General features: G+C 38.3%; 5 protein-coding genes, 1 long non-coding RNA gene and 1 pseudogene across 18 annotated transcripts; 2 read left to right on the forward strand and 5 right to left on the reverse strand.

Annotated features, from left to right (window-relative positions):
• Positions 1–3,737: 3,737 nt before the first annotated feature.
• On the reverse strand, positions 3,738–14,007 carry LOC143847193 (MACPF domain-containing protein At1g14780-like). Of its 2 annotated transcripts, none has more exons than XM_077355932.1 (7): positions 13,402–14,007; positions 9,358–9,596; positions 8,536–8,737; positions 8,385–8,462; positions 8,111–8,294; positions 7,314–7,459; positions 3,738–4,484 (listed from the first exon to the last, which is right to left on the reverse strand). In XM_077355932.1, the coding sequence occupies exons 1-7, from the start codon at positions 13,657–13,659 to the stop codon at positions 3,774–3,776; spliced, it is 1,818 nt and encodes a 605-aa protein (XP_077212047.1). In that variant the 5' UTR covers positions 13,660–14,007; the 3' UTR covers positions 3,738–3,773. The 2 variants fall into 2 exon arrangements, with proteins under 2 accessions (XP_077212047.1, XP_077212045.1); XM_077355930.1 differs by having other exon boundaries at positions 7,314–7,477; positions 13,402–14,006.
• Positions 14,008–28,326: 14,319 nt separating this feature from the next.
• On the reverse strand, positions 28,327–50,176 carry LOC143847194 (fimbrin-2-like). Of its 2 annotated transcripts, XM_077355934.1 has the most exons (15): positions 49,970–50,176; positions 49,480–49,650; positions 48,679–48,920; positions 48,410–48,581; positions 47,545–47,583; positions 47,264–47,332; positions 47,026–47,142; positions 42,506–42,717; positions 39,501–39,656; positions 39,084–39,283; positions 38,725–38,882; positions 35,006–35,102; positions 29,493–29,584; positions 29,220–29,409; positions 28,327–28,956 (listed from the first exon to the last, which is right to left on the reverse strand). In XM_077355934.1, exons 1-14 carry the CDS (start codon positions 50,060–50,062, stop codon positions 29,224–29,226), a joined length of 2,004 nt encoding a protein of 667 aa, XP_077212049.1. In that variant the 5' UTR covers positions 50,063–50,176; the 3' UTR covers positions 28,327–28,956; positions 29,220–29,223. The 2 variants fall into 2 exon arrangements, with proteins under 2 accessions (XP_077212049.1, XP_077212048.1); XM_077355933.1 differs by lacking the exon at positions 28,327–28,956 and having other exon boundaries at positions 28,969–29,409.
• Positions 50,177–52,473: 2,297 nt separating this feature from the next.
• Positions 52,474–54,768, forward strand: LOC143891987 (glutamate--tRNA ligase, cytoplasmic-like; annotated as a pseudogene).
• Positions 54,769–56,383: 1,615 nt separating this feature from the next.
• On the reverse strand, positions 56,384–59,562 carry LOC143845500 (rho GDP-dissociation inhibitor 1-like). The gene is made up of 5 exons (XM_077353878.1): positions 59,078–59,562; positions 58,125–58,191; positions 57,693–57,911; positions 57,440–57,564; positions 56,384–56,780 (listed from the first exon to the last, which is right to left on the reverse strand). The coding sequence occupies exons 1-5, from the start codon at positions 59,366–59,368 to the stop codon at positions 56,700–56,702; spliced, it is 783 nt and encodes a 260-aa protein (XP_077209993.1). The 5' UTR covers positions 59,369–59,562; the 3' UTR covers positions 56,384–56,699.
• Positions 59,563–65,297: 5,735 nt separating this feature from the next.
• On the reverse strand, positions 65,298–70,567 carry LOC143845657 (cytochrome b5-like). Of its 2 annotated transcripts, XM_077354049.1 has the most exons (4): positions 70,324–70,567; positions 70,020–70,170; positions 66,064–66,130; positions 65,298–65,728 (listed from the first exon to the last, which is right to left on the reverse strand). In XM_077354049.1, the coding sequence occupies exons 1-4, from the start codon at positions 70,398–70,400 to the stop codon at positions 65,478–65,480; spliced, it is 546 nt and encodes a 181-aa protein (XP_077210164.1). In that variant the 5' UTR covers positions 70,401–70,567; the 3' UTR covers positions 65,298–65,477. The 2 variants fall into 2 exon arrangements, with proteins under 2 accessions (XP_077210164.1, XP_077210165.1); XM_077354050.1 differs by having other exon boundaries at positions 70,020–70,567.
• A 3,797-nt stretch (positions 70,568–74,364) lies between these two features.
• Positions 74,365–82,071, forward strand: LOC143847195 (uncharacterized). 7 transcript variants are annotated; one of them, XR_013234963.1, is made up of 8 exons: positions 74,365–74,496; positions 76,605–76,668; positions 77,264–78,373; positions 78,476–78,576; positions 78,661–78,836; positions 80,354–80,451; positions 81,015–81,683; positions 81,784–82,071. It is a non-coding gene; the product is annotated as an uncharacterized LOC143847195 (long non-coding RNA). The 7 variants fall into 7 exon arrangements; XR_013234964.1 differs by having other exon boundaries at positions 81,015–81,362; XR_013234962.1 differs by having other exon boundaries at positions 81,015–82,071.
• Positions 82,072–88,907: 6,836 nt separating this feature from the next.
• LOC143847196 (protein PHR1-LIKE 3-like) lies at positions 88,908–102,227 on the reverse strand. Of its 4 annotated transcripts, none has more exons than XM_077355937.1 (7): positions 102,038–102,227; positions 101,729–101,922; positions 93,392–93,468; positions 92,473–92,527; positions 90,272–90,347; positions 90,129–90,198; positions 88,908–89,579 (listed from the first exon to the last, which is right to left on the reverse strand). In XM_077355937.1, the coding sequence occupies exons 2-7, from the start codon at positions 101,916–101,918 to the stop codon at positions 89,160–89,162; spliced, it is 888 nt and encodes a 295-aa protein (XP_077212052.1). In that variant the 5' UTR covers positions 101,919–101,922; positions 102,038–102,227; the 3' UTR covers positions 88,908–89,159. The 4 variants fall into 4 exon arrangements, with proteins under 4 accessions (XP_077212052.1, XP_077212051.1, XP_077212053.1 ...); XM_077355936.1 differs by having other exon boundaries at positions 101,729–101,934; XM_077355938.1 differs by having other exon boundaries at positions 102,034–102,227.
• Between the last annotated feature and the right edge of the window lie 4,956 nt (positions 102,228–107,183).

The raw sequence follows: 107,183 nt of genomic DNA on the forward strand, positions 1-107,183 counted from the left end.
TCACAGAGATTGACAAAAAAGGAGGAGCTTGTCTTGATTTGGACTTTGATGAAGATGAATTACTTGATGAGTAAATCTTCTAAAGTCATAAAGACTTATGCTTACATTTCTGTATGCACAAAGTTCACTTTTTTGTGGAACTTTATTTTGGATCTCGATGAGAATCATACCTCATGAATGAATTCATCTAAGATTAGTGGGGTTCACTTATAAATGAAACTACCTTTTGGTTGAGTTTAGCTTGTTGTATATCTAAAACTCTTGGTTTGTCCTAAAATGATTCATGTTTTCAGTTGGATTACAGATCTTTTATGATATAGACCATATGGTGATGTGGATGATTCAATATTTTGTTTTGAACATCACACTATCTATCTATTGGATTGTGCTATATGTAGAACATAGGAGGAGATTGTTGGGTATATAATATAACCCATGTATGTTCTAATATAAGCCCAATAAGATAATGGACCGGTGTAGTGGGCCTATTTGGGCTAGAGCCCACTAACCTATTAAAACCCCAGTGTATCTAATATATATAGGAGCTGGAGGCAACAAACTTGGTATTCCAAACTAGATACCTTGGGTGTAATGCTTCAAGCAAACTCTTGCTTGACCTAATTACTCTAACAGGATATACTTTACCATTGAAAAAAAATATATACTCTACCATTGAAGAAGGGGTGAGTCAAATATGGGCACCAGGGGGTAAATTCTTATGCCATGGTCAAAATCATTGGTCCCAAGTGTCTAAAAACATTCATAGATGAAGAAGGTGATGCTGTAAATCTAATCAGATATTTGATTCATGTAAAGAAAATAAGAGGTCTAAAAATGGCAACTTTCCTATTTTATGTACACAGTAGAGTAATCAATAATACACAGAAGAAAACTTCAAAAGAGAAACCAAAGAATGGTTTCTTTGAGCAGGGTGCATTTGTTGAGCAGCGGCAAATCCTGGATGGCATATTAAATGCTAACGAGGTGTTAGATACTATTAAAAGGAGGGGTTCTGCGGGTATCATTATGCGGGTGGATCTAGAAAAAGCCTATGACCATGTGGATTGGCGATTTCTGGATTACTTGATGCGAAGGATGGGTTTTGGTGAAAGGTGGAGAAAATGGATAAATGCATGTATCAGCTCGGCATCTTTTTCGGTGCTCATTAATGGGACCTCGGAGGCAGTGGCGGAGGCAGGATTTATACATAAAGGGGGCAGGTTATACATAAGGGGGGCAAGTTATACATAAGGCTGGGCCCAATTGAGTTGGGCCTATTAAGGAGTTTGGCCCAACTCAACAGGGGCAGCTGCCCCCCTTATGCTACATGTAGCTCCGCCCCTGCTCGGAGGGATACTTTCAAAGCACGCGCGGACTTCGGGAAGGTGATCCCCCATCCCCTTACCTCTTCATTATGGTGATTGAAGCTTTAAGTTTATTTCTAACTCGGGCCGAACAAAGGGGTTACATTAAAGGTTTGAGGCCTGGTCAGGACGGTACAACTGTCTCCCATTTACAATTCGCTGATGATACCATACTTTTGCTTGAAGATGGGGTGGAAAGTAAGCAAAATATACGGCGTATCTTCTGGTGGTTTGAAATAGTATCTGGATTGAAGATTAATTTTATGAAATCTGCGGTGCCGGGCATCAATTTAGATGACAAGCGAGTGTCGGAATTGGCTTCCTTCATGGGGTGTCTGAACATCAAATTGCCAATCAAATACCTTGGATTACCTTTGGGATTCGGCATCCCGAGGGCCGCTCAATGGGATCCGGTGATTGAACACATTGAAGAAAAGCTTAGTACCTGGAAGAAGCAATATCTCTCATTCGGAGACCGTATTATGCTACTTAAGGCTGCATTGTCAAACATGCCTGCCTATTTTATGTCTCCTTTTAAAATCCCGGTGAAAGTGGCCAAGAGAATTGAACAACTGCAGAGGGATTTCTTATGGGATGGAAAGGATGAAACAAAAAAATTGAAACATCTGCTACGGTGGGAATTGGTATGTAAAGATAAACGAAAAGGGGGAGTCGGAATTGAAAAATTACGACTACGCAATAAAGCACTTCTTGGCAAAGGGGCATGGAGATTCGGGGTGGAGAAACAAGCCTTATGACATCAGGTGAGAAGGGATAAGTATTGGAGTGGATGGGGAGAATGGGAATGTTATGGTCCATCATCAGGCAAAGGATCCGGGGCATGGAAATCGATTTACACGGCTCGAGAACAATTTCTTCTGTACATCCGATTCAAGGTGGGCAAGGGAGATCATGTTCGCTTCTAGTTGGACCTATGGATTGGCAAGTGCCCCCTCAAATATGGCTATCCTGATTTGTATCGAATTGCGGCAAATCCAAATTCAAAAATTTGTGATTATCTGATGCGCGGCAGCAGCACGCTTGGAAATAGATTCTGGGATATTGGGATGAGGCGCAATCTTAAGGATTCTGAGATTCATAATTTTACGAGACTCTTAAATACACTATCTTTCCCCAAACAATCTGGATGGTTGGATCTGGACGCCTAATTCGGATGGTGAATTCTCCGTGCGATCATTCTTCAAACAACTCAATGAAGGAAGTGGTCCCCTATCACAGCGAGCTCACGTTTGGAAACCTAGCATTCCATCACGGGTCGCTGCTTTTTCATGGACGGCGGCCTACCGATGCATCAATACTTGTGACCGCTTGCAGAGTAGTGGCATGCATCTTGCAAGTCGATGTGTACAATGTTACAACAGTGAAGAAGGTATCGACCATCTCATGATTCACTGCCCCTAAGTTTATCGCATATGGATGTCCCTCATGCGAGTATGTGGCATGTCTGGGGTCTTTCAGCGCCGCATATCTTCACTTATCACTCATTGGGGAGGGCCTTTTACGGGTCGAATTGGACAGCCGATGTGGGATATAATCCCGCATGCTCTTATATGGAGTATCTGGCGGGAGCGTAACAACCGCATCTTTCATAATAAGGAAAGGGAATGGCAACATATTGCTTTGGAAATTAAAATCTCTGTTATATCATGGGCAAAAGCGAAGATGGGAACACCCTATTCGGTGGGATAGATACTACGAAATTAGAATAGAGTCATGATGGAAGGAGAACCATACTGATTACACCAAGATGGACACCACCACCGGAAGGATGGCTCAAGCTGAATTTTGATGGGAGTTCCTTTGGCAACCCTAGCAGGGCTTGTTTTGGGGGGTATTATATGAGATTTAGAAGGCAACACAATTATGACATATTCGGGATCTGCGGGTCTTTGTGATGCCAACAAAGCTGAAGCAAAAGCCTTGCTATTTGGATTACAATGGTATTCTGAACACAACATGGGACCCTTGGTTATCGAAGGAGACTCTACAAATGTGATTGCATGGGCATTGAATAGATGTGCTGGACCATGGCAGCTATACCAGGCGGTGGATGAAATTAGAGATTTAGTTAGGCTTGTCAAGCCACGGATTATCCACAAGAGGCGCACGGCTAATTCAGAAGTGGATACCTTGGCAAAGGAGGGTGTGGATAAAGTGAAAAATGTTATTATTTTCAATCACTCAGATCTAACTATGTAGTCTCCTCTTCTTTTTTTATATTATTGAGGACGTGTGATTTTGGATCATTTACTGTTGGGGACATCTTGTCCCTATGTAATGATTTATCATTGGTAAAATTCTGTTACTTATAAAAAAAAAAAAAAAAAAAAAAAAAAAAAACAGAAGAAGAGAGAAACCAAAGAATGAACACTTTGTGAGTACAAGTTCTCATCTCAACGCAGGATAATTCAGGAGAGCAAACTTTACATGCAACCCAATCTTACCACCATCAATAACCAGCTTAGCAGCAGTGACCAACCAATGCCCTGGAGTATTCTGCGGGCCCCGAACCACCTCGGCCATCTCAACATATTTTAGGAGTTTCTGGGATTGAACGGGCACGGGTGGACCATCTGGGTAGACCCCCGAATTGAGGACAGGGGGCAACTTCTTTGCAGCCACCGATGACTCACGTTGAGTGAACGTGGTGCTCAGATTTGTGAGGAAGCTTGATTTGTGAGAAGCTGTTGGTGGATGGGCCCACTCCGTCTTTTGGATGGTGCAGTTAGGGAGGTATGTGAAGAGTAGACGAAGATGGAGTACTGTTTTTGCCAATTTCCCTCCTCTGGTGAGGAGTTGAACGCCAGTCACCACAAACACACCATTGTTATAGCCTCCCTGTAACCATTTGGGGTCGTGCCTTACAGCTGAAGTGCATACGTGGGAGTATCTCTTCCATTGGACTGGCTCTAAGTAACGGCTACCTGATTCATCGGACCCTCGCCAACGACATGACCATGTGATAGAGGACGGTGCCAAGGAAGATTCGACCACACTCGGGAGGCTTGAAAGATGTTGTAAGTGTATGGCCAACCGGTTGCACTTCCTGCCTTCTAAGTACAGCCGCAGCCCAATCACTGGCATCTTATTGCTTGAGACCTGAAGTAAAAAGAGAATCAGCAATTTTACAAGGGATGGTAAGACGTGTTTTCAAAGTCGAGCTGCCCATGTGAATGTTCTAATCAATTGATGGGGCCCTATGTGCATGACAGAGCACACATACATAGGGAAATGCTAGGCAATTTCGAGGAAAGTGGGACTGATAAACTTTTATTAAAAATAAGTTGCTCTAATCGTAACCGGATGAAAGACCAGATCAGAGCGAAATTCTGATTGGAATGTTTTTGCCACCCTGTTTTGTACCGGAATTGATATCGGTCTGAGACATTTTGTCCATTCCAGATGAAATGAAACAGATTTTATAACTAAGACGGGTTGGCCTACAGAATCAGGCTTCTCATGTGTTTCTTATATTAATTTTTCCACATCAAAATTCAGCTTGATCACAAACTGGATGCAACATCTGTAACAATGTATCCTACATGATGTGATGGTGTCAAATACAGATGGGAGGTGTCCAATATGAACTTCCTAAAGTGACATTAAGAAATATACATCCATAAGAATTTAAAGAATTGAAGGAAAAAATAACATTACACATTTACAATATCCAGCATATTTGACATTTGACTATAAATGATGACATGTTATAAATGTTCAAAGTAAACATTATAATACAACACATAACATAACTTATCTATTACAGTATACCATTTTATTATATAGTATAATAATGTCCTGAAGAGTGCATAATATATTTGCCCTATGTTTTAAGTTTTTAAAAATGCGCATCAAATTCCACACATATGTCTAGTGGCATTGGTTTGGAATGTAAATAATGCGCATCAAATTCCACACATATAGACAAAGTACCCCTGATAGTAGCTGAAAATCTGGTAAATGATTAACAATCAGTATTAAAGATATCGGTTTAACAGAAATAAGGATAAGCCCACTGATCCCAGAAAACCATGAGAATTCGATTTTTGAAAGCAATAAAAAATTGTTGTCCATGATATGATGTACAACTAGATCAAAAATCAACCACTACAAGATTATAGTGAGATAGGCTTTACAGAAGCCCTCTGCAAATCAAAAAGATTTCAATCCACTAAGGGCCCGTTTGGATACCCCTTGGATTTGGATTTGGAGGTGAATTTGGATATCCAAAATCCATGGATTTGAAATCAAGAATTTTAAAATTCACAAATTTATAAATAATGTTGTTTGGATAACCACGTATAGATTTGGATTTCAAATCTAAATTAATTTTTTTTTGTTTGGATGCTCTTTGGATTTGAATTTGGAATCTAACAAAACCAAAAGGCCCTAAAATACTTGATATAGGGGCATTTTAGCCATTTTCCATGATCCAAGGGTACTCTAGTCATTTTACCCTATATGGGGGTATTCTGATCATTTTTTATGTCATAAGGGTGTTTTCGTCACTTTCCATGACTCAAGGTATTTGGTTATTTTCACCCGGTATAGGTGTATTCCGGTCATTTTGCATGACCTGAGGGTGTTCTAGTCATTTTACCTAATATGGCGTATTTTTATCATTTTTATCTCATGAGGGTATTTTTAGTCATTTTAGTCATTTTTCATGAGGTCATTTTTACTTGATATAGGGGTATTTCGATAATTTTTCATGATCTTGGGGTATTTTAGTCATTTTACCCTATATGAGGTTATTTTGATCATTTTTATGTCATAAGGGTATTTTAGTCATTTTGCACGACTCGGGGGTATTTTGTCATTTTTACCTGGTATAGGGGTATTTCTAGTCATTGTACCTAATATGACATATTTTTATCATTTTTATCTCATGATGGTATTTTTAGTCATTTTTATGAGTCATGGGTCATTTTTACTTGATCTAGGGGTATTTTAGTAATTTTCCATGATATTGGGGTATTCTAGTCATTTTACCCTATATGAAGTTATTTTGATCATTTTTATGTCATAAGGGTATTTTAGTCATTTTGCACGATTCGCGGTATTTTGTCATTTTTACCTGGGATAGGGGTATTTCGGCCATTTTGCCTGACTCGGGGGTTTTCCACTCATTTTACCTAATACAATGTATTTTGAGCAGTTTTTAATGTCATGTGGGTACTTAAGTTATTTAACACTTTTTTGGTATATTTTGGTTATTTTAGCTCTGTTTGGTTGCCGGGTTTTTTTTGTTCCTGGGAGTTATGTGGGAGAAAAAAAATACACTGGGAGATAGGTGGGAAAAAAAGTCCTAGAAGTATCCTGGTAAAATAAAAATCCCATGTTTGGTTGACCGGATTATGGTGGGAAAAAAAAAAACTTTATTTGGTTGCTTGAACTGTTGGGTAGAAAAAAATTCTTCTCAAGCTTATTTTTGGTTCCTGAGTTTATTTTTGTTCCTGGGGTTATTTTGGGATGGGATGAAAAGGCAATCATTACAAAAGTGAGATTAAAAAATTCACCACACAAGCAATCATTACAAGAGTGGGATTAAAAAAAACCTAGTGCTAAAAGGCAACCAAACATGGGAAGGGACCAAAATTTAACTAACTCTTCCTGGGACAAAATTTTAACTGGCAACCAAACGGAGCCGTGGTCAGATTTAGATTTATAAATAACCTCTCGCAGAAAGGGTTTATAAATCCAAAAAATTACACTTACATGAGGAATTTGTAAATCTTGTGGATTTCACTCAAATCCAAATCCAAATGTCATAAAGGCTTGCCAAACGCCGAATTTGGATTTAAAAATCCAAATTCACCTCCAAATCCAAATCCAAGGGGTATCCAAACGGGCCCTAAAGGAGTATTTAACTATTTACTTCTTAAGATAAAAACATAATGGAGATCCAAAAAAAGAAAGTGATTGTACCTGGGTGGCACTGACATGAAGCTTGGGACCCATAAAACTGAACTGCATTGCAGATGAGGTCTTCCTTCTTTGTGGCCCAAGGGGCAGCTCATTAAACATAGGTGCCCATTGCCGAGGAACTTGGAATTCCAAGAAGTACTGTAAATCTGCAGAGGGAGGTTTATCTGATGATAAAATGGTTTATTAGAGGAATGTATGGCATATGTGATCAACTTTATCCGTACTGAAGTCATCTATTACGTTTTAGGTAAGAAACAAAAAACGACTCGGGAAAATTAATAATCTTAGGGGCCGTTTGGATACGCGGATTTTAGAATCCAGGTTTTTAGTTTGCAAACAGTGTAAAAGAGGGTTCATGATCAAGCTGCTGTATGCTGTCCTGACAGCGTTTCTTGGATTTTAAGTGAGAAATTCATGTTTTAAAAATCTCTCCTGCATCCTTAGATTTCTAAAACCTGGAAATATGGGAGGATCTGCTACTCTCTTGCTGACGGAAAGAAGGGCGAGAAGTAAAAAACGACGGCTGGTCTGCTTCTTCTCTTGTCTCTTAGCTACAATTTTGAAGAAATCCTGGATTCTAAAATCTGCGTATCCAAACGGCCCCTTAAAGAGAACACATTACTTTTGAGGAAAACGTGAAAAATGGGAATGTGGACATAAGAGGCATTCTGATTTCAGAATGAAACACAACTAGAAAAAACAAAGGGAACAGAAATTCTAATGGAATCCCTCCAGCCAATCAAAGTGAACTCAACTATGTTGAAATCGTAAGTAAAACTGAGCATTGAGGCACTTACAACGAAGATATAGGTTAATTGCATGGCTAAGGTAGCCGCTGCCTGGAATACCGGTAAGAAGTGAAGTAATGGGGACAAACTTGAAGAGTATAGCATCAGGGTTTGTTGGTACTGTCTGGAGCCATGTGTGGTGACTAGGCAAAGACACATCCCCTCCCCTTCTTGAGCAAATGATTGTAAGTCCCTGTTGGAAAATAGTTCATATAAGCTCACAGTTAATGCTATCCTCAAAGGCACACATCAAAGGGTAAATAATTGGTAAATTCAGGCTTACATCCTTGCTTGATGTTTCTGCAAAGGTAGCCAAATGCATGTTGTTTGTGTTCAATATCTTCTGGAAGACCGCAGGAGCCTACACAAAGAAGACTATCAACACACATCCACGGATAAAAAGAAAACCACCAAGCAAACTGAAGTTCAACTACCTTGTGTTTGCCTTCTCTAGTTTTCCGATGTCGAGGAGAAATGTCCCTTCCATCTGAAAATAAATAATCTCCAAGATCCTCTAGATGGCCCTTGAGTTCAGCAGGAGGAATGGATGATGAAGGCTTCTGTCTAACACAAACTACATCCTGACCACCAACTGCCATTCCCACAATTATGTGTGTCCCGTATGTCCTGATAAATCTGTTATTTGAATCTAGTCAAAATCAGTACTGCATTACACTTCCATACACCAGAGAAATAAAACTGCATCAAAAATAAACTCATCCAAGTCGATATGGATCGGAAACTGACACAAATCTAGTTAAACAAGAATATGAGGAGTAGAAACAACTATACAGAAAAAGCCAGAAAAATGCAAGTTGTCTTGTTCGTGATGATTAGTCCAACCCAAGTTTCCGTTCACAGAGTACAAGGAAAGTGAGAAAAGGGAAACCATGCAGACTACTTGCAGAACAACTGAAATTTGTAGAACAACATAAATCTAACACCTCATTAATCCGGATATGATCTTTAAAATTTAAATATTAAAACATAAAGGATATTGAGTTTGCCAATGTTCGTGTTCATTAAAATCCGTCCCAACTTGGTACCCTGAGGCTCTAATTGAGTTTGCCACAAAGGTCAACAAATTGAATTCAGTTGGCATGAACAGGATAATTTAGACTATGGCACAGACTGGGTTTAAAAATTTAAAACATATTGCTATATTGATGGTGGACCATAACAAAAAATGACCCACTTTAACAGCAGGAAAAAATTATTCAATGTACTCATATAAGAAATGAGAGGAACATAAATACCTAGATAGTGATGGAGGATCCCAGTTAGATGGAACAGCCTTCTTCACTTCCTCTCGAAGGACTAACGGAGATGCAGTCAAATGCAAATTGTACAGGGAGATGAAGTAACCATCAAATGCGAGATATTTAGTGTCCACGGCATCCTCAAGCCAGGCTCCACTTAAATCAAATAAAGCACTAAAGTATCCTGAAGGAACTTTTCCATGTACTGAAGAATTCTGATTAAGTAACTCTGACATCTGAGAATGGAAAGAATAGCACTATTCAGGAATGGAAGTAAAGACAATAAGAACAGGAAGATGATAAAGTGCCCCTTCATATACTAGGCCACCCCATTTAATGGTTTTGTGGCCAAAGAAAAAAGGGTTCAATGGTCATAAAGCCACTGTAAGGGCGGCGTTCATGGTAAAAAGGACGGTGCATTTATCATCGCCCCAAAAATCACATGAGAATATTTCTGGACAGATTAATAGGACAAGGAAATATTAAACTCTTAGAAAATCCTCAGTCAAGGGATCAATTCATGTTCTTTGTGCAAAGTGAATTCTTGTTGGAGAGCATGCACTTCTGCATCTAGCAACCACCTTACTTTTACATGAAGGATTCTAGGTATAAATCTTTTAGCATATATTAGCAGGTCACAGAACAAACAGCAGTTGAACTCTATCAACCAATGGCCATGCATTCCACACAATTACATGAAGTTTAATCAACCCTAAATAGTGACAAATCCTGTTTTTCACTGGGGTCTTGAGGGTTAGTAGAACCAGCTTACATACATACGAGGAGACTGTGATGCAAGTATGGAGGTAAAAACAAGAAAGCGGCTTGGTAAAAAATATTTAGCTTCCATGCCCTGGGATCAAAACTCACTCTAGAATTGACCATAAACCACTTAAACCAAAATTGCAAAAGTTTCATGAAAGTGCAAGTCTAGAGCACTGTTACCTGCTTCATATTTGAGTTCAGGCTTCATCCTTAACAGTTCATTGTTAAGTAAAAAATAGTTAGCTCCAAGTACCCTGGGATCAAAACTCAGTCTATAATTGACCAATTTCTTGCTTCATTTCTATTTTTCCATGTGAATAAAGTTTGTTGTAATGGTCGATGAGAACAAGTCTAGAGGGCCCAGTAGACAATTTGTAATGTTCTTTTTTGACATTTGGGCCATGTTTGGCCATCATGATTTTTTTTCATGGAATTTTAGTTTATCAAGAGCTTAGAGAGTGCTAGAGAAGGTGCGAGCATGGTTTTAAATTTCCACCAAAATAGACACAAAATGAGCAAAATGTTTCCTTTTCCATCCCCACCAAAATGCATGCTGAAACCAAAACTGTAAGGGTATTAGTAGTATACTATATTAATATGTGATACATACTCATATTTATATGAATTGCATATGAAGTGTTGTGTATGTAGTATATATAAATGTTTATATGAATTACATGTGAAATGTGGTATGTACAAAATGAGCAGACATGCGCCATCACATGTCACTATGTCTTTGATGTTGGTAAACCATTAGGGCCTGTTTGGTTTGCCGAAAAGGTCTTTCCAGCCTGGAAAGGCTTTCTGAGGAACGCCTTTTCCTTTCCTTTCCTTTCCAATGAACATCTTTCCGTCGTTTGGTAAAACAAAGCTGAAATAGAAAGCTTTTCCCTGGAAATGTATTAAACTCGTTTGGATGCATGGTATTTGGAAAAGAAATATGAATTCATTTATTAAGTGGCAAACGATAGCCAGTGGGCCCCTCATGTATACTAATGATTGTCATTTTTACCAATAAATACAACCAGATACTTGTGTAGGCATATCATTTTCTACAAAATCAAAGAATTTAACATGACAACAATTTATAGCACTGTTCTGACTCACAGAAAAGCAGCCGTGCCTACTACAAGACTCGGAAATTGAGGTTCTTCATCAGTTACCATAAAGATAAAGAAATGGAAAACAAAGAGTTAGTAGAACGAGATATATTTCTATTTTAGAGGGACTTAGAAAATGAGCTTCCTTCACTCAATTTCATTCCAGGAAAAACAATAGTCTTTATCCTAAATAGAGAATCATTTGTAGATCAAATTCTGGTTCAGGGAATGCAGCAGAATCCAAAACCTTCATCGTATGAAAGAAATGATTCAGGTAGAAGAAACCTATAGCTAAGATGTAACTTTCTTGGGTCCCAATTATGTAGGAAATAACCTGCCCTAACACCAATTATAGAGCATATAAGTTGAGATTTACATCCTCATATTCCCTGTGTCCCAAATTTGAGGAATCTTGCTTTGCAGTTCCCAAAGAAAAAGTAATTATGTACAAAAATAAACTGACCTCAATTTTCTTTTCACATCAAACCCATAGCCAACCTCACTTAAAATATATAGCCCATTGTCACCACTCACCACCCATGGTGTTTTCAGAACCGAAGATCCCCAATCTTCATATATCCAAATAGGAATAACATTAGTTCCTAAAATCTATGCCAATTACTAAATCCCAATGCCCAAGAACTGAATTTATAAACAGGAAAGGAAACTTTTACATTTCATGGCTGTCAGTTTAATATGTGATTACAAAGATCTATTTATAATCTATCAAAAGAACAGCAACAAGACATAATACAGACACATTACTTGATCTAATTAGTTTCTGAAAATAAGGGCAAAGATTTAGTATTTGCACATTCCTAGTTGCAGCCACCATTTCATGACTGTCAGTTTATATTGTGGATTTGTGGAATAGGGTTGTGGCTTGCTTTATTCTCCACCCTTCTCTTCCTCTCTCTATCTCGGCAACTCGATCCTTGTGTTTCGATGGAATCTTTTCTGATAGCAGATTCTTATTTGTAGTGGATGGAAGAAGACGTGAGCAACATACCCTCTTTTTTTGGCTAACCTAGAAGAAGAAGACGTGACGAGTAGTGAGAGGTGTTCCCGATATTTGTTAAACTCGTGGAAAGGAAACGCGCATCCCATGTCTCACCGCGGAAAGAATTTCGTGGATTCGTGAAGTATTTATCTTTTAGATGGAAAGACCAATCCAAGGGGGATTTGCTTTCCTTCTCCTACCAAACAACGAAAAGAGGGATAAAGTTGGAAAGGTCTTTCCTTTCCACCCGATTCCACCCCTTTCCAGTGAACCAAACAGGCCCTTATGGATGGTTGTCTCGCTTATGTGATGGTTCATGACTGTGTATTTGTGCTTATTCTAGCATTTCCTGAAGTTTCATCTTAAAATTCTATCATTAGCATATGCTTCCATACGTTTCCGTAATATTAAAAGTTTATCTTAAAATTAATCATAGTGCATTTTGAGATTGAAACCATTCTTCCTGTTTTTCACTTGATCTACATCATGCATAATTTCACCAAGTTCACAGCAAGAGATTGTCACATTTTTGGACAACAATCTTGCCGTTCTTACTTCTTAGTCTTTAAGCTCCATTGTGAAGAACAGTGTTCACAATCACTCCTCATCAGAGGACATATAAATAATATCTCTCTTCACTCTCATCTCTCCCAACAATATATGCAACACGCATGTTCGGTCATTTCCTCATCCATCCTTTTTTTCCCAAGTCCCTGTTTTTTTGGATTTAGAAAACCAATTGTGAGTCCAAAACTGATCATTGGACTCCAAGTTTAAACGTAAATTTGACTCCAATAATCAGTTCTAGACTCACAATCAGTTCTCAAAATCCAAAACAAACAGGGCCAAAATCTTATGTGACTATATCATGATCATTAAAAAGCCAATGTCATGCTTCAAATTAACATAACTTTAGTGGAAAAAAATTACGAATTGTCGAAAAGTTAGCTGAATTTAGGTGAGGACATCTGAAAGCCTAAATCTCATGTGATTACATTATAAACACTAAAAAAGCCAAATGTTATGCTTCAAATTACCATATAATTATAGCAAAAAAACTACAAATTGTCAAAAAAGTGAATTTAGATAAGCACATTTGAACTAAACAAGATTACTAACTCTAAAAGTAACTGAAAGCTAAATCAATAGAAACAAAAAAGCAACAAAGAAATCAACCTGATTAAACTCGAGCACATCGGACTGATACCGGATCCGATCCCCTTTATCGCAACCGATATCTCTCGAAACCCTAGGGATCACAGTCGTCCCTCCAGGAATCACAACATCTCTACAATTCTCCTCATCTAATTCCACCAACCGCCCAAACGGAAGCCCTAATTTGGAGAATCTCAACCTAAAATCAGACGTAAGATCAAACCCTAGACCGAGCGATCTCACGGGTCGGGCCTCAATCGACTCGAATTCATCCAACATTCCTTCAATCAAAACCTAGTCCGATTCAATCCAGATCTATCGATTCTCCTCTTTCAAAGTAGCAGAAATCACCTAAAATGAAGATCCTTTTTACATTGAAAGGAGATTTTAGGGTTCCAAACAGGTTTTTTTACTCTTTCAAAAGAGGGTTTTGGTTTTCTCAGGGTTAGACTAGGTCGCTTTAAAATAGCTGACATTCTGTATGAGGAAATGGAGTTAGGGTTTGAAATGGAGAAGAATGCAAAAGAGAACGAAGAATTTCCGGTCAGAGAGATTGCGTGTTCGTCTTCTCTCCTGTTCCCCATTCTTTCTTTTGGTATTCTATCAATTTTAGGTTGCACTGCTTTAGTCGTCCTTATTACGGCATTTTTTCCTTTTTCCTTTTTCCTTCTTCTAGGTTTTTGGGCAATTATAAATCCGCACCCCTTTTAGGATAATTCGCACACATTTCTGGCAGACTTCACTTTGACGTCAATTCACGTTAACAGTGGAGTGAATTATCCTGTCGGGGGTGCGAATTTATCATATTCATTTATTTTTTCTTTCTCCTGAGGTCTAAGTCAAAGTCAAAGTCATATGTTCGTTGGATAGTTGGATAGTGCTTTCCTCGAAGCTTCCTTCTGTGTGGATTGATGAGGTCAGTTTGATAAGTAGAGAATTAAATGCTGCCGTGTTTGGATATAGGGATTTTTTTTCTTGGAAGAAACTTTTCGTGAAAAGTGTTTTTGTTTAGTGTAAGCCTTGTATAGTCCAGCATTGTTAGAATGATCAGAACCGCCCATTTGATGGGCCACAACGTAAATAGGTTGTGTCCCAAAAATCATTTCCATAGGATGATCTTAACCGTCCGATCCACAAGGTTTCTATAATATATGCAGTTCCTCGATGGATCAGAGGGCTAAGATCATCCTCTAGCTCAAGTTGTACAGTACTTTTTGAAAAATAGTGAACTCTACCGGTTTACACCATATAAAATTTCGAGTGAAAACACTTGTGTGTGGTAAACTAATTTAACGAGGATCTTATTAGAAGGGAAATGTTATCAGCACTACTATATTTTGATGATCACACTCCTCACTTTATTAAAAGTATGGTATGGCCTGCATTTATAGGATGATATCCAAACCGTCCATTAGATGGGCCACAGCTTAAAAAGGTTGGTCCCCAACAAATCATTTCCATTGGTTGATCCTAGGCTGTGCTGTGGCCCATCTAATGGACGGTTTGGAACATCTATGGTGCCTGCCCTACCATACTTTTAATGAAGTGAGGAGTGCGATCATCAAAATACAGTAGTGCTGTTAACATTTCCCTCATAATTCTGTATTTAATTAATCCAAGCTAGGAGAGTCAATGATGAATGAATCGAATAAATAGCTTGAACTCACCCCGGGAAAAGAAACCCAAAAATCCAAATCAAAGTCTACTAGGAGAGTCGGGAACGAACGGGTAAGATTGTCCTATGGAGATGATTTACGGGGCATAGTCTATTTACGTTGTGACCCAACAACAAATGAGCAATTGGATCTTAATATGTAGTGTGCCCGTGAAGTCTAGTGTTCATCAAAAATTACAGTGAGGCCCACTAATAGGATGATCCAAACTGTCCATCTATTGGGACACATAGTAAATAAGTTGTACCCCAAAAATCTGTTGGGACACATCGTAAATAGGTTGTACCCCAAAAACCATCTCCCCCTCCAATCCGTAGAGGGGCAGCACATTATAGAAACCTATACATATCGGAGGGTTAGGTTCATCCTATGGAGATGATTTATGGGGTGCACTCTAGTCTATTTGCGTTGTGGCCAAACAAATGGACGGTTTGGATCATCCTATAAAGTGGGGCTCATGTGCTTTTTTTTTAAATACTGGACGTCACAGGCAACATTAATTCCCCTAGAATGATAAAAGTCTAAAAGAAACTTATTGGACCCCACTTCTGCCTCATTCATGTGATCAGATCCATTGATCCGAATGGCCAAATGCCAATGAGAACACCTTTATGAGATGATCTAGGCCCTTGATCCATCAAGCCATGTTTAGGATTCTGTCAAGAAAAGCTAAACCGTTGATTTTTTTTTCACGGTGGGACTAAGCCAATGTAGACCACCTCATGATGTTCTACTTACAAGATCAACGGTCTTGATTTGTCTTAATTTCACATGCATGCCGCTTACTTATAGCACCAAAAAAGCTTGTCTTTTACCATTGATAGTAAAAGTAACTTTTCTCTATAAAATAAAGTCACGTCTATTAACGTTACCTACGACTCTACCAGAGTAGTGGGTGGTTGTTGGAGACTTGAGTCTTCGATGTAAGTTTGAGGTAAAACAAAATTTTACACCCATTTTTAAGTGTAAAAAATGGGCGTAAAACAAAATTTACACGTTTTCTTTAAGTTTAAAATTGGCGTAGAATTTATTTTTACGCCTATTTCACGTCGAGATAAACGGAGTTCAACTGAATCCTCTAGAAAATACTATATTCTAAATTTTTTTTTTGCTTCCTTTCCAATTTTCCCTATGGATAAAGTTTGTTGTATTTTTCGAAGAGAACACTTCAAGTGGGTCCAATGCACATTCTCTATAATTCTCTTTTGACGTTTGGTGTAGCCATTTTCCCATTGCATTATTGTTTGATCTTCGAAATTTCAATTCAAATAAAAAAAACTCCACGAAAAATGAGTGAGCCAGATATTAGAGAACACATTTGTTGTAAAATTCTTATGAGTTTTTATATGGTGGCCGACCGTCAAAATCTGAAGGGCTAGGTGGCAAACCACCTGCCCCTTGGATTTTGATCTGGTCGCTAGGTGGCAAACCACCTGCCCCTTGGATTTTGACGGTCGGATATCATATAATTTCTCAAATCTTATATAACGTGCTTCATGTTCCTTAAAATCTTTCTAAATCCCTCAAGTCCTCTTTGGATATTACCAAAATCAGTCCTTTGTTTGTATGATTATTTTTAGTTAAATTTATTTGCAAACAGGACACTAAGACAAACTATGAAGGCCTATAAGATATATACAAAGCTATTGTATTAATGGAATAAAAGGTCGTCGTGGACAATTATCCTAGTTACATGTAAATTTACAGTTACAAGATATTTAATAGATAGATGGAAAAATGGTTATATACATTGGTTTGTTAACGTAAACCAATGTATGTGACCAACAACATTCCTTACCCCTAACCTAGAGATTTTTCAAGAATCTTGTGGTTGTGTTTGTATGAGAGGGAGAGAGAGATGACTCTATGCTAAAGTATAAAAGATTAAATTAACGTCTTCTCCAACAGCTTAAGCTCTTGGAGTAATTGGTTGTCTCACATGGTATCAGAGCAAAGTTCCTTGGTTCAAACCTCCTCGATATTAAAAAATCCACATGGAATAGCCAGCCCAAAATAGGGAGCACATGGGCCACTTATAGGCAAACCCTAAAAGAGGGGCCACATGTGAGGGGGAGTAAAGTATTGAAGATTAAATTAACCCCTTGTCCAACAGCTTAAGCTCTTGGAGTAATTGGTAGTTTCACACTAGCTACTAGGAGAATCTAGGAGGTTCCATGCCAGTTATCTCTTCTGAGATTTTCTTGAATATTATTGAGAGATAGAAGAGACAGAGATGGATCATGTGGGGATATGGTAGACAAATCCGTACAGTAGCATATGCTAATGCTTTCCACTACCCATTCAATACTTTCATTTCCAATTATATATACATGTTAGCAAAAATTCGATCATGCATTTGTAGTTGGGGAATGGTTTCCAAATGCATGGATAATGTTACTATACATTGAAAACTAATATGCTGTATTCAACTGTCTCTTTCTCAAAGCTGGAAAGCACAAGCACTTCCATGGCTGTCCACACAAATCACATCACACGAGAGTGCATGCGGACCCTGCAACGCTTCAAGATGCACTGCAACTTCCTCAGCTGATATATTAACCGTCGTTTGCTAAGGCCATGTTTGATTTGGATCTTTGGAACCTACTGCAACTTGCAAATCCAAAACTGATCATTGGACTCAAATTTAAGTTTAATTTTGATTAGACGTCAGATTCAATTGTGCAGTAAGAGGAGTTGTCTCTCTCATCCTCTCTCCTTTAGTTAGTCATAGTCTAGTCAGTAACCACCTATGTTCCCTTGCTAGTATGAAACTCTCCGTCTGGATGCACCAAAAAGTTGGAAAATCAATGTAAAAGGATACAATTTCCATTTCATAGCATTGTTGTTTTGGTTGCCATATGCTCTTAACCATATACATACATTTCCCCTCTCTCTCTCTCTCTCTCTCTCTCTCTCTCTCTCTCTCTCTCTCTCTCTCTCTCTCTCTCTCTAGCAAATATTGTACTTAGGAATGGATCGTGCACCGAGGCCTGCATATTTCGATGGTCTAAACCATTCATTTAGTGGTCCATGCTGTGGATTAATTGTGACCCAAAATCTTCTCGAAAAAATGATCCTAACCCTCTGATCTAATTGGTGCAAAATAGATGGCTCAGAAAAGTACATTCACCCCCACAACAGGTGGTCACTGGAACATTAGAAATCAAATATCCCTCGTAGCTTACCATTGACATTGGAACAATGGAAATTAGTTCAAGAGAAAACCAGTGCAGGGAAAGTAAATTCCACCAAAATGATTTACCTTGAAATTATTTACCCTAGTTCAAGTGTGAACTAAAGCTGGGAAAGTAGATTTCTCTGAAATGATTCACCCTGAAATGGTTCTTCCTCTCATATTTACCCTCACTGGAACAAACTTAGGCCTTGTTTGAATTGCAGGAATTTTTGGAAAAGAAAAACAATTTCTAAAATGTCTCACTATTTTTACACATGAAAAATATAACTTCAACCAGCCCTATTCAATTTTTACTTAGAGGGGCCTTTAATTTATGACGATATAGAAGAAAAAAAAACTGTGGATATATAGAAAATATGTTATTGAGAAAAAATTTTACTTAAGAGGGGCCTTCAATTTTTCAGCCTTATTAATAATCATAACATTTTCTGTAAATTGTGGGTAGAAAATAAGTTACCGAGAAAAAAATTTCCATCTATTTTTTTTTTCTTGCAATCCAAACAAGGCTTAGTAGAAACCATTATTTTTAACTAAGAAAATGATGGGGAGTGATAAATCGACCCCCATATATCTTAAAGGGGTTTTTGCTGATTAGTCCCTACATGGCAAAATAATTGCTTCTCAGTCCATAAGGAAAGCGTATTAGTTGAAGAGTCCTACTTTTAGAAAATATTTGCTAAAAGGTCCCTAACCGAACTTCAATTTTCTCCGTTTAAAATTTTAAAATGGCAAAGTTACCCCCAACCCATTTTAGCGTTTTTTGATTTCCCTTCCAATATTTTTGGAAAAAAAAAACTAGAAAATAAGCAACAATATTATCTCTTCCAATATTATCGTCAAAAAACCTTCAACAAAAAATCATTTTAGGAATTAAATAAATTGAAAATCCCACTAAAATAAATTAAATAGGGTTGGTTTGAGTTAGCTTTTCTTAAATAAAGCAATAAATTTTAGGAATATTTTTCGTTTCTAACTTTTCTAAGAAATTCCTATCTTGGTTGGATTGCAAGAAAATATCTCTGATGGAAAATTATTTCTATGGAAAAAAAATTTCATTGAGGAATTATGTCTGATTAATTTAGAGGGATAACATCATTAACCGAAAGTCCCTAACTGAAAAATTGAATAGGGTTGGTTTACCTTATCTTTTCTTATGTGTAAGAAATAAGAAATTTTAGAATTTTTTTCCTTTCCAAACTTTTGTTTTGGGATAAGAACTAGGGTTTGGCTTCTAATCTTAGGAGAAGAAGAACGGAGAATGTCAAAGGGAAAGTAAATATTGGAAGAGATAATATTGTTGCTTATTTCCTAGTTTTTTTCCAAAAATATTGGAAGGGGAATCAAAAAACGCTAAAACGGATTAAATGGGTTGGGGGTAAATTTGCCATTTTAAAATTTTAAACGGAGAAAATTGAAGTTCGTGAGTTGTAGGGACCTTTTAGCAAATATTTTCTAAAAGTAGGACTCTTTAGATAATATGCTTTTCTTAGGGACTAATAAGCAATTATTTTGCAATGTTGGGACTATTCAGCAAAAATCCCTATCTTAAATTGACCCCATATAGGACAGTGCAGAGAGAGAGAGAGAGAGAGAGAGAGAGAGAGAGAGAGAGAGAGAGAGAGAGAGAGAGAGAGAGAGAGAGAGAGAGAGGTGTCAATTTATCACTGCCCAAAATGATATGTTAACTGAGAGTATGGACAGACCAACAATGTGAATGTGCCATGTGTGCAAAAAATTTACCTTTTGTGATTTTTCTAAACCAAAGGACTGGCAACATCCCATTTGTTCAGTTTCCTGCTCGGTTGTAAGATGTGGTGGCAACTTGGTCTGACCAGCCCACTTTTTAAAAGGCCCGTTGGACTGGACTTGTACGTTCCCGGCATCATATTAAATCTCCCTTGCCTTATCCCTAGTTCTTGATATTTTCTAGTCCCTGCTCTTGATATTTTCTAGATTCTTGAGAGAGAGAGAGAGAGAATGTCTAGGAAGTTACATGTTCGTCATCCCTAGTTGTAGAGATTTTTTAGATTCATGTGTATCCGTATAAGAGAGAGTGGATGATGCATGTGTGGATAGGGCTAAGAAATAGTTTCCAAACATATGGGATAATGTAACTGGACGTTGAAAAGTAAGTTGGTGTACTCAAAAACTCTCTTTCTAAAGGCTGTGAAAGAAAAGGTATGGGAAGGACACAAGCACGTTCATGGCTGGCCTGCATGGGACCCTGCAACTCTTCAACTTGCACTGCACTGAATTATTAACCACCCCTTTCGAGCTGCTTATTTAAGGATGGCACCCATTGCTTCTCTCTTCCACCACCAAAGCTCAAAGCTCTTTGGCTCCTCAGGACCCATTGGAGAAGAGAGAGAGTACAGCCTCAATCTCGCATTGAGAAAGGGAAGGAAGCTGTACCCTCTCTCTTCTTCTGTTAGTCTTTGATGAGATACTCCCTTCAATTGTTCACAACATGTTTCTTCATCTACGCTTGTCGGTAACCAACTCACTTCGATCCATTCCTCGCATGAAACTCTATAAGTGTTCGTATCTTATTTTGTAATTAAGTTGCTTACAACTTTCATCGTACGGTGCTCTTCATGTTGCAACTCTCCTCAAAATCTCAAACAAAAGGTGCAACCCCCTTTTGTGAGGAGGCACCCCTTCTCCCGAAGTTACTGAGCTATTTTTGCTGAGTTCTTTGGAGAGATTTATCTTACAATCCTAGATTTATCTTATGATCCTAGGTATCCTAGGTACTCTTTTTGTTGAAAGTCGCTCGAGCAAGGCTGAGATTTCCGACAATTTTGAGCGAGATGTGTAGCTTTTCGTCTATTCATTCATTTTGTTTGGAAAGTGCCTTGTTTCCCACGCTTTAATTAGCAGGAAACCAAAATAGAAACATCCTCCATTTAGGTGTTTTAGAAAACCTGGATATAAACTCTCTTCAATGAGAAATAGAGGGCGGGTGTGAGATTAAGACAGGGAGGGAGGGAGGGAGGGAGCGAGAAACATAGAAAAGGGAGGGTTTTCTTAGATTTTCTCTCGGTCTCCTGGTTTTTTCTCGGGTTACTCTTGATTTTTCTCTTGGGTTGTTCTTGGGTTCCTCTTGTTTATGGTCTTTAGTGGGAAAACAAGGAAAGGTTTGTGCAGGTTTGCAGTTTGGAAGTTAATTCCGTTGTAATCCTTGTATTTTGTTTTTCTAATAGTGAAAGATTGTATTCTCGTCCGTGGAAGTAGGCATCTTGGCCGAACCACATAAAATCTAGGTATTCATCTTGTGGCTTGTTTTCTTGTTTTACTTCTCCATTTATTTGCACACGATTGGATCGGATTTCCCTAGCAAATTTTCTCAACACTTTTGTTATGGAGAATAGATGGATTAAGGACTTCATTAGCTAGTTCCAAGGATTTAAAAGTAGGTAGAACAAGCCATAAGCCTTGTGAATAAATCAATTGATGTTCTAATATTTTTCTCTCTTTCAGTGTACAGGAAAATTTTCTCCTAGGATATAATGGGTTTTCCATGGAAAGAGGTAAAAGATGGTTAAACACGTACTCCACTTAATTTATATACAAAAAATATAAATCTATTCTTCAAATTAGGTAAGATATTTTTCGTCTAGGTGTTATTCATCGTTGGAGGTTTTTTCTTCTAGCAAACTATGTAAGCACCACAAAAAGTGTGTTCTTAGGGGCGTACATTTACCAGTGACCATACGGAATGGCCAGTATATTACATTTTAACCGGATGTTTTACTACTGCCGGTGAGCATATATAATAATAGACCGGCAACATAATAAAAAAACTGTCATTAAATATATAATAATAGACTGACAGTAATAAAAAAAACTCCTAGTAGAAATGCAACATACTGATAAGGTCCATATGACTGCCGATAAATGTACACCAGTAAAAACTCTATCTATATAAGAAGAAGAGAAACAAGATGGTGAGGCAGATTTTTTTCATTTATGTTTTTAAATATTTTTTTATTTCTAAAATATTTATTTATTTTTAATTTATTTTTAATTTTTTACATGTTTATTTTTTCTTTAGCTAGCATTGAGTGGAACTGTCTGATCGACGATGGGAAGTAGAAGAACAAAATAGATGAAGATGAAGGAGAAAAAAGTAAGAAGGAAGGTATCGTTTTCCTATTTAAATCCCCACCTCCCCACCACTTCCTCCTCATATTCCATTATATTTCGCCATCTCTCCTTTTTCAATCTCTCTAAGAAATAGAGACCTTAATGTCTAGGTTAGATTATCAAAGAGTCAATATGGATTTCTTATGAGGTTGCTTAGAAATCCTAAAGGAATCATGGGAACTACAACTAAGTGTTTAATGTATTTGCTACTTTAGGAGTGTCTTGGTTCTACAAGTATGAGGTGATTTGTGTAGAGATTGAAAGCTTAGAGAGAATCTTCAAGGGTGATGGTTTAAGGGAGAAGAGGTGTAGAGATTTCTTGTAAGTTGCTTTTGATATATAAGTCTTTTATTTCAGTGTTAACATTTGTATTTTGGCGGAGCTCTACACGGACCCTTTGGCCATGAATCTCATAATCTCCCTTGCCTTGCTCTTATGATCACAACATGGCATTATCGATCCATTCAAATTGGGGCCAACAAGTGGCACCAGAGCTTAGGTTGTGCTGTGTTGAAAATACAGTCCAAGTTTTTTGTACTTTTTTTTGTTTTTTTGAAAATATTTTTCAGTCAAAACATGGCTTATCATATATGGAGAAAAAGATGTTCCTGTCTAGTTTCCAACAAAAAAACGGATCGTCGATCAGATTATTTTTACAAAAAGTTATTGTCAAAAGAGTGAAGGTTTGTCAGAGTAGACTGTATTTCCAAAATCTGAATTTCCAGGTAAAAAATTTCTTGCAAGTGTTTGGTTAGAAGGATGATCTATTTTAAAAGGTTTTTTTAGGATGATTATAGTCTAATTTTTTTTTAAAAATTAATGGAGATTATTTGTTTTGATTTTTTGTTAGAATAGAGAATGATACTTTTCTCTATATCTACTAGTGGGTTTCCATTTGATGAGTGGTGCAAATTTTTAGTGGTGTGAGAAAGAGAATGATACTCTTCTCTTATTTCTCAAGAGTTTTTTGACGAATAAGTGTCCTCTTTTGTGTGCCGGTAAGGAGAACGAATTTCTCTTATTATCCCAATGAGTGCTAGAAAAAGAACAAATTTATTTTTTATCTTGATGGTGTTGCAAGAAGGTAACAATTATGATTTTTGTTTATGCAGAAGCACCATGGAAACTAGTGTTGTCAAAGCTTTGTTCAAAGCATTTCTAAAGGTAGCTATTGAAGAAATGAATCTAAAGCCTCATGTTTACGGCATTTGAAAAGAAGGATCAGACCATAAACCAATTTTCAAAGATTCGGTTGAAGCTGGAAATCATGGAATTTTTAATAAGTTTTTCAGGAATGCGGCAAGTAAGAAGAAAGAAGCTGAAGAAAGCACAACACTTGTCGCCGTTCATTTCTTGTTGGAATCCTACCATATCATCTTCGTCGATGCCAATCATCACAATTTAATGGAAGAAAGAGAAAGTGTGAAAGATTTGAAGAATCACATCAAGTTTCTTGAAGACGAAATTACAAAGTTGAAGATGAAGATTACATCAAGTGCAATCGATGATCAAAGTTATGAAGATTAGAAGTAGCTAATTATTTCTGGGATTTTAATTTAAGAAACAGTGTTGGAAATTGTAAATCAAAATCAATGCTTATTGGTAACATTTGAAGAATCACACAAGTTTCTTGAAGACGAAATTGCAAAGTTGAAGATGAAGATTACATCATGTGCAATTGATGATCAAAGTGATGAAGATTAGAAGTTGCTAATTATTTCTAGGCTTTTAATTTAAGGAAGGGTGTTGGGAATTGTAAATCAAAATCAATGCTTATTGGTTTTGTGAACGTCTTTGCAGTCTTCTACGGTAAGTTATTATGTGTGGAAAATTGAACTCATTGTATATTTTCTAGAGACCTTAATGTCTAGGTTAGATTATCAAAGAGTCAATATGGATTTTCTATGAGGTTGCTTAAAGGACTCTTGGGGACTATAACTAAGTGTTGAATGTATTTGCTATTTTAGGAGTGTCTTGGGTTATAAGTATGAAGTGATTTGTGTAGAGATTGTAAGCTTAGAGAGAAGATTCAAAGGTGAAGGTTCAAGGGAGAAAAAGTGTAGAGATTTCTTGTAAGTTGTTTTTGATATGTACAAGTCTTTTATTTTGGTTGAGCTCTACACGGACCCTTCGACCATGTATCTCCCAACCTCCCTTACCTGCTCTTATGATCACAACACGGCGTTATTGATCCATTCAAATTGGGGCCAACATAATTAGCTTATATATTTTAATCATCTTTCAATTTTTTTTTTCTATTTTATGTATTAAAGTTTCATATTTGAAAGGATTAAATACGTTTATTTTGTTATTCTATAAGATTTATGATTCTTTACCCTTAGAGTTTTTACAAGATTAGGTTCTTTATAGTTTTCACAAGATTTGGATTTCTTGTATTAATCAGTGCACGGGAATATGTGAATGATACACATTTGTTAGTTCAACATTGTATTAAATATCAATATATGTGGGCGTGCTATATTTTTTCTTCCACATTTTTTGTATGGAATGTTGCACCATTGTAGTTCAAATGTTGTGTTGTCCTTATGTGGTCAATAACATGGGTGAGCTTCTTAGGCCCTTTTTAGAGGAAAAAGGATATTGCTAGTTCGAGGTGTATTTCTTGCATTACTTGTAAGGATTTTTCACACTTAATTGCTTTTGTATAATGAATTTCAATGATGTGGTTTCTTTCTGTTGAATCAAATTAATTAGTGAATATTTTCTAGTATAAATTTTCTAAGGAACCCTTGAACACATGGTTATTGATTATGGGGCTAACATATAAATCGTCTTCTAAAATAAGGTTGAATGAGATTGATTAATTTGTCTGAGCTTTTTGAAATACTGGATAAGAAGAAATGTATTGTTTTATTGATTGGACTAATGATCTAAAATATGTTTTAGTGCCATAGCAATGGATTTGTGGTGTTCCAATTCCTTAACAATTTTCTCTATGTAATGTGAATGGGTTATAATTAGGTCATTATCCTTTCCTATAATTCTAACACCCAAAATAACATATGCAGCATTCATATCTTTCATATCAAAGTTTGATTAGAAAAATATTTTATTATTTTTAATACTATCAATATCAACACTAATGATTAACATGTCATCTACATATAAATATATGATTACACATTTATGACCATTAAATTTACTATATACATGTTTACCAGATTCATGTATCCTAAACACATTTAATAATATAACTTTATCAATCTTTCATGCAATTATTAAAAGGCGTGTTTAAGACCATATAAGAACTTAATTTAAATACTTTATGCTCTTGACCAAGTATATAGACATCATGAAGTTCACTATTTAAAAATACAGTTTTAAGACCCATTTGATAAATATGAAAAATGTAAACAAAAGCTAGTGTTCTTAGTATCCTAACAATTGGTGCATAGATGCCAACATAATCGATTCCGGATTTCTAAATAAAATCTTTAACTACTAACCTTGCTTTTAAATTCTATATAGCTCCATCTAGTTTAAGTTTCTTCTTATAGATCTATTTACTACCCATAATATAATTCATTTCCACATTAATAGCTTCTTTCCAAAAAGTTGCATCTTGAGAATTTACCATCTCACCAAAGTTTGAGGATTGGATTCTATACTGAACTACATCATGGTTGATGTATGAAGTGAATCTCTAGTTCCTTCTAGCATATAAAGTATAAAATCAAGACCATAGTTTTTATTTATTTTTCTTTCTCTTTTAATTCTATTTTATTAAGTTTCTTATCACTCACATGTTGGCTAGAATAATGATTCTCTAGCTAGAGGTATAAAAATCTATTATCTTGGGAATTGAATTGATCCTATTTTCATATAAGATAGCATCTCTAAATTCAATAACAGTTTGACTTTAAAGAGATCATTGGATTGTATGACTAGAAGCAAGTATCTTACATTTTGGTTAGTATATCCTAAGAATACATAATTCAATGTCATTTTCGCCAAATTTCCTCTTTTCATGTTTACGTACTCGAACTATTGCTCTAAGACTCCATACTTTGTAATAACCTAAATTAAGTTTTCTTTTCTTCCAAAGTTCATAAGGAATTTGTCTTCTTATTAGGAATTTGATTTAACATGTGACAAGTTGTTCATAAAATTTCACCTAAAAAACTCTTATTTAACTCTAAATTAACTAACCATGCATTAACCAATTCCACCAATTCCGTTATGGGAGTTTTTATATGGTGTAAGCATGCATAGTCCAGTATTTTTTAAAGAGTACTGTACGGTGTATGATCCAAACTGTCCATTTGATGGGCCAGAACACAAATACATTGTGCCCCCAAAATCATTTCCATAGGATGATCCTAACCCTCCGATCTATAGAGGCTTCCATAATTTGCAGTTCCTCTTTAGAGAGTAGGGCTAGGATCATCCTCTATAGAAAATTCATGATTTCTGCCTGCAATTCATTAAAATTAGAAAAGTAGTATTCACCGGTCATTTTATCTTGGCTTCACATTAAGGAAAACCTCTGAAATGATTTCAATATTGGACCTTGGACATATAATAGTTCCGAATCGAATCTCTTTAAAAAGAAGATCTTTTGTCGATCTCATGGTAGCCTTTTGTAAGTTTTAAACTTTTCCAAGACATCAAAGGCACAATTTTGTGCGATTACAAGTCAACAATGGATAGCCCACCCAAGATTTTGTGACCCGAATCCCAGCTATGCCCGTTTCTCTTTTCCTACGATTTTGATGAAAGTAAAGTCAACTGTAATGTAAAATGGATCCATACACCTAAGTAGAGAGCGGTTTTCCAATTGGGCGGGATCGGTGCCTAACACCTTCCGGTCTCATAACCAGGCCATGTACCCTTTGATAATGAAAGTTGATGCCAATAGAGTCAGCAAATTGTCCTAGGCCCTCTCTTAGTGGCTAGTCGATTTCGAGAAACTGAGGTATTCACCTCCATTTCAAGGAATGATAATATGCACAACATGCAAACAAGTCTAAGGGTGATAACAAGATCCCCATAATACCCTTTACTTCCCTCAACATCAGCTACTAAATGTCATATTCCAGTGCCTTATTAGTTTATTTTTACTTTTATGTCATTTAACATTTCATGCACTCAAACTTCTGACACTCATACTTTCATTGGAGAGTGAATCCTACCTTAGTTGTAGGAAAACACTTCCAAAACAGAAATCAGTTCTGAAAATAAAGAGGAGTGAAAATAACTGACGATTTGGTCACATTTTCTGCACTTAAAATCCAAATCCTGCCCATCCTCTAATTTCATCTCGATTTTGAAAATCATAGGGTTATGTTTTCTTTTCTTTCTTTTTTAGTATTTCTTCTATTTTGCCCAGGGCCAACCCAACCCAACTTGGAAAAGATGGGTGAGACAGATTTTGTTGGGTTGAGAGATTAATACACGGTTGGGTTGAGAGATTAATACACGATTTGGTCAGGTTGCGTTACGTTAGGGTTGAGGGAACTCTACCTCGGGTTGGGCTAGGGTTAGCCTCAGCCTGACCCAACCAGCACAAGTTGCACCTCTCTACTCCCAGTTACATCCTAACAGAGTATTTTTGGGCCCATTTGTGCCACATGATTACATGAATGTGATTAAATCCATTGATCCTAAACACAATGATGTCCTGATAAACGCCATTATTGGCACCTTGAAGGGATGATCCTAGGCCCTTAACCCATCAAGCCTAATTTAGAGTTTTCCTAGAAAAGCTAAACAGTTGAATTTTTTTTTAACCTTCTAGGGATTCAAGGAAAAGAAATTTATGGAAAACAACATTTTCCACAGAAAAAAAATCTCATGGTCTAATTGGTTTGCAGTTTTCCTTGAATAAAATGGAATTTTTTCGATTTTGGGAAAAATCCATGGAAAATGAGTTTAACAAACACTGAAATTTTAATTGTTCAGGGAAAAAAATCTTAAAATTTATTTCACTACATATAAACACCCTTTATCTTACATGGGATCTCTATTCAGCGTGAGACAAAGACAATGTTGGTCACCTCATGAAATTTACAATATCAATGGTCTGAATTGCATCCCTTTGTGGGGCCCAAAAAAGTGACCATCTTTTGGTCACATGTTCAGGAGTACAAAAACATGACAACAATGGGACTATCCTCCATGACCTCTCCTCACAAAAGAAAAGCTCTCTACAAAACAAACATAATACTGACTTTGATCCCAAAACCATGGTAAATAATGGATTTTCAGTCTGTTATAATATATAAACAGAACCCCACCTCAAGCAGCTGCAGACACCTCAGACTTTGATCCCAAAATCATGCTAACTAATAAATTTTCAGTCTCTGTTCCAATATATAGACAAAAACCAACTTCAAGCAGTTACAGATACTTCGTTTGATCCCAAAATCATGCCAAACTGAAGAATTTTCAGTCTCTGTTGTAAAATATAAACAGAACCCCACCTCAAGCAGTTGCAGACACCTCACACTTAAATCCCAAAATCATGCTAAAGTAATGAACTTTCAGTCTCTGTTCCAATATAGAAAGAGACAGAACCCAACCTCAAGCAGTTCATGGAAACTGTTGTATATATCAAGAGAAACAAATTCAAGTTATTATTTACAAGAACATATATTGGGACTGTAATCATTCAAAAACAGGAAAGAAAAACAGAAACCATAACTGCAATACTACCCAGACTGTCAGCTTGGGTCCATGTCTTGCGATTTTGAAAATTAAAACAATTAGATGTATGATTTCCAATAGGTAATTCAAAATATTAAAGAGAAAGATCTAGAAGAAAGAAATGAATAAAATCGGGCGGATCATATTGTGCCAATCACCTGATTATCTGTTTCCATTCTCTTCTGAGGAAGCTTCGGAAACTGAGTCATCTGTGGTCGAGTTCGAAATAGTTTCCAACGAGCTTCCATTCTCGCTATCTGAAGCTACACTTGAGTTCTCTTCAAGAGGCTGTTTCAAGAACCAATACATGATGCTTGCCGTAAGTGTAAGCATCATCTTCGGATTCACCTGATGAAAAAGATGGTGGTAAGATCCAAATATGTTGTTAATTAGACCAATAAGAGAAGAAAAAAACATGAAAACCAAATGACCTCTGTTATGTCTTCTGGAAGCAAAAATACGGAGCACCCAAGCTTCCTTGCAACACTTATAATGTAAGTCGCATTCATCCTTTTCTCTTCATCTGTATTGCCCGAAAATTTACAGTCATTACTTTAGTGACAAGATATCAACAAATCAAACAAGTTTTGCTCGGAGCAGTTCGGAGGGCACCTCTTCATCATTAGTTTTATGTATCTTCTTAAAAGGAAAAAACTACTTTGCAGATGACTTTGTGGCAATTAATCAAAAAGAAAAAACAATGTCAATAATTGTACGTCACTGAAAAATGACAAGATATCAAAGGATCAGTCAAATTTCACTTGCAATTATGAGCAGGGCATTTGCTCATATTAATTCTATGTATCTGCTTTAAAATGATCAGCTACTTTGAAGATGATTTGTATTAATATAAGGAAAATGCTGAAAGAGGTATGCATTACGGTGGTGACTATGCAAACAATGAATAACCTTGTAAAACAAAACAAAAATGCAACCTCACCATTTCCAATCCCGGATTGCTCGGGCCGCTTTCAAAGGTAGGCAACTCCGATGCGAATAAAATTGTACACTAGTGATGGGTGATGTTCATTGAGTCCATAACAAATTCACTGTTTTGACGTACTTGAATCACATTGGGATGAGTAATCATTTCATCTAATGGCAAGTTATATAAAGGTATTATGAGCAATCTTTCAGCTTGTCACGGGATCAGAATTACTGCCCACGATTTCAGTATGAGTAAAGATGTACATAATGGACAGAGGTTCCAGATAAGTTTCATGTTGTAGAGAATGTTATAACATTCTAAAGAAGCAGAAATAAGGCTCATAGAGATTAGTAGAAGACTCTACAAGAATATAAAGAAGAGATGTCAGACTGGTGAGGAGGATGGTGGAGAGGATGCCTCTGTAATAGGATGCACAATCCGTCGTGGCCAACGAGTATAAACCTGCTGCTGAGAAGTAGTGGTATCTGAAGGAGCTGACAGTAGCGGAAGAGACAGGACGGGCTCACCAACAATAGCAGGGGCTGAATCTGAGAAATATGGAGTAGACTCAAAGAAGGTAACATGCATGGAAACAAAAGTTTTCCGCAAGAGAGGATTGTAACACTTACAAACCTTTTTGGATACGAGAGTAACCATGAAAGATACACTTTTCCACATAGGGATCCAACTTGTCAAGGCCAAGAGCAAACTTTTGAACAAAGTAGGTACAACCAAGGACGCGAGGGACCAAAAGAAAAGGATTACCCAACGGATATAACACAGAAAATGGCATATGATCTGATAATACAAAGGAAGGGAGACAATTCCCTATGAAACATGATGTGAGAACCGCATCTCCCCAGTAGACTTTGGGCACTCTCATCTGAAACAAAAGAGCCCGATGAAGAAATCTGAGATTTCACTAATAAAAGGGGCGGCCCAAGCCAATCCTCATCCTAGTCTTCAGATCTTGAAAAACACAATAAGAAGGGAAAAAGGAAACAGAGCAATTTAGAGATTTGGTTAACTGGCTAAAAGAAAAAGATGGGACAGAAAGAACAGAAGATAATTGAAGACCCGTCGATGTGGAGACTACACCCACCCCAAAGACAGGAGATGTAGTTCCATCAACGAAAGTAATTGTACGAGGGCCCATAGAAGGAAATAACTGGAAAGAAGAAAGAAGGTTAGGATTACCGGTCATATAGTGAGATGATCTTGAATCAATAAGCCATGATCCAAAAGAAGTACTAGAGAGAAAACATGAGGGGCTACCTTGTTGGGCAAACGTGACAACTGGCTGCTTCCCTTTGTCCCATAGCCCGTAAGCGCAGAAGTTCAACGTATTCCGCACGAGGGACAACCAAGGTGTCAGGACTCACAAATGGAGATGGAGCAGAGGAAGAACTGTCAGAAGCGGCAACTGAAGCACTCACAGGTCTGTAGGGACGAAGCTCTGGATGTAAATCATAGCAATAGTCAACACTGTGGCCGTCCATACGACAGTGAGTGCTATAGAGGGACTCATGTCCACGGCCTCCCTCTGCTTCACGGCCACCGCCACAGCCATGTCCACAGCCTCAACGACCACATTGCGGCCACGCCCAAAATGACTACCCCCACAACCACGATCACCCCCAACATATGTCACATGGGCAGACCCATCCACCATAGGGTCACTGTGCTGAATCACTCTCATACGCTGAACAAGAGAAGACATATGCAAGTGTAGGAATAGATCTAGAACTGACAATCTGTTGTCGGAGCTGGAGATAGTCAGGTCCCAAAGAGTCTAGAAAACGAACTCATAACTGGCTAACAGATAATAGGCTAATAGGAAAAGATGGGACAGAAAGAACAGAAGATAATTGAAGGCCCGTCGATGTGGAGACTACACCCACTCTGGAGACAGGGGATGTAGTTCCATCGGCCAAAGTAACAGTACGATGGCCCATAGAAGGAAATAACTAGAAAGAAGAAAGAATGTTAGGATCACCGGTCATATGGTGAGATGCTACTGAATCAATGAGCCATGATCTAGAAGAAGTACCAGAGAGAAAACATGAGGGGCTACCTTATTGGGAAAACATGGCAGCTAGCTGCTTCCCTTTGTCCCATAGGCGCAGAAATTCATCGTATTCTGCACGAGGAACAACCAAGGTGCCATGAGTAAAACATGGAGATGGAGCAGAGGAAGAATTGTCAGAAGCGGCAGCTAAAGCATTCGCAGGTCTGTAGGGGCGAAATTCTTGATGTAAATCATAGCAATAGTCAACATTGTGGCCGTCCATACGACAATGAGTGCAATAATGGGACCCAAGTCCACGGCCTCCCCCTGACTCACGGCCACCGCCATGGCCATGTCCACAGCCACGACTACCACCATCGCGGCCACGCCCAAAACGACCACGATCACCCCCACCATATGTCACATGGGCAGACCCATCCACCAGAGGGACACTGTGCTGAACCACTCTCATACACTGAACTCGAGAGAAGACATCTGCAAGCATAGGAATAGATCCATAACTTACAATCTGCTGTCGGAGCTGGAGATAGTCAAGTCCCAAAGAGTCTAGAAAAAGAACAACTCGTAACTCCTACTAACGCTTTTTAAGATCATCTGGATCAACAGTGAAGGGCATCAATAAATCAAGTTCTTGAAAAAGTGCAAGAGAATCACTGTAGTGAGTTCCCACCGGCTTGTCTCCTCTCTGGAGACTAAACCACTCAGAACAACGATCACAGATACGTGTGAGATTATCCACCCCAGAGTACATCGTAACCATCTGCTTCTAGATTTCTTTAGAGGACTAAAGATACATCAAGGAGGTGGCAATAGAGGATTCCATACAACCCCAGAGAAAAGATCGGATCATAGCATCGTCTTGACGCCACTTATCATAAGACATATCAATGCTAGCTGGAGGTGAGCGCTCAAGAAAACTTATTTTCCCACGTCCGAGGAGGTAGGTGTATACAACCATCTTCCACTGGGGATAATTTCTCCCATCCAGCTATATGGAAGTCATCTGAAGTGAAGGTTCCACATGTGAATAATTAGAAGGAGCAATGTACGACGAAGAGAGGACGTCATCAATCTTGAGGGCAGCAGGTTGCTGAGATGATCGCTCCACAGAATCCAAAACAAATGCACCACAAACACCAATCAAACAACCAACAAGACTACTAACAACAACGGAACCAATAAGAACCTCCAACAAGCCACCCAACAAACAAGTCAATAACCACAATAGCACCAACAATAATCAACCAACCACCAATAATCAACCTACCACCAATAATCAACCAACAATATGCATAAACAGCCTTCAACACATAAACCAACCACCAAGACAGTCACCAACAACCAAGCACTACCACAGGTCCAACAACAATCAGCAACAAGAGGCTACAACACATGTAGCAAACCATCCATCAACAAAGCCGATGACATATGTGTGCGAAGACATCAATAGTTGGCTCCGAGACAAGCCAGAAATCGAATAAACACTAAGAATATGATGAAAATTAAAAAAGGATCACTAATCAATGTCCCAGAACCAACACCGAGATGAACGAGAATTAAAAAACTAGTTTAGATCATAAATAAAGGAATATGAGGGACTGATTTCAATTAGAACTTGAGTAAAGGATATGATTTCAACACAAAGAAGATATAGAAAGGATGTGGAGGGGTAGTCTAAGGTTAGAGTTAGGGTATTGGGTCCAAAAGATGGGTGGAAATGAAGAGGAGTGTTGGAGGGTAGTGATAATGGGTGTAGGTTGGAGACTAGGTGTGGTATGGAGTAGGGATGAGAAAACCCAAGATTTGGTGCCGCCAGCCAGGGTTAGGGAAAAATTGAAGGGGGCGGTTAGGTTAGGGCTAAGATTAGGTTAGGGTTGAGGTAATAGGATTAGGGTTAAGTTTGATAAAGAAAATCAAAGAAAAAAGAGGAAGAAGGGTTCGGTCAGTTAGGGTTGAGGATGAAGATGTAGAAAAGGAAGAGAATGGAAAACTACGAAAAAAGGTACCTGTTAAACTCTAAAAGATTAAATAATGCCTTCATCAACAACTTAAGCTTTTGGAGTAACTGGTTGTTTCACATGGTATCAGAGCAAAAGGTCCTGAGTTCAAAATCTCCTTCATGGCAAAAATCCGCATGCAATGGCCAAACCCAAAAGAGTGTAGGGGTGCAACCCGAACCTGTCGGGTTCAACCCAAAAAAAAAAGTCAGGTCAGGTTGAGCTGAGTTTGGGTTCGGGTTGGGTTTTCCCAACCCGGGTCGGGTTCAACTTGAGGGTTTGGGCAACCCGACCCGAGTTCAACCCGACATTTTTTGTGAAATTTTTTTCTAGGCTTGGGTCGGGTTGAACTTGGGTTGGGTCAGGTTAAACCTCGTTGGGTTGGAAATCGGGTTGGGTCAGGTTCGGGGTGGAAAAAGGGTTCCTCGGGTCGGGTCAGGTTGGCCTCAACCCAACCCAACCCAAGTTGCACCCCTAAAAGAGGTGCAACATGTGCCACCTGTTGGCCAACACATAAGGGAGAGTGTTAAAGTTTAGACAATTAAATAATGCCTTCTCCAATAGCTTAAGCTTTTGGAGTAACTGGTTGTTTCTCAACCTATTACAAGAGTTTAGCAGTTCTATTAGAAATGGCTACATGTTTGTCTTGCCTAATAAAAACCATTATCCTTTTTAAAAAAGTTACTATAAATGATAGTTTTGGGTACCATTAAAAAACGATAATCTTGGAAGAGCTTAGCCTGTTCTTCATAATTTTGGCATGTCTAACTCAGTTATTTGTGACTAAGTATCAGGTCAAGGCTTTGTTCTAAGAATATATTCCTTGGAGACCCGGCATGCAATTATATTATGCCATGGATAAACTAATATATCATTTTCACAATTCTGGATAAAAAATCTTTGAGCATCATAATATACAAACTACAAAAACTAGAGTTGATTAAAGAAAAATATTGCTTTCCCATTTAGATACATCGTTATAGAAATTACCACTTTCTCCTTTTGTGACAAGGCTCCAGTTCACAACTCTAGGCTCCACTGCACTGAGCAGCTCAAGGAAGAAAACACCATCAGAAACACTCCTATCCTGTAATTTGAAAATGATCAGAACACATAAGCTGAAACCTCCATAAAACATAGGCACATGTTAAAAACCAGGATCCTAAATGATCATCAATTTTTACTTTAGTAATAATAACAGAAGAGTAGAACTTCAAGAATGTAAGCTTCCAAGACGAACTACGAAGGAATTCAAGAAAGAGGACAAGCACAAAGACAATTTGGCTTATGAAGTGTGTGAACCACAACTTTCAAGGGAAGACTAGTGAAAAACTAAGAAAGATGACATAAATAAATACAAGAAAATACGGAACATGCAAAACGGTCAATTTAGGGCCTATTCTGGCCATCTCAATAATCACAAAATAGATAATAGATCTATCATCTTGTTTTGTTAATCTGTGTGGCCCACATGTTTGTTGTACATAAAAACTGAGAGAAATAGCTAGTTCGTTCCCATTTTGAAGGAAAAAAACAGAAGGTGTATAAACAGAACGAGAACTTCTCCATGTCACAATACTAACCAAACCACAGTATTGAGAAATCAGGAAGATTTGTGTCCTAAAGTATAACTGGTTCCTCTTTCAGTCATGGAATCGAAGTAGGTTAGATTTACCCAATGATATAAAGAAATAAAAACAAAACCCAATCCTTATTCACTCAACCCAGAAAAAAATTTAAGGCTAGAAGCACCTATCCTTTGGTTGTTTACCTTGTCGAATTGGCATTAGGGTGACAAGGCAGTCATAAGATTTCTTGTCAAATGCAGCCAGGGTAGGTTCTTTGCCCTTGGGAATTACTGCCTTCAAGACCTAAGATAAGGTAACTACTAAGCAAGGAAGCAGGATTCGTACCCAGAGTTGGGGATTCGCGAATCGCGAATCCGAATCGTGATTCGATTCGAATCCCCGATTCTGGGGAACCCCGATTCCCAATTTTGGGAACCCCGATTCCCAATTTTGGGAATCCCGATTCCCAATTTTGGGAAACCCCGATTCCCACTTTATAGGAACCCCGATTCCCAGGCGATTCCCTACGAATCCCCAGCGAATCCCAACTCCCCACGACTCTCAGCGATTCCCCGACGAATCCCCCGCGAATCCCCGTCGACTCTCTGGCAAACCCACGATTCCCGCTTCCCACCATCCCAGGAGCCTTCGATTCCCGCTTTCGAATCCCGAATCGAATCCCGCTTTCGATTCCCGCCTTGGCAACCTTGCTACTAAGTGCCACCTGAAATGATCACTTTCACCTTAAATAAGGGAGATAGTGGCTCAAACTACTCTCAATAACAGCATGATGTTAGTTTTCGTTTTGTGCCTTCTGAAGGGCTGGGGAGCTATCAGTTGCCACAGCCAGGAAAAAAGGAAAGAAAGAGAGACATGTTTTCTGGTTCTCAGAGCTTCTAGTTCTCTGTTTTGAGGGGATTCCATGGTACAATTCTGCCCAGTGCCTACCAAAAGTGCGCTACGGAGTCCCTTGGCCATGGATTCCACCATGTCAACCACTGTGTCCACTGCCACACCCCTACTCGTCAACGTTTTCGCCGACCGCAACCTCATCGGCACCACCCAAATCTCCTATAGCAACATCTCTCTATTGTCACCTCCTCTTTGGTGGCAACATAGTTTTAAAACTCCCCTGTGTCATCGGGGACTCCCCCGAGTCGACTCCCTTTTCCCTTGGCCACATTCCGCATTTTTCTCTACAAAGTAAACAAAAACTCCTTGGACTCTCTTGAGTTTTGACCACGTCAACAGAGTACACAACCGCGTCAACCACGTTCTTGGCCGCATCCGCATTGAGTCAACAAGGATTTTGCTTGGCCACATTTTGACCCGCATCCGTGTTTTTAAGAACAGTGAGGCGATTGCTTATGGTACTTGCATCGCTAACACACCCACATCAGCTATGGATAGGAATTCTCATATGGTACAATTTGATTGGACCATAGTGGGAGGGGTAGGACTGTAGGAGACGAGGGGCTTTAAGATTTGCTGAGGCCGATATGAAGACATATGTGAAGTGAGGTGGGTAAGAGAAGAGGGGTTTTACGGGTGGGGTTTTTTTTTAATCTTTCCATATTCCCTATTCCTATAAAACATCTTTCTTCAATTGTGCTTTTTCTGGTTTACATATAAGATATAACCATAGGCCTTCATGGAGGTGTTTTTACAAGTTTCATGTATTCTCGATGTCTGACATGGTTTTCTCTAGTCTCTTAAATTTCTTGCAAATTTCTAATCATTTAAATCTTGTGACTGGATTTCTGTTGTTTTACTGTAAGCTTCCATGGAGATGGTTTTATGGGCTCTCAATGTAGCTGTTTGTTCACTGTTATATATTCGGTTCTATATTTTCAAGGATTTAAATGTTGGTTTCGGTGGAAATTTTGGTCAAAATCATGTAAAACGTTGAATAAAATTTTGTTTTTTTTTAATTTCCACCGAAATGTACAAAATTTTGGAGGAAATTTCGGCGATTTCAGTGGAAATTTCAGTAATTCCGTTGGTAATTTTTTAAATTTCAGTGGAAATCTTTAACATTTTGGTGGGAATTTTTAAAATAAGGGTGAAAAACGATTTCAACTAAAAATTCGGTGAAATCCTGTATTTTCTGATTCAATTTACTTTTGGTTTCAGTCCAAACCAATACCGAAATCTTTTGGCCGAAATTTAGGATTTCGGCCGAAATTTAAAACTATGATATTATATATATATATATAGACACACACACACACACACACACACACACACAAAATGAAGACGCAAAACAGAAAACTTAAGATAAATAAAACTGAGTTCACTGAGGCTAATATTTGCTATAACATTGTGATCTCTATTCCATATCTAGGTTTTCTCACACGTGAGATTTGAAGCAGAAGACCATCTCCCAACAATCTGTTTTCATGGCAATAACTTTGAATATGATGATATCTACAGAAGCCTATGGGTGCTGTTGCAGCGGGACTGAGAAAGGAGTCGATGGGTTGCCTCTTAAGCGCTGCAGAGGGTCTTGATGGTTATCTTGGGTCGTTGACTAAAGGGTTGGGATACACATGGCGGATGAAGAAGGACAAGGACTTTGAAAAAAGATACTATTCGGTCATCCATCCTTTTCTAAAGTATTTTAAATTATCGATAACCGGATGGGCATCTATTACCACCCCAGACTGCTTGAGATATCACCCAGCTACAAACTAGAGTGTGGCATTATTGCTTTTCTGGCATGTTGATATATATATATATATATATATATATATATATATAGAGAGAGAGAGAGAGAGATAGATAGATAGATAGATAGATATATAGATATATGTGAAAATATATAGGCATATATGTATGTATATATATACAGACACTATATGCGTATATATACATGCATATTGAAGCAATTATTTGGACGCAGGAGGTCATCATTGAGGCATTAGGAAATCAATCACCTACTGCGTCAACAATTAGACAAGCTTGGGCTTAAGCCTCATGTATAATGAGACATTAAGTGTGCCTCAACTATGCCTTAGATGTCTCTCAAAATGATCTGGTGTTAAAGGTGCACCTTGAAATGTTAGGATCAAGCCTCAGTTATAAGGTGAGCTGCACAATGTTCCTTCTGACACTTTACAAGCTAAGTGTTATGAACTATACCTTGAAACTGCCAATATGAGAATGTCTTCCCACACTTTTCACTTTCGCATTAGCCCAATTCAAAATATCCGCATCTACGATCTCCTTTCCATGGGAATGAAATCTTAAGTTCTTCAAAAGTTGGAGGATGTTGTACCGCATCAATTGCCACAAATAAGCTGGAACATAATGACCAATTTTTTCGTCGAATGAGAAGAATGAAGCTTTTCATTAAGCATCACAAACAAAATGTTTCCATCTACATAACTTCTAATGCCATCTTTAACAACAAACACAAAATGTTAATCTTAGAATTCCAAATAAGACCATGAAGATTTAAGTCGACATAAAAGTTATGGTCAATATGGTAAGAGACATACCCAGTATGAGTTTCTTATTTCCTTGCACAATATCATTGCCAGCAACATTAACTAGGGAAAACTTCAATTGCTTCCCAATCTTTACAACTTGGTTGCAGTTTTCCACCTTTCTGAATGGCATTTTAATTGGAGGCTTGGTGGCAATCTTCCAATTGACTATCCCTGGTGAAACCTTGTCCAGGGCCTCTAAAAGAACCCATCTGCACGGTATAGACATTTCAATTGGGAATAATCAGAAACAGTAACATAAAGGCCCTGTTTGTTTGAGATTGTGACAACCGATTGTAAGCCCTAAACCGATTATTGGACTCAAAATCACGTTTAATTTTGGGTCCAATAATAGGTTTGGGGCTATCGGTTGGCACAATCTCAAACGAATAGGGCCAAATCAATAACATGATAAGATTACTAGCTCACCCGTTTCTAAGATCTTCAAAGACATTATCAATATATGTTGAATTTCCAAGACTATTGATCCATAGTCTAAATGCTCGCTCTTCCCTAGAGACTTTTGCATCATCTGACACCCCTTCAAGAAAAGAAATTTGTTTGGTCTGTGATGATAGCCCATTCCTGTAGGGGGCAAATTATATTAATTAGCATAAAAATACAACAATTCACTCTAAAAAAAAGAGTAAGAAAATACAACAGTCCACATTCAACCAAAAAAAAAGTAAGTAATAAATGTGGTAAAAACGAATAACTAAACAAGATAAACCAATCGACGAGCTCAACAAACAATTGTGGGTTCATGCTTTGGGGACAACAAAGAACCAGTGAATCATTTAATGTTGATCCTGAGCAACTTCTAGTTCACCCATTCTAGGGACGTATATTTTTTGTGTATTTAACGATTGTACATTGTTTCTGCAAAAAAGGTCACAGAACACTACAATCACAAAAAAAATATGCATTTATCACTTTATTTGTTTATTAACATTTCAGTGTGTGCATGTATGTGATTCAAGGTCATTCAACGTCTGAATAACAATAACAAAATGGTCTACAAACAACTTATGCAAATAGAAGGCAGATGATATGAAGAAGAATCATAACAACTTAAAAAGAACAAGATAATTTACAGGTATCCCATGCTCCAAATCTAGTTTTTTAAAGTCATTAGCAATCTAAGATAGTTTTACAGATTAATTGAATTTAACTAGAATATTAGGAACCCAAAAATCAAGAGAAAAAACTTTCATGCAAAGAAAAGTCATTTACTGTTGATTTAAACAACGAGTAAGTCTAAATGTAAACTTAAAACCAATAAAAAGAAAACATCTTTATTGGAAATGTCTGCCTGATAGTCATAACTAATATAGGTTGCATTATTCAAGTTGACGAATAAATGCAAAATGAAACACACTTGTGGTATATCCAGATAGGGTTTTGCATGGAATATAATTGTCAAATTCCTAATTACTATATCCTCTTAGTCTGTTGATTCAGACAGTCAAAATAATGTGTGCAGATTGAAACACAAATAACAGTTACCTCGCAAGAAGGATTACTCCTAAGTCCTAACACAAGTAGGAAATTTATGGTGTCCTTGCAAACTTATTTACTAATCATATCCCATAGAACCAACACTCTCGAAAGATAAATGTCAACACGAGCATTTGCAAGCCAGTGGCAAGGTCCAGAGTGCAGCTCCAATAATGGTTATGGACCATGGGACTCGTTATTTCCATAGATCAACATGGACTTATTCATTGGCCCAGAAAAATGAGATTAGACCCCATTCAACTATAGGACCTCATGAATGGTTAACAACCAACAAGCAATGTCACCCCAATAACTAGTATTAGAATGCTCACTTGATTATCTGAATTGTAATTATCCCCTTTGAGGCCTTGGTAAATATTACATCAATAAATAAACAAGTATTCACATCAAATATGAAAATTAATTTTCTGATTTAATTTAGGATGAACTGCAAATTAAAGAACAAAATGTGTAATATGCCCAAACCTTTTGCTTGAAGCCTTGTAGAGATTTGGCCAGACAGAGGATTTGAATGTTGGTAAATATGGGATTCCAACTAGAATATGGGAGTGGAACTTAAAGAGATGAACACGTTATTGTGTCCCGACATAACTTATTTAAGAGAGAGGCACCCTAATAGGTAGAACTAGAGTTTTCTTTTTTCTTTTTTTCTACATTGATGGCAGAAAACTAGAATTAGAATTTTCACTTTATTAAATGTGTTAAAGTATAAAAGAATTAAATAATGTCTTCTCTAACAACTTAAGCTTTTGGAGTAACTAGTAGTTTCACATGGTATCAGAGCAAATGCCTGGGCTCAAACCTCTTTGATAGCAAAAATCCACATGCAATGACCAGACCCAAAAAGAGGGGTCACATGTGCCACGTGTAAGCCATACCTAAAAAGAGGGGCCACACGTGATGGGGAGTGTTAAAACTTAAAAGTATAAAAGAATTAAATAACGCCTTCTCCAACAGCTTAAGCTTTTGGACTTTGGAGTAACTGGTAGTTTCACAAATGGCATAGATGCACCTGCATTACCCAAGCCAGGAAATAAATGCAATATCCACATCCGCTAGTTGAGATGCACAACCCAAGATAACTTTCTGTAAATAAGCCAAATTAGCCCGTCAACCTCTTCATGTGAGAAGGTGTCCTCATTGTGACAGACCTTCATTAAATGTATTGCCAAAATGCACAAATAAAGTCACCACCCAGAATGTTCCACTAACTTAATAAGACGCGTTGTGTAAGATCCCACATCGGAAAGGGAGAGAAAGTTCATGGGCTATATATGTGAATTATCCCTCTCCCTATGTAGACATGTTTTCAGCATCTCCAAGGGGCGGGCCCCACGGAGTGGGTCGGGCACGGTTAGTGCTGCTGGAAGAAAAACTGGGAAGGGTAGGACCCAGAACCGGACAATATCTACACAATGAGGTAGGGGTGTGACGGAATGGTATCAGAGCCATACCTCCCGCAGTACGGTGTGCCAGTAAGGACGTTGGGCCCTAAGTAGGGTGGATTGTAAGATCCCACATCGGAAAGGGAGAGAAAGTTCTTGGGCTATATATGTGAACTCTCCCTCTCCCTGTGTAGACGTGTTTTTAGCATCTCCAAGGGGCGGGCCCCGTGGAGTGGGTCGGGCACGATTAGTGCCGCTGGAAAACAAAACCAAGGAGGGTAAGACCTAGAACCGGACAATATCTACACACTGGGGTCAGAGCGTGACACACTGCCTTAAATTAAACATATAATGGTGCAGTTAAAGCTTACATGAGCAAATAGATACACCGATCGACTAACTATGTGCTAGCGTAATACATGGTACAAAGGGCATTAGGTTGATACAGATAAAGTTTCTACAGTAAAAAAGATGGTTTACTTGATCGAGTGAAAGAAAATGTGTTTCCCAGTGCTGCACTGTTATTCTCACCTGTGCTGGAAAATATGTGCAACAAAAGCAAGGTTGAGATTTGGTGAACCTTCCACGATATCTTTCGGGGTTAAATATCTTTTGCAACCCATCCTATCTGCATGTTCAAGGATTAATTTTGCTCTTTCTAGAAGATTCTTTATAGACATCACATCCAGGCTACGGTGTTCCGGTGCAAGAACATTTAGTAGGCAAGCGTAAGCCTCTCCATCCTGCAATGGCAACAATTAGCACTATAAGATATTAGCACTGTATCTTGGGATCAATTTATTACACATCCAAGATATCTCCTGGTCAAAGGTTAAAGTTGAGAGAGGAGGAGTTCCATATCTCAGGCCAATAGACACATGTACAAAAAGAACAGTACTACAATTTTTTGGTCTGGATCAACCAATATGAGAATGAGAGTCATATTTTAGAATGTTAAAAAAGAGATAATGAGACCACATAAAACTGTTGAACTTGTCCAGGTGAGGCATAAAATACCCAAAGAAAAAAGAACCTGCAATGTCTAAAACAGTTTTGAACACTCAACCAATGTGCCACAAATATTTAGAATCAGAAAGAACAAAGCAAGAGAAGAACAACCACAGATATAGTGCAATCTACAGAAAATCAGATAGCTGGTTCTACTAAAATAAACACTCAACAGTATAAATCACAACCACTTGACCTGGATTACTCAGTCCACTGAGACTCTAATTTCTTAGCAATCTAAATTTTTGGCAGAAAGTTTAAGTATACTCTTGTGGACATCCCATCCGCCTCATTTCTTTTGTCTTGGGAAGGTGCTATATCCCTTTCCAGTGCTATGTTGCTTAATTCCTATACGTTATTTCTTTATCTTGGCAAGGATTTATGCACAAGTAATATTGCATCTTGGGTACTAGAGGAAAAGAAACAAAAGGAACACAAATTCCTTTATATACCAAGTGGTGATGGTTCACACGTCCGGCACAAAAAAACTGAATGTGACTCGGAAACTTTGTGGATGGCCTTCACACTTACCATTGTCACTTTTGGCTGCCAACAATGCTTCAGAGAAGATTACCAAGGCTACAATTTACCACCTCATCATGTTCGTCCCTCTGAAGGTCATATGCATTGTTACACTGCAGTTGTGTGCCCATCCTACACAAATTTCTCCAAAGGTGACTAAGAAAATTTGTGTCCCCATATGAGGTGATTGTCTTTTGCAACCCATGCAAACTTCACCACTTCCATTAAATAGACAGGTTGGACAGGTTGGCTACATCCAAAGCATCTATTGTGTTCTTACATACAACAAAATGAACCATCATAGAGAACCAATCAGCAATATAAAAAGGTCAGCACCAAATTGTGTTCCTGGCAGACCTAAGACATGTCTATGCCAACACTACCACATAGAGCCTATGGGACTGGCAATGGAGTGTAAAACCTAGTACTCGGGCTCTGATAATTACCTATTTGGCAATATGACACGTCTCCACCAATCGGATGGTGTCCCTGTGCATCTTTGGCCAATAATACTTCTCTTCTACCAAGGCAATCGCTTTGTCCCTACCAAAGTGTCCAACTAGCCCCCGTCCATGTAACTAAGAAATAATGCTCTTTCTCAAAGAATTAGTCACAATCATAACTTAATTCCGTTGAAGAGATACGTAGTTTGCACCATATAATTATCAACTTCCCCATGCTAACATTGAGCTAGGGTTTCAACTTGGGTCGGGTTTTACCCGACCCGCATCGACCCGATACGAAAAAATCATGGGCCGGGTTTAGGAATCTCTGGTTTTTTATTAAAAAAAAACGACCCGGCCCGACCCAAGATAGATTGTAGGGTAGGGTCGGGTTTTCCAAAACCCGACCTGCCTGACCTGAGTTGCAACTCCAATTTTTGTGTAATGAATGGAAAGAAAATAGAAAAAAGATGACTTGTAACAATCAACCAATAGGATATAATTCAATTAGCTAGAATTGTGTTTCCTCCTATGACTTGTGGACACCGGCACGAGTGTCGCGTGTCGACAAGGACACGGAGTGTTGGACACGGCAAACCCCCAAACTTTAGAAACGGGGACACGGCTAAAATAGAAACTATATGTAATAATCTATGATTTGGTGGACACTTTGAATTTATTGCCGACACACGTGTCGACACTCCTTTAGACACTTCTAAGTGTACTGCTAGAAGTGTCAGTAACTTTGTATGTATGTACGTGTATAGAGTGCCACTATTTCTAGATTTTTAGGGGATTCCATGTCAGATACCTCATATCCTTATCGAAACCCGGCACACAAATCTATATCCACAAAACATGATTATATGTACTTTCTATTTTAGCCGTGTCCCCGTTTCTAAATTTTGAGAGTTTGCCGTGTCCAACACTCTGTGTCCGTGTCGACACACGACACTCATATCCGTGTCCACAGATCATAGGTAATAATGATTTGTGGATACGGATTCGTCATTCGTGTGTCCAGTTTCGACATGGATATGAGTTCTCTAAATGAGGTAAACACAATATTCAATAAAAAACAGAATGTCACACTTGACATGGTACAAAAACATGTCCACACACCCACATTAAGTCTAACACTTCCAGTAATACAAGTAAAAGTGTCCAAAGGAGTGTCAACACGTGTGGACACGCGTGTCGTGTCGGACACGTGAGTCGGCAATAAATTCGAAGTGTCGGCCAAATCATAGGTTTCCTCTAAAATTCCTCCGATCCTAGGAAGGTGTGCTTACTTGCTGACGATGATGATGGATATGAGTATTTATCTAATAGAAAAGAGTAGTAAGGAAAGATCTTAAAGATTGAGATGGGCTTCATTGATTTTGTAGGGGATCTTGTAATCGAATCTGTCAAACCCATGGTACTTAATTTTCAACTAAAATTCTTTGCCCATGGTACTTAATTACCATTTACCAATGCACCATGTACTGTTGCTCTCCCAAACTGAAATCACAGTTACAATTTACAAGCTAGTGGACGGGTAGGCAGAATAAATTGAGATTAAAGTGAATTATTAGTCAATATTACAATTTACAAGGGTAGGCACTTGGTCGGCAGATATAACATAAAAGAGATTAAAGAGAACAAGGGTCAAGAAATCCGTACTTATGTTGCATGTATGAAGTAGAAAAACCGTGTCCTACCCGACCCAACATGAAAAACTATCTCGAGCAGGGTCGGGTTTAGGAATCTCGGGTTTTAAAAAAAAAAACCCGGCCCGAGATAACTTCTCAGGTAGGGTAGGGGGTTCTGGAAAACCCGACCCACCCGACCTGAGTTGCAGCCCTACATTGAGCCTAGATTATAGAATGATCCACATCCTCTGAATGTAACTCTAATATCATGTAAAACATGATACCTTTGGCATAAATAGAGGTAAATAACGACTATTCTACTAAAAGCATCAGCCACTATGTTCTAACTTCCTGCCTTATGATGAATGAAGAAGGTAAAATCCTTTATATAACCCCACACGTCTATCATGTCAACTACTCATTTTGTGTTTTAGGTTAACGTGCTCTAGGGCCTCATGATCCGAAAATAAAATGAATTCCCGTGAAATCAAATAATGCCTCCAATAACTATGAGCCTGAACAATGGTAAAAAACTCAACATAGTATGTAGACTATCAACGCCTACTGTCCTTCAGCTTTGCACTGAAAAAAGCTATATAACAAGTCCCATGGAACAATAATGCTCCAATGCCCATGCAAGAGGCATATTATGGGAATTAAATAGTATTGGGGAGGTATTTATTTTATTTACTCTTAATCTTTGAGGCTATCCTCTAACCATGGATATATTTACCCCCAAAGGACGAGTTTATCTAATTGCTAAAAAGGTCAATCAAAAAAGCTGGGAAAACCACTTTATATCAAAGCACCTCAAGATCAAACTCCACACAAACTTGAAAAACTTGAACTCGGACAGAACTCAACCAAGGTAAAAATCAACTCGGGCAAGTAAATGTTTGATGTAGTCAAATTTTCATCAACTAGGACGATTCGAAGGAGTTTTTGATTGACTTTATAGGGAAAAACTCGGACTCAGACAAGAACTCGATCAAGGTAAAACCAAGTCAACTTAGACGAGTCAATGATTGGCTTGGGGAGTTTTCAAAAAGTGCACTGAGTAAGACGCTGATAGATCCAGAGTTCAGAAGCCTGAAGAGTCAACTTCAAACTCAATAGAATCAGATCACTCAACCAGTAATAAAGACTCAATCAAATCTTACAAAATCCTCAATTCTTTTTACATGACCAAAGCATGTTTTACCAACTTGGACAGCTCATCAAGTCAATCAAGTTCAAGGTTTCATACCTTTGTCCAACTCATTAGCAAACATAAAAGAATTGAATACGTACAGTTTAATCCAACACTTCCTTAGCTGGCATAGTTTCACTACATGACAATATACTAGTTCAAGATGATAAGAAAAGAAATAAAATATAAATTCCAAACATAATATGATAAAATGAAAATGCTTCAATAATTTAATCAAACCCACATTTTACCTACCTTTACATCTGAAGAGAAATTTGTTATGGTTTTCTTGTACCCTGCTTTCTTCAGCTGAAAGTTCATCCACCTTAGTAAGATTTTCTCTGGTGGTAGACTCATTAGCTCCTCAACATCCTGAATATCAAACCATAACAAAGTACTCAATTGTGCAACTATTTGCAATTATTGGAAGAGAGAAAAATGAAAATATTTTGAAGACAAATAAAATCACAATCAAGAAAGGGATAGTCTTCACCTTACTATCATCAACTAACTCTACCAACTGAGGTGTTTTCTTCAAGTTGAGGTCCGCCAGCAATTGTATCTAGGATTAACATCATCAAACATAGATCATAATGGTTACACTCCATGTTGCTATAGAACTATATTGAAAAATTATGTGGCTCCCAATTCATGCCCTCAAGTCATGGACTCTTGATGGCTAGATAAAATTCTAGTGTTCACATGTTGTCATTTGTGATATTTACGAGCCAAATACATAATCGAAGAGCTGTTAGGAAGGCCATAAAAACGTACCTTAATAATTTGAGATATCAACCCAAGCAAAAGATGAGGCTGAAAATGAGATTCAATAAGATATCAGTCATTGAGCTGACAAGAGTAATAGTGTAGTCAACATAAAACTAATAGACACGAAACAAGAAGATGACAAACTAATCTATTCTTAGCACAACAGTCCAACAACAGCTCCAGCTGAAGCCTATATCTGGATCACCATTATGTTGCTAAAATTCAAATTAAGAAAAAAAAAACAAATGTTATAGTGTAAACAAAATCTCAAGATGTCATGAAATACAGTTATTACTTATTACATTAGCATTGTTGAACATCCAACAAACCCTAGACTATTTATTAGTATTTGTCCCAGAGAACACATAACTGAAGTAATGGGGGAATCAATCCTTTCAACCAAATGAAAGGAATTCTGTACTTATCAAAAAGTTGCATCCAAAGTCAACCTATATTGGTCATCGAGAAGAAAAATATTTGTGCATTTTCAGCTCATGAAGCAAAAGACTTTTAAGGCTATGCCTGATTAGTTGTACTGATAGATTTATGGTAAATTACACAGAGATCGGTTACGCCCCAAAAAATAAGATTTGAGATAAATATGATATTATCCGCGTTGAATAAATGCAAGTGAAGAGCTGAAACTATGCAGAAAATGTGCATGGGTACAAGAATATACTCTTAACATCTAAAAAAAAAATTTAAACAAATTCCAATCTAGAAAAAACATCACTATTTTTTTTTTTGAATGATAATGTTCGCAATGTCACTATAACTTCAGTCTCTCACAAACATCATGATATCAAGAGTTTGAAAAGATTAGGCCCAGTTATATTATAGATTGACATAAATGGTGTGTACTAGACTTTACCCTCCCTTCGATAAGGTCTTGTGTTCCAATATTGACTACAGTACATCCAATAGCCTTCGCAGAGTTAAGGCAGAGTGTGTGGTTTTCATTCCTTTCCCACGGGTTTAGCAGTCGCTTAGTATTGATTGCCCGTTCATCAATTGTCCCTGGTACTGCCACATTGATAAGCTTACTGCATCAATAGAGAAAATCTTCAAATTAATACATCCGGAAAATAATATTTGTTATTGTAGTAGTAATTATCGCCACCAAATTTAACAGAAAATCACCATAAAAGAACCCCATCCTTCGCAATCTCAAATAGATCATTCGTCAAAGGATCTATGGGAAGGTATTTCTTAAGGAATTCATCTCCTCCAAGGTAGTTGTTGATATGTGCAACATATGACGTCTTCTCAGATTCGCTAATGGTGTGAAGCAATGTGGTTGTAGCAGCTTTGAGAAATGCAGACGAGTTCTTCGGACCACCATCAGTTCTGGCATTCGCGTGCACTTGCAAATTCAAATAAACCTGCGACAAAATTTACACAGAAATCGAAAAGAAGAGCATGTTCAGTCCAATTAAACACACTTCTAACCACAATGTCTGGTGCGGTAGAAGGGAAATAGCAAAACCCAAAACCCAGATAGAATTCACCATTTTGATCTACGGTTTTTACAAAAAACAGTAAAACAAAGAAAGAGAATGTGTAAAATTGTTCAAAACGTCCAAGAGTTATCATACACGTAGAAAACAAAATCCTTAAGGCCCTGTTTGGATTGCTGGATTTTTTGGAAAAATATTTTTAAAATTTCCTACTTTTTTACACACGGAAAAAGATAATTTGAACCAGCCCTATTCAAAAATTTAATTTAGAGAGACCTTCAATTTATGATCATATCCTTCTAAATTAACCAAAATTAAAATAAACCTGCTAAAAGATTCATACATAAATTTTAAAAAAGGGCATATTCAGCCCAATCAAAGTATCAAACAAGCTCTTAGCCACAATGACCATAGTATCAATCGAATAAATCACCGAAATTTCAGATGTTAATAAGAAACTAGGTTTGATCCAGATCAAACTCACCCGAAGAAAGACTTCGAAATCAACTTCTTCTTCCATGTTTTGATAAGAACGGAGAAGGAAAGAAGCCCTCTCTTCCTCAGTCAGATTCTCTCCGACAATTTTGAGTTTCGACATCCTCGAAGGCAAGTCACCAAGAGTAACACGCTTGTTCTCCCTCCTCATAGACTGGAACTGTAGAAAGAACTCCTCTCCGTTAAAAACAAAACTATATATTTTTTTAATTTCAATCAATCACAAATCGATGCGACATAGGGATGAATCTCAGTGGATCAAGACATCAAGGTCATTCTGCTACTTACAATACTCTGTAGCGTATTTAATTAAAAAATGACAGAGATGGGGAAGAAGAAGAGGAGGATATATAATTTCAATTAGTCACAAATTGGTGGATCATCATGAAATCAAGGCCATTCTACCACTTACAATACTCTGTCGCGTATTTAATAAAAAAAAATCACTATATAAATAAAGAGATGGGAAAAATGCTTACATGGGAATTTAAGCTTCGAAGTTCTACTTGGGTGAACTGGTTTTGGAGCCATGGATCTGAAACCAGGATGCCTACGTACCCACCTCCGGCCATTCTCTCTCTCTCTCTCTCTCTCTCTCTCTCTCTCTCTCTCTCGTCTGTAAAGGGGAAAGAGTAAAGGGGAAGATAGATCGAGAGAGAGAGGGGTGAGGGCCTGAGGGGTGACAAATGCAAAAAGGTTTTTTGAGAATTCAAAATATGACGAAAATACCCTGAAACTACTGATGATAGGTGGAGTTTAGAGCCAAGAATTTGAATACTGATAACGCTTTAGGTTCAATTAATTAAGGCGAGGAAAATTATACTTCGTGTCCTTTTTTCTCCCGGGCCACCCCCTCGTAGAATAAAAAGAGGAGTCGTAAATGCACATTGAGGGGTGGCCTGGGGAAGAAATGGGGGTGAATATATTAATTCCCATTTTAATTTTTGTCCCCACCGGCACCCCCCATTTGGAGGTTGTTAAATGCTTCTCTGTTGGGTTGTCCATTGATGGGACCCACAAAGAAACACGGGTGATACAGTATCACATCAAGTGATCCCACTACTTGCCTCCAAGAAGAAAGGAGAAGGTGTGAAACTATTTATTTTGGGCTCTTTTAAATTCACCCCAAGTAGTAAGAAAATTCATGAGATGCACATGACTCACATCAGGGTAAAGAATGAATTCATAAAAGAAATGTACAAAATAATTCAAACCCAATTAAATTGGGACTGGTTTAGAGATCATGGGTCTTGGGTCGGGTTGGGTTTCAGGTTTAACAAACCCAAACCGACCCACTAAGCCCCCTCCATGGTGCCAACATTGAGAATACCACTTCCATTCAATCCTACACAAATAGGATTTTTGTACTTGCATCAAATTGTATTTACTTCTTCAAAACTTATATGTACCAAGAGATTTTATACGGTGAATGCGGATGTAGATCGGTGTAGACTGTACCCCCTTGACGTTCAGCAAACTTTTTTGAATGCCCGGTAGAAATAGATTTAACTAGGGATAGAGCTTTTACTGCGGCACAATATCACTTTCTCTTCTAAGTATTTTTGCAAATGCACTTTAGAGACATAAAGTACCTTTTTCTATTATTTAGCAGACACAACACCTGTGTCCACACTTGTTCGACACTTTAAATGTTTGCTAGAAGTGTAGGTAACTTTACATGTATGTATGTGTATGGAAATGCCACTATTTCTAGATTTTTAGGGGTTAGCCATGTCAGACAGCCCATATCTGTGTCCGGACTCAGCTCAGCACACAAATCTATATACACAAATCATGATTATATATACTTTCTATTTTAGCCATGTCCCCGTTTCTAAATTTTGGGGGTTTGCCGTGTCCGACACTTCGTGTCCGTGTCGACATGCAACTCTCATGTCCGTGTCCACAAATCATAGCCTTTCTTTGGAACCACTATTTTAATAGAAAGAGGCTTCTCATTTTTATAGTTGGATTCGAAAGACATTTATTGTTCAAAATGAATTGTTCTTTCTATCTATTATCTAAATCTCTTCCATAGAAGATATTTCCTTCATAACACATACAGTACGGATACGTGTTGCTGAATTGTGGAGCTTTCTACAATGGTTTTATTTTTTGTATTTCCTGAGATGGGAAGGATTAAACTCTCGTAATAGTTTACTTTAATCTGTTTCTTCTAGGCTAATTGTGGAGCTTTCTACAATGGTTTTATTTTTCCTATTTCATGAGACAGTATTTAAGTGGAAAGGAATAGTCAACTTGAAGTTCAAATCATGTTGGTTCTCTTTCCTTTCTGTTCTATGTTTTTAGGCATCTCTCCTGCCCTTTATCCATTCACTTCTAAACCTTTTATGCTCTGTTTGGTTGCCGGGTTTTTTTTGTTCCCGGGAGTTATGTGGGAGAAAAAAATACTCTGGGAGATAGGTGGGAAAAAAAAAGTCCTGGAAGTATCCTGGTAAAATAAAAATCCCATGTTTGGTTATGTGGGAGAAAAAAATACCCTGGGAGATATGGTGGGAGAAAAAAAAACCTTTGTTTGGTTGCTTGAACTGTTGGGTAGAAAAAAAATTCTTCTCAAGCTTATTTTTGGTTCCTGAGTTTATTTTTGTTCCTGGGGTTATCTTGGGATGGGATGAAAAGGCAATTATTACAAAAGTGGGATTAAAAAATTCACCCTACAAGTAATCATTACAAGAGTGGGATTAAAATAAACCTAGTGCTAAAAGGCAACCAAACATGGGATGGGACCAAAATTTAACTTACTCTCCCACAAAACTCCCAGGCACAAAAAAAACCCAGCAACCAAACAGAGCATTAGAGACAGGCAGACAGCACTATTTTTTTGTATGATTGATGGGGAGGCTGAATACCTTATCTTGAAAATCCCTATCTCGTGTGCTTGATTTATTTTCTGTATAAGTATAAATGATTAAATAACACCATCTCTAACAGCTTAAGCTTTTGGAGTAATTGGTTGTTTCACATGGTATCAGAGCTATTGCCTCACGACAGGGCATGGTTTCTAAACCCAACAACTTTGGGGCCACACGTGAGGGAGAGCATGAGCAGAGCTACATGTAGCATAAGAGGGGCAGCTGCCCTTGTTGAGTTGGGCCAAACTCGTTAATAGGCCCAACTCAATTGGGCCCAGCCCCCTTTAAGATTTGAAGCCTGCCCCCTTATGTATAAATTTTGCTAAATGATTAAATAACACCAAATCTAACAGCTTAAGCTTTTGGAGTAATATGTTGTTTCGAATTTTCAGATTGAAATTGCATGGGACAAGTGTACTTCTGCGTTATGTTGGCCGGGTAGCGGCTCTTTCCAATTTCTATGGGAAAGATGCTCTTGAATCTGAACAGGCATTTTTTTATGCAGTTGTTATATGTTCATAAAATTTAACTTTACAAAGCTACTTTACCAAGCTACTTTACCGTGTTTTGTTAACTCAGTTACTGTTGATGCTTTAGCAATAGTAACATCTTTTGCAGGTTGATGAATGGTTAGACTTTGCACCAATATTTTTCTCTGGTTCTGAATTTAATACTGCCTGTAGCCATGTGGATGGCTATCTGTCACAAAGGACATTTTTGGTTGCTCGTAATTTGACAATTGCAGACATAGGGATCTGGTCAGGTCTTGCAGGTAAAAATTTTCTTCGGTAGATCTATCATTGCCACAAATTTTATTTCTATTTTTAATACTTATATTCAGAATTCTACAGGCACTGGGCAAAGATGGGAGAGTTTGAAGAAGTCATAGAAATACTAGAATCTAGTTCGCTGGTTCAATTAGGTAGAAGCAGAGAGTATGGTATACTTTTTTGAATGAGGTCACCGCAACATATGTTTGAAAAAGAGGGTTAGGAAAACGGTTGTAGATTTTGTGTTGTGGTGATGGTGGGAAATGAAATGGAATGAGATGCTTCAAGGCGCGTAATCGCTTTCCTTAAGACGATATTCGCCCCCACGAATTAGAGTGCAAGTGAAACCGTGAATTCGCCTCCAAGATACATTGAAACCTTGTGTTTTCTACACAAATTGCTTGCTGACGCTTTGCACTAAGCATAAACAAACCCCGAATCACCTTTTGGATTTGACAAATATTTGAGATACTAGTGTCTGTTTGTCTAGAATAACAGTACACTAGAAGGAACTTTGAAGAAAAATGTATAGAATAATTTTCAAAGGTTTTCAAGAGAGTGACTCTTGCTTTGGAATCTCATACACTTTAATTTCCAAGTGGAAATACATACCATTTTTTAAATGCGTGGTTTCTGCTCTATTTGTAGAGTATTAGGTGCCTTTTTCCCTTTGGAAAACCTCTTCAAGTCACCTTTTCAGTTTGGTGTCTTTCTCTTTGGAAAAACATCCTTCTAAGGCATCTTTTAAGATTGGAACGAAATCTAACCGTTACATCGCTCCCATTCGTGATTCTAAAGTCCAGATTATTCCTGCATTGACTATTCCTACGAAGCACTTTTCACCTCTTTTCAAAACAACCCACTTTACAAAGAAAATGCACTTTTCTTTTGTAAAACATTTTCAAAACATTTTATTTTGAAAATACTCTAACAAAAACCAATACAGAGTATCAATCAATCAACAAAAACAAGAGAAGAGGATATGGGAAATGGGGAAATTATTGTGAAAGAAAAAGCTGGTGGGTCTTTCGAGGTAGACCTTCCTGGTTCCAAAATCATAGAGGTATGCTTGAGATTTGCACCATAGCCCAGTGGCTATCTTCACATTGGGCATTCAAAAGCTGCACTTTTGAACAAATATTTTGCTCAGAGATACCAAGGGAGGTTAATTATTCGCTTCGACGACACGAATCCTGCCAAGGAAAGCAATGAGTTTGTTGATAATCTATTAAAAGATATTGAAACCTTGGGTATCAGTTATGAGTCTTATGACACTGTTACATATACTTCAGATTACTTCTCGCAGTTCATGGAAATGGCTGAAAGCCTTAGAATAAAGGGAAAAGCATATGTTGATGATACACCACAGGAACAGATGCAGAAAGAAAAGGATGGATGGCATTGAATCAAAATGTAGGAACAATAACGTGGAGCAGAATTTGGGATTGTGGAGAGATGATTTCAGGGTCTGAAAGAGGTCTCCAATGCTGCCTACTAGGTAAATTGGGCATGGAGGCTCTTAAAAAGTCACTTAGAGACCCAGTTTATTATTGTTGCAATCCGATTTCTCATCACCGTATTGGGTCTGTAAATCTAAAACACTACTTAAGGATCCCTTTGGATCTTGGGCATTGAAAAACAAAGAAAATTCTGAACTTAAAACGAGATTTTCTTGACGTACTTAACCCATGCACGAGGCAAGAAACACCAGCCATTGGGGATCCCAACATGCGTAATTTGAAGCGCGGAGATATCCTGCAATTGGAGACGAAGGGTTATTTCAGTTGTGAAGTTCCCTCCCTCAGATCTTTAAAGCCTATAGTTATGATTTCAATCCCAGATGGTCGACAACGAACATCTTTAAAGTGAGCTCCTCCTGCTGTTAACCATTTAGGCTTTGCTAATTCTTGACATCATGATTGAAGAACTACATGGTATAAAATCCTTTTGAGTGATTCTAATGTTATATGCTTCAGTTTGACACATAATCTTCATTTTCCAGGATATATAATTTGATTCTTGGAAATAGTTTTATACATGAAGTAGCATTAAAAATCAAGTTTTTTTTAATTCCTTTGGATCATATTATGGCAGTCTCTTTGTATTCAAATTCTTTCCTTGTACAGTATGCCCTCTAGTATTCAGTTGGAAATTTTTTTTAGAGAAAATGGGTGGATAGGGGCTATATCATCTGATCAAGGTGGGCTCAGAGACATTTGGATCAACTATCCCACTGATTTGATTACTTTTATGAAACACGCGGAGCTCTAAAAGTGGCTGTTAGGCTAATTTCCACCGTATAAATATATTGACATGGGGGTGTGTTTGTTTGGATGCCATGAAATGCAGCAAAGTAGAAGGAAAACTTGTTTTTTTTCCTTCTCAAACACCGTCAAAGGAAAACTTGTTTTTTTTCCTTCTCAAACACCGTCAAATGAGCATTTGGTTTACTGGGAGAGTATTTTTTTCGAATCGTTTACCAGAAATCAACAACATTTTGCAGGGAAACCGGAGCTTTTGGTGATTTTAGACATCTTGTGGTGTCCTGAACCATATGCCTCGTTTGACACATTTGGAAGGAACGGAACAATCGAATTTCAAAGACAGAAGGCCCTGTTCGTGTAAGATTATTGCAACTGATTTCAAGTCCCAAACCGATTATTGGACTCACAATCGGTTGCAGTAATCTTAGACGAATGGGCCTAATTCGGTTGGTAAGATTATAATGAAAATTAAAGGGGATAATTACCCCCCTCCCTCTTAAGGATTATGCTCCCCCTTTTAACGTGATTTGACGTCAAAAAACGTTAAAAGTCTGCCCACAATTCACGTTAAAAGCGAAGGGAGGGGGGGGCACATAATCCTACAAGGGGGTGAAAAATCATCTCCCAAATTAAACTATCATCATGGGCAACAGATAAATTGAGTTGGTGGCAGCTGATCTGCCATTTAATGTCACTTTTTTTAGTAGGTAAGCTGGGATTGAACCTACTATCTCTGGGTTGAAGAATAAAGCCTTGACCATTGAGCTAGAGGATCAATCCCAAAGCTTTGCCCTATAATAAAGTTGGATGCACGTAATATATACAAGTAGAAGAAAAGGAATATAAATCCCTATTTCTTTACTTTCCTTATTCTTTTGGTTTGAGAGGAAAAAGTCCAACAGTACAAAACGGCTTGCATTTGACAAATTTACAGGCGACAAAGACTGCTGTGTGAAAAGTAAATGGCAACCAAATAATGCTAGTCCTAAAAAAACCCAAGTGTTTTTTTTTCAAGCTCATCGAACAACTTCAAGGAGCCATGAGACTAGTTTTCGTGACAAAATCAACTCACCATTTACACAGGCAGTTCAATTATCCACTGTTTAGCTGGGATCTCCATCGATTCACTGGCTTAAGACTACAATTAGAAACAAAAATGGGATTTAAAGTAATCAAGCTGGTTGGATTACAAGATATGACATTCCATGGGTAAAAAAAATCTCTAAACTGTCATCTGGTGAATTCCCAGACAAGATAAAAAAAATCTTCAGATTGCATTTCAAGTTGGGTAGAATCAAAATCTCAAGAGGGTGATGGCCAATCCTTTCGAATTTCGAAGAAGTAACTGATGTCCAAGTAGCATTTTCCATCATCATCTACAAACTGAAACAGAGAAAGCCATATTGAAGTATAGATGATTAAATAAGACCAACTCTAACAGCTTAAGCTTTTGGAGTAATTGTTTGTTTCACATGGCATCAGAGCTAATATTGCCTCATGACAGGTCCTGTGTTCAAAACCCAACAACCCCTTGAAATTAAAAATCATGGCTGACCCAAGAAAAGAGCGGCCACACGAGAGGGGGAGTGTTGAAGTATAAACGATTAAATAACACCAACTCTAACAGATTAAGCTTTTGGACTAATTAGTTGTTTCACAAGCCATAGGTGTAACTTCTTAAGATCTAAAGTAAAATTGTTAAAATATAAAAGATTAAATAACGCCATCTCCAACAGCTTAAGCTTTTGGATAAATTGGGAGTTTCAAATGGTCTCAGAGCAAACGGATTCAAAACTACTTGATATTAAAAATCCACATGTAATGGCCAACCCAAAAGGAGGGCCCACATGTGCCACATGTAGGCCAACCCTAAAAAGAGGGGCCACACGTAAGGGGGAGTGTTAAAATATAAAAGATTAAATAAGGCCATCTACAATAGTTTAAGCTTTTCGAGTAATTGGTTGTTTGACACAAAAATTAGATAAGACTGAGTATGGATTAAAAAGGGTTTCTTTCATGTTTGTTTTTGCTTTTATATTTACCTTTGTTCTCGCGGAATATGAACCCCTTGCAAAAAGACCAGAAGGGGTTGTTTCTTCCTCCAATTCATATATGTAAGGTTCTTGCTGAGGACTGAAAGTTCCCAGCATTACTTTCGTATTTTCCACTGCGTGAATTCATCGAAAAACAAGATGAACATTTTATCCAAATAAAAGAAATCAAACAAGAATAACATTCTAAAGAACATGTGAAGAAAGGAATATATATGAGACTTGTAGTTTTGTAGTTTTGTACCTCTCACACCAGTCTTCCAGACAGTGTTTGTATATTTTAGACCAGAGACAATGTTGTTAGAGACAATGAAGGAGAATTTCAGACGGTAAGTGCTTCCATCTTTGAGGGCAAATGCATAGCCCTTTGCATTGGGAACAAATGGAATTGGTAAAACCAGATCAGGCCGATTGGGCGTAAGGATCGTAAGACTTACGATTTGTACTTCTGGTTCTGCAATTTCTGTATCAATTTCAATGAAACAGTGACATTTATTTCAGAAGAGCCATAGGTCACAGGAGAAAAATTGAACATAAAGATGCCTATCTTTCTTTTAAATTATGCAGTAAATCATGTCATATCAATAGAAATAAATGATCTTTACAGAGAAAAATTCAAACAGAATAAAGGAAATAAAGTCAGAAAAGGTTTTTGAGCAAATCTAAAAATGTATACCTCCAAAAGCAGAGAGATCTACACTCCCAAGAAGCTGTTCCTTCCATTTCCTCAGACTCTCATCATCCTAGATCATTTTTAAAAAAGCCCAACAAAAATCCACAAAAGAAATCAAGATACAGAGACCCAATTCAAAGAAATCAAGATACATAAACCCAATTTGTCTGAAAAGAGATCAAGAAATAGAAACACGCAAAAGAAATCAAGATACAGAAACCCAAATTGTATGAAAAGAGATCAAGATATAGAAACCCACAAAAGAAATCAAGATACAGAAACCCAATTCAAAGAACTCAAGATACAGAGACCCAATAAGTATGAAAACAGATACATACATGTCATGGTGTATTATGGCGGAGCCAGGATTTATGCACAAGGGGGGCAAGCTTAGACAGGCTTATACACAAGGGGCAGGCCTTCAAATTTTAAAGGGGGCTGGGCCAAATTGAGTTGGGCCTATTAAGGATTTGGCCCAACTCAACAGGGGCAACTGCCTCCCTTATGCTACATGCAGCTCCGCCCCAATGTAGATACAAAGTAGTTATTGTAGGATTATGCATTTTAAATTTGTGCCTATTAGTTACTTATTATGTGTCGTGTATGTGGGCAAATTGGTTGGTGATTTGACACACCTTTGTGTTTTTATTTAAAGAGTTGTATCTTAATGAAAAAGGTAGAGAATTTGCAACCAAAACAGAAACTTATGATGCAAGAGAGTCATGGTTTCTCTCTAATTGGACCACTAGGAGGTCGGGTTGCCTCGAATCAACCCTTCCCTTCTCTTTTCCTGTCTTTTTCTTTATTTATTTGTGTTACGGCCAATTAGGCACATAAATAGAGATCAAAATATAATAACCCACAAAAGAAATCAAGATATAGAAACCCAATTCATATGAAAAAAGAAAAACAAACAATAAAACAAAAAAGACGAAGAGGGTATTTCTTTATATTACCCCATCTTTCTCAAACTGTTCTTTCAGAGTAACCTGAGGCCCAAGGATTACATTTTTAGCTGGCTTGTGTTCATCATCTTCACCATCATCATCTTCATCTTCATCATTATTTTCTGTGGAACAAACAGAAGCATAGCTGAATTTTCTGCTCAATTTCTCCGTATTGACGCCCTCCAAATCTTCATCCACGGGCTCGCTCGGCTCGCCGCAGGATTTTTCATCTTTCTCCATTTCAGAAGAATTGAAGGAAATGTCCTTGGAGCCTGATAGAGCTCCCATAACAGCTGACATTTTACTAAAAAACCAAACAAGGAGAAAGGAGGGAAGGAAGAACAAGTCTTTGTTCAAAGTCCTATAACCGAATTTTCCTCCAAATTAGAGGGAGGGATGCGTTTACCAAATTTGGGTGTGAGAGAGTTGAACAGACTTGGTCTGGTTTCTATGGACCTTAGCCGTTAAAGAAGGGAGAAGGGCAGGTGGTGGGAAATGGCTGTGCTTTATTTTTTCACTATTTTTCCCACTTTATTTATTTTAGGTTACTGATGTTGGCACTTGGCACTGCCTAATTTTGATAATTGCACTAACCCATCTTGTCTTTTATTATTTAAACAGCTGTTGAGGTTATTACTGTTCCAAAAATCTCTCGAAAGTCAATTAAAAAAGAAAGGGAAAATTACATTTACACCCCCTCTAGTTTCTGACACGTCCACTTCCACCCCTATAGTTTAAAACATGACAAATACACCCCTGTAGTTTCAATTTGTTTAAGGTTTGCCCCCTCAGCTGAAGGTTCGTCCATAGATTGAAGGGTTAGGATGATCCGATGGAGCTGATTTTTTGGGCACACCATATCTATGTCAGGACCCATCAAATGAACGCTTTGGATCATCCAAATAATGTGGGCACATACCCGAATCCAAACACTACCAAAAAATCATCCAAATAATGGGAGCCCACATTGTTTGGATGATCCAAAGCGTTCATTTGATGGGTCCTGACATAGTTAGGGTGTGCCAAAAAAATCAGCTCCATCGGATCATCCTAACCCTTCAATCTATGGACGAACCTTCAGCTGAGGGGGCCTACCTTAAACAAATTGAAACTACAAGGGTGTATTTGTCACGTTTTAAACTATAGGGGTGGAAGTGGATGTGTCAGAAACTAGAGGAGGTGTAAATGTAATTATCCCAAAAAGAAAAGACAAGCTGTGTTTGTGCAATTATTAAAACATGGCAGTGCAAATATTAGTAGCCTTAGTCCATCAGTGCAAGGTGGGGTTGGGCTCAACCCCAAGACAAGTTCAACCCGATTTTGGCTCAGGTTGACAATTGGCATTTCCTCAAAGCTAGGTTGGGTTAGGGTTTGTGAAAAGCTAACCCAATTAATTTTGGGTTGGGTTAGGGTTGAAGCCTTGGGTGACTAGACCCGACCCAAATCAACCCCATTCACACTAATTTTATCATGATTTACAAAATTTCATCCCCCCTAATTTTATCTTGATTTTCAAAATTTTAGGGTTGTGATTTGTTTTTGTATTTTTTTTTCTGTATTTCCCAATTAAAAATTAGATTAGACAGGTTAGGTTAGGGTTGAGAGATTTAGACACGGGTTGGTTTGGGTTAGGGTTGACCCTTAATGCCACCTTGGTTTGGGCTAGGGTTGGCCTCAAACCGACCCAAACCTGCCCGAGTTGCACTCCTAATTCTATCCATTCCATGTCAACGACTGCTGATAATTCCAATCCTTGGTTCTGGTACCACCACCCCCTCTTGTTTTTTTTTTTAACTCAATTTGACCGTTGCATTCTACAAAAGTTCAAAAGAAACCGAGCAAAAAAAAAAAAAACAGGTTCAAAAGAAAGAGTTAGGTGGTAGTATCAAAATCAAAGTAAAGCCCCCTTTCGTTTTGGGGAACAGAAAAGCAGAAAAGGGACAAGCATGCCTTAGACAACATGAATAGATCATATCCATGATTTTCAGAACTTTTAAAATTAAGTTCCCCCATTGTATTCTATTCTATGACAATGCATAGGGTGGCATGATGATCCCAACGGCTCAAATCAATGGGTTGCTGATACTTCAATTTTGAATAATATCCCCAACTCTATCACACCTTTTGGATACAACGATTTTATAATCCTGGATTTTACAAGCTAAAACCTAGATTTTATAAAGTAAAACCTGGATGGTACATTTTCTAGGATTGTAAAATCCTGACTTTAGCTTAGAAAATCAAGGTCAGCTGGTAAAATCTATGATTTATGGGCCAATTGCTCTTGCATTAAGGAAGAACCTAACCCGTACGGGTGTTACTCTTTGGCTTAAAGTCATGGGTATGCTCCCAGTGACGCGAGTTCAAATCCCCCTGGGCTCACCTGATGCGCGTGGTTTACGGGTGATTGCACGCATCCGTAGAGAATAGTCCACCCTAAAAATTGGTGTGGGGATAACCTATGTCATCAAAAAAGAAAAAGAAAAGAGAAGAAAAGAAATTAAGGAAGAACCCTCAAACCCATCCGGTTACAAGATAGATGTTTAAGACCAAAAAAATTGACCTGCAATTGATTATGTGCAATGTACGGTCTAGATTGTTGGGATAAAGTATGAAATTACCACGAATGCCCATGCTCTGGAAGTGATTTCGAGGGTAAATGGGTAATTGGTGCACCTAATTAATTGGACATGTTTAGCAAAGGCAACCACATTAGTTTCTTAAAGATTTTTTCTTCTGTTCGTATTCTAGATACCACATTTTGCTTAGATGTAAGCTAACTAGATTAATGACTATAAATTTAACTGGATCTAAGACTACAGATTAATGATTATAAATTTAACTTGATCTAAGACTACAGATTACTAAATCATATATAGATTAATCAAGTTTGATAAGATAATTGATCTAGTTGCCACAGTTGGCATCAGAGCCAACCATATAGACCTAGGATCGAAATCTAGTAGAATAGAATTGAAAACTTATTTTAGGTTTCAACTTTAGACCCCACATTTTGTCTAGCTTCCTCAATTGATGATAGTGCATTGTGACAATTCTAACAAATAACATCCTTATTAATGCACGGGTCGTGTACCTTTGTGCAGTCTTCAAACCCTCGACATTTGGGAGAAACCTTGAAACCCACAACCTACCCAAAGAACCGCTCCGTTTGGTTGCCGGAATTTTTTTGGTTCTTGGGATTTCTGTGAAACAAAAAACTCCCTGGGAGATTGGTGGAAAAAAAAAAACTCCCTGGAAGTATCCCGGTAAAATAAAAATCCCATGTTTGGTTGACCGGACTATGGTGGGAAAAAAAAAATGCTTTGTTTGGGTACTTGAACTGTTGGTTCTGCAAGCTTGTTTTTGGTTCCTGGGAGTATTTTTTTTTTCCAGGGTAGGGTTTCGTGCGGGGTTATTTTGGTTCCTAGGATTAATTTGGGCCCAGCAACCAAACGTGGGTTTCCTGCGGAAATTCCACAAAAGTCCCAAGACCCAAAAAAATTCCAGCAACCAAACAGAGCAGCGGCACTAAATAACTCAAAGCCCAGAAATAACACATATAGTGCAAACCTATGGCCCCAAGACTCTTCAGTCCAGAAAAACCAGCAAATACAAAAAATAGAGTTTTTGTGAACGCAAATCTTTTTCCAAACACTCCAAAAAAAATATTTTCAGACAAATAGCTAAGCCAAAAAAATCTCCCTCGCGGCGATCCTACATTGCCCAGGAAGTCCCAAAATCCTAGGTTTGTCAAAGTGCCATAAACGGATCCCACATTGCTCTTGACTTGGGACTTTGACCGTTGAGTCAAAGTCCCAACTCAAGAGCTAAGAAAAGTATCCTAAAATGATCTCCTCCAATAGGTCCTGACTACACTACACTATAAATAAGTAGGAGACTAAGCAGATGAAATTGAAGAGAGGATTAGAGAGGAAATTACGACTCATGGGGGATTCATTCAGCTGCAAGGATCATGAATTAAGGGAAGGGAAGAATGAGACCAACATTGTGAAGTCACCCCCGACCGAGACCTAGATGGCAACCTAACGACATAAGAGAAAGGGAACACCCCAGAGCCAGAACACAGGTGCCGACCTCTCCGCCACCAGCACAAGTGAATAAGAGAAGATCATGTCTCCTAAGGTGGTGGTATCACCGTCTACAGGTCGAGTTACGAGATCTAAGTCAAGAGCTAGGAAAAGTCTCCTAAAAGGATCTCTTACTCCCCAAAGGACAGGCCAAGACAAGTAGGGCTGGCAATTTCACCCGAAAAAGCGGGGATCAGCCCCGCCCCGCCCCGTTTGGGGCGGGGATTCCCCGATTTGAGAGGGGAAGGGGATTTTAAAAATTCCCCGGTGCGGGGAGGGGAAGGGGAAGGGGATGGAGTTGTCCCCTCCCCGCCCCGCCCCGTTAATCAATGCCATTTTTTGTATATTTTTAAGTGCTTTTTTTTAGGAAAACTACTAGAAACTCTGTGGATCGGCTACAACATTCCCCCAAACATAGACTTAGCTTGTCTTTTCCTTTTAATTAGCTTCTGAGAGCATTTTGGGAACTATAATAACCTTTTGATAGATGTTGAAATAATAAAGACAAGCTGAGTGAGTGTATGCAATTATCAAAAAATCTTAGTGCCAACATCAGTAGCCAAAATAAATTGCATTTTATTATTAAAAGTATGGTATGGCCCGCACCATACGATGATCCAAACCATCCATTAGATGGGGCACACCCTAAATAGGTTGTGCCCCAAAAATCATTTCCATAGGTTGATCCTAACCCTCCGATCTATAGAGGAATAGGATCATTCAGTACCTCTACAGATCGGAGGGTTAGGATCAACCTAAGGAAATGATTTTTTGGGCGCAACCTATTTAGGGTGTGCACCATCTAATGGACGGTTTGGATCATCCTATGGTGCGGGCCATACCTTACTTTTAATAAAGTCAGGAGTGCGATCATCAGAATACAGTAGTGCTCATAACATTTTCCAAAATTAATGATCCAAAATGGGGTTTGGATGTTGGGTACTCTTAGTGGCAGGCTATGATACCACTTGATCTAAAATTGAAGTTGGATCGAATCCAATTAGCAATGTGCGGAAATCCCATCATCCAACAACAGCTACTGTCGGTCCAATGGGTCCATCCATCCATCGTCCACACACAAATACCAAATATGGATCTGCCCTCTCTTATTAAATCTTCAAGTAAAAAAACACTGCAAACAAGTGAAATCTGGACGTTCGTTGCTGCCCAGCATTTCAATCAATATATAAAGAAGAGAAGACAAACTCCTTATACCAATCTCTTGCTAATTTAATTAACAGCTAGCCTATCGATTGTTAGTTTATAACATTTTTATATATTGAAATTGCATCAAGTTGATTAGGGACACCCAGCATTAGTGTATCAATGACTAAAGAGGGGGTGATGTTGGGGCGGGGCGGGGATTTTGTCCCCGAAGAATGCGGGGAGGGGAAGGGGATTAGATATTTCCCGCGGGAAGGGGAGGGGGGAAATTCCCCACAGAGGGGAAGGCGTAGGGGACCCCAACATCCGGCCCCGACCCACCCCGTTGCCAACCCTAAAGACAAGAAAACACCAAGGAGCCAAAGCAACAACCCTACCATAACTCGCCTTCAGTCCTTGCAGGAGTCCAATTGACACCCCCAAGCCTCATGGCCAATCCCTGTGGACATCATTTATACTTTCTGATCATCCCCTTTTTTCCATTTCATTAATATGATGTATTTATGTTAGTTGAAGAAACCAAGGGATTTAGGATTTGATAGCAAGCCCTAAACCCCAAGGAGATCTCTAATTCATTCCCCTTTGAATAAATAATCATTAGTTTTTCATTGATCCTATGGAGTTAAACCATTAGTTTCTACTCTTTCTTAAAGGATTACTCCCTTAGTGACTCAAATTTAGATTCATATTGAAAATGCCCTTCCTAAACGAACAAGGAATTCGGACTGTGGTCTATGTTAATTATGCTTTGAAATTGGAGTAAAAAGAGGTTCTTTTGTTCTTTAGACTCCGTTTTCTTTCGATGTAAAATGAGCGCAAAATGGGCTTAAAATTTGTTTTATGCCCAAACGGAGCCCAATCGAAAACCTCATAGTCAGATCATGAAAAAGGGAATCTGGATTTTCCAGAAAGCTATGAAAGACCAAAATCAAAGGAGGAGAAAAATCATTTGATCCCATACCTTTCAAGAGAATATATGATAAGGAAAAGCTAAAGGAGTTATTAAATTGTGACAATAGGAGAAACAAGTAACTAGACAGTCAGACCAACCTCACTAAGTTATAAACCCAACAACCTAAGAGAATTCTAAAACAGTCTTTTCACTAACAATGCATTATGAATGTCTATCCCATTCAATTCTTCCAAGCAGGGAGGCCTTACACTGATTTTGTGTAGAATCTGATGCCAACGGCCACGCCCAAGATTACCAGGGGAACCAAGAACTGAAGAAGCTTGATGATGAATTCCAAGGTCTTGTCCTGGTTGTATTGAGGCTGATTGGGAGGAGTGTAATTGGTTTTGGTGGGGATAGTTGATGAGTCAATCACCCCGACATAGTATTCATCCATCATTGCTCTTGCACTGGTACTGTGCCCAACATCCTCAAAATCATCAGTAGCATCCTTTCCTGCCAAACCGTGGAAGAGTATGTGTAAAAAGATCGCATTGTTGGAAAAGAAGGTAACAATTGGACCCTGATTGTTTTTTATTTTGAGAATCGATTTTGAGTCCAAGTGATTATTGGACTTGGAATTGTGCTTTATTTTGAGTCCAATAATCAGTTTTGGACTCAAAATCCAAAACAGACAGGGCCTTGGGGGTGTCAATAGGTTGGCCCACGACCAAATCAGATATCAGAACAGATCCGGACTTGAGTTATCCAATTTTTAGGCAAACCAGTGGAATTGAGTCCGACCCATTGAAACCCCTAGAAACAATAGCAGAGTTTGAGTTAATTGTTACCTGTTGCTGATACCAAAACCTCATCTCCCCCGGGATGATCTTCCAAGAATTTCGTCACATCATACACCTGTTCCAACTTATTAGAATATGCAATTCAAGAATCCAATCAAAGAAAAATCATCGAGATATCAAGCATAAAGTAGTACGATGTCCACATTTATTGAGCTCTTAAACACCTCAGCCATAAATTGTAGTTTAGACATGTCAAGCCCTTAATCGTATTGTTTCCATTTGGACCACATGCCTATGATACTCAGATACTTCTAGAGGCCCAACGTACCATGTCCGGCACAATACCTTAATACTTCTGTTGGTCAAAAAATTGTCTCATTTCAAACATGTCTCTTCATTCGAATTAACTATCATGTTTTTTTTCGCTTGTTAATATCCAATTATAACATGGATTATGTATCTTACAAATGTTATTTTAAATTTATTATTAATTCCATCATCTAAGTTAAATGTAGGTAAGTTTGATGATATTTTATTCATAGATGTCTTGTGTATTATCTCCTAGCGTGGGATACTTGTATCTGTATCCTACATTTTGAAAAATGCTGAGTTGTATTTTTGGTCACATGTCCATATCCATATATGTTATGTGTATCATCATAGGTACACCGTACACATCTGAGGAAGATCGGCTGCAACTAACTCCATCAATCCCACTCTACACTCATTTATTGAGCTCTTAAACACCTCAAATAGAAGATTTTGCCCCACTCGTTAGAGTGTATTCGATCAAAAAAGTCATCTTTTTTATCTCATAATTTTTCGCATTCATACAAAACATATGCCCACTGTAAACCACGCAGGATAGTAGGCTCCCAAATCTACTGATGTCAAAGCTCCAATAAGTTGACTTGGGCATACAATAATGTAAGATTTTGTATACAAGTAAGATTCTCCCTCCATTCTATATCTTTACAAATTCATTGAACCACTTTAAGTTACATTATTGGAGGAGAATACTGACAGCAGATTTCTCAAAGCTGATCTGTCTGTGAAAAAATGCACCCGTATTACTCCATATCTGAAGATTCTTTTAAGATGAGCAAAATTTTTGGTTGGGCTCACAATGGTTTTTTTCTAAAAGTGGGTCTCGGCAAGTGGGATTCTTTATGATCCTTGATTTGCCTATTTATTAGTGCTGGAGCAGACCAAAATCCCGTCTATTATTGTGATATAATGGGTGACTACTGTCCCTTAACTGATCGTGGCAAACGAGACCTAGGTGTTAGTGCTGACTGGGCTGATACTGCTGTAGTAGGCTTTGTGGGAGGTCTTATCACCAGTGCTTGCCTTATGGCTGTGTTTCCACCAATAAAATCTGTTACTTTTCAAAAAATATATATATTTATAAATTCTGTGGCAGCTATTTATTTACTAAAGGCAGCTCTGAGTTCCATTCAATGAGATTCTAGCCTGACAGCATTAGAAAACAAAGCCAGCAAAAGTTAAAGTAATACATGAGGACATTCTCAGCAAAAAATGAAGGTAAGGATATTCTCAGAAAATATATTAAATCAAGAACCAACTCAACTGGCTATGCCAGAATATGTCTTCTCAAATTGTGATATTTACAAATTTTCGACATGAAGACTTAGTGGGGTGAAATTTAGAGGCAAATGAATGATGCAAAAGAGGGATGTGATACTGTTGGAGCATTTAGTGAAAATTGATCAATTGTTCCACTATATACAAGAGGTGAAATAAAAGTTAGAAGGGATACAAGCCTTCGAAGTGTTAAGGGGAAGAAATAGGGTAAAAAAAATTTTCAATCCGAAGAAAAGAGGAGGTATGACTGAAATTCCAATTCATACCTAAGATAGCCTGTGTCTAAAGGAGGATGAGAAGTATGAAGAAATATGTTAACAACAACTACCCCTATGAAGAAGAGTCAAAAACCCACACATGGCAATTTTATGGTTTGAAACTTCCAAATGGAAGCCTTCAAGATGATACAAGTAATAGGTTCCAACTCCATGTACTTTCATTGGAACAAATTCATGTAAAATTTTGTGACAAATGAAGTTGCAACCAAAAAAAACTCGAGAGAGAGTTTCCTCCAACAGCTAACGCTAATGCAGGAGCATCCATTAAGATGAAAAGGATTTTAGGGGGCTTTGTTTAATCTGAATTTTTTGGGTTTTACTATTTTTATTAATAGGAAATTGTGGTGATTTTTGAATAAATTTAGATGGGTCTTGAATCAGGTACAGTTAGAAAACTGGATAATATTTTTCTATTTCCAATTTGAGTTGTTGGAGTCATTTTCATTTGGAGCTGAAATTTGTTGGGTGATGTCTTTATTATTTATAAGGATGTTTAGTGGTTTTCAGTTGAATTTTAAATTAAGTTTAAGTAAGAATTCATAGGTTCTATAAAAAAAACGAGAACAGTAAAATTGGGGCTAACGTTCGGTTTTAGTATTAGGAATGTCTGGGGTGACTTACAACTTCTCATTTTTGTCAAGTTAGGTCTGTCTTCTCAAAGGTCAAGATTAGTTTTAGGATTTTGTGAGTTAGGAAAATTTATAAGGCTAATTTGTTGTAAATTTTGATAGTTTTTATATGTGAACAAGATTTCTTCTTCTTTGGGCGAGACGCTTGAGATTTATTTTCTGGGTATATTCTACAAGTGCATATGGGTTTGGATGAATACTTGGATGGTGGGATGCTATCCTTCACCTATTTCTAGTAAGTATCACGGATGATTATTTCAACTTTTAGAGCGTTTATCGATGCAATTTATAGGTTTTAGAATTTTTTAGTTCGGAATCTTTTACTTTTTTTATTCTAGAATGTCTTTGGTAATTTTCCATCATCAATTCGAGTGTTGCTGAATTTTATTTTTGTGACATTAAATTTGATATGAAAGCAGATATTTTCACAACAATATGAAATGCCATAGAGCAGAATGAAAACCACCAGCACTCAGCTTAAAAGTAGTACTAAAGTTGAACAGGTTAATAAATTTTTCCATTTCCACAAGAATATTTGTGGTTTAATAGACGATTTAATAGGATCTTCAATACCTTTATAAAAGTCGGTTTCAGATGCTCTTATAAATTCAATAAGCAACAAGGATATTTTCATGTCATTGTGCATAAAGGTTCCAGGAAAATTCATGTATGACAGAACTCAAACCCCTTTTAAATGAATAATTTAGGAGGAAACATATGCATATGCAAAACACACAAGAAAAATTATAGTAATGACTAGAAACGTTTGGATCCTCCTGTTGTCGGCTATACAAATTTTGGTAAGTAAATATTTTTTGGGAGCTAAAACATTTATTGGGGAGATTTAAGCTCTGATCCTGATCACACATATAAAGTTTCTACTGGTATTCTCTCTCAAAAAAGGGGTTTGCTACTAATGCTTTTGGGAGATTACACACCTATAGCCCATTTCTAATATGCCCAATTATCATGTATTTCTAAGACATATACACAATAATCCCAGTCACACAATTTTTACTAATAAAATTTTGATAATTCTTATCCACCAAAATTTCAATCTGCACAAATTCCCAATCCACCCAACTTTCTGAAATTCTCATGATCTATTCCTATCAAGAATTCAGAACATAAAGATAAAAATATTTCTACAAAAACACAGAACCACATGGAATACTAATAAACCAAATCCCTCTTTTAAAAAAGCTAAAAGATAAGAGAGAACCCTACCAGAAAAAGCAGATAAAACAATCATATCAACATAAAAGAGAATCCGATTAAAGAGATCCGAATGCTGGGTAGATGTAGAATCAAATCAAGATCTAACGATCAAAAAATAAAATAAAAGATCCGTTACTTAAAAAGATAAACATTGAAAATTTCCGACGATTAGATCTGTTCCAGCATAGCAGACGTATTAAAACATATATAAGAGAAATCAACAAGAAGAAAAAATAATACAGAGATCGAGAAAAAAAGTTATGTTTAATAATACCTTGCCATTGATGATAAGCCAACAGTCCTTATTTGTGTCGTGCTTCGAAACATCTTCCAAAGTAAAGACCTTCTCGTCCACACCCATTGCTTCTTCTTCTTTTTCTAATAGAATGAGAGAGAGAGAGAGAGAGAGAGAGAGAGAGAGGTGCCATAATTCCACAAAACGAGACGAGATTGGAAAATGTAAGGGGAAGAACTGAAGAACACAGTAGCAATTTCATCGTGTGTAACGCACGCGCCATTATTACGTGGAAAGCTGTAAAAGGAAAGGGGCTGTTATGCTCCTTCCTAAAAGACACTTACCGGGCCTACAAAAATACCCTAATAGAGAGTAGGTAATAACATATGTGATGCGCAAGATCATTTTGTAAAAGCACATACATTCTCCTCCATTTTCAACGATTGATACATCTCTTCATCTTCCTCCATGTTTTCTTCCCGTAACCCTAAACCAGTTGGCCAATCCATTCATGTCAGTGCTAGTCGCTCACCTGTACCCTAATTCACTAGGCCACTCCATTCTATTGATACTCACAATCTTGTCTTGCATGTGCTCCATCGGCAATAACTAGAAAGAAATGGCCTGTTTGGTTGCAAAACTTGAGTTTTAGTCAAGTAAGATAAGAAAGAAATCACATTTTTATTAATTCATGTATTCAAAAGACCTATTTGCAGGGGCGGAGCCAGGAATTTACGCTTGGGAGGGCCGGACTAATTTACACTTTGCCTACATGGGACTTGGGGCGCCGCTTACTATTTCCGGGGTTCAAGAACGCCAGTAAATGTAATTCCTTCTTTTAGCGGTGTTCCTGAACGCCGGTAAAACACTTGTGTATTTTAGGTTAGAAAAGGCATTTTGCAAGTTATTGGGGGGCCATGGCCCCCGTCATGCATGCGGCTATTTGGATTTCATTTGGTGAATAGTTCAATTCATAGATTCCCATCATTGTGCAAGTACTAGGGCTCTAAGTCATTTGGGAGATATTACATATCTTATGATGTACTAAAGGACAATGGTTTACTCATAGTTGACTAAGCATTCTAACTTCTTTTTAACATTTTAATTATGTACAATGTAGGTAAGACATACTAGGACTCTCCGATGAACAGTCCGATTTAAAATGGATTGTGTCTGAGACACGGGAAGTAGGATCCGAAGAACACACCGAATCTGATCCGGCCTATAAGGGATTTGAATGGGTCGTGACTGAGACATAGGTGGATCCAATCCGAAGTGGATCCGTTGAGTTGTTGACACCCCTAAAAGTATTGTACGGATTACACCGATGATCCAAACCGTCCAGTTGATGGGCCACAACGTAAAATGATTGTGCCCAAAAAATCATGTCCATATGATTTTTTGGATATCATATGGGCATAGATCGGAGGGATAGGATCATCATATAGGCATGAGTTTTTGGACACAAGCTATTTACATTGTGGACCATCAAATGGACGGTTTGGATCATCCAATGGTGCAAGCCGTACAATACTTTGAAAAATACTGGACTATAGGGGCTTACACCATATAAAAACTCGTATTGATCCAAACGGCAAGACAGCCAAATGCCGCTGAGAACACCTTGATCTAATGATCTAATCTCGTTAAGCCCTTCCATCCACAGAATTTAATGCTTTTGGATTCCGGAATCATGAATCAGAATCGGCAATATATTCAGATTCCTATTTCTAAATCCCTTTCAACGCCATGAAAAAAGATTAAAATCAAAACTTTAATTAAAACAAGGGAAGATTTGCTAGGGACCATCGCACGGTCTGTTGCATGAGAGGCAATCAACTCTTGAATAAAGACAAAATCAGTTGAAAAGGGAGCCCATGTGGCCGCTCTCTCATGCAATAGACCATCCGCGAAATGGCTTTTGTCATCCCTAGCAAATACCCAAAACAATAGTGTTTTAATAATTGAACTAGGTCATCTTCTCGTTTATTATTTAAAGAGGAAGTCTAAACTGAAGGGAGCCCCCTGCAAAAAAAAAAGAGGTGAAAGGGCTCCCCCATTGGCTGCACATCACCATCAGCTGTTAATGCAATTCACCATCAGCCGTTATTAACGGCTGATGGTGATGTGCAGCCAATGGGATTAAAGGCTGATGGTGAATTAACGGCTGATAGTGATGTGCAGCCAATGGGATTAAAGGCTGATGGTGATGTGCAGCTAATGGGAGGGCCCTTTCACCTCTTTTTTGCAAGGGCTCCCTTCAGTCTAGAATTCTACATATTTAAATAGATTTCGAAGATTATTAGTTTCCCAAAAAGCTCTGATAAACCGATTATTAAAAAATGGTTGTGTTGATATCGTTTCTGGAAAAAAATTCATTCCGCTCATGAGAAGGGAAACAAATTCCAACATTTCCTCCCCTTTAATTTGCTCATGCCCATGCCCATGCCCATGCCCATGCCACCCACTTATTCCTTTAAAATTTTGGAACCAAATGCATTGGATTGCAGGAATCAAGCACTAGAATGGGCATCTTATTCTGATTCTGTTCGATTTCAGCATCCGGTTTTTAAAAAATGAACAGAATCAAGGGGTGGAATCGAGTCAATTGACACCAAGTGGTATTCTAATTCCACCTTGGTCGGAATGAAATTTGTATCGGTATTATTTAATTGTTTTTTCATTGCATTATAGGCGAATTAGAACAGGAATCGAAATAGAGTCCCAATTCCGATTCCTGATTTTGGGGATCCAAATGTGGCCTTAGGATTTCTACCCAAGAAAGGATAAACCATTGGTTTTTCTAGTCTTTTTATCTTAGGCATGGAATGTTCAGTATGGATCGGACCAAGACTGCGCTTCGTGATGTTCTACAAGATCAACTGTCTAACTTTCACGTACGTGAAACCATGTTGGACCTATTAATTGGACGGCTTAGATCAACCGAAAATACATTGTAGTAGGGGTGTTGTCCCATTTACCCATTTCTTTGAATTTGGTGGGTTTTGTTGGGTGGGAGAGTTGCAGCTGGTAGGTAGGTACAATTTCTCCTTCATTAATCTCTAAGGTCTTTTTTTGTTATTTTTCATATTTATTAATTGAGGAATGATAAAATGAAGGGCGCCCTTGCAAAAATCAGCTCCAAGGACGCCCCTACTATTGGTTGAGTTTTGCAAAGTCTAGCCCCCGGAAAAAAAGTGGAATGCGCCTAACCAAGTGGAAAACATGTTGACTTTACAAAACTCAGCCAATAGGGACACCCTTGGAGCTGATTTTTGGAAGGGCGCCCTTCGTTCTATCATTCCTCTAATTGATTTATTTTTTTCATATTAATCTTATTTATCTATTTATTTATAGGGATTTGCTAGGCAATTTCGTGGAAAGACATTTCGTGGCTGGATTTTGCATGTGAGAACAGCCACAGTCCCCCTTGACTTTTTGGCAGAATTTGTCTTAATCTTTTAATTCATCCGACGTGGCTGTTCTCACATGCAAAAGCCAGCCGGGAAATGGCTTTCCACTAAAATGCCTAGCAAATTCCTTATGTTATATCCTGGAATACAAGAGCTCTCTCGGTCTCTCCCTTTCCTTCCTAGGGCACCGACAATCTCACATCACCAAAGCACATTTAGGGAGATGATATTTTCACCCCTCTGCAGTACGCATTCGCCCCCCTTATAACTGAACAGTGGACAATTTTAAAGCTTTTTGACGTCAAATCACGTTAACAGTAACAGTGGGGCGAATGCGTGCTGCAGAGGGGTGAAAATATCATCCCTCCACATTTATTATTGGGAAGTGACATATGTTCACCCCATTTTCTTCCCTGGGCTACCCCTTACAATTGTATTTACTTATTGGAAATGATATCAACACTCCAATGTTTGATGTCACGCTCTACTAGCTCTAGTATTTAAAAGGCTCTTAAGAGGTTATTACAGTTCCCAAAAAGCTTTCACAAGCTCATTAAATACTAAAAGACAAACAAGGAGAGTCTGGATATGAAAACATTGAAGTGCTGATATCATTTCCCTTATTTATTTATCGTTACACGATATAAAAAAAAAACTTGGGTAAACGAGATTCCCATTTGGTAAAAAGCACGCTACACGTGCTCGCAAGAAACAGAAAAGGACGGCACCTATCCCCACAAATGCACGTGAAAACGATCAAATCGTCGCTCATTTTTCCAGATCCCGTTTTAGAAGTATTTTTCTATGGGAGATGATAAATTCGCACCCCTTGTAGGATTATTCCCATTCCTCTAACGTGATTTGACGTCAAAAAGCGTTAAAAACAAGGGCGCGAATAATTCTACTGGGGGTGCGAATTTATCATCTCCCTTTTCTATATATATTTTTTCTGTTCTATTATAAGCGCACTCTGTTGAGATTGTCGCAGCTTGTTTTTGCAAGACGAAGATCTGATATTTCGATTGATTTGATTTTTTTTTAGGGTTTTCTTTGGGAGGACGAAGATGTTTTGCTTGCTCGATCTCCAGTAAATCTTCAACAATGTGAGTCCTGATTTCTCTTTTCTGTTTCTTTTTTTTTCTTTTTCTGAAGGTGTTATTTATGTATGTATCGAGGGTTTTTTTTTTTTTTTTAACCTGTATCCATTTGTTGATTTTCGAGTTAGGGTTCTTTTAATTGGTTGGCAATGTTGGTTACTTTGAGGGAAATAAAATGTTTATGCTAAATTTAGAGGGATATCATTATAAATTGAAGTTCCATCTGAGTAAAAGTTGAATATGATTGGTTCAAGTTATCCTTTTTCATGTGTAAATAAAGCAAGTAATTTTTGAAAATTTTTTCCTTTACAAACCTTTTCCAAAAAAAATTCCTTTAATCCAAACAGGGCTACAAGAAATTTTTCTTCTTCTTCAATTTTAGGGAACCGGGTAGAACTCACCCTTAAAAGAAGCTAGCTTTTAGAAGGAGGGTGCCCATTCCCTTATAACCCGTTCCCATCCATCTTACTTAACCGATGTGGGACTATTTTGCTTTTGTGTGGAACCTCAACAGATATAATTATAGTTAATTTGGAGGGATATCATCTTAGATTAAAGTTCCCCCTAAATAAAAATTGAATAGGATATGTTCAACTTATCTTTTTCATGTGTAAAAAAACAAAAAATGTAAGAAATTTAGATTTTTTTTTTTTTTTGGAATGGTATTATAATTAATTTTCCTTTCTAAACTTTTCCTTAAAATTCCTACAATCCAAACAGGGTCCAAGTGTTACGTGCCTAGATGGGTCCCACTAGAGTAGACTATATTGAAATCTGATCATTTGATTACTTGGATGGTAGATTAGGCAGGTAGCCTAGATTATGCAACTAGGATTAATTTGGATATTAGTCAAGATTAGGTTAATCTTTTTCTATGTTTATCTCTTGAGTGTTTTATATAAACACCCATTAGCTTCTCTTTAATGGAATGGAGAATTTTTATCTCAGAAATTGTGTTTTTTGCACAAAGGAGGACTAAAATGACAGAAGCCCCCACTCGCCTTGAACTTGCGAAGAGTTGGTGCTACATACCACATTGGCTGCATGTTTGCTGTCCCCAACCTGTGCTTTAACAGAAAACCCTTTGTCATGTGGGTTTTCGCATGCGAAGTTTGAGTTCTTAATGCACAAATCATTTTTTTAAAGGTTTGCCGAGTCCGACACTGTATGCCTGTGTCGGATTCCGACACTCGTATCCGTACTGATGCAACACAGGCCAACATTCATTGAGAAAGCTTGGGTTTTAACATTTTTCAATGGTCTCACTATCTTCCCTCAGCCCATACAACCTCAATGATGGATTTTCTCCCCATAGAGATCCAATGATCAGACTAATGGGGGAAACCAATCTAACAATGATTGTCGGTTTAATTAAAAAAGAAGGAATCCCCAACCTATGATGGTTAATCGGCGGTGGATGCTGAAGAACATCAGCTAAGATAATATATTTTAAGCAATTCTCAATTTATTTTTATTTTTTACAGAATAATATGATTTTAACAAGTAATTTATTGTAACTTTTAATAGGCTATATAAAACTCAATACATGCCGTAATTGTAAAGTTGTGGTAGTAGTAGTCTCAAAGAACCCAAAAGTATTGGAACCCGAAACGTGTCGAACATGGATTCTTCGCCCATTTAGAAGAATCCATGTAACATGGATTTTGGTCAAAATTTTGACATGTTGACGAAAGTTTTTTAGTTTGTGTACTAAAGTGGTAGCTTTTGGGTCAACATGACCATAATAACATCATCGAAATTCATACATGTTGATTGAAGGATTTCATTTCGGAGGGGATGAAAATAGAAACATGTTAGCCATTTCATGTGGGTCTAGGCCGACATTTAAAACCATCGATTTTTGTACTTCGAGGATGTTTGATGCTTTATATTTATCACTTTGAATTGAAATAATTTCCAGTGATAGGATTCTATTTTGTTTATTAAAGGGCTAATGAATCTTGGCCTGTTTGTTATTGATAGTTTTATGTGCATATACGTAGAAGTTGTAATGATATATCTGCATTCCAAGTTTGATAAGCATGGGTGCATTTGATAAGCATGGTGCATTTTCTTCTACAAGGAGTAACTAATTTCCTATTTTTTGTATGCAGTGAAAGTCTATATGAAGGTGGAGAGTTTGATCAACAACAACTTGCTGCATTGGTTGTTTCGAAGGTCATGATTAGCTATTAATGGTTGAATTTGTGGGCTGAGCATTATGTTAATAGATAATATATGCAACTCGGGTATGCTAATACTTTATCACATTAAAACATGAGTGGTTTCTGAGTCTCATGTGACTCAGTTGACTTCAGTCAGCTCACACGAGACTCAGAAACCAGAAACTACTAAACTGTGGAGATTTAATGATGTGCATCTTCACTCTGGTTTTCTGGTTTCTGAGTTGTCTTCACTCTTTAACTCAAAGATGTGCATTCCTAAATAAACCAACTTCTCCACAGTTTATCAAAGATGTAGTTATCTTCACTCTTTATGTCTTGAGCACATGATGAACGGAAATGTGATACCACTTCACTTGATGGTTGATGACTATTTGAGGCAGATTTAAAATGTATGAAGTTGATTTTCTTGATGATATTTCTGGACAGTAACAAATGTGGTGGGGTCTTTGCATGTAGTTAGCCCCACATCTTGAACTTTTTAAGTTTGTGGCTTTGGACATCAATGTGCTTTAGTCTTTTGTTGCATAAAAGAATCTAACTTGAATTAACACTTCTGTTTCTCACATGAGATGCTGGTTTTCACTCAGGTCTTTTACTACCTTGGGGAACTTAGGTAGTGAGCATTCCACATTTCCTGTTGAAGGCTGAAGGGAATCATAGAATTCAAAGGCAATCGAATCTTATTAAAGAGCTGGATGGAAGCTTTGCCTCACAGCAGGTCCTTGGTTCAAAATTCAATGACTCCTTGATATTAAAAATCCACATGTACTGCCAAAACCAAAAAAAAGGGGGTCAAACGCGAGGAGGGTGTTGAAGTATAAATGATTAAATAACACCAACAACAGCGTAAGCTTTTGGAGTAATTGGTTCTTTCGCGTAGTGTCAGAGCTATTGCCTCAAGGCAGATCCTGGGTTCTAAACCCAACAACTCCTTGATATTAAAAAAATCCACATGTATGGCCAACCCAAAAAGAGGGGTCACATGCGAGGGGAATTGTTAAGTATAAATCGTCCCATGGTATGAGAACAATTGTCTCACGGCAAGTCCTGGGTACAAAAGCCCAACAACTCTTTGATGTTAAGGATCCATGTGTACGGCCAACCCAAAAGAGGGGGCACATGTGCCACGTGTATAGCCAACCCAAAAAAGAGGGGCTATACGTGAGGGTGAGTGTTGAAGTATAGATGATCGCAACTACCATACTTGCGACTATTTATACTTCAACACTCCCCCTCACGTGTAGCCCATCTTTTTTTGGGTTGGCTATACACGTGGCACATGTGGCCCCTCTTTTGGGTTGACCGTACATGTGGATTTTTAATATCAAGGAGTTGTTGGGTTTTGATCCCAGGACCTGTCATTAGGCAATGGCTCTGATACCATTTGATCATTTATAATTCAACACTCCCCATAACGTGTAGCCCCTCTTTTTTGGGTTGGCCACCGTACACGTGGATCCTTAACATCAATGGGGTTATTGGGTTTCGAATCCAAGACCTGCCATGACACAATACTCTGATACTATGTGAACATTTCTACTTCAACACTCCCCTCATGTGTGGCCCCTCTTTTTTGGGTTGGCTGGTGGATTTTTTTAATATCAAGGAGCTGTGTGTTTAGAACCCAGGACATACCATCCTTGCTAGGTCTCTATTTGATGTTTCAGAATATTCCAATTGTGTTCATACGCATCTTGGTAAGACTTGTTTTGTCTTGATCTACACATGTTTTCTTGGAAGTGATTGGGTTTTTCCTGCAAAATGAATTCAGCTTCTTGTATATTTTGTGTGGCTACCAGTTAAAGCCATAAACGAATATGCAAATCTTAAGTCGAAAGCAGCGGACAACAGCACAGGTTGATCCTAGATTGGAGGCCAGAGTGGAAAGAATGCTTGAGAAGTATGTTACTTCAGTGTTTTCTCACTTTTTGTTACATTCTCACTTTCAAGGTTAGGCCTTTTAAAGAATCTTTGTTTCGTCTAGGTGTATTTTGGATGGAAAAAATATCAGCAAACTATTGGAATGGATGTTGAGTGTAGAAGATTAGATAAGCTTGAAGAAGCGATTACAAGCAGTGACAACAGTCACGGAACACTTTGATATTCCATCAATAAATCCCATTGTTTTGTTAATCGAAGAGAATATCGGCGTGCGGTAAGGTGATCATCTCTTCCTTAAGAACCATCCAATAGCTATCAGTTTCATTGTAAAGAAATCTTTTAAATCTGTAATTGGTTCATGTATTAATCTATCTTCACATATTATTAGGATCAAGTAGGTAATTATGATCCTTGTTAGGTGGTAGTTCGTTCGTGTGGGGATGGGTGTGGAATTGGGGTTTTGGAGGGGAGGGGTTGCAACTCGCAACTATCTAGATACTCAAATTGGTATGCAGATCAGCATGTCTCTAGAAGGATAAATACCTAGTGATACATCTGATACCACTATACCAGGATGGTTGGATACTTTTTTGGGCGTACCACCATACGTCTGACATGATTTGATAATGATACTCGTACTTGATACTGCATAGATCATAGATACTAGTTATTGTTTGTATTTTAATATAAAAATTGGCTTTTTTGCTTTTTCAAAAGATTCCTCCTACTTTTAGTTTTGCCACCCAAATTCAAAATTTTGAGTTTGTACTCTTCCTCTCCCAAAAAATTTAGTCCCACATTAGAAAGTGGAAGAAATTTTTGCATCCATATAAGAGATAGAGTGGAGGGAAGGCTTGGGCCTTTCAAGGGGCATTGGAATTATTTGGGTGAGCTCATTTTATGAATGAACTAATGGCATGGGGTTTATTAGCCACCTCAAACCTAACCGTTGGAACACAACCGATCGCGATCTTTTTGTCCAGTTTGCAACCGCTCGGGATAGATCTTATCCGATCATACAGTTGGATCACGAACAACGACTGAGATTCAATTGTGAAAAATTTAAGCGCTATAGTCCTTCATTGTGACCATATGTACATGTAAAGTGCAAAGTGCGCCAAAAAGCACCACTAGCGCCCTACAACCCACGATGTGCACGTGTACCCATTGTCCCACCATTTGTAAAACCATTTGAATTTTAAAACAAAAGGGAAAAGTGGAGGGATACTTATTAGCCCTTCAACTTTTCTTACTTTCCAATGTGGGACTAAACTAAAGTCTTCCACTAGCCTTTTCTACACCTCTTTCAGAACACTCATTTTCCCGAATTAGAACTTTTTTATTTTCAATCATTTTCAAAAACTATTTTATTTTGAAAATCACCAACAAGTATACAATGATGTCTAACCAGTACTCATAATTATGGGGCTGGTATGGCTGAGGGTTACATGAGTGGGATGACTCGTCCCTGTCATTGTAATCTAGTTTTTGCAGTTTCAATAAAATTTTGTTATCTTTCAAAAAAAAAAAAAAAAAAAACCAGTTCCTCTTGGTACTTTCATGAAGTTAGAATTTTCAAGTGCAAAGGTATTGGGTTTATTAGCCACCTCAAATTTTTTATTTCATTCAATCCCTTTCGATTTGACATGAACAAGTACTATTGTGGTGATTTAAACTGGTACAAGCAGCAGCCTGATTCGGCTTGTAGACTTAGTTACTCTTGTGTTATTTGGGTCCATTGCAAGTGTGTCCTTGAGAATTTGTTATCAGGGCTGATCATCTTTGGGGATAATTAGGATTTGATAGCACAAAGGAGAGCTGATCCAGACATCAAAAAAAGGGTGAGCTGATCCACCTGGGAGGGATTTGACAGATCATTCCACCAAATTGGAAGGTAAAAAACTCTTTTATGGGCCTCTACATAGTGTATGCATTTATTTCTCAGTGGCTCAGAGACCTACCCAATTTTATCCTCTAAAGAGCAATAAAAACACTTGTTTGTTTATTAGACCATTACGCTTCTCAAAGAACTAGGCTAGTAAGCAGGGTTTCTGGCTAACTAATTCCCTAGAGTTTTTGTGAATTCTTTTGCTAATTTTTTTAGGACTCCAAACTTCTTAATATTATTTCTTTGATTCGAAGCAATAACAAGAATATTTCTAGTGGAAAATCTTTTACACAATCTCTGTGGAGCGAAGATGCCACGGCTTTTGCAAAGCCAGTTATGCAGTGAACTATAAAACTTTCTACTAAAATCTGGGAACCAGATGCATCTAAACCATTTATGTAGTGAACTATAAAACTTACCACTAAAATCTGTGAACCAGATGCATCTCTTCTGGTTTTGTGTTTGACTGGCATCAGGACATGCATAAGATCTGAGAAAACGCTTTGTTGTTTCTACTCTAATTAACATGTTGTAACTGTAAATTGGCTGTTAAACTATTCCATTTTCAGGTGGATAGCCTATCAGAAAAGAAGGCAGAAGCTGAACCATCTTTTGAAATTCTGATAAACCCTGCTAGGGTGGTTCGTCCTCAGGAAAAGTTCGTCAAGTTCCTTGAGGAAAGCAGATACATGCCTGTGGAATCAGCCTCAATCTGGGTTTGTTCTATTGAGGGATCTGCGGCCAACCGAACCAAAGTTACCGGATCGCACATATGCACCCTCGTCTATGGTCTCACCTGCCGGAGGTGGATCAAAAACAGGTCAGCATGGATCCGCCTCGGCCATGGCTGTTGATGTGAAGCCTCTGCCACTAAAGCCCTTCGAGTACAACACCACAAGATTGCTGGGCTTAACCAGGTACATTATTTTGCGGTATTTTCCCCACACTCTCAAAACTCCCCCAACCTCATCGTGGACTCTCCCGATTCGACTCCCTTTTACCTCGGCCGCATTCTTGTCCAAGTCCGTGTTTTTTCCCTTAAAAATCATCAAAATTCTTTTGACTCACCCAAGTAATGACCGCATCAACCGAGTACTCAGCCACATCAATCGCGTACTCGCCGCATCATTCCAAATCAACTAGGATTTGCTTTGGCCGCATTCAGACCCGCATCCACATTATGAAACACTGATTTTTCCAGTAGATTGGCTATATGGAGAAAGAAAATTCCGTTTATGGTGTGTAACAAGAAGCCTGCTTTTATTAGTGGTATTATTATCGTCACATGATTATGGTCCTTCTCATTGGTTTTTTTGCTGTTTCTCACATGCTGCAAAGTATAAGGAAAAAGATGGTGAAGCGAAAGGAAGAAGACAGAGATTTTCGTGGTGCCGATATCTGTTCTTCATGTCAGTTCCATATCCCTCCCTCCACCTTGTATCAACAGCAGCAGCAGCAGCAACAAACAGTATCCAGCCAGCATTGTAAGAGAGTCTATTTGATAATTTAAATTTCCGAAAACAAAGACAAAAACTTGCTGGTGAACTCTTTCATTTGATTCAAATTTGTTTTTGTGATGAGTAATGATATCTTTACTACCTCATGATAGTGGTAATCCTTTACTAACTACATCTTTCATTGGCTGTTGATAGCATTTCGATTTCGATGCAAGACTTTCAGCGCACCCGATTGGGGGGGGGGGGGGGGGGGGGGGGGCGGGGCGGGGGCGCTGGGGTGTGATAAAAGGGATATATGCCAGTGACTTTCATAAAAAGCATTTCGCAGCTGGTTGTTGCATGAGAGAGCAGCCACCTCGATGGATTAAATGAATAAGACAAAATCTGCTGAAAAGTGAGCCGGTGTAGCTGCTACCATGCAACAGCCAGCTGCAAAATGTCTTCCTGCGAAAGTCCCTAGCACATATATATAGAGCTTTTATACCGTGTAAAGCCCTATAGTCCCTTATTTTTCATGTACGACCACACCATAGGATGATCCAAACCGTCCATGTGATGGGCCATGAAGTAAATAGGTTGTGTCAAAAAAATCATTCCATACGATGATCCTAGCCCTCCGATCTTAGAGAATTTTATAATATGCAGTTCATCTATAGATTGGAGGGTTGGATCATCTTGTAAAATGATCCCAAAGAAAAAGCTGTCATATCTTGGAACAATAGACAGCTTTTTCTTTGGTCCATTACAGTTGTTTGGCTGAAAAAAGGACTATGGGGCTCTGTTACCCTTTGCCAAGGGCGGTGATATCCCCGCGCCCCCTGACGGCTGGCTAACGTATTCCCACCATTTGACCGGTCGGTCAGTCTCTCTCTCTCTGCACAGTCCACACACACAACAGGAACAGTTGGTGGGCCCAACAGAAACCATTGGTGGAATGGTGGGCCCATCTTTGAACAACATAGGCCCCGCCCATACCACAACATAGGATAATCCAAACTGTCCATTTGATGGGCCATAAACGTAAATAGGTTGCGTCCCAAAATATTTTTCCATAGGCGGATCCTAGCCCTCCGATCTAAATAGAAACTACATCTTATGCAACCTCTATAAATTGTAGGGTTGTGATCATCCTACGGAAATGATTTTTGGGGCACAACCTATTTACATTGTGGCCCATCAAATGGACGGCTCGGATCATCCTATGGTCTGGACGGTACACGTCATTTTCAAAAATATGGGTGGGGCCTAAATTGGTACAAACCACACCATAGGATGATCCAAACCATGGATGGCCTGGATCATCCTATGTTGTGGACGGTATGCTTCAATTTGAAAAATATTGGTGGGACCTACGATTGGGCCTTAATGTTAGTGTACGACCAACTCCATAGGATTATCCAAACCATGGACGGCTTGGATCATCCTATGTTGTGGACAGGCCTTAATGTTAATGTACGACCACAGGATGATCCAAACCATTCATTTGATGGGCCAACCCTTTTGGGGGCACAACCCATTTACGTTATGGCCCATCAAATGGACGGCTCGGATCATCCTATGATCTGGACTGTACACTTCATTTTCAAAAATATGGGTGGGGCCTAAATTGGGCCTTAATGTTACTGTACGAACCACACCATAGGAGGATCCAAACCATGGATGGCTTGGATCATCCTATGTTGTGGACGGTACACTTCAATTTGAAAAAAATCGGTGGGGCCTACTATTGGGCCTTAATGTTACTGTACGACCAACTCCATAGGATTATCCACCATGGACGGCTTGGATCGTCCTATGTTGTGGACGGGCCTTATTGTTACCTTACGACCAACTCCATAGCATGATCCAAACCATTCATGTGATGGGCCACAATGTAAATAGTTTGTGCCCCAAAAATCATTTCCGTAGGATGATCACAACCCTACAATCTATAGAGGTTGCATAAGATGTAGTTTCTATTTAGATTGGAGGGCTAGGATCAGCCTATGGAAATGATATTTTGGGATGCAACCTATTTACGTTTATGGCCCATCAAATGGACGGTTTAGATTATCCTACGGTGGTATGGGCGGGGCCTACGTTGTTTAAAGATGGGCCTACTATTCCACCAACGGTTTTGTTGGGCCCACCAACTGTTCCTGTTGTGTGTGTGTGGAGGGAGAGAGAAAGAGAGAGAGAGACCGGTCAAATGGTGGGAAAGTGACATATCCTAACGTTTAACGTTAGCCAGCCGTCGCGGGGGGGGGGGGGGGGGGATATCAGCGCCCTTTGCCAATTGTTGGACCAAGTTGGCAATATGTTATTGTAAATCTGATGCATATGTAGGTCATGTTTGGCCACCCTGGAAACAAAATTCGTGGACTATTTTTGTGTCTGCACACACGTCGTTGTGCCTGGGCTGTGAGGTCTCTCACCTACATGGATAGTTCATGCTCATCAGCGCAGCTGGGGAGGGGGGAGATTTTCCTTCTTTTACCAGGCCCTATACATGCTCTCCTTGCACTGGTTATACAAATATTCCATGGTTTTTTTTTCATGGTTGCCAAACATGCACTGAACCTAACTGGATTTTCGGCATTTGGAAAGATCTTCCACAATGTGATGCTCTGTGGTTACCAAATTTGTGTGAAAAGAGTAGAGTCTGTTTCTTTGGGTTTTGAAGGCAGGCTGGAATGTCCTATTGTAATTTTTGTTTTATTTATTACTGGGTTAAAAGGGATGGGCGACATTTATTTTATTCCATGAACGTGCCACTCTAAGGGTGGGCCCACAATATAACTTCAACGGTAATTTACAATTGGGAAATGATATCTGTGGCAAGGTGTTTCGATAAACAAGCGCTCCACTTGTTTGTCGAGCATTAATTAAAGGAATTTCATTATGGCTCTCAAAAAGCTCTTTAAACCCTTTAAATACTACACGACAAACAAGTGGAGCACTTATTTATCGAAACATGTCGCAGATATCATTTCCTTTTACAATTTTGAATTTTCCCCAAATGTGGGTTGTACCATCATGTCTTTTTTGCAATTATTTTACATTTTTCCTCGTTTAGTCCTAATTTTCTTTTCTTTTTCCTCAAAAATTATAGAAGTTTATATTTAAATTATCATATAAGCTATAAGAAATTGTAAGACCCAGCCCCACACGGACCTAGAAAGTTAATAACCTTAATTAAATCTGGACCGTAGATCCCTAGACAAAAAATTACAGTGTATTTTTGCTTTTGTCCGTTCGACATGATTTTGGTCCTGGTAGATGGGTATTTCGAATATCTATCCAACGAACCCAAGATTTAGCGATTCTGACGTGATTTGAGCAAGTTATGACCCTTTTCTGCTAGGGTTATGTATAGTTACGAGTTTTGTCTTATTAAGCAACTTTTGAGTTTTTACTTTTAGTTAAAAACTTTAGTTTAGTTGTTAAATTTGATAAGTACACCCATATGGAGTTTAATAAAGATTGACTCTTGCTAATTGTGGAAAACTTTGATTAAGAAACTAACCTTTAATATTAAATCTAATTGAGAAACCCACTTTAAGCACAAAACTCATTAGCTATTACAAACCCAAAACATGGGTTTTTGCAACCCTACTTGTGCACGTCCAAAAACCGAGAGAGAGAGAGAGAGAAGAGAGATAAAAGAAGAAAAGGAAAAGGAGAAGAGGGATTGATCTTCAAACCCTATTCTTATTTCGAGTAAGTTCCTAAAATCTTTCTATATGTGTTTTTGCTTGTGATTCATGGTGTTTGATTTTTTATTTCCTTAAATCTCTTTCGAATTAGGGTTCAAAGCTGTTTTTCCTTCGAATCAAGATTTTCTTTTGATCTTTATATGTAAAAGATGATTTTCTTGGAAGACAATTCATGTGCATGATTTTCTGTTTTTCCTTCGAATCAAGATTTTTTTTATAAAGATCAGATCAAATAAGTCTTATATTAAGCCCTATGGCTGTTTTTCCATAAAATCAGCATGCTTATAATTAGTATCATGTAGAAAAGATGTTCTTTTAAAATCAAATTTATATATATATATGTAGAGAGAGAGAGAAAATACAGTTCCTAAGGTGTCACCTCATATAGCTTATATGAGGTGGCGCTCACAAAACGTTAGGGGGCCACATTTTTTGGGTGATCGAAACCACTCATTTGAAAGGCCCTTAGATGGATATGATGCCTACAAAAAATCAGGTCCATAGGATCATCCTAACCCTTCCATTTATGGAGGTTAAAAATGGGCAGATTTATGGAGGTTTATACCCATCCATTTCAACCTCCACAAATGGAAGGGTTAGGATGATCCTATGAAGTTGATTTTTTGGGCATACCCTATCTATGTGAGGGCCTATCAAATGAATGCTTTGGATCATCCAAACAAAGTGGACCCCTTATGTTTTTAAGCGCCACCTCATATAAGCTATATGAGGTGACACCTTATATATATATATATATATATATATATATATATATATATATATATATATATATATAAGGTGTCACCTCATATAGCTTATATGAGGTGCACTCACAAAACATAAAGGGCCCACATTTTTGGGGTGATCCAAACCACTCATTTGAAAGGCCCTTAGATGGATATGGTGCCTACAAAAAATCAGGTCCATAGGATCATTCTAACCCTTTCATTTATGGAGGTTAAAAATTGGCAGATTTATGGAGGTTTATACCCATCCATTTCAACCTCCACAAATGGAAGGGTTAGGATGATCCTATGCAGTTGATTTTTTGGGCACACCCTATCTATGTGAGGGTGTATCAAATGAATGCTTTGGATCATCCAAACAAAGTGGGCCCCTTATGTTTTTAAGCGCTACCTCATATAAGCTATATAAGGTGACACCTTAGGAACTCTATTAATAGAAGCTTTGATTTTTCAAAAATTTCATCATGTGCATGCTGTGTGTGTGTGTGTGTGTGTGTGTGTGTGTATATATATATATATATATATATATATATATATATATATGCTAAAAAATTGTTTCCTAGATATATCAAAACAAGTGTGTGATTTGAATATGAAATAACAACTGTTTTTCTTCCAAACAGTGTGATTTTTTTATGTAAAAAATCATGTCCTTCAAAAATTAGCTCATAGGTGATATGCTTGATAAATCATATAATGATTTTTCTTTCGGAGAAAGACCTAGTGTTTGTATAAATTGTTCGTACTTGTCTTTTTGTAAAAAACAGTCCCTAACATGATTTTTAGCTAAGTATATGATGCAAATAATTAAAAATCTGATCAGTATATGAATTACGCATAGGTATTAATACCCATAAGTGTATCTTTTGGTTGTATGACACTGAAATGTTTGGGAATAGAATTTAAAGAACAAAACATAAAAAGTTATGACACTCCAACTATCCTAGGGTCAAAGTTAAAGTAAAATTGAACGGAAAACTTAGTGTGTGTGGTCTCTTACTTTCAAGTTAATCATCATCCTCCACTCATTTAGAAATTTGCAGACTCCCTCACAAAGTCAGCTTTGAATTCAAGGTAGGTGACGGTGCCCCAAACTTGTACTCTTAAGCAATGATTGATTTATATGCATGCAATGAAAATTCTTAGTAGACATAGAATTGTTCATGCTAATGATGTAGTTAAGATGATTGTTTCTTATTAATATGCATCTCGCTCTTGTGTTTGGTTATATTAGTAGCCTGCAGCAAATATTGGAAAATGATGCTATGCTAGTAGCTTAAAAAAAGATGAATGTTATGATTTCTTATTAAAGGAAAAAGAAAAAAAATGTGGGAAGCAAGATAATTGCTAAAAATATCTTTAAGATATTGAAAAAAAAGATATGGATAATATGCCAGAAAAACTGGTAGGAAACAAAGGCATTGGGAAAATAATTTGGTGGATTAGGCGGAGGTCTGAGTCGTCCAAGAATCATAGAATTTCAAGCCGGCCTTAGGTTTTAGCGCACCCCCTTGACGGTAAATGCAGCCTCTTAGACCTTGATGTCAAGAGGCGGAGTGACTATTAAGCACGTCGTAAAAAGTCCTTCATGCCCACTACCTGTTGACAAGGGTAGTAGAACGTATTGGAGGCAAGGTAACAAGCTATGAAGAGCTGGATTGCCTTGGAGAGTCATCTCATGCATTAAATTAATAATAAACATAAACCTCGTAAATGTAAAATGTTGTATGTTTTATGAGATCAGTAGATTCACTTTCAATAGATATTATAGTGTGTTCTTTTATTAATATCTCATGTTTCAATTTGAAATAATTGTTATCACATGTTCACTAATGAATTAAGTTGTATGTTTTAAATTCAAGAATTGTTTAGTTGTATTTGTTTAGGTACCGAATGAGTTTACATAATTCTTTGCACTAACACCAAAAATGCCCCACAGGTTTTGCTACAAATGATGACATTGAGATAAATGCTAATGCGGAAATCGAGAATAAAAATGGGTGTGCAAGAGCGATGATAGAGTAATTGGTGTGGCCATGTGGCCTTGGCGTCTATTCATCTTATTCTTATTTTGTTTCTGTTTTTTGTTATTCTGTCAAATCCTTTTAGTAGACTCTTTAGTAAAAGTAAACTTTTAATTAAATTTTTATTGCCTTTTGTTAACGGTCCGGGTTTATAGTTACATTTGAAAATCCGGGTCGTTACATAAATCCTTACAATTTCTTACAAATTTAAAGTGATTTTTTTCAAATATAAACCCATACTCTTCTATATTGTCCACCCCTTGCTATTTTCCGTATTTGAAAATAATAAATTTTTAAATTTTTTGAAAAAATATAAGGATCCCTATGGTCCCACCCAACTGATACACTGATCTATTCAATCCTTGAATGGTTTTCAGCTTTCATTTCCATAGAGATTTTCAGCATGAAAAATGCTACAACGGCATTCACTGTTAGGCTCTTTTCCAACTGCTAGTTTTTGGATTGGCAACCAAAAAATTCACCTATTTCCATTGATCCCACCTTGATCTGATGATCCTAGTCCCTTGATCTATCAAGCCATTGTAGAAAAGATAAACCATTGTAGAAGATAGTGTTCCAAGAAGAAAGAACAAACACTAGAAAGTTTCATTCTACCCCTTGCAGGAACTGAGATAGATCCCAAATATGCTAAAAAATTCAAAACCCCAGTCTAGTTCCATTATAAACCCTAGAGTTCCGAACCCGCCCGCATAATAAATATACAAATCTGAGGTTAATTACTCGAATCTATTAGTGAACAACATTTAACATTGGCCTTCAATCAAATGCAAGTTACTTGCCTTGCCGCATATCACTCTCCCAATGTAGCAACTCACCATTGCTAAACATGGGCCTTGCTCGTTTCTTCAAGGCGGCCTCCGAACCCACCACTGATACTCTTCCCGGGCTTCCAGTTGATGTCAGACAACTGTCTACAGAGCAATCGGTGATCTGGGGCGGTAGCCTAGTAAGAGATTTTTCTTCCAAACAAACTGCCAAAATGTCAGAGAGGGATGGTAGTTTTTGGGCGTCAGATTGAACGTTCAGACAGTCATCAGAGACCTTGATTCCAAGATCAGAAAGTTCTTCCCTCGCAGCTTCAACCCCAACTGACATTGCACTCTGCTCGGCGAGAGCTTTGATGGCTTTCTCTAGTATGGATTGTAGGTACTTGCTTTGGGCTTCAATTCGAAGATGGAGATGCCGTTGAACCTGGTCAAGGAAACCCAACTGAGAATTAGTACCAAGGGTTACTGAATTATCTATATCACAAATATCTCCGACACTTTCAAAATATAGCGATTTTATCACGAGATTTTGATAAAAGACAATCCCTCAATAATCCCGAGAATTTAAAAAATATAGCGATATTTTCATTTACCATGATAATATAGCGATAAAATCATGATATTTTTACGATATTTTGTATTTTTTCTTAATTTATATATTTTTAAGAGGAATGCTACATTGGTCAAATTCCATTTAAGACAGTTATGATCGTAATTTTCTGTGCCATCTTAAATGGAATTTGACCAATAGGGGTGCACCTTGCCCCCTTTTTTTCGCAAGGCACCTGTGAATCTAGCATTCCTCTATTTTTAAATAATTTTTTTTATCGTTTTCCTGACATAAACCCGAAAAAATAAAAGCAAATTTAATATATCCTGAGATTTTCCGCTGCCGAGAAATTCCCAAGAACAATATTTGTGAAATAGTGAATTATGAGGGTGCCGCCACTCAACTGGAGGTGAAGAAACTGACCTCTAGATGTTCATGCAGTCTTCTTTGAACTTCCATTTGAAGCCTCAGTGCCTCAGTAACCTGGTAACCACTGTAACAGGGATGGATATGTGAGGGAGAAACCAAGGTTGTAAGGAAATAGATACAGACAATTAATTACTCACTCATTCAAGTCTTGAGCCATCATTCTTGACGATGAGGATGATGAACCAGTCGCCTGACTTTCTGCGTCGCAAGAAGCTGGAAAACCCATGATGAATATTAATATTTTGACCAGTGAACATAGGCAGTTAAAGGGAAAAAGGGGGAACCAATACTTGGAGATTGGATTTCTGGATCTAGGTCCACATTTCCTTCATCTCATTTTTATTGTGAATGGCCACTTTTATTGAAGAGGAACAAAGAAAATTGCAAAGGTAGAGAGTGCCCAGTACAGAATATGCTCCTTCTTCCCTCTAGATTGGATATTCCCTTACTCTTGTTTCTTCTTTTTTCTTGGAATCTCTTGTTCATATCAAACCTTTGGGTTCTCTCCTTTCTTTGTGCACATCAAAGCCATGGTGGGAATCTTCTTTCGATGATCAATCAATGAGGAAGTTCTATAAGAAGGATATAAAGATTCAATGCATAAAATGATCATGCCGCTTCATGTGAATTGTTGTGCTGCCTTCTTGTGGATTGGTATGATTACTACCTTAGTTTGAGCTTAATTTATTTTCCTGTGGTGCCTCGTGTGGAATGTGAGTTGCCTCGTATGGACGGTTGTGCAGCCTTTGTGTGGAGTAGCTAGTGTCCTGCCCTAATTAGTGATTGTGTAGCCTGCGTGTAGAGTAGCTAGAGTGCTTCCCTAATTTGTGATTTTTCTCCCTTTGGATTGACAAGGTTTCTTCCCTAATTTGTTATTGTGCTACCTTCATGAGGATTGGCTAGTGTGTTTTCTTGACGCCAGGTTCAGTAGTTGTGTTCTTGTCATGTGAATTGCTTTACTATGCTGCCCTGTTTGGTGATCAAGGTAGGTGCCCTCTTTCTTTGTCTCCATAATGAGTGAAAAATAGACTCAATTTTTCAAACATTACGAAGAAAGGATTCAGTTAAGTTAAATTGAATGGGCCCAACGACATATACTTCAATCTGTGACGGTGCCTTGGTGCAAAGGTGAGGTTGAAATTTCTGGCTGAGAACGCACCCAGAGTTCGATAATAAGCTTTAAGAGTGGCTTAGAGAAAACTATCAGATTATGATTTGGATGTTGAACAAGATTGAACCACAAGTTAGGGCAAATGTGATGTTCCTAGACCCCGCCGAGAAGTGTAGGACACAGTATGTGAGGCATATTCTCCAAACAAAAGTATCTCCCATTGCATTAACTGTCTAAGAATGTATTCTTGTTTAAGCAAGGCAAAAAGAGCTTTAGTGAGCATAGAGTGCACTTCATGTTGTGGGAAGAGTTAAATGTGTATCAGCTACTTACATCTGTGATGTAGGATTGGGAAGGGAAATAGAAGAAAGGGGAGAAAATAGTAGAATAGGAGAAGATTAGAAGTAGAAGAGAAGAATTTAGAGAGACTTAATAACATGTAAATAAATCCTAATATCTGCATCAATCTGATTTGGAGATATTGACAAGGTAGCGAGAAGAGTTTAAGGTTGCTAAGCTTCTTTTTGGAACGCGCTAGAAAAACCAACATGTGAAAATCAGGTTCCCTATACAATTGGTGGGAATCATGTTTGTCAGCATGCTCCAACTGCAAATTAGCAGTATAGTGCTCTTATTGTAGGGGGGTGCAACTCGGGTCAGGATGGATCGGGTTGACGCCAACCCTAACCCAACCCAAGATAGCATTCCCTCAACCCTAACCCAACCCAAGCCTTGCCTCGGGTTGAGGGTGGTCAACCCTAACCCAACCCGCCTCTAAATCTCTCAACCCTAACCCAACCCATCTAACTCAAAATCGGGTTGCGTTCGGGTTCACTAGGGGCCAAATAGAAAAATACAATAACCCAAAGGACATCAAGATAAAATTAGGGGACGGAGGTTGGGTTTGGGTCAGGTCAGGTTGCCAAGGCCTCAACCGTAACCCAACCCGAAATTAAATAGGGTTGGCTTTTACCAACCGTAACCGAACCCTACCCGAGGAAATGCCAACCCAACCCGAGCCAAAATCAGGTTGAACTCGTCGGGTTCGGGTTGAGCCCGACCCAAGTTGCAGGGATATCTTGTTGGTATATTAATAAATGCATCTTTCCCAAAAGCGATGAATGCAGTACATTCAAAAAAGAAAAATAAAAATCATGAAACAATTGGATAGGTATGATGCATGTCTCCGTGTGTGTGCGCTTTTATGCATGAGAGTGAGAGAGATACCATCTTTGGAGTTGTCAGTGAACTCCTTGCCTGATTGCTTCCCCAACCTGTATTTCTACAAAATGTGAAATTAAGAATACATTACAATACATGGTTGGATTTGTGAAAACACAAAGATGTGGATCTTCCTAGCACATTTCACTCTATAGTCATTAGTTGAAAGGATTGTACAAAACCTATGTCAAAATATCTCTGAAATTTTCAAAACATCACGGTTTTATCGCGCCATTTTGATCAAACAACAAAATCCCGAAATAATCTCGAGATTTTAAAAATATAGTGATATTTTCATCTTTATCATAAAATATCGCAATAATATCCCGATATTTTTACAATATTTTATTTAATATTATTTCTTAAATTTTATATATTTATATATTTTTAAATAATTTTATTTTTATCATTTTTCCCAATATAAACAGAAAAAAAAATTAATATATCCTGAGAATTTCCCTCTCCGAGAAATTTTCGAGAACGATATTTGTGACGTAGTACGAAATAAGGAGATGAAAAGATATGAAGTAATCAAAGAGTACCACACCAATCTGGCACAAATAAATGTTTCAACTTCAAGGAAATGGAATCTAGTCATGCCTCTTTATTTTCTTAATTTCCATAAAACAGAAAACCGGCATAATTTATTTATTTATTTATTTTTGAGTTTGGATAGGGTAGAGCCGGGTAGAAAATGATTCATGAAGAAGAACCCAACTAGAGCCGGGATTAGAGCTGGGTAGAATGGTAGATTCCTTTCACCTTCTTCGTGAAATTTTTCTAAAGGATTCATTTTAGCCGACCCCAACTAGTTTGGGACAAAGGCTTTGTTGAGTTGAGTTGAGTTGAGTTGAGTTGAGTTATTTATTTTTTAGGTTCAGAATAGCAGGATTGGACTCTAATTTTTAAATTAAAAAAAAAATACCTGAAGATGACTCTTCAAATGATAGAGAGTAAGTCCCTTTACACCCATGGTTCTCATGATGGTCTTTGGCGTGGCTTCTGCAAAAAGAAGATGCAAAAAGAACAAAGTCACTAAAGAACTTGGATGATTTATTTAGGTTAATTACAGGAACAAAATAAAGTTAAGGATGTCATCATCCAAAGGTTTGGAAGGATAAGTACTATCAGTGTTGGAGTCCAAATGTAAGAATTTATCACAGTTCATTTTCTTGATTTAAATTATTGATTTGGAGATTGCAACATCTCAGTCCATATGGTAAATGTGCCCATGAAAGTTGAAACTATGATACAGTTGTTTGATTCAAAATTAAAACTATATGAATCATATATTAGGGTTACTTCATGATTGAGAAACTTTCTAAATTTAGGTCTAATATTCTACATATAAATAAAAAAACTAAAAAATGCACGTAATGGGGTATAGATATATCTTTGAAAATAAGTAATGGGATCGAGTATGCACGAATCTAAGTTTTCAATCTAGGGATAGAACATGTTTTAATTCAAATAGATCTATGGCAAATAAGATGCGGCTTATATGACATGCTAACCTAAGATGAACAAGTTCCATTGTTTTACGACACATTGTGGACACCCAAACCCTAAAATTATTGTCAAATGCACATAGTGAGAATCAAAAGATAACCATTCAACCGGAGAGATGTGTTTTGTCTCCCTTGTTTGCATGGTGGTATGAGCACACATGTCCCACCATGAATCCATGATCCTCATGAATTCACATGATTGTGTGGATCTATGGACCATGGACCCATAACCCCCAAAAAACTATAAGTTGATCTTGTTTATTCTCCGTTCTACCAATTTATAAATTCAAAAAAATTCACTATATATTATACCTCGAATATCAATTGGTAGTGAAAGATCATTACCTTTGTTTTCAAAACTCCTCACAGAGAGAGAGAGAGAGAGAGAGAGAGAGAGAGAGAGAGAACTTGACAAAATGAGAATTGAATCAAAATTCGCAATTTTAGGTACAGTCCCTAAGAGACCCAACGAATTCCTAATGGGAATCATGGGATCCTCTTTAATTGTCACAATCTTGATCATGGGAAAAGGACAATTATCAACTGACCTCAATATGGATCATATTAGATTAATGTGTGGCCGTCGACCCTTCCCCGACTAGAGAGAGAGGACTTGACAAAATGAGAATTGTCACAATCTTGATTGTGGGAAAAGGACAATATCAACTGACTTCAATATGGATCATATAGATTAATGTGTGGCCGTCAACCCTTACCCGACTAGCCATCATAGTTGAGAATCAAACATCCCAAAATTGATTATAAGTCTTTCAAAGTGGGGTGTTGGCCTGACACATTGAAGTCACAATGGAATAGAAATATGAAACATTTTATGCAAGTGGAACTATGAAATGCTCCAATGAAACTCAAGAAAGTCCCACAATACTAAATTACTAACTCACTGCTACATAAAACAAGTGATGGGGGACCATCCCGGGCTCCCTATAATTTCAAAGTGTGTTTATCAATTATGAGTGCCCTTATCATTTATGGGGATATTATCAAAGAGGGTGTCATTGTCATGCCAGTGTGCCCTTAGAATTTACTGGCAGTAGTATGGATGGGGAGCGATTATCATTAATGACCCTAATCCATTACACACTCGTAAAATAAGGTGACATCATGACACTAACATTACAAAGGGCTCGCTCTTTGTTATGAAAGAATCTGATTGGTTAGAAGGGTTTCATTTTAATTGTTATTAGTATTGGGACATTGAAAAAGCCAAGTGATATTTCATCACACTATTGATAGATATTTCCAGTTTGAGTTGAATTATGAGTTTTATTACTAAAAGGAAAGTAATTTCTTTGTAGTAGGATTAGATGGAGTCCATGAAAAGGGAGAATAAGAGTGTTAGTACTAGGGTGAGTAGTCTAATTAAAGCGGTTAGGGTTAGTCAATGACATATGGCATCTTTTTATTGGGTTTTTATTAGCAATAAGGAAGCAGGACTAGGTTTTACTCCCACTCCCTTAGAATTTCGTGGTAAGTACTTTGCCTATAACTTGTAAAGGCCTATGGTCTTAACTCTCATGCTTTATGAATTGAATTAATTGAGTTCACACCCTCAAGTTTGGTGATGCAATGCAAAGGAGATCCCGGTTAGTATTATTTCATCTTCTCTCGCTCTCTTTTACATGTTTTGTTTCCAAAAGTTAGAAACCATGGATCCTTATATAAAGTTTCCACCATCGATCTCCATTGCCTTTCCCTCATTTGTTTCAGCCCTTCTATTTTTAACCCTCCATCTTTAAACCTCCACTACCCATGCTTTCAACCTAAATCCCTACTCCCACGACACCTTTCACATAGCCACGAAAGCCATAATATATCCTTCTTGTTGAGAGTGAAGAGACGAGAGGAGAATGAAAGAAAGAATGTGAGTTACGAATGGCTCCCCCTCACTCATGTATATGTGCCCTTAGCCACATATACACCTACCTTCTAACCCCCCCCCCCCCTCTCTCTCTCTCTCTCTCTCTCTCTCTCTCTCTCTCTCTCTCTCTCTCTCAAGCTGGAATGTATATATCATACATTCCTAATTTGTTACAAATATCACTCAGTTTCGCCTTACTTAATGGCTTGGTAAACACATCAGCCAGCTGATCCACTAATCTAGTAAAAATTGTGCATATCTTGCCCTTTTGGATTCTCCGATGAATGAAATGACAGTCCACCTCAATATGGTTGGTCCGCTCAAGAAAGACCGGATTTGTAGCAATGTGAACCGCATCCTAAGAAGGAGAGGAGGGAGCGAGACCAATCTCTAACAAAAGGGTGCGCAACCAGATGAGCTCTCCACTCGTGTGCGACATAGCCCTGTATTCAGCTTTTGTATTGGATTTAGCTACGATGTCTTGTTTCTTGCTTCGCCATGACACCAAGCTACGTCCAACAAAGGTACAATATTCAGTGGTTGATCTCTTATCTGCTGGAGATTGTGTCTGTCCATTTTTGTCCTCCACAAATGGAGGGGTTAGGATGATCCTATGGAGCTGATTTTTGGTACACCCCCTATCCATGTAAGGGACTTTAAAATGAATGCTTTGGATCACCTATATATATATATATATATATATATATATATATATATATATATATATATATATATACACACACACACATGTGTGTGTATAAGCTTGCCAACCAATCTCCTGTGTCTGCCAGGATCATCTAACAATTCTCCCTCATCTGGAAGAAGTTTTACATTCGGGTCCATGGGCATAGCAGTAGGTTTCACCCCAAAAGAACCCATCTCATCTAATAAGTCAAGCACATACTTTCTTTGTGAGAGGGAAAGGTCACTGCTCGAATAGGCAACCTCAATCCCCAGAATGTACCTCAGACGACCCAGATTTTAGTGGAAAACTCTTTCAGCAAGAAAGCCTTCAACTTTTGTATGCCCATCGAGTCACTCCCAGTAATGATAATGTTAGAATAGGTAATTACCCTTAGGGTATAATGGTCATTGTACACTTCATCTACTTATATAAATACATAAGTGAAGGGGAGCTCTCCCAACTCACTAACTCTTTTCTCTCATTCTCTTCTGTTTCTTCTCTCAACATGGTATCAGAGTCCTAGGGTTTCCCTAGGGACCACCATTGACCCTCCCCTCTTCCACCATCGTCTCTCCTCAACTCCAACACGGCGAAGCCCTAATCCGACACCACGCTTCCCTCACCGACACACACCCTACCTCTCAATTCCCCCTTTCCTGGACACCCCATCCACCCTTCTTCCCTAGTCTTACCCCCCAACCCATCACTCCCGACACCCAAACCCCTCCCTTCCTCGTCGTAAACCACTTCCCCTGTAAATCCGACACTCCCAACCCCCTCCCTCCTCGCCGTAACCCCCTCCCCTGTCCTCCTGACACCCCCAACACCCTCCCTACACGTCATACCCCCTTCCCTGTAAACCCGACACCCCACTCCCGTTCTTCTCTACCCACGCACCCCCCCCCCCCCCCCCCCCCCGGGTTCTTTCTTCTTCCCACAACCCTCAACCCTCCACTACTTTCCTCTTTTTAGGGTCACTTAGCAATCCTATTTCTCACCCTGAAACCTTTTGATTATGTATATTTACACCCTAGACCAATGCCATGTGAATTTCAGGTTCAATGCAACAATTGTTTAGTTTAATATGGTCATAACAGTCCAGTTTTTCCACCAGCAACGATCCTTATCCTAGATCTATTTATCCCATACTTGGTTATCATGCATCACTAGGGGTGCAACTCAGGTTGGGTTCAACCCGGAAAAAAAAGTCGGGTCGGGTTGAATTTTCCCAACCCGGGTTGAGTTCAGGTCGGGTTCGGGTTGAGTCCAAGGTTCGGTTATGTGTTTCAATCATGACAAAACTAGAAATATATAATTTTAGTTAGAAATACAATAAAATCACAAAATGTACAAAAAGATATGCATATGATGGACAATCAAGATGAATGTTAAGGAAGTACTAGAATAAGAACAAAGACATTAACAATAAAACTTCAGGAACTGCTAAATACGAACAAATACACATAAAGAAAAACATATAAGGAAAAAACTCCATAACGGTCTAACAAACCAAGTTTCATATGTAATTCATATAAATATTTATACAGAATATATACACCACATTTCACATGCAATTCATATAAATATAGTTATGTAACACATCCCGGTATAGTATACCACCAATACAGTAAATGACAAAGAAAGATATTTTTTTCTTTTCAAAAATATTTTTTAATATTTTATAAAACATATTGTTGGATGTATACACATCATTAAGGGCAGTTTAGTCATTTTGTAATATACACTTCATATATATATATATATATATATATATGGGGAGAGAACACATGATTTTCTCTCTCTCGTTCACGCCACCCTCATCTTCTCTTCCACTCTCCATCTCACCATGTAGAAAACTAACTTGGTATCAGAGCTAAAGGTGGAAGTGATCCTTCCTTGTTAAAGGTACCATCATCTTCCTTTTTCTTCTTTTCTTAAAACCCTAGACAAACCCTTTTGGGTTTTTCAATAAAACCCTAACCCCCATCCTTCCTCCTCCACTTCTTCCCTCAAATCATCCTAACCCTAACCCTCATCCCAGACAACCTAACCCCCCACCCCCCACCCTCGCTCCTCTCAAATCATCTTAACCCTAACCCTCATCCCCCCCCCCCCCCCCCTCTCACCCCAACCCAAAAAAAAAAAAAAAAAAACCTAGCTGCCAACCCCACTCCCACTTGAGATTCCCACCCACAACCCTAGCCGACGACAGCATTTCGCCCAACCCCCTATCCTCCTCCCACCTTAGCCAAAACCCCCTATTTGCTCTCCCACAGCATTTCGCCCAACCCTTTTCCTCTTTTTCCCATCCCAAAAGTCCTTTTTACATTACACCCTAAACCTAAAGGTTCCTAAATGTAATTTTCTCTCAAACCTAATCCCAGACCTCTCTCTCACATCAATTTTCTCTTCCTTATTGTGTTGATATCATCTCTTAACTTTGTGTTCTCTTCAAATAAGTCCTTAAATAACTCTTTCTTAATGTTCTAAACTTAATTCCTCTTTCCTTTATTCCTTTATCCGTTTTAGGACGTTGGTTGTTCATTCTCTTTTCGTTCCCCTATGTTTGTTGGGCATGCTTGACCCTTTGTTTGTCTCAGAACCGCCTCTTGCCTCTTGCTATCTAAGAAAGTGATTGATGTTTGTTGTCGGTGGTAGATTTATTGGTGATTATTAGTTGTTGGTTGGTGGTTATTATTGATGATTGTTGGTGCTGTTGGTGGTGGAGTTGTTGATGATTGTTGGTTGGTGGTTGGTGGTGATTATTGTTAGTTATTGTCGTTGGTGGAGTTGTTGGTAAACTATGACGGTCCGTTGGTTGCCCCTTGTTCTGTGCTTGATGATTAATGATTGTTTGGTGATGTTATTTGAGACTTGGTGGTGCCCTAGTTGTCTTTATGTTGCTTTGTTGGTAGTTGTGCTGGTCTCCTCGGGTTGGTGATTGGCCCTTGTTGGTGGTGGTTGTCGGAAGATTTATGACATTCCTATTGTTAGTTGATTGATGTTGGGTCGATAGTGTTGCCTTCACGTGTATTAGAGGTTGATTGCTGTTAGTTGATCTCAGCATTATCGTTGTGGTTACCGACTGTTGTTGGTTGTTGTTATGGATCCAGTCGATTCGTCTTCACAGCAAATGACCTCCATGAAGGTTGATGAGGTCCCTTCTTCCACTACCGCTCCTCCTGCTAGTTATTCCCACGTGAAGGCCCCTCTCCAAATGACCTCCAGCAGACTTGACGGGAAAAATTACCCTCCTTGGCGGAGGGCAATTAGTACATACCATCGTGTTTGGGGTAAAGCTCGCTTTCTTGAGCGTGCCCCTCCAGCCACTGCAGATTCCTCCTATGAGAGATGGGAACAGGAGGATGCAGTGATCAAATCTTTTCTGTGGAGTTATATGGAACCCCAGGTGGCTGCTAATGTGATGTATCTTGATTCCTCTAAGGAAGTCGGCAACTTTGTACTCTGGAGCTAATAACGTCACACGAGTGTGTGACCTCTTCTCTGATTAGTTTGGTTTCCATTGTGGGGACATGTCCATAGCAGATCATTATAGTTCTTATGTCGCCCTTTGTCAGCAGCTCGATCTGCTCATGCCGTTCATAGTAGATCATGTCGTTCTTGCAAAGCGTTAGGAGAAATTGCTTGTTGTTCACTATCTTGCCTCCTTGGGCCCCGATTATCTTCAGATACGCCAGTAGATTGTCAGTTCCGGCTCCCTTCCATCTCCCGTTGAGATGTTTTCTAGGGTACAACGTATGAGGGCTGTTCCGACCAGTGACCAACGTGTTGATGGGACTGCACTTGCTACTTCTACTGGTGGAGATCGCGATTGTGTTTTTGGTAGATTCGGTCGTGGTCGTGATGGTGGTGGCCGTGATGGTGTTGGCCGTGGCCATGGCCGTGGTCGTGATTCAAGGGGAGGTCATGGTCGTGCATCTTGATATTGTACCCACTGTCGTATGGATGGTCACAGTATCGAGTACTTTTATGATTTACATCAGGAGCTTCGCCCACTGCTTCTGTTGCTGCTTCTAATGGCCACCCCATTGCTCTTGTTGCTCCTGCTACATCGGCCTCTAAAAAATCCATGATGGTCAATCGTGCTGAATATGAGGAACTTGTGCGCTACGTGATCGAGGCAAGAAGCCCACTGCCACATTTGCCTAGCCAAGTCTCTTGTTATTTTCTTTCTAGATCTATTTCTGGATCATGGCTCATTGATTCGGGAGCATCTTATCACATGACTGGTAATTTTCATCTTCTTACTTCTTTCCAGTCAGCCCCTTCTAGTGCCCCTCATATTGTTACAATAGCAGATGGAGCTACATCAACTGTCTCCAGGGTTGGTGTAGCATCCATCTCTAATGGCCTTTGTTTATCTTATGTTCTTTATGTTACTTCATTTCCTGTTAGTCTATTGTCTGTGTGTCAATTAACAAAATCTCTAAACTGTTATGTTTCTTTATTTTTCTCTTATTGCACCTTTTAGGATTTGAAGATAGGGACGAAGATTGGTTTGGGCCGTGAGATTGGTGGCTTATACTATCTTGATTCGACCCTATATAAAGCATCTTCCCTCTCATTTGTAGTTAGTTTTTGAGATTTGAATTTGAGAATGTAGAAATTCCTCTTTTGGAGAGAGAGAGAGAGAGAGAGAGAGAGAGATTTTCTCCTCTTTTACCCCTTTGTGTTTCTTGAAAATTGAAAATTGAGATTAGGATTCTTCTAATCTTTTCCTTTTTTTTCCTCATCCAATTATCTTGTTTAATGCAAGATTAATATCAGATTTAAGTGTTCCTACATCCCCTTGCAAGAATCCAGATTTTTCACCAGAGATCCGATCATATTCCGAAGAATCCGACGACGCTTCTGCGGCCAATTGCGCGAGTCTTCCATTTCATTCCATCAGGTAAGAAGGTCGGCCAATAGGGAAGCTCACACGCTTGCAAGTGAGGGGGTTAACAGATTAAAATTAGATCTAACCCTCTCAGTCAAGGTTTTGTAGTCCTTTTCCCTAATAAAATTCTTTACCATTAAAAAAAAGTGATATATAAAGATTAAATTAGACCTTATCACTAACCAAACAAGCAACATTGTTTGTAACAACTAAAAGATCAAATGCAAAAATAAAAATCAAGAAAGGAAAGCAAAAAAGAAAAAGAAAAAAGGAGGGGTGTCAATACTAACTTTCAGGGCCACCCAACTGAGTAACTGCATCAACAAACCGCTCATGGAGCTCAGTCGTCCATCTGAGTCTAGGCTTAGGATCACTAGTGAGCACCAAACAAGCGTCTATAGGGAGATTGGCCCCATCAAGAGAACCCTGCAAATTTTCATGGGCCAAACACTTGTCCAAGGAATGAATGGTAGAGTACATTTTCCTGCAAAACCCACTTCAATTCAAAGCGATTCATCAATAAATGCAAAAAGAGAAAGAGACCCAGATATAAAAATAGCAGCAACCCTTGAAGCAAAAATAATAATAAACCCACCTGCCTCTATTATTCGTCAAGAGGAGCAAAACCCTTGTAGCAAAATTAATAATAAGTCAATCTTTTGAAGCTAGTAGAGAAATCATAGGGAACTTTTCAGTTTATTCATGGGGGGTGCGTTGAGCCAGAGCAAAAATGTGTTTTGCATTTTTTATTTGGCTTTTTCTTTGTCGCATGGTAATTGATTTATGCTTGATTGGATAAGAAAAGGAGGGTGGAGACTGGAGAGGTACGATGGAAAAGTGGAAACTAGTGTCTGAACCAGGGAAATTTTTTCATAGGAAAACAAATTCCCCTCTTTGGATTGCATGGAAAGTTTTCTTCGGAGAATTTCTTCTTTCCATATGTTTATGCTTAATTTAGAGGGATAATATCATAATACGAAGGCCCCTCTAAGTAAAAATTGAACAGGATTGGTTCAAAGTCATCTTTTTTGTGTATAAAAATAGTTGATTTTTTTAGAAATATTCTTCCTGTCCAAACTTTTCCAAAAAATTCTTGCAATCCAATCAGTAAGATTGCAGGAAAATTATTTCTGATGAAAAAAAATCTTGGGAATTCCTTTCCACAATTTCGAGGGATATGATTTGGTCTTGGTATATTCAGATTAATATTATCATGAATTGAAGGTCTCTCTACTAAAAAAGTTAGCATTTTCGTGTGAAGCCAAACAGTTGAGAAATAAAAAAATTTGGGAAAGGTTTTCCTTTCCAAACTTTTCCAGAACATCATTGCGTTCCAAACGGTTCCGGAGATAATAAAAAAAAAAAATTCATGGAATAGAAATTCAAGAGTCCGGCAGGAATGAAATTTTCATAGAAAGATGAGAAAATTTTGGTTTCTAGAAAGAAAAATCAACCCAAATGCTGGAAATTAAACTTGCTAATGAAACCGAGAGTATAAATTTTGGGAAATGATATCCCCCCGTTCCCATGAGAATGGTGCACTGCTTGAGGATACATTCACCCCCTTTAACGTTTTTCTTTGCCTTTAAAACTTAACAAATAACGTTGGTGTATCGGTCCCCTAAATTTTGCTGTTCAGGAGACACCGTGGTGGGCCCTACCCATGACACCACAACAACTAGGCTTTTTTTTGGCCTCTGCTTAGTTGTTTACTTGTTGGAGGCATATTATAAAAACAAGTATAGGCAAATTTTAAAAAACAGGTTATATGCAGGGAATTGATGGATGCTCATCCTTTCTGGTAAAGGTTTTTTTGCAATGCCAAAAAAAAAAAAAAAACAATCAACAGCTAGTGGAAAAGTGATTAGTGAAATGAGAGTATTTCACTAGGCAGTTTTGCAAAAAGCTATTTCTCAGCTCACTTTTTCAGGGGAGAACATCCACAATGGTCGAATTAAATTAATAAGACAAAATTATTTGCTATGTGGTTGTTCTCTCCCAAAAAAGGGAGCCGTGAAATGGCCTTTTGCAAAACTCCCTAGCAAATCCGGTCACCAAAGGCATGATAATACAATGCAACCACAATTAATTGGATCATATCTCATTCATAATCTATCTATAATCTATAATATGTACTAAGCATGTGTCTTTCCATTGTCGTTCGCTTTGTTTCCAAGAAAAACTTTTATTGGAAAACTTTTTCTTTATACTTTATGTTTTGTTCAGGGCCCAGCATTTTATACCCAAGCATAGCATGAGTGATGTTCACCCTTTTACAATTGATATGGTGGGCCCACAATCTCTATCCAAGCCCATGCATATAGTGGGGCCCAGCATTTTAAACCACGACCTTTTATGGGTGGGTCCCACCATCTTCTACCCAAATCTATCCATAGGGTGGGGCCCGCCATTTTACTGGTATTGTTATTGATGAGATGGGGTCCACCATTTTACACAGCATGTTTTGATGGTGTGGGACCCATTATTTTACACCCATGTATACATGGGCCCGGAATAATAGTATGTGTGTGTGTGTTGGGATGAGGGGCTAATAATTATTTATAAGGGAAATGATATCAGCACAACCATGATTTGATATTTGTGCTAACCTATCTTGTCTTTTAGTATTTAAAGAGCTGTCAAAAGTTTATTACAATTAAAAAAGAAATTAAAAGACAAGCTAGAACCACATAAATAACAAAGAATGGGTGTGCTTATATCATTTCTCATTATAATCTCTGATATTTTATTGCTCAGGACCCTCTCTACTGATAATTCATACTCTCTTATTTCGAATATTTAATACAAAATTCCTATAATATAAGATATAATAAAGTAATTCTTAGGAAACATTATTCAGAGTACATACATTTGAACAATAATGTTGTTTATAGTACATAATGTATTCTTGTGCAAAATGTATATAGGTATATACGAAACGTTCTCTAGCCTCTTCAAGGAAATCCCTTATGGCGGTCTCAACAGACATTAACTCTGGTGTGCCAGCAGAAGCTAAATCATTGGTAGGTGTTGGCAAGGCAACAACATCAAATTCTTGCCTAGCATTGGTGGTAGGAGGACGCTACGTTTTCTTCTTGCCAGATATACATGTATATAAGCCGGTGGACCAGAAACATGGGTAGTGCAAGGAAAAATAGATGGACAAAAGAAGGGCCAAGGGCTATGCGTAAGGTGGAGGGAAGCAGTTATGGATAACATATATCTGATAATTAATACTATCTAATGCCTTATATATTATATGGCTACCAACAATATTAATTATTAGAGCCCCAATTATATAGGAAAATGATATATTCACCCCAGTTTTCTTCCTTGGGCCACCTGCTTGTAGTGTTAAAGGGTAGTCATAAATACACTAGAGGGGCCTGCTCCACGGAAAAAAGAGGGTGAATATATCTCACTAAACTAATATACATATACACACACATGAGAGAGAGAGAGAGAGAGAGAGAGAGAGAGGAATGCTAGACTGAAGGGATCCCTTCTAAAAATCTAGTGGCAAGGTCGAACATCCCTTATAAGCAATATTAATGTCTGATCGGACACGTCGTCTACATCACTTCCTAGATTCACAGCGAACGATAAAATTGATCTTTGTCCATAGTCTTCCGTTCAACAATAAATCTTACTTTCGCTAGACATCTTTCACTCATTGAAGGTTCAGACATTCGGAATTGGGTATAAAAAATCTGATAAGTTCACGACTCTGATTCCAATCACTCACCCATTCAAAATACAAGGCAAATACGTCATCGTGATATATGAAGACTTTTTAATACGTTTTTGTTTAGTTATTTTCTAAACAAAGAAGCATGGCAGTAAGGAAGCACTGATCTTCTGTTACGTTCGTCAAATTTCGAGAACTCAAGATGATAATTGAACTCCCGTGTTCCTTGCAGACTCAGTAGTTCAGCTTTTGTCCCGGAAAATCGAGTTTGATCGGACGAGCTTCTCAAGAGGCATTGTTGGGTCCTAGAGCCCGTGATTTCTAGGTAGGTGGTGGCTCTCTATATATAGAAGAGCATGGGCTTCTTATTGAACGAGATGTCCGTACTCTTGAAGGGCCCAAAAAAAAGGTAATGTAGCATCTCCCCATCATCTTCACTAAGTTGTCATACATTCTTTGGGGGACGACAATGACCAGTCGCCAACATCGTTCATGTGTGGAAAAAAGGATGGTTGATGCCTAGGACTCTTATATCGATAAAGTACTTTAGTAACAGTCATCGTGCCACATTTAGTTGGTACCACTAACCTACCGCCTATGTACCACCTTGTCCTTGAGTGGTTTTAGGAGTAACCTCTAAAGCTCGTACTTCAAAAGGAACCCAGAAAAGGAGAACTTAGATATCATAAGGGACTAAGCCAGACAAAAGATAACCCTGGTTCCTCATTTCCAAGAAATTGAACAGCTGGTTTGGTGCTTCGGCTCAAAGTTTGGCTGAACACATTGAACTGCTGGTTTGATGCTTCGGCTCAAAGTTTGGCTGAACACATTGAACTGTAATAGTTCTGGCACGCCCGTACATGAGTGCATGACACCGTCGACCAAAAGCAAGGTGTCAGAACACAAACGCTTTTTTTCATGCGTAAGTTGGGGTTAGGTAGACCCCTACTAGAAGATTAAGTAAAAAAAGATGATACGATGGCATGAACAATACCACTGCCCAATCCTTAGAACAATGTTCAAGGAAAAGGGCAGAACAACTAGGGTCATGATACCTTTGAATACGAATTCAAAACAAGCAGAGAAAAGAAAATACATGGGCTGGATTTGTGTGCTTGGGGCCGTACGTGATCCGTAGAGCATGACCTCATACTCAGGCGAAGCCATGTTTATTGATCGAGAAGGTCAATCATCTTCTGGCTACACTTCCTTGTTCTCTGGCTTTTCCTCAGCTCATAAACCTTTGGGCGTTATGTTCTTCTTTGACGGAGGACTTCTGTTTTCTTTTGTTGAGGGTGATCTTCTTCGCCGGCTTCCTGTTGACTCATTAATTTAATTGGGATGGAAGATAGACCACTTGGGGCTTTTTTCCTTTGGACTTTTCGTTAGTGATTTTGCATTTTCAAAATCATGTATATTACATGTTTTAGTGTTTTGGAAAATATTTTATCAAAAGCGTTTGGGAAAAAGAAAATGTTTTCTTGGAAATATTTGCTTTTACAAAAGGATGTAGAAGTGTAGTTGAAAAGATAGTCCCGTACCGGATAAGAGAAAAGAAAGAGAAGGGCTTATAAAGCACTACCTTTTCTAACTCTTGTTGATTGCACATTGGGTTGGACCCGCGGGACGGTGCAACGCACCGTTCGCACACGCGCACGCGTGCGCGCGCGCGGCGAGGGCAATGGGCTATAGGGCGCATAGTGGCGCTTTATTGGCGCTTTTTTCAATATGAAGGTGGATCAAGATGAAGGTGGATCGGTCGGATGGGTGGGTCAAATGGTTCGCAGGCCCATCAAGCCGAATGGTTCAGTTGGGTTGGGCTTCGGTTCGGGCCTAACGGTCGGCCCAACTGGCCCATGACTCCAACGGTCAAAGGGTGTGATCAAATGGGTTGTGTCCCTTCCCCCAACGGTCATGTGCCAAGGGGGTGCGATCCACACCATAGATGGTTGATCTAACGATGACTGGGTTGGAGAGAGGTTTTACTCAAACCAACACTCACCTCTAGAATCGATCAGGACCATTCAATATCAATGGGTGCGATCTAACGGTCAGAT

This window comes from Tasmannia lanceolata, unplaced genomic scaffold (genome assembly GCF_043159265.1).
Source record: "Tasmannia lanceolata isolate RefF3 unplaced genomic scaffold, GAP_Taslan_0.1 ptg000015l, whole genome shotgun sequence".
NCBI classification, from domain to species: Eukaryota; Viridiplantae; Streptophyta; class Magnoliopsida; order Canellales; family Winteraceae; genus Tasmannia; species Tasmannia lanceolata.

Bases quoted from the DNA above. Each gene is read 5' to 3' on its own strand.
- LOC143847193 (XM_077355930.1), bottom strand. From the start codon at position 13,659: ATGTTGGATGAATTCGAGTCGATTGAGGCCCGACCCGTGAGATCGCTC. The intron at 8,463-8,535 runs GTAGTTGAACTT...TTCTTTGTGTAG, and splicing joins CTAGAGAAGGCAAACACAAG to GCTCCTGCGGTCTTCCAGAA. The intron at 7,478-8,110 runs GTAAGTGCCTCA...TTTTATCATCAG, and splicing joins AATTAACCTATATCTTCGTT to ATAAACCTCCCTCTGCAGAT.
- LOC143847194 (XM_077355934.1), bottom strand. From the start codon at position 50,062: ATGGCCGGAGGTGGGTACGTAGGCATCCTGGTTTCAGATCCATGGCTC. The intron at 48,921-49,479 runs GTGAGTTTGATC...ATTTTGTCGCAG, and splicing joins ATTTCGAAGTCTTTCTTCGG to GTTTATTTGAATTTGCAAGT. The intron at 42,718-47,025 runs GTAGGTAAAATG...TTGCCATTGCAG, and splicing joins ATTTCTCTTCAGATGTAAAG to GATGGAGAGGCTTACGCTTG.
- LOC143845500 (XM_077353878.1), bottom strand. From the start codon at position 59,368: ATGTCAGCTGTTATGGGAGCTCTATCAGGCTCCAAGGACATTTCCTTC. The intron at 58,192-59,077 runs GTAATATAAAGA...AAAATGATCTAG, and splicing joins AACAGTTTGAGAAAGATGGG to GATGATGAGAGTCTGAGGAA. The intron at 56,781-57,439 runs GTAAATATAAAA...TCTCTGTTTCAG, and splicing joins CATATTCCGCGAGAACAAAG to TTTGTAGATGATGATGGAAA.
- LOC143845657 (XM_077354049.1), bottom strand. From the start codon at position 70,400: ATGTGCTTTTACAAAATGATCTTGCGCATCACATATGTTATTACCTAC. The intron at 70,171-70,323 runs TAAGTGTCTTTT...TGTGGAATTATG, and splicing joins GGGTATTTTTGTAGGCCCGG to GCACCTCTCTCTCTCTCTCT. The intron at 65,729-66,063 runs GTAACAATTAAC...ACGGTTTGGCAG, and splicing joins GGTTTTGGTATCAGCAACAG to GAAAGGATGCTACTGATGAT.
- LOC143847196 (XM_077355937.1), bottom strand. From the start codon at position 101,918: ATGTACTCTACCATTCATTCCTTGGACAAGTGTTTGGCCCATGAAAAT. The intron at 90,348-92,472 runs GTATCTCTCTCA...TGGGTTTTCCAG, and splicing joins CACTGACAACTCCAAAGATG to CTTCTTGCGACGCAGAAAGT. The intron at 90,199-90,271 runs GTGAGTAATTAA...TCCCTGTTACAG, and splicing joins ATGGCTCAAGACTTGAATGA to TGGTTACCAGGTTACTGAGG.